General features: G+C 38.5%; 1 protein-coding gene and 1 pseudogene across 3 annotated transcripts; one reads left to right on the top strand and one right to left on the bottom strand.

Moving 5' to 3' along the window:
• The first annotated feature begins 41,372 nt into the window (after window positions 1-41,372).
• LOC113881801 lies at window positions 41,373-41,544 on the top strand (annotated as a pseudogene).
• Window positions 41,545-58,784: 17,240 nt separating this feature from the next.
• On the bottom strand, window positions 58,785-142,047 carry CYTIP (cytohesin 1 interacting protein). Of its 3 annotated transcripts, none has more exons than XM_027560270.1 (10): window positions 141,897-142,047; window positions 140,887-140,934; window positions 140,299-140,400; window positions 81,929-81,978; window positions 81,636-81,690; window positions 77,592-77,694; window positions 77,284-77,377; window positions 74,426-74,495; window positions 65,697-65,763; window positions 58,785-63,050 (listed from the first exon to the last, which is right to left on the bottom strand). In XM_027560270.1, exons 3-10 carry the CDS (start codon window positions 140,299-140,301, stop codon window positions 62,590-62,592), a joined length of 903 nt encoding a protein of 300 aa, XP_027416071.1. In that variant the 5' UTR covers window positions 140,302-140,400; window positions 140,887-140,934; window positions 141,897-142,047; the 3' UTR covers window positions 58,785-62,589. The 3 variants fall into 3 exon arrangements, with proteins under 3 accessions (XP_027416071.1, XP_027416078.1, XP_027416064.1); XM_027560277.1 differs by having other exon boundaries at window positions 140,887-140,929; window positions 141,897-142,008; XM_027560263.1 differs by lacking the exons at window positions 140,299-140,400; window positions 140,887-140,934; window positions 141,897-142,047 and adding an exon at window positions 89,612-89,870.
• Window positions 142,048-144,179: the final 2,132 nt, after the last annotated feature.

Below are 144,179 nucleotides of genomic sequence, written 5' to 3'. Positions count from 1 at the left end.
TTATATCCCAGGAAAGATACATATCTTTGCAGCCATAGAATCTGGGGCTGGTTTTCCCAGTGAGTCACTGTTTATCATTTTTTTTTAAGTACCGGAAGAAACAGGCTAGGAATTTGGTGAGGATTAGAGGAGTATATCCCTGAACAAAGAAGCCACAAAGTAAATCCCTGTGACCAAGGCAGGCAGGGTGGGGGTGAGGAGGGAGAGCCCAAACCAAGAATTATAAATAAGGAGGCTTCCTTGGTGGCTCAGATGGTAAAGAATCCACCTGCAACTCAGGATACCTGGGTTTAATCCCTGAGTTAGGAAGATTCCCTGGAGGAGGGCATGGCAACCCACTTCAATACTCTGGCCTGGAGAGTCCCCATGGACAGCAGAGCTTGGTGGGTTACAGTCCATGGGGTCACAAACAGTCAGACATGACTGAGTGACTATACACAGCACAGCACTCAAATAAAGGGCCAGTGAGCATTATCATCAGCGACCCCTGTAGTGATCAAGAAGATGGACTCTGGGCATCAAATGACCTGGAATGAAATCCTAGCTCTGCTGTTTTGTAATCCTGAGCAGGTGTACAAATCATGCATGTTCAGGTTGCGGATTTCAGAAATTCAATTCAAAGAATCTTCAACTTTGTGAATTTAGCAGACCATTTCATTAGAAAGTCCAGAATTGGCTTTGTACTGATACTTGTTTCAGTCTGAAGATTTAAACAATGTCACAGGTAACTTTTCTCTCTCCTTTCCAAGGAAGGGGTGACTATTAGGAGGTATTTAGGTGAAATTTTTTTTAGGTCCCATAAGATCTCCAGCCAAGTGCAATAGGATGGATGATGACCACCCCTCACTAGTGTCCAAGCCCTAATTCCCATACTCTGTGAATTGTTACCTTACAGGGTGAAAGGGACTTTGCAGAGGTGATTAAATTAAGGATCTTGAGGTAAGGAAATCATCCTGGATTATCAGATTGAATCCAATATAATAATCACAAGAGTCCTCCTAAAAGGGAGGCAATGTTGGATGACACAGGCTTAGGGGCTTCCCAGGTGGCACTGTTGGTAAAGAACCCACCTGCAAATGCAGGTGACATAAGAGATGTGGGTTCAATCCCTGGGTCAGGAAGATCTTCTGAAGGAGGGCCTGGCAACTCACTCCAGGATTCTGGCCTGGAAAATCCCATGGACAGAGGAGCCTGAAGAGCTATAGTCTATAGGGTTGCAAAGAGTCAGACACAACTGAAGCGACTTAGCACACAAACAGAAAAAGGTGACAGGAAAGCAAAAGGCTAGAGTTATAAAAGGAAGAGATCCTGAGCTAAGAAACATGGATAGTCTCTTAAGGCTGAAATGGGCAGGGAAATGGAATACAAAGCCTTGCAAGGAAAACAACCCTTGATTTAGACTTCCAACATCCAGAACCAAAAGAGAATAAATGTGTACTGTTTTTAGCTATTACATCTGTGATAATTTGTTACAGCAACAATAAGAAGCTAATACATGGAGCTTCTTCTTTCTCTGCCTTTATTTTCATTGACTGAAATGAAAAATTGAGCAGAAAATTCATCTTTTCCAACTATTCATGGGATATATATTTTTGAATCTCAATTACCTTGGATTACTTCATACTGGCTGAAAAAGACCTCTCATATTCTCATAATAAGATTGTGTTTTCTTCTCTCTCATCTGCCCATCAGTACAGATTTTGTTGTTGTTTTTTAAGAAGTTTTCTAAGAACTATCAGAAAATACAAACTCCCCAAGCATCCTGCTATTTTTCTATCAAGTCTCTTAAAATTCAATCTTTAGTAGGAAATAGTCTGAATCAAGATTCGAGGGGAACAATTTAAAGTGATGATGGTCAGTTGCCCAATCAGGACTGAGAGAATTCTCATTGCTTCTCATCACTGCTAGTGATCCAATCCCACATCTTAAGGTCTATAATCTGCCTTTCACTCTTTGTGTCCATTTCTTTGATATATAATGTTTCACTGGCAGAAAGTGAAAGAGATTCAGTTGAAGACAAATTCCACAGAAAGAATTATTCTAGCTTCTGGAAATATTCTCTCTCTCTGTTTTTTATTGTTCTGCTTTCCTCTTATTCCTCAGGTAAATACTCCCTCAGTTCAGTTCAGTCGCTCAGTCACGTCCGACTCTTTGCGACCCCGTGAATTGCAGCACGCCAGGCCTCCCTGTCCATCACCAACTCCTGGAGTTCACTCAGACTCATGTCCATCCAGTCAGTGATGCCATCCAGCCATCTCATCTTCTGTCATCCCCTTCTCTTCCTGTCCCCAATCCCTCCCATCATCAGGGTCTTTTTCGATGAGTTAACTCTTCGCATGAGGTGGCCAAAGTATTGGAGTTTCAGCTTTAGCATCAGTCCTTCCAATGAACACCTAGGACTGATCTCCTTTAGGATGGACTGGTTTGATCTCCTTGCTGTCCAAGGGACTCTCAAGAGTCTTCTCCAACACCACAGTTCAAAAACATCAATTCTTCGGCACTCAGCTTTCTTCACAGTCCAACACTCACATCCATACATGACCACTGGAAAGACCATAGCCTTGACTAGATGGACCTTTGTTGGCAAAGTAATGTCTCTTCTTTTTAATATGCTATATAGGTTGGTCATAATTTTCCTTCCAAGGAGTAAGCATCTTTTAATTTCATGGCTGCAATCACAATCTGTAGTGATTTTGGAGCCAAAAAAAATAAAGTCTGGCACTGTTTCCACTGTTTCCCCATCTATTTCCCATGAAGTGATGGGACCAGATGCCATGATCTTAGTTTTCTGAATGTTGAGCCTTCATAACAAATATTTCCCTGGCCACCATAAGCTTGCATTATCAAGATAAATATTCATGTAAAACAAGGGAGCACTTCTTTCCCATAATTCCAGCTCAAGTCCCTGGGATAGCCCTCACTGGGTTACTTTGGGATATAGGTTAATTCCTGAGCCAATTGTTGTAACTTGGGGATAGAATCCTCCAATGGGCCATGTCTGGGTCAGGGGTCCACTCTTGAGCAGAAAAATTGGTAAAAATGAGAAGGACTATAGAACAAACAAAAGCCAGACACTAGCAGATGCCTACCTTTTGAAGAGATTCCAATCTTTCATCAGTAGAAGATAGATTCTAATAAAATGTTCATCCTAGAATTATAAAAACTAAACAAGTTAATTCAGTGAAACTGTTTAGCACAGTGTGGCATAGTAGATATTCATTCATTTTTTTTTTTACTGTTTTACTGTTAGTTAATGTGCTATTATTATGACTGCTAACCTTGTAGCTTTGGAAAAGCCACTTAACATACCTGAGCCTATTCCCTCGTATTAATAGGACTGATGACACATTCCTTGTCAGATGGCAATAAAAAGCAAGTTAATGTGTACAAGGTGCCTAGCACAAGGCAGGCACATGAGAGAGAATCATGAAGAGGAGATGCTATTTTTATTGTTATCTGAGAAAGAAGGCCGATCTTACCTACACATGCACAGATTTTTTTACAAACCAAACTCTGAAATTTGACTTTGGAGATAGGTACCATTAGGTGATTGAAAGGCTCCTTTTCACTCAGGAAGCAATGCAGGGGCTGTTCCTGAGGCTGCCACACATACGTCCATTTAGATCTAATGTAGCTTCAGTCCTGTCCCTTCCTGTAGTCCCTGGGAAAGCTTCAGCCATCAACACCCTTTAAAATGACTTGTTGGGGGCCAGGGGGAGGGGTCATTTCAAACAGTAGTGGTTTCTGTTCCACATAATAATACACACCTGTATGAGTACCATGGCTTCATCCTTTCTGCCTTAAATTGGGGTTAGTGTGTGAGCCACTATGGCCAATACAAATACCCCAGCACACTGACTTGGTGAAAACTGGCCCTAAAGTGTATGAAATACTAGGTGACTATGAAAACCTTGATCCCGAGATCTCTCTCTCTCACACCTGTCCTTGCACTAGAAAATGAATTATGTTTGAGACTTGGAGAGCAATCACACAAGGTGATGAAGGGGAAGCCCCATGAAATGAAATCATTTCACTCTACTGGCCTGTTCTAAGAGTATTCTCTCCTAGATAATGAAGAAGTGTCCCCAGTGAGCTGGGCTCTTGAGAGCTTTTAGCCAGGCAATTATAATACTGTCTTACTTACAATGGGATTTTTTATGCACTTTAATGGAAAGAATGGTTTCTCTATTCAATTTCTCTATTTATATATACTCCATATATGTTAGAGGGATAGAAAAGTAATTTGTGCAGGTGTGTATAAAACCACAGAAAGAGAACTTTAACTGTAGAGGCACACACATTCTTTGGTAGTTGGAAATCATTTTATCATCCTCCTGGGGAAGCAAAGCTGTATGAAGCTCATATTACTGTCAGCAGCATCCCTCCTGAACTATTTTGAATGTCACTAGGACTTTAAGGCAGCATGTCGTTTTTTTTTTTGTTTTTTTGTTTTTTTGTTTTTCAGAGAAGAAAGGCAACAAAATAATTAAGCACATTTTTTCTTCAGGAAAAAGAAAAACAAGTCATCTCTGTTTTTTGTACCAAGGTGCTATGATGTGACCACGAAAAAATATAATTTCTCCTAAAATGCCACTGGTCATTTAGCTCAGAAGACTCTATCTCAGGGTAAGCAGGAAAAATTCACACACTCTCAATGAGTGAAATACGTCTGCAGAGAGATTAGAATTTCTTGTAAAGCCTTGTGCTGAATCCAGATGAGGATCATCAGACAGCTGTGAAGATTCTCCTGACCTTTAGGTGAGGAGAACAATAATTTGAAAGCTCTGTTTAGTGATTAGTACATTTACCCCTTAAAACTTGAAGTCAAAAGGGAAATGCACTTCAGGAACCATACATGGGAGAACAGACACTCACTCTACAGGATCTACACAACCAAGTGTTGTGGGCCATTGTAATTGTCTTCTAACTGGTCCCCAACTCCAGTTTTCAATCCTGTCTCCCACCTCCAAATGATAATACAGTAAATCCCAAGTACATTATCTGGTTCATAGTAGAGGTTCAATAAAAACATGATTTAAAGGATTTTCTCTTTTCCATAATCACGCACAGGGAAACTCAGCTTTTGCTCATTGTTGCAGTGCATGTCATATGCAGTACCGGTTCCTTGTAAAATAACACCACAACTTTTCGGATTAACCACCCCAGATTGTTGTTGTTTAGTTGCTAAGTCATGTCCAACTCTTGGAAAGTCCATAGACTCTACCTGCCAAGGTCTTCTGTCCATGGAATTTCCCAGACAAGAACACTGGAGTGGGTTGCCATTTCCTTCTCCAAGGGATCTTACCGACCCAGGGATCAAACCCGCATGCCCTGCATTGACTGGTGGATTCTTTACCACAGAGCCACCAGGGAAGTCCCACCCAGATTGTCCCTTTTTTTTTTCTACACTTGCGAAAGAAAAGTATTCCATGTTACCAAATGTGATTCCCATTTCCATTCTTAGCTTATTCTTTCCCCCATGCCTGGAACTTTTAGAACTTCAGAACATCTGCAGAATGCCTATCTCATGGAATTTTTGAGAAGATTAAATCATGTAACAAAATACATGTGGATCACCCAGTACAGTGCTTGACATACAGTGAGAGCTGAATAATAGCAACAATGCTACTTATTAATAATAAGTTGTCAGATCCTTGCGCACCACCTGGTTCGTGGTCTATGTTATATACACAAGATTTGAGTTGGCAATAGAAGTTTCTGGCATTAGAATGTCACAGTAAAAATTCATTTTAATATATCTCTGATCCCCTTTTTGTCTTTATTTTATAAATCTTTTTTTTTATCTATTTAAATTAGGTATTAGGGGTTCCCAGGTAGCTCAGTGGTAAAGAATCTGCCTACCAGTGCAGGAGACAAGAGTTTGATCCCTGAGTTGGGAAGATCTCCTGTAGGAGGAAATGGCAACCCACTCCAGTATTCTTGCTTGGGAAATCCCATGGACAGAGGAGTCTGGCGGGCTACAGTCCATAGGGTTGCAAAAGAGTTGACACGACTTAACGACTAAATAACAACAATTAGGGATGCAGGAGCTGGGTTTTCTGAGTCTGGTTTTCTAGTGTCAGATTGAAGTGTTGCTTTAGAAGATGCCACCTACTGGCAAACAGGCAGAGTTCAAGTGAAAATGAAAAGCTCAATGGTGCCACAAAAAACTGTTTCCTAAGCGTTCTGGTCTTCACGCTCCTGGCTGTTCACTGGACAGAACCTCTCAGTAAAATACACATTGGCTAATATAGTCTTCACATAGAGAGTTTTATAGGTCAGCTCTGACTAGTTTGTGGGTAAATGTTTTGGGTCAGATATCCCAGAGCAGAAAGCATCAACAAAGGAAGAGCATGTAATCAGACAGGATGTGACTGGTTTGAACTTTTTAGGAACCCTAGATTCTAGCCAAGTAGACAGACCCCCACCCCATCCCTCAGTGTGCCTCCTCACCAGCAGCTCTTGGGAAAATCATTTAACCCATGACAGTCACAATTCTGATCTGAAAAACAAAGATCGTGATAGAATGTGCTCTCAGAGGCCTCGTGCAAGGGTTTAATAAGATCCTATCCAGAGATCTCATTGACTAGTATCTAATACATGCTCTCAAAACAGACCTGTTGCTGTGATTAAGGGAGAAAAAAAAAAAAGGGTTTTACTTCTTTCACTTTACAATATCCCAATGTTGAATTCCCATTATTAACATTTTTCAGCCTGGCGTTCATGGGTAGACTTGCAACAATCTTTACACTTGTCTGCCTTTTTAATGAAAAAAAAAAATGAACTGTCTAATAAAACCAATACATCCTCACTAAAAGTCAAGGTTCAGAAAGACTAAAGGGGTGGAAAAGTTCTAGCAACCTCTATAGAAGGCTGGTTTTGAGGGAAAGAGCTAATGTAAACTTAAAAGCCTAAAGATTTTACTATCTACAGTAAGAGACATAATCTAATGGGGAATGTCTCCCAGGCTATGTTCTCAGGAGACTATGGCTGAGAATAAAATTCATGCCTGAGGCTGGCTTTTGCAACCAATTTTAAGAAGGAACTTACCACTTTTCCCATCCCAAATCCTGAGAGAGAAATAAAAATTGAGTAAGAAAATGACAGGACTCAGAACTCATAGTTATCCTTAAGGGGAAACTGGAAGACATTCAACAGTGATTTGTTTTCTTTCTGTCTAATCACTCAGTCTCTGCACACAGGCTTTTGGATCATAAAAGTATGTGTATAGATAGAGAGTTCCAGTGTTCACAGTCTTCTACAATCATTCATTTGATATGAATGAACCAAATCATTTCAGGCCAAGCCCAGTGAGGAGCTTTTTAAAGACAGTGTTGGCAGTCCAGGACCGTAGGTTTCTTGTCGCTGTCTTGAAGTGGGCTCCGAGCACCTGAGGGTGAGCCAGGATTGTCCCTTTGCATTACAAAAAAACTAGTGCAATGCCTGCCACCAAGGACCCACGTCATAAATGCTAGTAAAATGAAAAAACAGAGTATCTTACCCAACCCATTCCATTTATAGAGGAAAAGCTCAAACCTCCTAGAAGTGGACAGCTTCATGAAGCAGAAGTTAGGACATAAAGAGACGCAAAAGAGCCAGGCAAGTAGCCAAGCTTTAGACAAGCTTCTTAAAAATAAGCTGAACTCAGTTAGGTTTGAATTGCTGTGTATACCTTGATGATGGTACACCTCTGTTTTTATTTGTCTCTCTTTGGTTAGTAGCCTTCAGGAGTAAAGAAGTTTTCAACTTGTAGTCAAACTTAGCAGCAGCTTATCTCACTAGTTAAGCTATGCAGTTCTCTGCTCTCATTTTATTTGGGGGTTAAAGAGGGGAATAAACTTGACATAATGTATGTAAGTAATTCACAGAAATGGAAGAATTACCACTGACACTCCTGCCTCTTGGTCAGAGAATCAAAGTGACTCAGGGACGAAGGAATCCTTGAGTTGAACCTTTAACACTGACTGTCCAATAGTTGAATTTCCTTTTACAGCACCCACTCAAGTCACTTGACTATTCTATTTATGAATATCTTTAAATCATGGAGAATTCAGCACTTCATGAAGGCAGCCATGCTTAAACTGATCTGAGTTCTGAAAACATATCCCTGTGTGGAGATGAACTTTCATGCCCTAAAGCTTTCACACATCAATTGTGCTTGATTGAACTCTTTGGAGCCACCCAGAAAAGTCTAGTCTGTCTTCCACCTGACAACCTTTCAGATATTTGAAGACAGCTTTCATGCCCGCCCCCATCACCTAAGTCTTCCCTTTTCTGGAATAAACTTCTCTGGTTCCTTTGGCTGTTCATCATGTAACCTTGTACTGAGCAGCTTTACACGGTCAAACATTCTTCCCTGAACATACTGCTGTATGCTATGTACAGGGCTGACAAGGGTCAGATACAACTAGTATAGATACACTGTCAACTAAAATATTAAAATAGTTTCATTATAATCAATAAAAAGCCATTGTTCTAAATCTCTCCCTTAGTATTCACCACCGCACATCACCTGGCTCCCTCCTGATACTGGCATGACCAATATCCAAGGGCTGTTCCTAGAGCAATGTGTTGGTTAGTAAATGACTAAATCATATCAGTTGCTAGATGTTCTACATATGACCTATTTCTAAGTGTCTTTTTCAAGGTAATGGCCAAATTAAAAAAAAAAGTAACTTAAAGGAAACTTAAAGGACTTCACAGGTGTCTCAGTGGTAAAGAATCCACCTGCCAATGCAGGAGACTCAGGTTCAATCCCTGGGTCAGGAAGGTCTTCTAGAGGAGGAAATAGGAGCACACTCCAATATTCTTGCCTGGACAATCCCATGGACAGAGGAGTCTGGCAGGATATAGTCCATGGTGTTGCACAGAGTTGGACATGACTGAGCACACACAAAGAAACTTCCAATGTTTATTAAGAACTTCTTATGTGCTCAGCAATAATGGCAAGCATTTTCAAACATTCAGTCAGTTCAGTTCAGTTCAGTTGCTCAGTCGTGTCCGACTCTTTGCAACCCCATGAATCGCAGCACGCCAGGCCTCCCTGTCCATCACCAACTCCCAGAGTTCACTCAAACTCACGTCCATTGAGTCGGTGATGCCATCGAGCCATCTCATCTTCTGTTGTCCCCTTCTCCTCCTGCCTCAGTCCCTCCCAGCATCAGAGCCTTTTCCAATGAGTCAACTCTTCCCATGAGGTGGCCAAAGTACTGGAGTTTCAGCTTTAGCATCATTCCTTCCAAAGAACACCCAGGGGTGAGCTCCTTTAGAATGAACTGGTTGGATCTCCTTGCAGTCCAAGGGACTCTCAAGAGTCTTCTCCAACACCACAGTTCAAAAGCATCAACTCTTCGGTGCTCAGCTCTCTTCACAGTCCAACTCTCACATCCATACATGACCACTGGAAAAACCATAGCCTTGACTAGACGGACCTTTGTTGGCAAAGTAATGTCTCTGCTTTTCAAAATGCTATCTAGGTTGGTCATAACTTTTCTTCCAAGGAGTAAGCGTCTTTTAATTTCATGGCTGCAGTCACCACCTGCAGCAATTTTGGAGCCCAAGGAAATAAAGTCTGACACTGTTTCCACTGTTTCCCCATCTATTTCCCATGAAGTGATGGGACCGGATGCCATGATCTTCGTTTTCTGAATGTTGAGCTTTAAGCCAACTTTTTCACTCTCCTCTTTCACTTTCATCAAGAGGCTTTTTAGTTACTCTTCACTTTCTGCCATAAGGGTGGTATCATCTGCATATCTGAGGTTACTGATATTTCTCCCGGCAATCTTGATTCCAGCTTGTGTTTCTTTCAGCCCAGCGTTTCTCATAACGTACTGTGCACAGAAGTTAAATAAGCAGGGTGACAGTATACAGCCTTGACATACTCCTTTTCCTATTTGGAACCAGTCTGTTGTTCCATGTCCAGTTCTAACTGTTGCTTCCTGACTTGCGTATAGGTTTTTCAAGAGGCAGGTCAGGTGGTCTGGTATTCCCATCTCTTGAAGAATTTTCCAGAGTTTATTGTGATCCACACAGTCAAAGGCTTTGGCATAGTCAATAAAGCAGAAATAGATGTTTTTCTGGAACTCTCTTGCTTTTTCCGTGATCCAGTAGATGTTGGCAATTTGATCTCTGGTTCCTCTGCCTTTTCTAAAACCAGCTTGAACATCTGGAATTTCACGGTTCACATATTGCTGAAGCCTGGCTTGGAGAATTTTGAGCACTACTTTACTAGCGTGTGAGATTAGTTCAATTGTGTGGTAGTTTGAGCATTCTTTGGCCTTGCCTTTCTTTGGGATTATTATCATCTAAATTTCATAGCATCAACTGTGCAATAATCATCATTATTCTTATTCTAGAAGTAAAAATACTAAGATCCTTAGAGGTGAAGTGTCTTATTCAGCATTTTACAACTATTCAATGCCAGGGCCAGAATTCAAAAACAGATTAATGGTCAAATAAATTTGGCAAATGCTACACGTTCTTTATCCTCATGGAAAATCATGATGAACTTGAGTACATTAAAGATTCTAAAAAGTTTTTTAGTAATGAAAGCAGTTTTGGGCATTTCCCTGGTGGTTCAGCAGTAAAGAATCTACCTGCAAGACACCAGTTCGATCCCTGGTCCAGGAATATCCCACATGCCGCAGAGGAGCTAAGTCCCCTGCACCACAGCTACTGAGCCTGTTCTCTAGAGCTCGAGAACTGAAACTACTGAAGTCCATGAGCCCTAGAACCTGTCTTCCACAAGAAGAAAAGCCACCTCAATAAGAAGCCTTCACACCCCAAGTAGAGAGTAGCCCTCTCTTATCACAACTAGAGAAAGGCCCAGGCCCAGCAACAGACTCAGCATAACCCAAAATAAACAGATAGTAAAAATTATTTTTTAAAAAAGAAAGTAGTTTAACCCAATGTATTTGAAGTTTTATTCTTATGTAAACTTTTAATAAAGTTTTAAACCTTATTAAAGTTATATGAATCAGTGCTTTAATTACTTTGGAAGCTGATCCTCTCTGTTGATTCACAGTAATCTAAATGATGACTAAAGCTCCATGGATGGCATTGTTAAAGATCAGCTCTCTTTTCCTACCCTTGAAAAAAGTGTTTTGAACCCAAGGGCAGAAACTAAAGTTCACCTCTTTTATGTTACCTTTAGTTAAATTCATAACTTCTTCCAACTTGTCAATATCATGAATTGCCATCTTACGTAGTCACTATTCCTCTTGTTTAATTCATCCTTACACTGGCTGATCACATTCTCTACATTTAGACTCAGAACTATAAATGTTAAACATAGAAGAATTGAGGACTTTCAACTCTAACATTTAATGAGATCAGAAGTCATCACCTCCATCCTTGTGATTAAAAATCTTAGATAACCTAAAAAAACCCACTGACTTTTCTTAGACCTATCAAAGAACTGACAAAAACCTGACCCTCAAATCTGGAGAGAAAAGTTCATCCAGAGAGGCACAGTTGTTATCTGCTTAGAGCAGAAGGTACTGGAGCCATAAATTGTTAGGAACACTCACATGATAACTTTGACAAATTGCTAGAAGCTGAATGAAGATTAGTATGAGAGGAGAAATTTCTAGTGGGTACAGTCTCAGAGGTGCCCTTACACATTTATGGGCTTTACCTTCACAAATCCACCCAGATTCTCAGGGTAAAGCTCTGAGAAAGATCATCTACTGATTCTGGCAGAAAAAAAAAGGGAAGAAAAATAATAGTGAAATATGCCCCAGAGTCTTCTTCATAACGAAGGCCTACCTCCTGGGGAAAGACTTTCCCTGAGGTTTATTCTCACTGAGGAGGGTATTCCTGTCGCTCCAGTCCCCTCTAGCTGTCCTGTTTTACCTAGGGGAGAAATTATAAAGCTATGCTACTGCAGAAACACTTGTGAAGGTGACAGCCCAGAGACACTGCTCCCAAAAGGACTGAGATTTAATCATAAAATTATTGAATGTTTCTGCTCCCCTTATCTCCAGCACAGCAATGAAGCTCCAGTATAATAGTGCGTTGCCAATGAAGGATCTTCAAGACACAGATTCTTTCTGAGGAAAACTACACAAGGATGCCAAAAGGCAAGATGAGAGACAAAAGTAAGGAGGATTTGGACATCTCTGGCACTGTAATACTATAGTGAACACTAAACACAGACCAACTACTAGCCAGATGAATATAAATCCTTTTACTAAAAGCCTATTACCTATTTATATGACTAATTTTCAACCGAAATGTTACTAAGCATGCCAAAAGGAAAGCAAAAAACATACCCTGAAGAGAAAAATCAATCAGAACCAGACTCAGGTATGACAGGTCAAACTGGTATTTTACAAAATAACAACTATGATTAATGTATTAAGGGCTTTAATTTTAAAAAGTAGATAACATTCAAGATCAGATAAATGATGCAAGCAGAGATGAAAGTTTTTAAAAATAATTAAAAGAGAGATGAAAATCCTAAAAAATAATTACAAGAAAATGTTCCAAATAAAAAAAAACCACTCTAATTTATGGAGAACAGTACCTTAAAATTCTGAAAATAGAGCTGCCATTCAATTCCACTACTGAGCATATATCCAGAGAAAACGCTAATTTAAAAAGATATATTCTCCCGTGTTCACTGTAGCTCTATACATAAAAACCAAGACATGGAAGCAACCTAAGCAACAACAGATGAATGGATAAAGATGTGGCATATATATACACAATGGACTACAACTCAGCCATAAAATAGAAGGAAATAATGCCACTTGCAGCAACTTGGATGGACCTAGAGATTATCTTACTAAGTGAAATAAGCTAGGCAGAGAAAGACAAATATATGATATAGCATGAATGTGAAATCTAAAAAAAATACAAATGAATTTATAAACAAAACAGAAATAGATCCACAGACTTCAAAAACAAACATATGGCTACCAAAGGGGGGAGGGGGAGATAAATAAAGAGTTGAAATTAACATTTACACACTCAGTTCAGTTCAGTTCAGTCGCTCAGTCGTGTCCGACTCTTTGCAACCCCATGAATCACAGCACGCCAGGCCTCCCTGTCCATCACCAACTCCCGGAGTTCACTCAGACTCACGTCCATCGAGTCAGTGATGCCATCCAGCCATCTCACCCTCTGTCGTCCCCTTCTCCTCCTGCCCCCAATCCCTCCCAGCATCAGAGTCTTTTCCAATGAGTCAACTCTTCAAATGAGGTGGCCAAAGTACTGGAGTTTTACCCTTAGCATCATTCCTTCCAAAAAATCTCAGGGCTGATCTCCTTCAGGATGGACTGGTTGGATCTCCTTGTATAAAACAGATAACCGAAAAGGACCTACATCACCAACTTGATGAACATGAGTTTGCGCAAGCTCGGGGAGTTGGTGATGGACAGGGAAGCCTGGCGTGCTGCAGTCCATGGGGCCATAAAGAGTCGGACACGACTGAGTGACTGAACTTAACTGAACTGATAAGAGAAAAGTTATCTTTTTAGACTGAAAAAACATATTATGTATATATACACACACATATATATATATGCGTGTGCATGTGTTTTAGTCAGTTTTATCCAACTCTTTGTGACCCCATGGACTGTAGCCCACCAGGCTCCTCTGTCCATGGGATTCTCCAGGCAAGAATGTTGAAGTGGGTTGCCACGCCCTTCTCCAGAGGATCTTCCCAAACCATGTTGGGGATTGAACCCCCGTCTCTTACATCTTCTGCACTGGCAGGTGGGTTCTTTAACACTAGTGCCGTCTGGGAAGCCTATGTATCAGATCAGATCAGTCGCTCAGTCGTGTCCAACTCTTTGCGACCCCATGAATCACAGCACGCCAGGCCTCCCTGTCCATCACCAACTCCCGGAGTTCACTCAGACTCATGTCCATCGAGTCAGTGATGCCATCCAGCCATCTCATCCTCTGTCGTCCCCTTCCTCTCCTGCCCCCAATCCCTCCCAGCATCAGAGTCTTTTCCAATGAGTCAACTCTTCGAATGAGATGGCCAAAGTACTGGAGTTTCAGCTTCAGCATCATTCCTTCCAAAGAAATCCCAGGGCTGATCTCCTTCAGAATGGACTGATTGGATCTCCTTACAGTCCAAGGGACTCTCAAGAGTCTTCTCCAACACCACACTTCAAAAGCATCAATTCTTCGGCACTCAGCCTTCTTCACAGTCCAACTCTCACATCCATACATGACCACAGGAAAAACCATAGCCTTGACTAGACGAACCTTTGTTGGCAAAGTAATGTCTCTGCTTTGGAATATGCTGTCTAGGTCATAACTTTTCTTCCAAGGAGTAAGCGTCTTTTAATGTCATGGCTGAAGTCACCATCTGTAGCGATTTTGGAGCCCAGAAAAATAAAGTCTGACACTGTTTCCACTGTTTCCCCATCTATTTCCCATGAAGTGGTGGGACCAGATGCCATGATGTTCGTTTTCTGAATGTTGAGCTTTCAGCCAACTTTTCACTCTCCACTTTCACTTTCATCAAGAGGCTTTTGAGCTCCTCTTCACTTTCTGCCATAAGGGTGGTGTCATCTGCATATCTGAGGTTATTAATATTTCTCCCAGCAATCTTGATTCCAGCTTGTGTTTTTTCCAGTCCAGCGTTTCTCATGATGTACTCTGCATATAAGTTAAATAAACAGGGTGACAATATACAGCCTATGTATACATATGTATATATGTATATACATATATATATGAATCACTTTGCTGTACAATTGAAACTAATGCAACATTGTAAACCAACTATATTTCAATTAAAAAAAAAACTCAATAGCAACCTCCAAAAGTTCAAATGTAAGGAAAAAATAATAAGAAAAATTAACAGAACATTTAAGAAGCAAGGGACAGTTTCAAAAGGTATAGTATGTAATTGGCGTACTAGTACAAAAAAAAAAAAATAAGACAGAGAGAATGAAGAAGAAATATTTAGAGTATAATGACCAAAAACTTTGCAAAATTAATATCAGACGCCAAACCAAGAAGATCAGAGAATACCAAGCAGAATAAATAAGAAAAACAAAGCAAAAATTTAACCATATCTTATTCAAAGATATGCAGAAAATTGAACCCCCCCAAAAAAATCAAAGGATGATTTTTTTTACCAAATATGTAGAGGAGAAAGAATAAAAATAGCCGCAGACTTCTCATCAGAAACTGTGCAAGTAAGACAAGAGTGAAACACTTAAAGAGTATTTAAAGAAAAAAATCCACTCACCTAGAATTCTACATCCTGTGAAATCATCCTTTGAAAACAAACAACAAATACTTTTCTCAGACAAACAGAAACTGAGGGAATTCATCACCAGCAGACCTATCCTGCAAGAAATGTTAAGTGTGGAAGAGTCCTGGGAAGTAGCATTTAGAACTTCCTCTTTGGATGACATCATTCTGTTAAGCAGCCCTTCAGACACATTTTCCAACAGGATATTTATCATTGCATTAAATCTATTCTTTCTCATCCTTTCCCCAGAAACTTTATAAAGGAACTTCCAACATGCCTGTGGAAGATCAGATACACTCATACAACAAGCAATATTTCTTGCTAAAAGAGGAAATGATGTTATTCTGTCATGAACTGATCCCAGTGAACTTTTGATGGATCTTCTAGGTTTCTCTGAATCATCTCTTTAATAATTCATTCTGGAACCTTGCCCAACATTAATTTAAAGCTCCCTAATCCAGAATGGCAGAGCATGCTCTTTTTATCCCTCTTTTTAAAATTTGAATCTACATATGCATTTTCCTCTCTTCAACTTTTCCTTTATCCTTCAAATCCCTTCACAAAGCACTCTCCTCGTTTGCACCCTAGGAAATTGTACTTCTGATTGCCACAGCAGGAAACTTGAACTCATTTTTAGTAGCAGAATTATCTTAGATAGTTTTATCTCATTTTTATCTCCTATTCTGCCTTACCAGTGTTTATTTTGTACAGTTTAATATAAAAGTCAGTCTATCTCACAGAAAGGACAATTAGGAATTTAAAAGGTCTACCCTCCTATTTCAGCCAGCCACTTTATACCCTTATCACAAAAAACTCCCTGTTCCTGAGTCTGTTCTCTTGATGATCTTATTTAAAACTGATCTTCAGATCTTTGCTTCCCTCTTTGTTATTACCTTAAATTTTTTCAAAATCAGGAGCCCTTACTTTTACTGATCTAAATCTGAGGTCATTGAAGAGTGTGGTACATATTCTATGTGGCAAATCAGGCCAAATCTCTTCCTTCTCTGTACATCTATTACACTATATATAAATGCAGATGAATGAAATCCACTTACTAACCTATATTCCTCTTAAAATAAATCACAAGCACAGGCTGAATGCCAGTTAATAAAATGTGTACATCAGTGTATTGAAATTAAGAAAATCAGTTTCCTGTATCTTGATAATTTTTTTTGATAATTTCTACTTTTACTTATTTGAGATATTTAATTATAAAAGAGCTTAGTGAAATAAGTCAGACAGAGCAAACAAATACTGTATGATTTCACTTTTATGTAGAATTTTTAAAAACTGGACACAGAAACAGGGATTAGAAATGGTGGTTACCAGGGGCTAGAGTGTAAAATCGGAGAAGGCAATGGCACCCCACTCCAGTACTCTTGCCTGGAAAATCCCATGGATGGAGGAGCCTAGTGGGCTATAGTCCATGGCGTCGCTAAGAGTCGGACATGACTGAGCGACTTTACTTTCACTTTTCACTTTCATGCTTTGGAGAAGGAAATAGCAACCCACTCCAGTGTTCTTGCCTGGAGAATCCCAGGGACGGGGGAGCCTGGTGGGCTGCCATTTGTGGGGTTGCACAGAGTCAGACACGACTGAAGCAACTTAGCAGCAGCAGCAGCGGAGTGTAAAATAATGCGGGAGGTATTGATCAAAGAATACAAACTTCCAGCTGTAAGACAAGTAAATTCCGGGGATCTATTGACACAGCATGGCGATTATAATTAATGATACTATATTATATTCTTCAAAGTTGCTAAGAGACTAAATCCTAAATGCTTTCATTACTAAAAAGAAACAATGATTATGTAATGTGATATGATGCTGGTGTTAGCTAACCCTAGGGTGGTGATCATTTTATAACAATTAAGTGTATCAAATCAACAGATTGTAAACTTCAAACTTGTTGTCTACATATTTATATCTCATTAAGTTGGGAAGAAAAAAGGAACAAAATGTTTGAAATAGTTGTATAATGTATAACACAATAATAGTGTATAACATAATAATATAATACAATGACTGTATAGTTGGAAAACATTTTGCTTCTAAAAACTCTGGGGTCCTGTCTATATCTAACACTGACTAAACACAAGGACAGGGGTGGTCTTTTAACCTCTTTAATCTTTGTTTCCACATCTCTAGAGTTGGCCTAATAAATGAACACATTGCTAATTCCAACCTCATAAGGTTCTTGTAAGGGTAAATGAAATAAAGTATATGGTCTTAACCTTGAAAGCCTCCAGGCAGTGAATTCAAAGTATGGGACATAAAATATGATGTTTCATGGCTATTGGACATGTACTAAGTAACATTAAAGCACACAGTAAGAAAACAACTTTAATTTTTTTAAATTATGTAAAGAAAACTCTGGTACTAGTATCATTTCACACTTCACTAGAACTTCTCTTTTGTAAACAAAGGGGAAGTAGATCACAGTCCACCCTTCAGCAGACAATATTTATCTAGAATTTAATTATATTGTTTTGTTTTAATTATACTCATTTTTGTAGTCCAGTTTAGGTCAGTTGCTTAGTCATGTCTGACTCTTAGCGACCCCATGGACTGCAGCACACCAGGCCTCCCTGTCCATCACCAACTCCTGGAGCTTGCTCAAACTCATGTCCATCTAGTCAGTGATGCCATCCAACCATGTCATCCTCTGTCATCCCCTTCTCTTCCTGCCTTCAATCTTTCCCAGCATCAGGATCTTTTCCAATGAGTCAGCTCTTCACATCAGGTGGCCAAAGTATAGGAGCTTCAGCTTCAGCTTCAGTCCTTACAATGAATATTCAGGACTGATTTCCCTTAGGACTGACTGGTTTGATCTCCTTGCAGTCCAACGGACTCTCAAGAATCTTCTCCAACACCAAAATTGAAAAACATTAATTCTTCAGCACTCAGCTTTTTGTATGATCCAGCTCTCACATCCATACATGACTACTGGAAAAACCAAAGCTTTGACTAGACGGACCTTTGTCAGCAAAGTAATGTCTCTGCTTTTTAATATGCTGTCTAGGTTGGTCATTGCTTTTCTTCCAGGGAGCATCTTTTAATTTCAGGGCTGCAGTCACCGTCTACAGTGATTTTGGAGCCCAAGAAAATAAAGTCTCTCACTGTTTCCATTGTTTCTCCATCTATTTGCCATGAAGTGATGGGACTGGAGGCCATGATCTTAGTTTTTTTTTAATGTTGAGTTTTAAGCCAGGTTTTTCACTCTCCTCTTTCACATGCATCAAGAGGCTCTTCAGTTCCTCTTTGCTTTCTGCCATAAGCATGGTGTTATCTGCATATCTGAGGTTATTGATATTTCTCCTAGCAATCTTGATCCTGGCTTGTGCTTCATCTAGCCCAGCATTTCAAATGATGTCCTCTGCATATAAGTTAAATAAGCAGGGTGACAACATACAGCCTTGATGTACTCCTTTGCCAATTCAGAACCAGTCCGTTGTTCCTTGTCTGCTTCTGACTACTGCTTCTTGACCTGCATACAGATTTCTCAGGAGGCAGGTAAGGTGGTCTCGAGTTCCCATCTCTTTAAGAATTTTCCACATTTTGTTGTAATTGACCCAGTCAAAGGCTTTGGCATAGTCAATAAAGCAGAAGTAGATGTTTTTCTGGAACTCTCTTGCTTTTTCTATCATCCAATGGATGTTGGCAAACAGAGTTTGATGGCAAACTCTAGTTCCTCTGCCTTTTCTAAATCAAGCTTGGATATCTGGAAGTTCTCGGCTGCTGTACTGTTGCAGCCTGGCTTGGAGAATTTCAAGCATTACTTTGCTAGTGTGTAAGATGAGTGCATAGTTGTGAAAGTCACTCAGTCGTGTCCGACTCTGCAACCCCATGGACTGTAAAGTCCTTGGAATTCTCCAGCCCAGAATACTGGAGTGGGTAGCCTTTCCCTTCTCCAGGGGAAATTCCCAACCCAGGGATTGAACCCAGGTCTCATGCATTGTAGGCAGATTCTTTACCAGCTGAGAAGGCAATGGCGACCCACTCTAGTACTCTTGCCTGGAAAATCCCATGGACAGAGGAGCCTGGTAGGCTGCAGTCCATGGGGTCGCTGAGTCGGACACGACTGAACAACTTCACTTTCACTTTTCACTTTCATGCACTGGAGAAGGAAATGGCAACCCACTCCAGTGTTCTTGCCTGGAGAATCCTAGGGACGAGGGAGCCTGGTGGGCTGCCGTCTATGGGGTCACGAAGAGTCAGACAGGACTAAAGCGGCCCAGCTGCAAGATGAGTGCAATTGTGCGGTAGTTTGAGCATTCTTTGGCATTGCCTTTCTTTGGGATTGGAATGAAAACTGACCTTTTCCAGTCTTGTGGCCACTGCTGAGTTTTCCAAATTTGCTGGCATATTGAGTGCAGCACTTTCAAAGCATCATCTTTTAGGACTTGAAATAGTTCAGCTGGAATTCCATCACCTCCACTAGCTTTGCTCATAATGGTGTTTCCTAAGGCCCACTTGACTTCACATTCCAGGATGTCTGGCTCTAGGTGAGTGGCCACACCATCATGGTTATGTGGGTCATTAACATCTTTTTTTGTATAGTTCTTCTGTGTATTCTTGCCACCTTTTCTTAATATCTTCTGCTGTTAGGTCCATACTGTTTCTGTCCTTTATTGTGCCCATCTTCACATGAAATGTCCCCTTGGTATCTCTCATTTTCTTGAAGAGATCTCTAGTATTTCCCATCCTATTTTTTTCCTCTATTTCTTTGCATTGATCACTGAGGAAGGCTTTCTTATCTCTCCTTACTATTTTTTGAAACTCTGCATTCATTTTCTCCTTTGCCTTCTACTTCTCTTCTTTTCACAGCTATTTGTAAGGCCTCCGCAGACAACCATCTTGCCTTTTTGCATCTCTTTTCCATGGTCTTGATCCCTGTCTCCTGTACAATGTCACGAACCTCTGTCCATAGTTCATCAGGCACTCTGTCTATCAGATCTAGTCCCTTAAACCCATTTCTCACTTCCACTGTATAATCATAAGGGATTTGATTTAGGTCATATCTGAATGATCTAGTGGTTTTCCCTACTTTCTTCAATTTAAGTCTGAATTTTGCAATAAGTAGTTCATGATCTGAGCCACAGTCAGCTCCCGGTCTTGTTTTTGCTGACTGTATAGAGCTTCTCCATCTTCAGCTGAAAAGAATATAATCAATCTGATTTCAGCTATATTTGTTTCCAAACTCCATTTCTTTTTCAAATAAATGAATTGAAATAAAAAGAAAATTGACAGTACAGATGGTTTAAGGTTTGGAATAAATCATGAAGTTAGTATAAAAAGAATTAAGGAAATAGCCCATAATTCAGTGTATACATTTTCATGTATTATACTGGTATCATCAATGAAATTATACTCTTGTTATTTATTACTAAAAATGATTCTTTGAAAAATCGGCATTTGGTACCCATTCCTACACCAGATTCCCAATGCTTTTACACAGAATTTTAAAAGAATTCATCAATAAATAATAAAAATGCAAGTTGCATTTGACTTTTATCTCCTTTAAATTACGGATACCATCCTAACTCTTCTGTGTGTCCTACAATAACTGTCAGAGTACTGAGTGCACAAGTATTGCTAAGTAAATATTTCAATGTGTTAAACTGACATTTAGGGATATCAAGAAAGTTTCTGATTTAAGATATCAGTACCTCCCCAACTCTTCTCAAGGTGTCTCCTGATGTTAACTAGCAGGACAACCTCCACACCCAACTCCCACTCTCGACTTTGAGGTTAGAGCTCAGGTAAGGCAGAGATGAGGGAAACCAGTCTGACTCCCAGAACATTTCACTGTCTAGCATGATGTCTGTCCGTACCCTGTAAGCAGGCTGTGTGATGCCCAAGACTAGAGCAAGGAAGTGTGCTTTTCTGCAGGGTTTATATATACTACAATTACAGTTATATATCATTAAGTATAATTATAATGTCTTATCTAACCCCGTCCCAATTCAGTCCCTGTTCCCCATCACCATGACAACACATATCCTGCAAAGAGAGTCTTTATCAGCAGTCATAAGGTGAGACTTTTTGACTTTTCTCTTCAGGGATCTCATCCACATTCATATTCTATTCATGTGGGATCCTGACTTTCTAATGTCTGAAATATATAAATCCTTTATAACCAACAGGAAAAAGAAAATAATGTCTTTACATTCTAATCACAAAGAAGGTTGCTCAAAATCCTAAGCCAAAAAGGAATGAAAAATATTTCCAGGAACTTCATCTTGGAAGCTATTTCAATATTCATGAGAAGCATTATTGACCATTAAAATATCTGAAAAGGAAAACTAAAGCCTGCAGATGAAGGCCAGCTAAAGGCAGATTTAAAATTCTCTGCCCTTGAAGCTGTGTTAATAGAGCTCACACCACTTCCATTTGATTAGGTTCTTCTTTAAGCCTGTGTAATCCTCTCAACTAGTACAGTACTGTGCTTTCCCTTTATTTCTGACTCTTACTCTTAAGGCCCTTGACAATAACAACAACAACAACAAAAATGACACGGCTGACTGCCAAAATAACACAACTGACGAGAGTTCCAAACTCGGACATATGTCTTCTATGCTAGGCTGTTCAACAGTGCCTAGATTTCTGAACCTTCTGAATGTTGGGCAGCTTGGCTGCTGGCTGACAACAAACACTTTCCCAGTATTTCACCTGCCCTCAAGAAGGAATCTGTTGTGACTACTCGTGAAAGATCAAGTTACATTTTGCCCTTTTTCTGTGATTTCTCCCATCATGCTCCCAACTACTCAATGAGAAAGTTTTACTATTTGCATTATAGGGAGAAGGAAACCTGAGCTTTGAAAGCTAAGTAAGCTATTCAAGGTCATGGATCTTGTGAAAAAGCAGCAAGTTAAAACCCAGGTCTGTCCGACTACAGAAGTCCTTTTCTTTCTGTTACACTGCTGCTGCTGCTACTACTAAGTTGCTTCAGTCATGTCCGACTCTGTGCGACCCCATAGACGGCAGACCACCAGCCTCCTCTGTCCATGGGATTCTCCAGGCAAGAATAATGGAGTGGGTTGCCATTTCCTTCTCCAATGCATGCATGCATGCTAAGTCGCTTCAGTCGTGTCCGACTCTGTGTGACCCCATAGACGGGCAGCCCACCAGGCTCCCCCATCCCTGGGATTCTCCAGGCAAGAACACTGGAGTGGGTTGCCATTTCCTTCTCCAATGCCTGAAAGTGAAAGGTGAAAGTGAAGTCGCTCAGTCGTGTCCAACTCTTAGCGACCCCATGGACTGCAGCCTACCAGGCTTCTCTGTCCATGGGATTTTCCAGGCACTCGGTTCAGTTCAGTTCAGTCGCTCAGTTGTGTCTGACTCTTTGCGACTCCATGAATTGCAGCACGCCAGGCCTCCCTGTCCATCACCAACTCCCAGAGTTCACTCAAACTCACGTCCATCGAGTCGATGATGCCATCCAGCCATCTCATCCTCTGTCGTCCCCTTCTCCTCCTGCCCCCAATCCCTCCCAGCATCAGAGTCTTTTCCAATGAGTCAACTCTTCGCATGAGGTGGCCAAAGTACTGGAGTTTCAGCTTTAGCATCATTCCTTCCAATGAACTCCCAGGGCTGATCTCCTTTAGAATGGACTGGTTGGATCCCCTTGCAGTCCAAGGGACTCTCAAGAGTCTTCTCCAACACCACAGTTCAAAAGCATCAACTCTTCTGCGCTCAGCCTTCTTCACAGTCCAACTCTCACATCCGTACATGACCACTGGAAAACCTTAGCCTTGACTAGATGGACCTTTGTTGGCAAAATAATGTCTCTGCTTTTCAATATGCTATGGTCACTAGCCAGTTCCAAAACAGTGTTATTCATAATGTCAATCTTAAGAGTGTTTTACAATATTTAAAGAAGTATTTCAATTGACTTGCATCCAATATTAGCTTATCACTTCCCTTAAGAGACTTCCCTGGTGTCTCAGACGGTAAAGTGTCGGTCTACAATGCAGGAGACCTGGGTTCTGTCCCTGGGTTGGGAAGATCCCCTGGAGAAGGAAATGGCAATCCACTCCAGGACTATTGCCTGGAAAATCCCATGGACAGAGGAGCCTGGTAGGCTACAGCCCATGGGGTCGCAAAAAGTTGGACACAACTGAGCGACTTCACTTTCACTTTCCCTTAAGAAGCAACTACTTTTCTCCATCCGTTCAATAAGAAAATTCAGTCTCAACAGACATTTCATATTCCCTCTGTCAAACTTGTGATAGTAAAACAGCTCTTCTGTTCAATTGTTATTACAGTTATTTCATGTACATGTGATCATAGTCAAAGATGTCTGCTATGCTCTGTCCTTTCTGCAGGAAATACAGAAAATAAGTCAACTTTAACATCTTGCTAATGCTTATAATTTAGTCCATTGCTCACACTCCTAAGCTTCTGTTTAAATTCTGTTTTTCTATTTACATTATTGATTTTTTTCTTTACCACTAATAATTTTTGCTGTTGCTGTTTTATCATATTCAAGAAAATCTTCCTTCTGAACCTCTTTAACAGTATTTCCTACAGACCAACAGCACTTGGAAATGTAATAAGCTTGAGAAATCTGAAAATAATACTCCTCCCACTCTTAATTTTTTAATATTTTTTTCTTTCTTTCTTTAAAAAATTTTTTTTGGCCATACCTCGCGGCATGGTATATTCCCCAACCAGGAATTGAAACTGTTCCCCCTGCCGTGGAAGAGCAGAATTTTAAACACTGGACCATCAGGGGAGTCCCACTCCTCCCATGTATATATAACCAAGCCTTGGGGAAATATTCTATGACCCTTTCTACTTTCTCAAAAAAGACATGCTTTCATCTAGAGAAAAACAAAGCTTGGAACGGTTGGCTGCCTACTGAACACTTCCATATGGAAGTCTGTGATTCCCAAATTTTCTGACTAGTAATGCATGTTGGCATCTGCTTATTGCATCTGGAGGCTGCTGGTAGTATACAAATTATATATATATATATATATATATATATATATATATATATCTCTTCATTTTCCTAAATAGTGTTTCCTTCCTTCGCCATAACTTTAGGTCAAAACTCTTTCTGTTTATTATTTCCAAAATATGTCCTCCTTCTACAATTCTACCGCCCTTCCCTGAATTATTCTAATAAACCAATTGTTAAAAGAGACCCCAACAGGATTTCTACACCAAGAGTGTTTCTATGAAGTTTTAGAAGCCCTTGGACCAGAGTTTTCTGAAATACAAACAAAATCATAAGGGAAGCCCACTACTATCATTTAATGGAACTGCTCATCACCACCACTCTTTAGTTCCACAGAGATCAGATGCACGTGTCTCTTTGAAGAGTAAGCAGTGGGTTCTAGGTCATAGGCAGCCCATTATGTCCTCACAGTGGTTTCTATTTTCCCAGTTAAACTCTGATTGATATGACATAATTTAATAAAAAGTGAGATTAAGAACCTAGGCTATCTGACCATTAGCCCTGTGCTCTTTCTACAAATAAATAAATGGCACACTTATGACGGTAAGGAAATTTTCACCATCTTGGACATATATACACTACCCATGGCTAACTAAAATTTCACTTAGTACTAAGGGCAACTTAGATGTCATTCTAGTTCAGTGTCTCTTTTTACAGATGAGAAAACTGAGGTCCAGAATTATTGAGACTTTCCAGAATCACCCAGAGAGAATGTGCCATTGCCATAACACGGGTACAAATCTTCTGAGCTACATACAGAAATTATTTTACTTGATTAACACATTCACTTTCATATTTCTACAAAGGAAGAAAGAATCTGGGGACCGGATACAAGAGAGGAATAGGTTCGGGTCTTGCTAAGAAAGGGAGGACAAATCCTAAAGATGCTGCCCTTTTTGAAGGAAATTAAGAGTAAAAGGAGGTATTAAGATTAACGCTGTCCTTTGAAATTGTGCCAACATGATTCACACACACACACACACACACATCAGTTCTTTATCAAAGCCAAGTCTGTTTGTGGGAATAAAATTATGAGTCTAACATGGCTTCCTTCTTTAGGATTGAAGAAACAAGTCTGTTTTGAATAGTGAAGGAAACTGAGGTATAAAAAAGTGGGGATGCTGATTTCCCTTCTGTGCCTGAGTAGGACACTGATCATCTGCACCCACTGTCTGGCAGGTGAAGAGTGGTGGGTGACTTGCTCATGTAAATTCTCCAGAGCACTGCCATTCAGGGTGGGAACTACAGATTCCCAAAGGGGAAGAAAAGATAAACTCAGAGTAATTTCAATACACGTAAGTTCCTAACAGAGAATTTTCTGTGGACAAATTAATATTATCAGGAGAGACACTGAGGAAGTAAAATGGATTCTAAAATTCCCAAATAGAGTTATTTTTAAAAGCAAATGTGCTCGCTCTTTTCTTCACACTGGCTCCCTTCTCTTCACTACCTTGCCCCTTTCTGGGTCCTGCATATCACAGCTGAAAGAGGCATCTGGGGCCTTCTTTAGGGCAGCCCCAGACATCTGGGTAGGGAGACAGAGGAGTTGCTGCCATTTCTGCATGAAGAGAAGAGTCATCAAAACAGAGAAATTGCAAGTATGGTTCTAACCCCTGTCTTATTTTTGGGTGTTTCTTTAATTCTTCTTTCAATTTATTCCACAGAAAAAAGTTTAAAAGACAAAAAAACTTGAAAAAGTTTTGCAAATATCAGCCAAGAACACTTAAAGATTGCGCTTTCAAAATACCTTATTGTAAACAAACATTCGTCTCAGTAGGCAAGAGCTGAATGTCTGATTTAGAGGTTATCCTGAGACAGTCAAAAGAGTCGGAAAAACCTTAGATTCAATGTGATTGCACCCTAAGAAGTGGGAAAGGGCAATTTTTTTTGGCCACAACATTCAGCTTGCAAGATCTTAGTTTCCTGACTGAGGATTGAACCTTGGGCCCTTGGCCATGAAAGCAAGAAGTTCTAACCACTGGACTGCCAGGGTATTCCCAGGAGAGGGGAATGGAGAGGAGGAAAGAGGATTCATAATGCATGGCTAAGAAGGCTGAGGTCAACAAGCTTGGTGAGAAAGCTCAAGAAACAGCTTGAATTGAACTTAATCAAAACTAGCTAATAAAGTAGAATATCAATGTGATATTTGAATAGAAGGCTGAAATAATTCTAGAATAGGAGAATAGAGAAAGAATAATAGAAGAGTCTGATAATTTCATTGAAAAATTAAAGACAAACATAAACATTTTGCTGGACTTAGAAAACTAAATATAATCATATGTCAATAAAAGTCATAAACTGAACTAAAAATCTTAACAAAGGAGAATAAAAAAGAGAAAACATTGAACTCTTTCTTGAGGTCAAATATATCACTTCCTTTAATATGTGTGATAACTTTATATGACAAATATTATTATTTTTATTTTTTAAATTAGGAGGCCATGATTCTAGAAGATTCATAATGTGCTTGAGGTCACACAGATATTTTTGTTTCTGCAACTATTGGTAGGTATTTTACAAAAAAGGATTTCATGGTAAATAATTTTTGAAAAAAGCTTATCACATTTCTCTCTTCAGATTAAGCTCTGAGAGTTTGTGCAGAGATAAATCTTTTCAGCCTCCCTTAAACCCAAAATTTCTCAAACTTATAACATGATGGGAAATGTGTGTGTGTTTGTGTGTGTGTATGTTTGTGTGTTCTTGCTACCTTTGTGAGCACACGAATGTTCTATGGGAAGCATTTTGGAAAAGATATCAAAAGCTATAATGGAGCTAAGCCAATAAAATGGAATTTAATAGAGGGCAACTTAAATCTGGCATTGGATAGTCTCAGAATCTCCATAGCTCTGTTTAAAGAAGAAATTGGATGTTTTTAAAGTCTGATTATGCAGGAACAAAGTTCAGGGCAACAGTCATTTAAAATGCTCAGGAGCAGAGCTATCATGAGTCAAAAGATGATAACAAAGCTGAAAGTCAATGAAATCTCAGGCTATATTAATAAGAGTATAATGCCAATATCCAGTGAGGCATGTCTGACCCTGGATAAAACCTTGAAATAGAATGTTTACAAATTAAAGAAGAATCAGACATTGACAATGTTCAAAGTTCTGGGAACAATGTCACATGACATTACTGGGGAATCTGAGAATGTTTTAAATGATATTTGGTTAGAGGCTTGGGGCTGCTGAGGGGAGGTAGTTATCTTTCATAGTTAATAGATTGTCATAAGGATAATGGTGTAGACTTAATTGATGTTTTTCTAGAGTGATGAACAAGGACTAACAAACTATAGTGACAAGGGATTAAGTTTATTATTATACATGATAAAATGATTCACTAAGATATCTGAGAAAAAATATGGGTCGATGAATGATTAGACTTCTTATATAGTCTCTTGCTGCTGCTGCTGCTGCTGCTAAGTCGCTTCAGTCCTGTCTGACTCTGTGCAGCCCCATAGACGGCAGCCCACCAGGCTTCCCCGTCCCTGGAATTCTCCAGGCAAGAACACTGGAGTGGGTTGCCATTTCCTTCTCCAATGCATGAAAGTGAAAAGTGAAAGTGAAATCACTCAGTCGTGTCTGACTCTTAGCGACCCCATGGACTGCAGCCCACCAGGCTCCTCCATCCATGGGATTTTCCAGGCAAGAGTACTGGAGTGGGGGTTACCAAAGACTAGAGGCATTTTTCAGTTACTTCATTCAATAGAGGTTCACTCTGGAAATTCATTAGTGAAAAAGGAAGTCTCCAGTTATCAATGTATGTTCCCAGATAAGAATACTGGAATGGATTATCATTTCCTACTCCAGGGGATCTTCCTCACCTAGGAGTCAAACACACATCTCTTGCATTGGCAGGCAGATTCTTTACCACTGATCCACTAGCGAAATCCCAGAAATCCCATAGCTGTGTTTAAAGAATAAATAGATTATATACTGATGTCCAGAATTCAAACATCTTTAGCTATCAAAGAACTGCTTTGTTGACCCAACACAGCAACTCCAGTGATTGGCTTTGCTTTTGACTGGGCTTCTCCTCTTTGCTACTCCAGCAACTTTGATCTGCTCCACAATTAAATTCCTTCCAATTATCAAAGTACATTCTTTCAAGCAACTGTAGAGTGCTTGTTTGGTGCTCAGAAGAAAATTGGGCATTTGAATTTCAGGCACTTTTCTAGATTACGAAATCACCACTAGCCAATTGTTTAGCCTTGATTTTCCCCATTCCCTTCTCCATACTTTTCCCATTTGATTGCCCTTCACAACTCATATGTATACAACAACTAATTCTATATTTCTCATTAGTTTTTGCAAATCACATTGATTTGCCACTCAGATAATAAATCCTAGGGGAAATATCAAAGAGATTGAGCATCTACAATGTACCAGGTTCCCAAGGCTAAGGATACTGCAGTCAATAAGACAGATGAGTATCCTGTTCTCACAACTCTAATTTAGGAAGGCAGACACTGAACAATGAAGTAAATGAATAGATAATTCCAGAGATAAGTGTTATAAAGAAAAGAAGCTGAGTAACAGAATAAGGAAAAACAACAGAGATCGGGACACAGAAGAGCTTATTTCTACTCTCACAGCAGACTCTGAGAAGTGAAGAACTGAGTGATGAGAAGCCTCCCACTTGAACACTGGGAGGAAAAACGGTGAAAGTAGAGGGAACCACAATGGTAAGCATGACATGTTTAGGGAAGAGAGGCCACTATGGCAAAAGCACAAAAATTAGAATGTGGTTGAAGATGCGGTCAGTGTGATGAACAAGAGCCAGATTCTGCAAGGTTGTGGAAACCTTGAGAATGAGTTTGTGTTTAACCTAAGGGGCTTCCCTGGTACCTCAGATGGTAAAAGCGTCTGCCTACATTGCGGGAGACCTGGGTTCAATACCTGGGTCGGGAAGATCCCCTGGAGAAGGAAATGGCAACCCCTTCAGTACTCTTGCCCGGAAAATCACATGGACCGAGGAGCCTGGTAGGCTACAGTCCATGGGGTCGCAAAGAGTTGGACAGGACTGAGCGACTTCACTTCACTTCACTTCAGTGAACAAGCAACTGGAGAGTTTCTAGCAATGGACCAGGAGGATCTAATTTACATTGTTAAGAGCTTACTCTGGTTATTTAGCACATAGGAATGGAAATAGGGAAGTTATTTAGTCTTTTGAAACATTCAGTAATACAGACAAAAAATAGTTGATGGCTTGGACTATCATTGAAAGTGGGTCCAGAGAAGAAATGGTGACTGTAAGAGGTGGTCAGAGTCAGGATATATTTTGGAAGTAAAGTCAATGGATTTTTTGATTGATGTGATGTGTGAAATCAAAATGAGAAACTGAGGCAACAATTTTTGTACTTTATTCTTCAGCCTATTTTATACCAGTCTCTGCACTGCGTGGTAGGAGTTCAAAGTTGATAACAAAAATAAAGTATCTAAGTAAGAGAAGGTTTGAAAATGAGGAAGGGTCTACTTGATATTAGAGAATTATAGAAGAATGCATTGTGAGACCAGTATAGAAATAAAAGTAAGTAAAGGCTGTCTCTAATTCTGTGATCACGGTAAAAAGACCAGGGCTTCTGCATCTGTGGGATTTTCCATGTCTTTCCTCTATTTATTCTACCTCAGTTTCTATATTTTAAACAGGATAATACATTTTTTACAATGTTTCATTAAGTGCTACCACCTTATTATATAATTTTGATAAAATTTTGTCAGCATAGATATGGACAATGAAAAGCTAAAACAAAATGAAAGTGAAAAAATATGTAAAGGCAAAGGGGATGAAAGAAATAGAGGGGGAAAGCCTGAAACATGCCTGGAAATTACAAAGCAAATTCATTTCTAATCATCAGCTCTTGTGTACTTTTGAACCGAGGAAGTTTTGAGCTGAGTGAGCTAAAAAGGTGGCCAAGACTGATAACGTGTCTTTGTTAATAGAAAAATTTTAAATGAGTCTACTTGAGGGAGGCAAATTTAGAAGTCCTCTAATGAGCTTCTCAGCAAAAAAAAAAAAATATGAACCTAACATTTGGTTCATAAGTTAGTTTTCTTATTGAAAGAAGAGTCTAGTGAAACAAATTTTACAAAATACTGAAAGAAAACGTCTACAGAGAGTTGAGACTCCAAACCATTGCACTTCAGGCCTTTCTATTTTTTTTTTTTTTTTCATCCTCTTTGTTGGCTAATCTAGAAACTACGCATCAGACTTGTAGGCAATACAAAGGTCTGAATGATTTGTGATAGACATTTGAAAAAAATCACATTATGTCTATCAAATCTTGTATTTGTGGAGGTGAACAATAAAAACCAGGAGAACGAGTCTGCAATCTGTATTTGCTCTACAAGGATAATGCCCAGAACCCTTTGCGCTAGAGGAAGAATAGCGCAGGATCTCAGGCCATGTCCTTGAAGTATTAACACAAATATGATTGCACAAGACTTCCCATGGAAGATCTGCTTAGACCTTGGTATTTTGGTAAACCAAGTTTCGCAGCCTTACAAATGCTGCAGGGAAATTTTAGTAAGAATCTCATGAAAGTAGACGGATTGTAGGAAACATTACAAAGCTTTACTTCTTTAAGTCTCAAGGTAATTGTAAGCATCTGATTTTACCACCTCATTAATCTGGGAAACAGTCAGCTCCTTTTAACCATAGATAAAGAGTAAGAGAAATTTAAAGTTTCAAAGCTCTAAACTCTTCTAACCCAGTTTTTCAAACAGTTACAGAAAATATTTTGTCAACATAAGTAAATAAAATAAAGTGGTACTTGAGTTAAAATGGAATATTTATATAGAACTTTTCATAGTGAAATGGCCAAGGTAAGTGGGATAGTGGGGTCAGTTGGAGAGATACACATTAGTTTTATATAAAATATAAAAGTAGTGACATTAAAAGAGAGAACAAATTTTCCTTTTTATTGGTCATCAGCAAGTACCGGTGTGCCCCTCTGGAAAAAAATTTTTTCCATCAATGGGGGAAAAATAACTAGTATATCTGGATGGTTAAAGTAACCCTGGAGAAAAAATGTCAAAATCTAAAGGTTAATTCACATGTTTAAGCTACTTTAAACATCTGGGGGCTTCCCAGGTGACGCTAGTGGTAAATAACCTATCTACCAAGGCAGGAGATGTAAGAGATGTGGGTTCAATCCCTGGAAAGATCCCCTGGAGGAGGAAATGGCAACATACTCCAGTATTCTTGCCTGGAGAATCCTCAAGGACAGAGGAGCCTAGCACGCTATAGTCCATGGGGTTGCAAAGCGTCAGACACAACTGACGTGACTTAGCATGCAAGCACAAGCTACTTTATTGGGGGGCATGCCCTACTGCAAAAAGAGCACAGAATATATAGTAAGAAAGTCATGTTTGTCTCCATGCTCCATCACTAACCAGCCAGGTCATCTCAGGCCAGTTGCTTTACTTTTCTGAGCCCCAGTGTCCTTAACTGTAATTTTAAGACTCAGAAATTAACCTCATTGGAGTTGCTCAAAGATGTAAATGAAACATCACCTTGAAAGCATTTGACTCATGTTATGTAATGCTTCGGGGCTTCCCTGGTAGCTCAGGTGGTAAAGAACCTGCCTGCAATGCAGTAGACCTAGGTTCGATCCCTGGGTTGGGAAGATCTCCTGGAGAAGGGAATGGCTACTGGCTACTCCAGTATTCTTGCCTGGAGAATCCCTTGGACAGAGGAGCCTGGTGGGCTACTCTGTAGCCCACGGGGTCACAAAGAATCAGACACAACTGAGCAACTAACACACACACACATAATGCCTAGAATACCTTTACATCTAATTCACTGCATCATCACTATTATAGTTGGCAAGACTGTATCAATTTCTATGCACAGGAGAACAGCACCTATTTGAGAAATAAGAAAATTAAATGAGTCCCATAATTTTATTTTCCCTTAAAGTACTGAATGCTACTCTATAATTATACTGAGGCACTTTATTATTAGCAATGAGTTGTGTGTGCTCAGTCCTTAGCTATGAATTAACCATCTCTTTACACAAATACACATCTTTTTAGCTTAGAAGCTCAAGACAAAGGATAGTGAGAAACTTGCCTTTTTTAATAGACTTAGGGATAAATGGAATAAGTAAAAGTAAAAGGCCACAAGAATAGATGATTTCTTCTGTCTCAAAGGCATTTTAAAAGAGAGTATCTAGAGAAGAGCACGAAGTGTGGGCTTATTTAAGGTGAACATATTTGGAAAGTAATGGTCTAAGTTGTAAATACTCAAGTAAGGTTATTTATAAATAAAGAGAAATTCTAGGATCAATAAAGAATTTTCCAACTTTCACACTTTTAAAAGAGTTGGGGAGATAAAAGCCAAAGTGTGGCAGTTTTTAAACATAATTAATGTTTAGTGAATCTTCCTTATAGACCAGGCACTAAACTGAGAGCTTACATTAACAATCTCATTTCATCACCCAATAGCTTTGTGATCTGTGTAATAAATTTTGACCTTGATTTTAAGCATAAAGAATAGGCCGAGATCAAAAAATTATGAGACACAAACACTAGCATCTGATTCCAAAGTCCAAGCATTCAACCCTTTCACTATGCTCTTTAACAACACCAGTAGATCTCATGAGCTTCTGCTCAAACATTTCCACTTACCAATAAAAGCCTCCTGATGTTTAACCATAACTTACAGGATCAAAGTCTTCAAAATGAGCAGTATAATATTGGACACAGTCTGACAATTTGTGTTCATTTTCTTCAGAAGCTTGTGAAAGTCTCCAGATTGAGCTTATGTCTTTTCCCAAGTGAATTCATTTTTTAAAATTCCATTTTCCTTTCCTCTTGCAAGTATCAGTAGGTATGAATTTCAGGAAACTCTGATTTATTAGGTTGATTTGCAGGAATCCCCTCTTCTTATGTAATCTCTTGCTTTCAACGAAGATATAAATTATTTCTTTTTATAGGCAGCATTTATTGAGTCTAAGTATGTGTCAGGCACAGTGCTAAGCTCTATGCATAACTTACTCAATTTGATCCTCACAAACCTCTATAGATATATGTTGCTATTATCTCTGTGTTATGTCTAAAGAAACTGAGACTCAGAAAAGTTAAGTGTCTTGTCCAACATTATAAAGCTTGCAGAAAGAGATAGGGTGTGATTCCAGAGCTATGGGACTACAAGTTCAAAATTTTAGTCATTATAAAGTTGGGTTAATGTCACTTTTCATTAGCTGAGTGTACCTTGGATAAGACAGAAAAACTTAATGACCCACAATCTCCTCATATGAAAAATGGGAATGATGATATATTGGATTGGCCAAAAAGTTTGCTCAGGCTTTCTGTAATATCTTATGAAAAATCCAAATGAACTTTTTGGCCAACCTAATAACTAGCTCTTAGATTATGACCAGGAAATATGAGATAATGTATGTGTGGTAGCTTAAAGAGTACTAGAACATATGTAGTAAGTATTAAATAAACACAAACTAAAATTTTAATTCTACCCAGCAGTGTTTTTTAATAGAAATGATAAACACTATACAAATATGTTTGGGTGTATCTCAGAGTTTATGAACACCAAGTTTCAATAATGGCAGGACAGAGAAGCTTCCTGGAAAGACTTCTATCTAATTATGTACTGTTAAAATGCTACTGTTGGTGTTGGTTAATCTTGCTTGGACTTGTCTTTTGGCTCAAACCTCACTCTCCATATGAGCTACTGTCCAAGTCCTAAGGAGAGGTGAGGCTATAAGTAAGTATTTTTGTGACCCAAAATATCTGTAAGACCCTGATGGGAAAAAACAGAAATGCAAGGTGTCACTCTCTATGATCAAAGTAACATGGAGGAAAGACAGTCCCCTAAAACGTTTTTCTGGGAAGAAGTTCATAGTGTTTAAACCCTTCCTCTTGCTTTGTTGTTTGGGCTTGCCTCCTTTGATGGTATCGCGTATCAAACCACAGCAAAGGACCATCCTGTAGGCTTACATTGAAAAAGAAGCAGGCCTTGAATTTAACCCCATCTTTCTAAAATCATTTGGTTTGGCATTTCAGGAAAATATATCAAAGTTACATTTATTCTTTAGTTTTCCTTGAAGTCTACCAAAAGTGCCCAAAAAGTTTTAATGGGAGGGGAGAACATTACACTCACAAGTTCAGAAAACAGCTAGTAAACAAACACTTAAAAAAAATCAAGGGGAACAATCACACAAAAGCTACTGAGTTCGGTTCGGTAAAATGTAGCCAAAAATGAGGGAGGAAGATATAAACTTAAGCATCTTGAAGTAAGCCAAAGGATCACTCAAAGACTCTTCCAATGGCATTTTATATAACATAAGGAGGATTAAGGGCATGGCTTCTGAAGAAGACTCATGGTACAGTCCTAAGAAAGTCAAAGCCAACACCATGCAAATAGAACAGGAGAAACTGCCATGAAGGCTGGGATATCTGACCTCTAACTACCATCTGGAAGTAACATGAGGAGGAGGATAAAAGAGGAACAAAAACCAGATTTGCAGTTAAGGATGAATGCAACTGAGCAGAAATAAATCCAGAATGATCACTTTCAAGACCATGGTAAGCCAATACGCTCTACTGAAACCCAATATGGTCTCTGCCTAGTTCACCTGCTCGCATTGAAAGGAAACATGCTATCAAGTCAGAAAACTATGTTGAATTGATGAGGACTTGTGAGGCAACATTCCTGATCTGAAGCTGTCCATGACTCCAGTTCAGACCTGGGGTGCATGTTCCACACCACTCTTAATTAAGGCACAGTGAACATTAACTTCCTCATTCAGGAAGAGGAATAAGAAACTTAAAGATTCCAACGTGGGAACCTCAACCAAAAGCCACAATTTCTTTTTTAAAGAATAAAAAGATAAGAACAGCAAAAACAACTAAGAGTACCCTATGAAATGGAAAAAAATTAACCTCTACTACCCTACACTCTTATAAAATTAAAAGGATTATGAACTCTGAAAAGGGACTCAATGAAGAGCTACAGTGATCAAGAACACACCAAAGAAATAAATCACCCTGGTTAAGAGTAACCAGAAACAATAGATTGTATCATCAGTCTTCAGTTGAAACTATTAGGTACAGAATAAAAAATAGATATGTACTATATATTTTTATTTTATTTTATTTTATTTTTAAAATTTACATAATTGTATTAGTTTTGCCAAATATCAAAATGAATCCGCCACAGGTATACATGTGTTCCCCATCCTGAACCCTCCTCCCTCCTCCCTCCCCATACCATCTCTCTGGGTCATCCCAGTGCACTAGCCCCAAGCATCCAGTATCGTGCATCGAACCTGGACTGGCAACTCGTTTCTTACATGATATTTTACATGTTTCAATGTCATTCTCCCAAATCTTCCCATCCTCTCCCTCTCCCACAGAGTCCATAAGACTGTTCTATACATCAGTGTCTCTTTAAAAATAAAAATATTGCTTTTTTAAATGAGCAAGGGACAAAAGAGTACTAAGTAATGATGAAAATTTTTAAAAGAACCAAGTAGAACATTTAGAGAACATAACCACTGAAATTAAACATTCAGTGGATGGATTAAACAGGAATTTAGATCCAGATGAAAGAATAGTCTGAAGAAAAGATCCAGAATTAGTTAAATGTGAAGAAATCAAGATGGAAACATAATGAAACTAGGAGATGGAAAATGCAAAATAGAGGTAAAAACACAGAAGCTCAGAATGGCATTATCTAACACACATCTAATTAAATATGCAGAAGCAGAAAAATTAAATGGAGGCAAGGGGATATTCAAGAGATATAGCTGAAAAATTTCCAGAGCTGATAAAAAAAAAGAAGTCCTAGATATAGAAAGCAAAATATATACCAGTCAAGATAAACAAAAGAAATCAACACCTAGTCATATAGCAGTAAAAAGGGTAGATAAGAATAGACAAGAAGAAGATACCAAAATTATTCACTTAGGAAAAAAAACTAGAAAGGAAAATAAACTGATACAGATCTCTGAATGGCAAAAATTTAATAAAGCTGTAAAATAAACTCTTTAGTGTGTTGAGAGAATATGCTACATGCCTAAAATTATGAATCTATAAAAAATCTTTATTTTGAAAAATGTGAAATGAAGATTGCTTTTATATTAAAAAAAAAGAGGTTTCACCACTAGATTTTTACTAAAAGATCTTTTTCTAGATCAATATTTGGAAAAGAGAAAATGATCTCAGGCTGCCTGAGATTCAAGAAATAGTAAAAATTAATCAAGATAAGGGTAATAAAGATTATTTTTACAAATAATAGTTGTATTTAATTTGTATAATTAGACAGAATTGAAATACTGGAAAATAATAGAATGAAAGTCAAGAGGAGGATGATCAAAGTTAATGGATAATATTTTGTATAATATTCTTTCTTTCATCAAAAGAGGAGGTTAACTATTTTTATGAACTTCAGACTTTGCTACGTTATTAAGTGCACAAGGTACGAGTTTAAGGTTGCCTGTTAAAAGAGTTAAAATAGAAGTTAAAATAAGTTAAAATAGAAGTTAAAATAATTTTAAATTCAACCCAAAAAAGATGGAAACACAAAAAGAAAATCCATTCACATAAAAAGGAGCATTTTCAGAAGCATAGAAAAAACAAATCAATAGCTCCAGCACCATATAAAATACTAGGACAAAAAATTCACTTATCAAAATAAATAAAATGAAACTATATATTACAACAAAAAAAGTAGACTTTTTAAGGATAAGCTTCTTTTAAAATTGAGCTACATTCTGCTTATAAGAGACATCTAAAAGTTAAAGATCCAAAAACATTGAAAGCATGGAAAATGATACACCAGGCAAATAACAAAATAAAAAGCCTGAAGTGCCTATATTAATATCAGAAATATGGACTTTAATACAAAAATTACTCTGGGGACAAAGACATCTCTACAAAGTGATGAATGTTGCCAGTCATCAGAAAGATGTATTAATTCTACACTTTTATACATCTAATAAGATAACTTCAGAATACATAAAGCAAAGTGGAAGATTTTCAAATACACGTCTCATTGACCAAGCACAGAAAGGTGAATTATGTATAATTTTGTAGGCAGAAATTAGAGAATATATATCTGCTCCAGTACATGAGGAACAAGAAAATCTTGATCTGTAACAAGATAAAAAAATCTGTTAATATTAAACAAAACACATGATGCAAACTATTTTATTTGCAGTGTAGTTAATTAAGAAATGGGCTTCCCTTCTAGCTCAGCTGGTAAAGAATCTGCTTGCAATGCGGGAGATCTGGGTTTGATCCCTGGGTTGGGAAGATCCCCTGGAGAAGGGTAAGGCTACCTACTCCATTATTCTGGCCTGGAGAATTCCATGGCCTGTATAGTCCATGGGGTCACAAAGAGCTGGACACGACTGAGCGACTTTCACTTTAATTAAGAAATAAATAACAAAAAGTTAAATAAAGTATCCCATACATTTGGAGATATAAAACACAATTCTATAATTATAAAACAAGTAGTAATGCAAAGTTAAATATTTAGTACTAAACAATAAAAAATACAAAGATCAAATATGGGACAAAATATGGGATACATCCAAACTAATCATTAGAAAGAAATCTATGATCTTAAATTATTACTTTAGAAAATACAAATCCATAATAAGAAATTAGAAATATAACAGTAGGCTAAGTTTGAAGAAAGTAGTAGGAAGAAGAAAATTTTAGAAGAGCTAAAATTAATGTGCTGTATGCTCAGTCGTGTCCACCTCTTTGTGGCCCCAGTCTCCGTTGCCTATGGAATTTTCCAGGCAAGTATACTGGAGTGGGTTGCTATTTTCTACTCCAGGGAATCTTCCCAACCCAAGGATCAAACCTGAATCTTTTGCATTGGCAGATGGATTCTTTATCACTAGCATCACCTGGTAAGCCCCACAATCAAACAAAAATACAATAAATTCAACAAAGATAAAAGTTTATTCTTAAAGACTAATAAAATAGCCGAGCTTCTACCAAGATTAAAGGAGGAAAATGAAAAGAGACAAATAAACAATATTATGATTTTATTTTAAAGGTAATGTAACCAATAAAAAAGGTGAGCTTCCCAGGTGGTGCCAGTGGTAAAGAATCTGCCTGCCAATGCAGGAGAAATAAGAGATCTGGGTTCGATCTCTGGGCCAGGAAGATTCCCTGGAGAAGGGCATGGCAACCCACTCCAGTATTCTTGCCTGGAGAATCCCATCGACAGAAGATCTTGGCAGGCTACAGTCCATGGAGTCACAAAGAGTCAAATGACTGAAGTGACTTAGCACACACATATGCACAACCAAAAAGGTAGAAAGAAAATAAAATGATACTGTGAAAAATATTATGTTAAAGACTTTGAAAAGTGATACAAAATGAAGAGTTCTGGAAATAAATTATTAAAAAGTTCTCAAGAAGAAACAGTTCTTGAATAATCCTAAAAATAGTTGAGAAAAATAAAACCAAATTTTTAAAGATTTTCTTCACAGTAAATAGTAGACCTAGGTGATTTTAAAGTTGAGTTCTATCAATCCTTTGAGGACCAGACTATGCCAGCCTTTCAGAAACTCTCTGGGAGAACAGAAAAAGACAGACATTGCTCAGTTCTTGCTAACTCTAGAATTACCTTGAAAGTCCACAGGGCCACAATGAGGAAAATGATGCAGTAAGGAGTCAGTACTAGAAAGTTTTGTATAATCTTAAACCTCAAATATTCATTGGATCATAAACAAAGCATATCAACAGCCTCAGATATGCAGTTGACACCACTCTAAAGGCAGAAAGTGAGGAACTAAAGAGCTTCTTGATGAGATTGAAGAGGCAGAGTAAAAAAGCTGGCTTAAATTCAACATTCTCAAAACTAAAATCATGGCATCTAGTCCCATCATTTCATGGCAAATAAAAGGGGAAAAAGTGGAAGCAGTGACAGATTTTACTTTCTTGCTAACTCTAGAATTACCTTGATAGTCCACAGGGCCACAATGAGGAAAATGATGCAGTAAAGAGTCAGTACTAGAAAGTTTTGTATAATCTTAAACCTCAAATATTCATTGGATCATAAACAAAGCATATCAACAGCCTCAGATATGCAGATGACACCACTCTAAAGGCAAAAGGTGAAGAAGAACTTTCCAAAAATCAATGTGGAAGGTGACTACAGCCATGAAATTAAAAGATGTTTGCTCCTTGGAAGGAAAGCTATGACAAACCTAGACAGTGTATTAAAAAGCAGAGACATGACTTTGTCAACAAAGATCCCTATAGTCAAAGCTATGGCTTTTCCAGTAGTCATGTAGGGATGTGACAATGTGTGTGGGCATTCCCTCAGTCATGTCTAACTCTTTGAGGCCCCATGGACTCTAGCCCACCAGGCTCCTCTGTCCATAGAATTTTCCAGGTAAGAATACTGGAGTGGTTTGCCATTTCCTACTCCAAAGCATCTCCCCGACCCAAGAATTGAACCTGTATCTCTTTGCACTTCCTGCAATGGCAGGCAGTTTTGTTACCACTGTGCCACTTGGGAAGATGCTACTGATGTTGACAGTTGGACCATAAAGAGCACCATAGAACTGATGCTTTTGAACTATGGTGCTGGAGAAGACGCTTGAGAGTCCCTTAAAAAGGGAGGAAATCAAACCAGTCAATCCTCAAGGAAATCAATCCTGAATATTCATTGGAAGCACTTATGCTGAAGCTGAAGCTCCAGGACTTTGTCCACCTGATGCGAAGAGCCAGCTCATCGGAAAAGACCCTGATGCTGGGAAAGACTGAAGGCACAAGAAGGGGGCGGCAGAAGATGAAATGGTTAGATAGCATCACCAACTCAATGGACATGAATTTGAGCAAACTCTGGGAGATAGTGAAGGACAGGGAAGACTGGCGTGCTACATACTACATACAGTCCACGGGGTCACAAAGAGTCAGGACACCACTCAGGGACCGAACAATAACAGCAAACTTCAAATAGTATAAGGAGGATGGAGTGGGAGTGGGGTGATTGGACATCTGTAACCAACACACACATGAAAGAAGAAAATCAAGAAATCATTAACTTTAGAAAGGGATTCATTAAAATAGTTAAAATGCTAATGAGAAGGAAAAAAATTTTTAAACTTAATAAGAAATTTCAAGGTGAAATAAATTTTAAAAGGCTTAGATATTAAAAACTTGATTCTAAATTTTATAAAAATAAGTAGACTGATGAAATTTAAAACATCAATTTATTGAGCATTATATATGGTATAACACATTTATATAAATATATTAAATGCTTTTGGTTTGGGGGATATTAAAAACTACAATTATATATATATATATACACATACACACACACATATATATATACATATATTTTTTAAGCCACAATTTAATATATCAATGACCAGACAAAGGCCTGAGCCAAGAAATCTCACTAAAGTGTTGACAAAAACTCCTCTGAGCAAGTGAGTAGGAGTTAACTGTGAATATTTTTAATACGATTTAATAAAAACACAAAGATTTTTCTCACTGCCAGGCAAATATGCTCATGAACACTCTCATTTTGTTGCAGGAGGGGGGACCCCTTCCAGGGCCTGAAAGTGGGCTCTCGTCTAACACTCAGAAATGAATCACCTGTGGAGACACATGTGTTGACAAAGCAAGAGATTTTATTGGGAAGGGCTGCCTGGGCAGAGAGCAATAGAATAGGGTAAAGGAACCCAGGAGAACTGCTCGGCCACATGGCTTGCAGTCTCAGGTTTTATGGTGATGGGATTAGTTTCTAGGTTGCCTTCAGCCTGTCGTTCTAACTCAGAGTCCTTCCTGCTGGTGCACGCCTCGTTCAGCCAAGACGGATGCCATGAGAAGGATTCTGGGAGATGGTTGGACACGTGGTGTCATATTTTGACCTTTCCTGAACTCTCCCGGGTGGTGGTGGTTTAGTAGTTCCATGTTCCACCTTTTCAGTTGTTTTATCTCCTGTCGTAAAACAGCTCATGCAAATGGTTACTATGGTGCCTGGCCAGGGTGGGCGGTTTCAGTCAGTGTGCTTCCACTAACAATTTGAGGAATGTCAATAATCCATGCTTGATTCTTGTTAAGCATGTTCCATGTTCTGGCACCTTACAAAAGGATTCTGCTCTTGTAAACTTGACATTTTCAAATTCTTTTTTGTTTCCAAAATAAGCCCAGTGGGCACACATATTTCTATTGCCTTTCCAAAATGATTCTCATCACTTCTCGGCCTTTTGGCTAAGATAAAGTATAGTATCTGTTGTTATCAGTTTAAAATGACTGCCAAGTTTTTAATCTGTTCCATGGCTAGCGATACATACACAATATTTTTTTGTTGTTGTTGTTTGTTTTTAAGGCAAAAACATCAATAAATATCTTTTGGACCCCTTTGAATGTAAAATTCTTCCCCTTGAAATAGTGACAATCAAAAATCTCCAATTGCACAGAAATAAAGCATGTGGATTTACATACAATCTCAAATTATAAAATCAACATACATACTGCAAACATGAACATGCATTAAATCCAAAGATTTTGCTAAAAGCAGTGAATATCAACTCAGTATTGGCCTGGCAATATACCATTTCTAAGCTCAGTGTATCTTTTTCCCCAAGTTTGTCAACTCTGATGACAGAGAAAGGGAAGAAATTCATTATTACTGGCCTGCCAATTCTGTGACAGATTTTAGTCTCTTGGGTATTTAAATACAATCGTTCAACAGATTTGAGCACCCATTAGAGGTCCAGACGAAGCTGACAGCCAACATCCTTTGATCTTAAGTAAAAGGAGCGAGAGGAGTTTGGGGGTGTAAGAAACCAAACCGGTCTAGATACTTCCCATGTGTATATACAATGGTTGGTACAGTGGGAAACATAGGAATGAATACATAAATAAATCTGCCTTCAAATAATAAGGCATAAGATAAAAATAAAAGTCACTATTCAGTATAACAAAGAAGAGAATCAGTACTATTAATATCAGGAAAGAGAAGCAAAAAGACCAAAGATAGGTAAAGGATAGAGAGTTCATATCAAGAAGAAAATTCAAATGGAAAATTGTGGGTGTGGTATGAGTGTGCATGCATATGTATATTTGCACACATGTAGAGTGATGATCGGAGAAGGCAATGGCACCCCACTCCAGTACTCTTGCCTGGAGAATCCCATGGATGGAGGAGCCTGGTGGGCTATAGTCCATGGGGTCGATAGGAGTCGGACACGACTGAGCGACTTCCCTTTCATGTTTCATTTTCATGCATTGGAGAAGGAAATGGCAACCCACTCCAGTGTTCTTGCCTGGAGAATCCCAGGGACAGGGGAGCCTGGTGGGCTTCCATCTATGGGGTTGCACAGAGTCGGACAGGACTGAAGCAACTTAGCAGCAGCAGCAGCAGCAGCAGAGTGATGAGTGTGACATTTGAGCCAATTTATAAATAATGAATTTCGCCAATTTATAAATAATGAATTTCAGAAAATCAGACATGAAGAGGGGGACCTATAGCCTGAAGGAGCAGAGTAAATAAAACAATAATGTCAAGGAAATTTGGTTGAAGGGAAGTTCAATTCAGTTCAGTTCAGTCACTCGGTTGTGTCCGACTCTTTGGGACCACATAGACTGCAGCACGTCAGCCTTCCCTGTCCATCACCATCTCCTGGAGCTTGCTCAGACTCATGGCCATCGAGTCAGTGATGCCATTCAACCTTCTCATCCTCTGTCATCCCCTTCTCCTCCTGCCTTCAATCTTTCCCAGCATTCTGGTCTATTCCAATGAGTTAGTTCTTTGCATCAGGTTGCCAAAGTATTTGAGCTTCAGCTTCAGCATCAGTCCTCCTTTAGAATTGAATAGTTTGATCGCCTTGAAGTCCAAGGGACTCTCAAGAGTCTTCTCCAACACCACAGTTCAAAAGCATCAATTCTTTGGCACTCAGCTTTCTTTATGGTACAGCTCTCACATCCATACATGACTACTGGAAAAAAACATAGCTTAGACTAGATGGACCTTTGTCAGCAAAGTAATGTCTCTTCTTTTTAATATGCTGTGTAGCTTAGTCATAGCTTTTCTTCCCAGGAGCAAGTGTCTTTTAATTTCATAGCTACAGTCACAATCTGCAGTGATTTTGGAGCTCAAGAAAATAAATTCTGTCACTGTTTCCATTGTGTCCCTATCGGGACCAGATGCCACAATCTTTGTGTTTCGAATGTTGAGTTTTAAACCAGCTTTTTCACTCTCCTTTCAGAGGGAGGGAGGTTGCAGACTACCAAATACAATCTGAGGTACTTTTGACACATAGTTGGTCAATCTAAAAAGTCTATTAAAGCAGATAATCATGAAATGACATACATTTATTTTAACCTAAAGTATACATGTACAGGGGCTTCCCAGAATGCACTAGTGGTAAAGAACCCATCTGCCAATGCAGAAGAAATAAGATATCCAGTTTCAATCCCAAGGTCCAAAAGATGCCCTGGAGAAAGGAATGGCTACCCACTCTAGTATTCTTGCCTGGAGAATCCCATGGACAGAGGAACCTGGTGGGTTACAGTCCCTAGGGTTACAAAGAGTCAGACATGACTGAAGTGACTTTGCATGCATGCATACAGGTATAGAGTCACTCATCGCCATTTTGACCTAAGGCCATATACTCTTCTTTCAGTATAGATCCACTAACTGGCACTCCAACGTTATCCTTCTTGTAAAAGCATTATCCAGAATATTCAGTCTTAGCTTCTTTAAAATGAAAGGAAAATTAGAAGACCCTTGTGAAGAAATCTAATTGCAAAATTTTGGATTTTTGCTATTTTCTTCTAACGTTTTATATTGTCCAGCCAATTTTCAACAACAGTTTTAAAATTACAAGCCCAGCTGAGAATAAAAACAAAGAAACCTTGAATGGCATATCCCCACTAGCAGGAGCAGAGGTGCGTGAGCATACCAAAGGTGGATGAAGGCAGGAACAGAGAGCTTGAGTCACTCTGGTAGGGCAGTTAAGCAGATGTCTTTTGAGAAAGTCACTAAGGCAGAGACACAGGCAGAGAAGAAGGGAAAATAAGGCTGGACAGGAAAATTGTGACCATATTGAGAAGAACATTTAGAGTTCTGCTAAGATTTTATGATTGGTTTGACCAACAACAGAATGTTTTACTGGAAAATGACTTGCAGTTCACTTCAACCTTTGGAAGATAGATCTAGCAACTTTGTAAGGTGAGTGGAATAGGCAGAGACTTGAGTTAGAGCATGGATTGTGCAGGGAGTTTTGTCAATAATCTAGGTTGAGGCCAGAAGTTGCAAACTGCTTTTCATCAGACTACAAACAGCTGGCAAATATATTATGGTTGGTTTGCCATGTGTCTTTTAAAATTTAGTTTTGAACATTTAGAAACCAGGGGATCATGTAGAAAGAAAGAAAGAGAGGAAGGGAGGAAGGAAGGATAAAAAGAAAGAAAGAGGGAAGGAGGGAGGGAAGTCTGAAAAACAATTCAGCAGGGCTGAGCAGCAGCTGGCTTCCTGGCCATGACCTCCTGGGTCTCATCTACCTTTCCCTCTGTCCTGACACTGAGAGAGAGTGTCTCTTCAAAATCATTTGTGATCCAGCCCATATCACTCATTTATATATTCTCCCTAATCTCTGTAATCATAGAAAATCACTGTTCATTCAGTATAACTGAAATACAGGATATGTAGGATAAACAGGGAAAGATAGGGTCAGACAGTTAGATTAAAAGCAAGAAATTATGTGTGGGAAAACTGCTGAGGTACACATCAGTGGTATGTGAAATTATAACAGAAGATGAGAACCCCAAGAAAAGAATATAAAGAGTAGAGAACCTAAGGAATCTCTCACATAGGTGGCTGAAAGAGAAATCAGAAAAGGAATAATCAAGAAGGCAGCAGTGTTTCATAAAGGAAAGAGTCTGACTGCAGGTATCAAATGTTACAAAGTGGTTGAGGAAGATAAAGTTTAATTGAAAGAACCATAGCCTTGTTCTTTAGAAGGTTGTCAATGACACTTTTCCAAGATTAGCTGTTAACAGAAGGGAAAAGATACAGCAACAGATGCAAGAAGAAATCAGTCAAGAGAAGATGTATATATACAGATGTATACATATGTATGTATGTATATATACATATATACACACAGATATATACATGTATCTGTATATATACACATATATTTAAGGGAAATATGACAAATTTCTCTAAGTTTAGAAGTGGAGACAGCAAGTAATCTTGGAATATGATTTTGTTAATAAGGGAAGAATTACTAGCTTGGCTCTTTAATGAACTAGTTCTAACACAAGTCACAACCTACCCTGCTGCTTCTAAGTCACTTTAGTCATGTCTGACTCTGTGCGACCCCATAGACAGCAGCCCAGCAGGCTCCGCTGTCCCTGGGATTCTCCAGGCAAGAACACTGGAGTGGGTTGCCATTTCCTTCTCCAATGCATGAAAGTGAAAAGTGAAAGTGAAGTCGCTCAGTCGTGTCCGACTCTTAGCGACCCCCTGGACTGCAGCCCACCAGGCTCCTCCGTCCATGGGATTTTCCAGGCAAGAGTACTGGAGTGGGGTGCCAGTGCCTTGTCCTACCATGTGTGAAAAAACAGGACCTTTCATCAGCAAACAAGGAGCATCTTTGGTATGTGAAGTTGGATATCATTGGAGGAGAATCAATAAGTCAGAAAAGAAACACTGGTTCCCTCTCTCTAGACTCTAAAGTCAGCTCTTTAAGACCTTTCAGGAATTGAAATTGTCCTTAATGAAGTCCACTAACAGGAAAAGATCACAAAGAGATTTCACCACAGGGAAAGGAGCAGTCTCAGCTGGTGGGTTTTGCTTAATACCAGAACCTTGCTGGGTACGCAGACAGAGGTTGCTCCAGTGTGCAAAATTAGACCACAGCTCCTTCCAATTCAGCCATCCAATTAAGAAAGGTGTCTTGAAGACAAAAGATGAAAATTTTAAATTATTTAATTAATTTAAATTTTTAAATTATATTTTTAATTAAAAACATGTATATCTAGTTTAAAAACAGATACAACATATGAATGAAAATTAAGAGAACTGAAATCTTAGAAACTCACATTCTTTTGGCTGCATTAACTACCTAGATCGGCCTCTTTCCAAAAAACACCAAGATCCTGAAGTCTCAGGACAAGAGATGATGTCAGTCTTTTTTTTTTTTTAACTTTACAATATTGTATTGGTTTTGCCATATATCGAAATGAATCCGCCACAGGTATACATGTGCTCCCCATCCTGAACCCTCCTCCCTCCTCGCTCCCCTTACCTCGCTAAAGGGCAGGATTTCAGTAATGATGTTTTGTGACCGTAGCAAAGGCAAGTAACAGAACCTGGACCCACTAGTGGCATTTCAAATTCTCCACTTCTTTTTTCAGGAAATTTGGAAGCTCCATCAAGTAAGGAAGGTCCCATTATTCTCAGGGAATTTAGAAATGAAGGTGAAACAGGACCCATGAATCAAAGTCTGCTCCTTCAAAGCTGAGCAGACTGTGGATTCATAAAATTAAATATTGAAGAGATACGATTTTATTTAATTTCATGCTGGAAAAGCAGGTCTAACTGGTCAAAATCAGAATAAGAAAAAATTTAAAAATAAAAACAAAACATGTACAGGCCTGATGGAAGACATCAATGGTTAAGTTAAAAAGATATGGAAGATGGGAAAAACATGGTTTCACTTCTGTCAGTACCTTATCTCTGAACCAGGGGCAAAGGAAAAGAGAGACAGAAGTCATTGGAAGAAGGGAATTAAAGAAACTCCTTTCAGGTGACTTCCACTGCAGTGAATTAAGGGTTAGGGTTACACACGAAAAAAGAGGAGAAACAGAGGCTGGAAAGTGTAAAGATTTCACTCAGCCATGATGGGAAATCAAACAGGAAATTCATAGGAGAAATTCAGCTTTTTTCTAAAGACATTTTTAATAATCTTTGTATTTCTCATAATTTTTAATATACTTCTCTTCTTATAACTCAAAATCCAACCCTTTTACACATCCAGAGCTGGCAAACAAATAGTAAGTTTCTAGAACAGTGTTTCTTGACTATCTGTCTGAGAATCTCTTGGGGAGCTTGTTTAAAAGAAAGATTCCTGTACCCCGCCCAGACCTATCTGACAGATTATCTGGGATCTGGTGCCTGGGAATCTGCATCCTAACAAGTTTCTCAGGTGATTCTTGCGCAGCAAGCCAGCACTGGTCTGATGATACTGTTTCAGAACCACTATCTTAGCTCATGTCTAGTCCAGCAAGTCCTATGCATGACTATTCACCCACATCCTGTTTTTAATCGGTGGCTATGTCTACAGTTTTAAAACTGAAATAAAAGTGTCACACATTGTGGTGAGGAAATGGCAACTGTGCCTTCAAGTGCAGCTAGCTAGGATCAGACTCAAACCCAAGCTCATCTTCTATGATTTTGTTATATTTTAGTTTTAAAAAATAGTTTAAAATCCACTTATTTACAGATGGTCAAGAATGGTAGGATTACAATATTGAAGCATAGTTATAATAGTAACCTGTATTGTTTAGTCAATTAGATTTGAAGATGTATCAACTTAGTTACTTAATTCTGGGCATTTGGGGACAATTATAGACTTGTACTCTCCAAACAGTGCAAACACTATTCCTCTGCTCATTTCCTCTCTGGTTTAACTGGTTCATTGGTACTTAGAGATTCAAGTAGGAAACAAGTGTAGCAAAAATGGAAGACACTTTGTTTTGGCCATTGAGAAGAAAGGTGGGTACCATTCCACCTTCTCTTCTCTTCAGTCTGAGCACAGACACTTTCATCAGTAATGAATTTCTGATCTGGGCAGAATGTTCTCATGTCACCATTACCAAACTGACACTGTTGTGAAGGAAAGGAAAGCTCACTTCAAATTCAAGTGATTTGCTTACATGAAAAACTTCGTAGTTTGCTTTCTCGTATGTCTGACTTTCATGCATGCTAAATGGCTTCAGTTATGTCCAACTCTTTGCAACCCTATGGACTGTAGCCCTCCAGGGTCCTCTGTCCATGGGATTCTCCAGGCAAGGATAGTAGAGTAGGTTGCCATGCCCTCCTCCAGGGGAATCTTGCTGACACAGGGATGGAATCCACATCCCCCATATCTCCTGGGTGGGCAGGCGGGTTCTTTACCACTACTGCCGCCTGGGAAATCCATCTGACTTAACGTCATAACAAGTGAAATTCTTTGTTCTCCTCTTCTGAAGGATTTGTGAAAAACAATAATCATATTTCTAACTCCAGTCTGAGTTTAGTGGCCCTAGTATAAGTTCTTAAAATACATTACATATCTTTACCTTAGAATTTATCATGAGGAATTCCCTGGTAGTCCACTGGCTGGAACTCCACACTTTCACGGCTGGGGGCTCCACACTTCCCTGGTTGGAGAACAAAGATCCCACATGCCAAATGGTGTGGTAAAAAAAAAAAAAGTATCATTCTATGATATAAATATATGTCTTCTAACAGAACTCTACCCAAAGTCTTGTCTCTTTATTAAATATTTTCTTCGTCTAGTATCTGCAGAAATATAAGAAAAAAGGAAGTGTACATGCCATCCTTGTAAGTTAAGTTGTGCACCTAGGAAAGGCTAGTGGAAAATCTCACAAAAGATGTCATGAAGTGGCATTCTTTACCATCAGAATTTGTAGGTAGGTCTCCTCCCTGTTAGAGATGGAGAAATTTGATTGTGTCAGCATCAGTATTGTTTCTTGTGATTTGTCTTTTCTCTTTGGTTGCTTTTAAATTTTTTCTCATTGGCTTAAGTGTTCCATGATTCTACTCTAATGTGTGAGAGTGGGTTTATTTTTATTTACTCCCCTCGAGTTGTTCTTGGGTGTTTACCGATTCTGCTAAATTCTCAGTCAGATCTTCAAATATTGCCCTCCTCTCATTTTCTCTATTTCGTCTTTCCAAATATCCATTAGATGTATATTGGATATTATTTATTTATATCTTCCCAATTAATGTTGCTATTACTATTCCAAAATGATTTTTATTATTTTTATTCTCTTTAATCAATTTCAAAATCCTTATATTTAATAAACTTTATTTTTAGAACAATTTTATATCTACAGAAAAGTTGTGAAGATTGTACACAGAGTTCCTGTATACCTTGCACCCAGTCTCCCCTCTTACTGACATCATACATTAGTATGGTACATTTCTTATATTTAATAAGCCAATATTAATATATTATATTAACTACATAAATGGGATTTAGTGGACATTAACTAATGTCCATACTTTATTCAGAATTTCTTTTACCTAATGTCCTTTTCTGTTCCAGGATGCTATTTGGATATCACATTATATTTATTCATCATATCTACATAGGCTACTCTTGGCTATGACAGTTTCTCAGACTTTACTTGTTTTGATAACCTTAACAGTTTTGAGAAGTACCAGTTGGCATTTTATAGAATGTCTTTTAACTACGATTTTTTTTCCTATGTTTTTTTGTTGTTGTTAGACTCAGGGTAAAGATTTAGGGGAGGAAGAACACAGAGATAAAGTGCCATTTGCACTATGTCATATCAAATATACATATTATCAAAATGCCCTGTCATTACTGATGCTGATCTTGAGCATCTGACTGAAATAGTGTTTATCGAGTATCTCTACTGTAGAGTTACTTTTTATCCTCCCCTTTCTACATTCTACTCTTTGGAAGAAAGTCACCATGCTTAAGAAATAGGACTTCTGCTCCATTTCCTTGAAAGATCAGTTCAGTTCAGTTCAGTTCAGTTACTCAGTTGTGTCCGACTCTTTGCGACCCCATAAATCACAGCACGCCAGGCCTCCCTGTCCATCACCAATTCCTGGAGTTCACCCAGACTCACGTCCATCGAGTCAGTGATGCCATCCAGCCATCTCATCCTCTGTTGCCCCCTTCTCCTCCTGCCCCCAATCGCTCCCAGCATCAGAGTCTTTTCCAATGAGTCAACTCTTCGCATGAAGTGGCCAAACTACTGGAGTTTCAGCTTCAGCATCAGTCCTTCCAAAGAAATCCCAGGGCTGATCTCCTTTAGGAGAGACTTGTTGGACCTCCTTGCAGTCCAAGGGACTCTCAAGAGTCTTCTCCAACACCACAGTTCAAAAGCATCAATTCTTCGGTGCTCAGTCTTCTTCACAGTCCAACTCTCACATCCATACATGACCACTGGAAACCATAGCCTTGACTAGATGGACCTTTGTTGGCAAAGTAATGTCTCTGCTTTTGAATATGCTGTCTAGGTTGGTCATAGCTTTTCTTCCAAGGAGTAAGCATCTTTTAATTTCGTAGCTGCAGTCATAATCTGCAGTGATTTTTGAGCCCCCCAAAATAAAGTCTGTTACTGTTTCCACGGTTTCCCCATCTACTTGCCATGAAGTGATGGGACCAGATGCCATGATCTCAGTTTTCTGAATGTTGAGCTTTAAGCCAACTTTTTCACTCTCCTCTTTCACTTTCATCAAGAGGCTTTGAGTGCATTAATTACATGGGAATCCTTTCACACAGGAGGTTTGTCTCTTTTACCCCATTTATTATTTATTCAGTCATCTATTTATATCAGTATGGATGGACTCATGCAAGGATATTTATTTTGTATTTGGGGCTACAATCTACTATTCTTTTATTTTGTGGCTCAAAGTGTTCCATATTTGGCCACTGGAAGCTTATTCAATTGGTTTCTGTGTCTCCGATATATTTCCATCACTGTGAGGTTTTTTTCTTTTTCTTTAATACTTCCTTATTTTCTAGCACCATAAAACACTTGAGGATCTTTTTGTGCATTTCTTGTGCCAATCCTAGAATCACTTATTTTCCCAGGGAATGCTGTTTTCTTTTACTGGAGGATAGTATTAGAAACCAAGATCTTAGGTGTGCTCATTGCTACTAAGATATCTTTGTTTCTGGGCCCTCTCAGCTGACAGAGCAAATTACTATATGTGTGTATATTAACCCATGTATATAACATATATATAAGTATTTCTCTGTATAATCATCTTTATCTATATTGATATTATAGTAGGTAAATTCTGATGCCTCCAACTCTAGTTACCTTTTCCATATGAATCATTCTAGGCTCTTCTGTTGCTTATCTGTAAATTTTCACTCTAACAGTGAAAAGCCTGGTTCCCATAATCAGCCATTTATTTATTAATAGTTTAATTACAATATACATGTATACCAGTGTCAGAATGTTTAACTATCACTCCCATGGGAAACAAGTGTTTCAGTTAGAGTACATGTTTATGTGTCATTCTTTTTTTGCCTTTAATATTATAGACAAGTCATTTCCAAAGTTACTTAGGTCAGCTTCTTTTCCTTCCACTTTCTTAAGTTGTTTCATACATTATTAACACAGTTATATTGACTTGTCACATTCTGCAAATTCTGGGATCCCCCAACCTTCTAAGTGGGTTTTAATAATTTGCATACATTGAGTCATTCTTTGTGCTGAAAATCTATGTGTATTGACAAATGCATAGTGTCATATATTCATAATTATAATGTCATACAGAGTTGTTTGCTGTTCTTAGTCTGCTCAGCTCCCACAACAAAATTCCACAGACTAGGTAGCATATGCAACAGAAATTTTTCTCTTTGTTCTCAATGCTGGTTCCAGATCTAGCCCAAGATCAATTTGGGGAGGGTTCAGTTTTTGGTTAGAGCTCTTTTCTTGGCTTGCAAGTGATTTTGTCATCAGACAGCTTCCCTACCCCAAGGCTCTGCTAGGCAGTCAGCCTCCAGAACTATAAGAAAAAAATAGATATCTGGGAAATAATAGATAAAAAATAGATATCTGTTGTTTCTACCACCTAGTCTGTGGTATTTTATTTTGATAGCCCAGGTAGACTAAGAGAATGCTATAAAACTCACGAGTGCTCCATCTATTCAACCTTCTCCACATACCCAAAACACCCCACACCACCCCTCCAAACCCCTGCAAAGCACTGATCTTTTCACAATCACTACAGTATTGTCTCTTCCAGAATGTCATGTAAGTGGAACTATACTATGTAACCCTTTCAAACTAGCTTCTTTCACTAATCTACATGTGTTTAAGGTTCATCAAGACTTTTCTTGGCTTGATAGGTCATTTTTACAATAGTTGAATAATATTCTGTTTGTTTGTCCATTAACCTATTAAAGGGCATTTCAGATCATTCCACTTTTTTCTGTGATTGAGAATAAAACAGCCACAAATATTTGTTTTTGTTTTTGTTTTTTTGTGAGGACATGTTTTCAAGTCAATCAGGTAAATATAAGCATGAAAAAAGTGAAAGTGTTAGTCGCTCAGTCGTGTCCAACTGTTTACGACTTCATGGACTGTAGCCTGCCAGGCTCCTCTACCAGGCAAGAAAACAGGGGCAGGTTGCCTTCTCCAGGGGATCTTCCTGACCCAGGGATTGAACCTGGGTCTGCTGCTCTGCAGGCAGATTCTTACTGTCTGAGTACCATGCTGCTGCTGCTGCTGCTGCTAAGTCGCTTCAGTCGTGTCTGACTCTGTGCGACCCCATAGACGGTGGCCCACCAGGCTACCCCGTCCCTGGGAGTCTCCAGGCAAGAACACTGGAGTGGGTTGCCATTTCCTTCTCCAATGCATGAAAGTGAAAAGTGAAAGTGAAGTCGCTCAGTCGTGTCCAACTCTTATCGACCCCATGGTCTGCAGCCTACCAGGCTCCTCCATCCATGGGATTTTCCAGGCAAGAGTATTGGAGTGGGGTGCCATTGCCTTCTCTAGAAGCCCCAAATATAGGCATACTTAGGAGATACTGCAGGTTCAGTTCCAGACTCTGAAATAAAGTAAATGTGTGCATGCTAAGTCACTTCAGTTGTGTCTGACTCTTTGCAACCCTATGGACTGAAGCCTGGCAGGCTTCTCCATCCATGGGATTGTCTGGCAAGAATACTGGAGTGGGTAGCCATTTCCTTCTCCAGGGGATCTTCCCAACCCAGGGATTGAACCTGTGACTCTTAAGTCTCCAGCATTGATAGGCATGTTCTTTACCACTAGCACCATTTGGGAAGCCCTAATAAAGTAAACAGCGCAATAAATAGAGTTACATGAATTTTTGGTTTCCCAGTCCATATAAAAAGTTATATTTAAACTATATGCTGTCTATTAATTGTGCAATAACATTATTTAAAACAATGGCCAATGGGACTTCCCTGGTGGTACAGTGGAGAAGAATATGCCTGCCAATGCAGGGGACACAGGCTTGATTCCCTGGTCAGGGAAGATTTTACATGCAGCAGAACTGAGTCCACATGCTGTAATCCCTAAAGCCCACGCACTTAGAGCCCATGCTCTGCAATAAGAGAAGTCACCATAATGAGAAGCCCATGCACTGCAATGAAGGCTAGCCCCAGATCACCTCAACTAGAGAAAGCTGGCATGCAGCAACAAAGACCCAGTGCAATCAAAAATAAATAAATAAGCTAATTAGTTAAAAAAGAAAAAAAAAGAATAGTATTAAAAATACCCACCAATGTATATACCTTAATTTAAAAATACTTTATTGCTAAAAAATGCTAACCATCATCTGTACCTTCAGTGTATTGTAATGCTTCTGTAGATGGGGTGTCTTGCCTTGATGTTGATGGCTGCTGACTGATCACGGTGGTGACTGTCAAAAGTTAGGATAGCTGTGGAATTTTTAAAAATAAGACAAAAATAAAGTTTACCACATCGATTGGCTCTTCCTTTTTGGAGTGATTTCTCTATAACATGCAATGCTATCTGATAGCATTCTACCGATAGTAGAACTTCTCTCATAATTGGAGTCAGTCCTTTCAAACCCTACAGCTGCTTTATCAAATAAGTTTATGTAATAAATTCTTTGTGATCATTTCAACAATCTTCACAGCATCATGACCAGGAGTAGATTCCACCTCAATAAATCACTTTCTTTGCTCATCTCTAAGAAGTAACTCCTCGTCAATTAAAATTTTATCATGAGATTGCAGCATTACAGACACATCTTCAGGCTCCATTTCTACTTCAGATTTTCCTGCTATTTCCACCAAATCTGCAGCTATCTCCTCTACTGAAGTTTTGAGCCCCTCAAAATCACATACAGGGGGTGGAATTACCTTCTTCCAAACTCTTGCTAATGTTCATATTTTGGCCTCTTCCCATGTATCACAGTTGTTCTTAATGGCATTTAGAATGGCAAATGTTTTCCTCAAGTTTCTTTACCTAGGTGCATTAGAAGAATCACTATCGAGGGCAGCTACAACCTTACAAAATGTATTTCTTAAGTAATAAGACTTAGAATTCAAAATTATTCCTTGATCCATGAGCTGAACAATGAAGGTTGTGTTAGCAGGCATGAAAACAGCATGAATCTCATTGGATATCTCCAACAGAGCTCTTGGGTTATCACACACATTGTCAGTGAGCAGTAACGTTCTGAAAGAAATCTTTTTTTTATCTGAACGGTAGGTCTTAACAGTGAGTTTAAAATAGTTAGCAAACCATGTTGTAAGCAGATGTTCTGCCATGTAAGCTCTGTATTTTTCCATTAATAGAGCACAGGCAAAGTAGTTTAACATGAAGGGCTCTAGGATTTTCAGAATGGTTTCAACTTAAAGACAGTTGATACATGAGCCTCTAATAAGAGAGTCAGTCTGTCATTTGAAGCTTTGAATCCAGGCATTGACTTCTCCTCTCTAGCTATGAAAGTCCTAGATGGAATCTTCTTCCAATAAAGCTGATCATCTATATGGAAAATCTATTGGTTAGTGTAATCACCTTCATTAATGATCTTAGTTAGATCTTCTGAATAACTTGCTGCAGCTTCTGCATCGGCATTGCTTCTTCACCTTGCACTTTGATATTACAGAGATGCCTTCTTTCCTAAAATGTCAGAAACCAACTTCTACTACCTTCAAATGTTTCTTCTGTAGCTTCCTCACATCTCTTGGCCTTCACAGAATTAATGAATGCTCTGGATTATGCTTTGGCTTAATGAAATATTGTAGCTAGTTTGAACTTCTATCCAGACCACTCAAACTTTTCCCACATCATCAATAACACTGTTTCACTCTGTTATTCATGTGTCATTCTTGCTGAACCTTTAATTTTCTTCAGTATTTTTTTTCCTTTGCATTCACAACTTGGCTAACTATTCAGGAAAAGGTCCTAACTTTTGACCTATCTCAGCTTTCAGTATGGCTTCCTCACTAAGCTCTATCATTTCTAGCTTTTGATTTAAAGGAGAAGGTGTGTGACTCTTCCTTTCATTTGAACATTTAGAGGCCCATTGCGGAGTTATTCACTGGCCTAATTTCAATATTGTGTATCTCAGAGAATAGGGAGGCCTGAGGCAATGGGGAGAGACCGGGAACAGTTGGTTGGTGGAACAGTCAGAATACACATAACATTTATCAATTAAATTTGCCATCTTATATGAACACAGTTTGTGGCAACTCAAAACAACTACAGTAATAACATCAAAGATCACTGATCACAGATCCTCATAACAAATATAAAATACAATAGTAATGAAAAAAATAAATATTGCAAGAATTTGCAAAATGTGACACCGAGACATGAAGTGAGCAAATGCAGTTTGCTGATAGACTTGCTTAATGTAGGGTTGCCTTCAATTTTTTTTTAAACCTTCAATTTGTAAAAAACAAAAAAAAACAAAAAAAAACAATATCGGTGAAGTATAACAAAATATAGTGCAATTAAGCAAGGTATGTCTGTTCCTAAAAGTGCAAATGCTAGCTCATACGGTAAAATTATGTTTAGCTTTGTAAAAATACCGCCAAACTGTCTCCCAAAGCACTATACTAGTTTGCATTCCCATCAGCAACGAAGGAATATTCCTGTTAGTCCGCATCCTTGCCAGCAATTTGTATTGTCATTTATCTGGATTTTAGTCATCCTAACATCCATGGAGTAGTATCTTGTTACTACTTGGGATTTAATTTGTAAATTAAATTTAATTTATAAATCCCAAGTGACAAATGATATTGAGCTCTTTTAATGCACTTATTTGCCACCTACATACCATCTTTGGAGATGTGCTTGCTCACATCTTTGGAGCATGCTTTAATTGGGTTGTTTGCATTCTTATTTTTGAATTTTAAAAGTTCTTTTTATATTTTGGATGCAAGTTCTTTTTCAAATATGTGTTTTGCAAATATTTTCTCCCAGTGTAAGATTTTTCTTTTGATTCTTTTAACAGTATCTTTCCTAAAGGGGAAGTATTTAATTTTAATAAAATCCAATATATCTGTTTTTGCTTTTACAAATCACCTTTTTGGTGTATGTAAAAAGTTATCATCAAATCCAAGGTTACCTAGATGTTCTCCTATGTCATCATCCAGAAATGTTACACTTTTATGTTCTGCATCTAGGTCTATGATTCATTTAAGTTAATTTCATGAAATGTGTAAAGTCTTGCATATGGATGTCCAATTGTTCAAGAACCATTTTTGAAAATACTGTCCTTTCTCCATGAAACTACATTTACTTCTTTGTCAAAGATCAGTGACTATATTTGTGCAGGTCTATATCTGGGTACTTTAATCTGTTTCATTGATCTACAAGTCTATTCTTTTGCCAAAACCATGTTGTCTCAATCATTATAGATTTATAGGTCATCTAGAAATTGTGCATTATGATTCCTCTAATTTTTATCTTCTTCTCTTCCTCCTCCTCATTCTTATACTTCTTTGGTGTTACATTGGCTATTCTATCTTTTGCTTTTTCGTAGGAATTTTAGAATCTGTTTCTCAATGATTACAAAATAGCTTGCAGGAATGTTGATTGGGATGTCAGTGAATCTATAGATTAAGTTAGGAAGAACTAATACCAACACTATTGAGTCTTTCAACCCATGAACACAGAATATCTATTTAGATTTTCTTGGATTTATTTCATCAGCATTGAGATATAAATAGATCTGTATAGATCTGTACATATTTTGTCAAGTTTATACCTAAGTGTTTCATTTTTTTGGTACTATTGTGAACAGTATTGATGGTTGAGTTTAAAATCTTAGTTGTCCATTTCTTGTATACAGGAAACCAATTACCATATTTTTGTATAGTGATTTGTGTCCGATAACCGTGCTATACTCACTTACTAGTTTCAGAATGTTTGTTGTTGATCTGGGGGGATTTTTCACATTGACAATCATATTATCTGAAAACAAAGGAAATTTCATGTCTTCCTTCCCAATTTGTATCTTTTATTTCCTTTCCTTGTCTTAGTGAACTAACTAGGATTTTCAGTATAGTGGTAAATAGAAGTGGTGAGGGAATATCTTTTGTTTGTACCTCATCTTAGGGGGAAAGCATCCAGTTTCTCATGTCATAATATTAGCTAGCTGTAGGGTTTTTATAGATGTTCTTTATCAAGTTGTAGGGCTTATCCTCTACTCCTAAGATATACATGCTTTCTATTCTTCAAACTGTCTTATTTTCCCAAGTTCTAATAAATGTGCTATTTGCAAGATCACCTGACAATTTGCTCATAATTAATCATATCATTTTGTGTTTTATAGTTTTGATCATGAAAGTTTTATTTCTCTGTGGAATTCCTTTCATCTGCTCACTAAGATGTACCCACATAGACTTGATCAAGTCCAGTATATCAATCAGTGAATTCACTTAAATACATTCAGATTCCCTGAGCAGAATTTAGAAGTAACTGGTTCACTCTTTAACATTCTTTTAAAATCTTCTGTCATTTCATGCACCTGGGGGACAAAGCTGGAAGGTCTGTAACAGAGCTGGATATAGTTTCCTCCTCAGCTTTTTGGCTGGTTATACAATCTTGGCCAATTTCTTTAAATTAAAAAGTCGTTAATCTTAACATTGCTCTATGTAAAAATTAAAAACGGTGACATTCACACTTTTTTTTGCTCAAAGAAGTTTAGAGAAGACTTAGTATCTTAAATTATCAATTTGTGAACTCCTTGAATAGTGTTGTGAATAGCTTCTAAGGTAGCTCCCAGTCCCCTCCTCCTGTTCATGCCTTTGTGTAAGCCCAGCTCTGTGAGTGTGGGTGGGTCCTGTGACTTGTATCTAACAAATAGATGGCACAATTGATGGGATATCACTCTTGTGATTATGTTCTGTTCTATGGCAAAGGTACTGGGATGTCAGTCTGGTTACACTGCATTATTTAGGGCTCTGTCTCATTTCTCATTCTCATTTAGTGGCTCAGATGGTAAAGAATCTGCCTGCAATGTGGGAGACTCAGGTTCAATCCCTGAATTGGGGAAAATCTTCTGGAGAAGGAAATAGCTACCCCCTCCAGTATCTTGCCTGGAGAATTTGACAGACAGAAGAGCCTGGCAGGCTACAGTCCATGGGGTCACAAAGAGTTGGACATGATTGAGCAACTAATGGTTATAGTATCTCTTTCTCTCTATTGTTGGGTTTTGATAAGCAAGTTGCCATGAAACCTATGGCTGTAAGGAATGCTTCTGACAACAACCCTGAGGAATTGTGATAGGAAATCCTTCCCCAGTCAAGCCTGTAGATAAGAACTCAGTCCTGGGTGACATCATGATTGCTGCTCTGTGAAACTCTGAGGATGTTAAAAGATTGTGGGGTCTGGCTGCCCACAGTTCAAATGCCAATAAACAGGCCAGTTTGGTAGAAAGGAAAGCTTGCTTTATTTCAGATTTCAGCAACTAGGGGGGTGGTGGGCAGACATCTGTCCAAAGGCTGTACCCCCCGACAACTGGCAGATGCCCCCCCACACACACAACCAGAGGGGCAAGAGCTTTTAGAGACAGAAATGAGGTTATATACAGAAACAGCACAGTCATCTTTGACAGTCATCTTCAAATTGGTCATCAGTGGTCTAATCAATGTCAACTTGGTTGTTGACATTGATTGTTTTAGGTACAGTTGGTTGTTGTAGGTACAGTTAATTTTCAGTTCCAGGGTCTGTTTCCTCCCATTTTTTGAGGCCAATTCTTATAATTGTGGCAGCTTATGTCATGGGTATAGCCTGGTCATCATGTAGTTTATTTTTTTATAAGACAGCACCTGGGATATGGTTCAGAATATTATCTGTAGTCCTTGAGAAGGAAACAAAGGTCCTTAACTCTGTTTAATGACTACGTTATTATTATTTGATCTTCTTTGACTGTTTTCCTTTGTTTCTACATTTTCATTTCTCTGATTAAACTTATTCTTTGACTGAAGTTTTCCACAGACAAAAGCAGGCAGAGGATGTTGCAGGGTTTGGGGTCAAGGACCACAGGGTCCTGCTTCGTTTCAAGGAGACCCAGCTAAACATTACCCGTACTCCTGACCACAAACTTTTGAGATATTATGTTTTAAACCTCTATGTTTGCAGCAGTTTGTCAAACAACAACAGAAAGCTAATACAAGTGCAAAGCCTCAATTAAATAGGTAATATATTTTAAGAACCTCAAAGAGATAGGTGTTAATAGGTCACTCTAGATTTTTTAAATTCCATTTCATTTAAAGTAAGTAAAGACAGAGAGAGATAGCAGAAAGTTCTGTCATTGAAGAGTAGCATTCTTTATTTCAGAAAGGTGTCAAAATTTTATTGCCCATAGTTGTGTAAGGAATTGGATATAAAGCACCAATAATTTTGTGATCCAAAGTATAGTATAGTTGTTATGTGTTATATACTATGCTTAGACTGTATACATCCACCAATACTTATACTTTATGATTAGTATACACAAGCTGTTTCCAAGTTTGATCTTCAGTTCAGACTAGGATTTTTAGTATTGTTTGTATCATGCACTAAGATGGAAAAGCATTAAAAAGTAGAAATGGTAAATAAAAGTCATTTCAAAAAATATAGTTCCAACCTGTTTGACATGGTGGTGTTCCTATAGTCACATGACAAGAGTGACTCCTAATAGGTTTGATTCAAATTTGATTTATCAATCAAAGCCATATTAGAAAAATGCATTTTCATAACAAATTTTCAATTAGTAAATTCACCAATATTACATATTTGACAACTTTGGGGTTAAAAAAAAACTCTTCACTTTTCTTTTCCCAGTAAATTATATCAAAGTAAGTCACTGTGGTCATTGCACACCAGAAAATTAGAGAAATGACATCTTCTAAAGTCTCATTGAGGTCAGATTCAGGTTGAAAAACTATGCTATGAGAAATTTACCCACATTTCCACTCAACAACAGGTTTCTTACAACTTGTGAACACACAAAACATGCGATACCCTTCCTTCCTGTACTTTGGTTAAAAAATGCTTAACTTTTTTTCCAGAACATGTCTAACTCGGCTCTCATGCTTCTTATCGCAGGCGACAGTGCAGCATGCTGTGCTTCTTCCCTCTACCATTTTGGGTTTGATGTTTACTGTAAGATGGTATCATACTATATTTAACACTTAAAACCACAGAAAGGCAAATGACATGTTGTCTGCTTTTCCAGATGAACTGCGGTAGCTCTTAAAACATTGTTCACATAGAATACTTTAAAATCATCTTTCCTAAAATAAATATAGTATTTTTGCCCCTGGACTTGGTGAAAGAGGACAAACAGATAATGCTACACACATGTAAGCAGATCTTTAACATGACAATTCTAGTCTGTGGTGAGAAATAAGCAATATCTGTCAAATCACAATTGATTTGCAAGCCCCTGTTGAAAATAAATGTATTGCTAACCATGTAGTTATTATAAGTTATGTGCTTATATCTGAAAACTTGCTTGTAGACCTGAGAAGAGTCACCTTATATGTTTGCCTTTCTATTTACCAAATAGGGTCTTTTCTCCTATTTACAATATCCTTATTCATGCAATATCTACAATTGTACATTTTAAATATTGGGGTTGGGGCAAATGGTAGTCCTGTGGTGGTAACCACACAGAACCAGCAAAGAGGTGAACAACATCCAGAGAGACTAAGCAGGTAAGCTAGAGCTGGGAAAAACTGGCTTCCAATATTAGCCCTCCCAGTGACCATGGGGGCTTCTCTGAATACCTGCTTCCTTATCTATATGCCTAATGTCTCTCTACAGGTTTATTTCTGGGATCACATGGACAACATCTTTCACCTATTATGCATTCAGTAAATGACAGACAAGATTGCCGTTGTTCCTGTGAAAGCTCTACTCTTCACATGAATGATTCTTATGCAGAGCCCACTGGATACTCCTGAATTCAAAGAATTAATAGAAAGTATGTCCCATTAGAAATATTTTCCTATTTTATTTTATCACTTATTTCTTACCCTACAAGCTTCCTTGCCCTCATCTCTTTTTTCCTCAAAATGAGTCACTCTTTATTCAGTTTATTTAAGTGTATCAGTTACACTCAAAGTCATCTATCTCTCACACATACACACACACACATGCACATACAGCGTTCACAATCAGTAGGGACTGTATATTACATTGTCCAGATTATCTACCCTAGAATACAGGTAATGAGCAGCTGTATCGCCAGAACAGAGAAATCATGAACTTTAATTGGCATTGAATAAAAATGTGATTGAAAGATGAGGAGTAAAAGTGATACCAACATAACTAATAGACAAGAGAGTGCTGCAGCAATAACCACTAAGAATATATAATATAAAGTGAGGAGTAATGTGAAAAAATTCCACAGGAGGAAAATCTTTTTCCTAACTCTAATTTTTCAAACTTTAGATATTTGTTCAAAAAACATCACAAGGCTGTAGGATCTTGAGAGTTACAGACTTGTCATCAATGTTTAGGAAGAGCAAAAGTTGAATCAGGTAAGAAAGACATCCTCATCCATTTTGTTTAGGCCACCAGTAAATAAGACCTTATTATAGTCTTCTTTAGTACCCATCTTAGAAAACATCTTTCAATGGATTTTATAAAGCTTAAATCCTCTTATTAAATCTACTTCCTGCTTTATTATCACTGTGGATATTAAAAAAAGGGCTGATGATCATCTTCGCTTCTAATCTTTCATAAATTTGAACAGAAACATTCAAAACGCCTATTAATAAGCCTCCCCATAGTCTACTGAGCTCAAGCAAATATAAGTTTTGTAACCCACCAGTTAATCTACAGAAGGTATTCCAAATAATTACATTCTGTCACATTCTTATTTATACTTGATTCTAAAAAGTTCTCAACTTTTCACATGACTAATCTAGAAAATAAATATTACCCTTGCTTTCACAGGCAGCATTAAAATGAGCAGGCACTTGAGTTAATTTGTTATATTTTGTAATTTACTATTATTTAATTTTCCTACTGCCTGCTTAGAACTTGAACCGTTCTGGTTAAAAAAAGATTGCAAAAGAGACATAGTAGTACAAAAGTTTAAATAAAGTTCACTACAGCCATGAAATGAGATGTCAGTTTTGCAATCCATCTGCACTTTCCCACTAAACTGGGTGGAGCTGATCTAAAGGAATCTGAAGATATTTACAAAATAAGCTAATAGGAAAGGGCAGGGCAACCCATTAAAAGCGACTCTCTTCCTCTTCCACAGCGTGGTGAAGGCCTGGGATGAATTTCAAGAGCTGTTTCCGGACGCTTCCCCTTCTGCTTTTCCTGGGCAGGGTCCCATACATGCCTGAGAAGTTACCCTCACACAAGGGAGACATGGACCCACTGCTGGCAGAACTAATGCTCCGATTCCTCCTCGAAGAAGACCTCTTCAGAAAATCGTCTCCTTCCTTCAGGACAAAGCACTCGTCATCTGTGCTTGTCTGGCGGCTGAAGGCGTCCCGACCGGAGTCTTCAGACACACCGGTCTGGTACCCATCCTCACTGTCTATCGTCATGGAGCTCAGCCAGCTCTTACAGCTGCTGGCACTGGATAATCGATTCCGGTCCCGGAGGGCCGCGCCAGGCAGGGGTCCAAGCAGTGTGAATTCATCTATGTCCATATTTTCCAAGCTTGGGCAGTTAGTCGCATCACCTACAGTGCAGAAAAGAAAGCCTCCTGTGAAATAGATCTAAGCATCACTCCTTACAAGTAAATACATCAAAATTTCTCTTTGAAAGGCACAAGAAAGAGTAAGTGTAAATAGTTCTTTTCACCAAGCTTGCACAAATAAGTGACTGTCTATGAGATCATTTGATAAGCTTAAGAGTATGATTTTTCAAGCTATTTGTCCATAGACTGTGGGTGCTCAGTTACTTGGTTGTGTTTGACTCTTTGTGACCCTGTGACTCTAGGCTGCCAGGCTCTTCTGTCTATGGAGTTTTCCAGACAAGAATACTAGACTGGGTTGCCATTTCTACTCCAGGAATCTTCCTGACCCAGGGACCAAACCTCCATCTCTTGCATCTCCTGCACTGGTGAGCAGATTCTTTAGCACTCTGCCACCTGGGAAAACCTTGTTTATGGATTAGTTTCATGTAAAGGATTCCATGGTCACAAAAAATGGTCTAGATTAAATAAATTGAAACAAAACCTTCACATTAGAATAGTTCAACTCATCTAACAGTATTCCAGTGCAACTTTTGAATTTCCAAAAGAATCATTTCTCACATTAAAGTGGCCCTGCCACTTTTTATTAAAATCATCATAGAAATGGGTTCCAAAGAATATACTTGGAGAAATGCCCTCTTATGGATTTTCTCTATTTTAGTTCCTCCAGTTTTTAGTTACTGCATTTTTTAATAATTGTAAAATTATTATAACATCACTTGAAGTGTATGGAAATCACAGTTATAAAACCTGCACCTTACGGACTGATTATTAGAGAATTCAAAGATGCTTAGAACAGAAAGGATATCTTAGCGCCTCGATATTCCCAGTTTATTCTTAGAATACTTTAATACTTATATTCTTTGAAATGGTAGCGTACCAGAAAACATCCCTGTCCTAAAATAAATAATCATTTGAAAAAATTGAATGTTATCTGCTTAGCTGAATTTCTTCATCAACCTTTTATAACCTACATCTGGGCTCTCCAAACTCAAATTTTAATCTCACACCAACAGCCTGTTCATATCCCACTTGCTTCTGTACTATCTGAGTTGTTTGGTATGCTGCTAAAAGAAAGGAGATTATTTGTAATGCTAGCCAGAAAAAAAAATCATTTGAAGGTGACTTTGCTTCAGGAAAAGTAATAGGACATTACACACTCAGAAATGTGTTTTTTTAACCTCATGCTGATTGTCTCTACTGCTGCTCTCCTTTGCCCTTGGTTGACAATATTAAAAGAGACTGTTTGTTTATTTTTCCATTTGATCTGCAAGGTTGAGTAGGGTCAGCCCTATGGTGACCAGTTATAATGCGTTCTTTTTTGTTAACAAAACCTACTTTATTTCATTTGACAACAAGTTGATGAATGTCTTTTGATTGGAGAGCATTTGGCATGTAGAATCTCATGCCCTGGATATTTATTCCAGGTCTATAAAAAGTAAACTAAAGAACTCTTTTAATCTCTCAAAAAATATAGACAATGGCCTTATGAGGAGCCAATCTCCTTGATCCTGAACAAAGGACCTTGTCTATACAAGGCCATGCCCACAGAACCACAAAACTGCCTACACTTATCAGATCAAACCCCATCTCCCCTTTAGGATGCTCCTCTGCAAGTAGAGGCAAAGATATCCCAAACACCATGAAGTCTACAGAAATCCAGGAAGTAGCCATATATTTGTGCCTCTGACTTGTTAGCAAATTTTAGATCCCTCAAAAAAACCCTGTTATACATTTTTAAGAATATTACTTTGTAAACACAAATAGAGAAGTAACTCATATATGTTTCATTTTCTGAAAAGAAAGAACTTGAACACCAACTTCTGTCATAAATTAGTGCCGAACTAAGAATTAAATATATCTTTTTTCTATAAACAGATGATCACTAAAACAAACAGATAGTGTAAGGTTATAAATAGAGACTTTAGGTCAGACTTATCTAACAAAGATATAAGCTGTATTTCACACCCACATAGCTAGTAGTTTCAGTGCATTATTTGCACACGTAAGTTCATTCCTCAGGTTATACCAGTCACACAGCAAGTGCCAAGTCAACGAATTTTAAACTCAACCCTTCTTCTCAGAATGCATACAATGGCAAGAAGCATGCATTTACTGTTTTAAAGATCCTTCACATTTCCTGGGTTTGAGGGCCATGAAGGAGAATACCTCTGCATTATTCTAACTTACACAATTTGAGCAAATAATACAAGCTCCACCCAAGAAGCATGCTACCTTTCCAGTTACAAGAGTTTCTCAGAACTATGCAGCCCCTGAGCCAAAGGTATTCTCAGGAATTTAATTCATCTGCCAAAGTAATAAGAAAATGAGGCCACCATTCATATTGCTCTTCTAAAATCCCCAGGTGCTTCTTGCGAGTGTGTGCATGCATGTGTGTCCATGTTTTCGTGTGCATGTGTTATGTGTGTGGAAGAGGGGGCGTCATCTGACTTACCCCTCCTCCAAATACACTGGTCACTCCAAAAGCCAAGCCAAAGGAATACAGACTATTTTTGACCCATGCTAGACAATTTTTTCCTTGTAATGATGACAATCTTAAAACAATTTAGACACAGAAGTACTGAAAGAATGAAATGTAAGTGTGGTTTCTGAACCGGAAATCACATTTACCATGAAGCAGGCGCTGTTCCTGTAACTGCAGAGATCTGAACTCCACCCATTTCTTCTTTAAGGTTTGCTGAGAAAGAAGAAAAAAAGTGCTAATTATTAGGAAACCCCAGAGAAGACAGCAATGTACTTTCAGGGGCTCAGATTTGTCAATTCATTTTTTTTCATTTCTTTCTAGCACCAACAATCCCTCTCATTCATTTGAAAGATTTTTTTTTTCTGTATAATAGGGGAATATAGGGAACACCAATTTCTCAAGAAATAGTCTAGTAGCACCAACGAATTGAAACAATAACACTGTTTCAATAGAGATGACAGAAAATAGAAACAATGACATTTACGTTTTTTTATTTTAAATTATTGGAAAAGCAGATTGCTTGGGTTTGTGTCCATTTACTAGCTGATTCAGCAAGACTTTAAACTCTAGGCTTCTCTCATTTATAACATGAGGACAACAGAACCTAAACCCTTGGATTTTCATGAGGATTATAAGCATTAGTAGATGAAAATGGGTGGAATGGTGGATACAGCTTAGTAAATGTTCAAAAATGCCATGATCATTTTGAATGGACACAGATGTGGTACATATATACAATGAAATATTACTCAGCTATGAAAAAGAATGAAATAATGGCATTTGCAGCAACATGGATGGGCCTAGAGATTTTCACACTAAGCAAAAAGCAAGTCAGAAAGAGAAAGACAAATATTATATGATATCACTTATATGTGGAACCTAAAAAAAATGATACCAATAAGCTTATTTATAAAACAGAAACAGATTCACAGACAGAAAACAAACATGCTTATCAAAGGGGAAATGGGGCAGGGGAAGGATAAATTAGGAGTATAGGATTAAGACATACACACTATTATACATAAAATAGATGAACAACAAGAATTTATCGTACACCACAGAGAACTACATTCAGTAGCTTATAGTAACATGTAATAGAAAGAAATCTCAAAAATATATATATGTATAACTGGATCACTTTGCTGTACATCCAAAACTAACACAATATTTTAAATCAACTATATTTCGATTAAAAAAAAATACCACCATCATTCTATAAGCCTGGGTCACTAACACTATCTTTTCTGCTGGATATCTATTTCTTTTCTTTTTTTTTTTTAATTTAATTTAATTTTATTTTATTTTTTAACTTTACAATATTGTATTGGTTTTGCCATACATCAAAATGAATCCGCCACAGGTATACATGTGTTCCCCATCCTGAACCCTCCTCTGTCCTCCCTCCCTCGCCAAGGGAAGCTGACCAGCTCTAAAAGATATCCTTGGAGGGCTAAACTTAGAACATTTCTTAACAGTTCTTGACTTCTTAACTGCTTCCTTCCTTGGCTGCTCCGTGCATGAGAACAGTGGCCCAGGGAGGGATGAAGGGGCTGCTGTAATGGTCATGACTGCACATGAGGCCTGGCCTAGCCCGCAGCCAGGCTGCGGATGGGAGTCGAACGTCAACAAAGGAGAAGGCACCTGACGAGGCAAAAGCCTCCTTCTCCCTTCTCTCTGCTTTTCACTCCACCCCTTCTTTGCCACTTCAGGTCCACAGCAAGCCCCCAGATTTAGGTATCCCACCACTCAGATTTGCCTGTGGACATTTATCAGGAAGGAAAGGCAGCCTAAGAAGAAACAAGTGGTCCTTTGTACAGATCAGTCTGGAAGGGGTAGACGAAGGCTAAAATGGGAGAGTGGGGGAAAAGTACATTTGGAAGAGGAAGACTAAAGGAAAAGAAAATATTACAAGAATGCCATTAAATGTTTAAGGGGGACTCTGGCTGTTCAGGGAATGAACAATCACTGGGCAGGACTTTCTCAGCCTTGATAACAGTAACACATAGCAGCATTCCTTATGCCTGTCAGTATAATATGTAATCAATAAATCAAAGACATAAAATACCTCGCTCAGTTAATTCCTTGTCCTTTCTATACTATAACATAGTCTACCTGGCTCTAAGACTGCTGGGCTACATGAATTATAGCTCTTATAAACCTGAGGTCATGTGAAGGTCAGAGTCAGGAAACCAGGAAGTACAGAACCAGCAGGGATCTGGCATATAAGCCCTTTTTTCTTTCTTAAAGAGGTTTATCTCTTACAAGAGAATAGAGTCCAATTGGGGAGCATAAGGATAGACCAATACTCAAAACTAATTATAGGCAGAAGAGGAAGTTGTATTTCTGTACTTACTACCTATAAATACAAAGTCAGGACTTGCCAAATAGTTTCTGTGAAAATAAAGGTTTTTAAGTATCAAATCTGTTGATTTGTCCCAGTCATCTCAGTATGTCGTCACTTAAACCAAGAAAATACCAGTGTAAAGAGCAGCTGTGTCAAAGTGACTAAGAGCTTTTAGTCTGTACTGAAGCTTCCTTATTTTGCTCAAAGTCTGTTTCGGTCTATTATTAACATCACAGTGGTGTATTTGGACAAATCTAACCTCTCATTCAGAGAAGGCAATGGCACCCCACTCCAGTACTCTTGCCTGGAAAATCCCATGGATGGAGGAGCCTGGTAGGCTGCCATCCATGGGGTCGTGAAGAGTCGGACACGACTGCGCGACTTCACCTTCACTTTTCACTTTCATGCATTGGAGAAGGAAATGGCAAGCCACTCCTGTGTTCTTGCCTGGAGAATCCCAGGGACGGGGGAGCCTGGTGGGCTGCCATCTATGGGGTCACACAGAGTCGGACACGACTGAAGCGACTTAGCAGCAGCAGCAGCAACCTCTCATTATTAGAAGAAAATTGAAGCATAGGTGAGATCTAACCCTACTTGGCCACATCAGCTCAGCTCACTGTGCCTAGGTCAGTGCCTATCATACTGAAGCTGCTCCTTAAATGTTGAATAAATGAAAGGGTGTCTTCCTGAAGCAACACTCAGCTGTCACAGACTGGATATTTGGTTGAATATGTCTCCAATGTTTTCATTCTCCATGAGACTTTAGATAAACATTTCCATGGCACTTTACTACTTATATGCCACCTGGGCTTACCTAGTGGCTCAGACAGAAAACAGTCTGCCTGCAATGCAATGCAGGAGACCCTGGGTTTGAACCCTGGGTCAGGAAGATCCCCTGGAGAATGGAATGGCTACCCACTCCAGTATTTTTGCCTGGAGAATTCCATGGCCAGAGGAGCCTGATGGGCTATGGTCTGTGGGGTCACAAAGGGTAAGACATGACTGAGCAACTAACACTTACTACTTTTATCATGTTTTCATAAATAATGGTCCTAAAAGTTCCAGATTAAAAAATAAAGGTTCAGTGTAGCAAAATGGTTCCCAAGGACTACAAACTCAGTAAATATCAGATAATAGCTCCCTCAGTTAGCCCACTAGATGTGCTGTTTTCATGTCAAACATTTGAATCATAGGTCACAAGAAAGGGAATCCCTGAAAATTTAGCTCAAAAGGGACCATTGTTTCTGAAGAAGAGGTCGTGGCCACACAAGGAACCTTTGTGAGACACGATGCCACTGACGCAGCAGGATGCACAAACTAAATGTCACTGCGTGAAGGGGAAGCCAACCTGACTCTGGTTAATAGGTCAGATCCAGACATTTCTAGCCCAAGTGATGAGCTGGAAACCTCACAATTACAAGATTAGAAAGGCAACAGAAATGAAAGATGATGAACAGGAATGAACCCAAAGTTCTACTAGACCTGGAGAAAAAGAAAGAAGTCAGGAGAAAATTAGACCCTATGTGAGGCAGAGACAAAGACAGGTTTCCCGCTTGAGAGAAGAACCTTGGTTAAGCTCTACCACCATGAAAAAGAGGCTGAACAAAGCTGCTAAGGGTGACTATAGTTCATGGAAAGCATGTACCCACAGGGCCAGGAGCGCATGAACGCAGCCTCACGACCCAAGCTGCATGCTGGCCCCCAGGGAAGGCATCCAAGCTGCCAGACCTGGCTCTGTACTGGAAGTCTTGAGTTGCAGAGCAGAAGCCACTGCCCAACTCACACTGAGTGGCACAGAGAGGCCAAGGGAAGCAGGCAATCCACACTCTCCAGAACTCCACAGAAGTTTAATGATAAGAAAGACAACAAAACTGATAATCAGTGCATGAATTCTCTCCAAACAAAAAACAGAAAAGTGTTCAAAGACTTTAAAATAAAGAGTATTTGCAATCCTGAAAGAGAAATGTGATGTTCCTAAGAACAAGAAATTTTAAACAAAGGAAGAAAAGAAAAGATAGGCATGAAAAAGAATTATTTGAAAATAAAAAATTAATATTTAAAACTCAATAGAAAGAACACATTCTATACAGAACACAGACAACATTACTGAAGATATTACAAAGGAATTAAAAAATAACATAACAATGAAAAGAATTGAAAAAAGAATGCAGATATAGTAGATACATACACATATATATGTATCAGTGAATCACTTTGCTATATACCTGAAACTAACAAAATTGATTGCAAATCAATTATACTTCAGTTAAAAAATTAAACAAAAACATAATGTGATACAAAATCTGAAAGGGTGGTTAAGAAGCATGGAAGGTAAATCAAAAGATTCTGAAATGCGCCTAGCAGGAGTTTCAGAAGATTATCCAGGGAATGATGAGGAAGGTATATTCACAGAGGTCAAGCTGATAATTACCCCAAACGGAAGAAAGTCACAAAAACTGAGAACACTGCAAGTTCCCAGCAGGATAAATTTAGAAATGAATCCAAGCCTAATGAGACTGTGGTGAAGCTGTAGATCAGGAAAGACAAAAAACTCCTTAAAAGCAATCAGGAAAAAGATGGATAATTGACCAAAATTGAAATACTGGGTTTTGAAAAGATCCCCAAATGGGAAATCCTCTAGAGAGAATTACCAAGGGGGGGAAAAAAAAAAGACATAAAAAGTAGTACAAATGAAAATGGGGACATAAGCACAGCTTGTTAGAAAAGAAAAAGATGAAAATAGAATGTTTATTATCAACTTTGTGCAATAAATTTGAAAATTTCAAAACTTTACTAGCAAAAACATCATTCAATAAAGCCGGCTCAAGCAAACAAACAAACAAAAGCAGAAACCTCGAGCAGTCTTATAAAGAAACCAAAACCAAGTTTAGAAGTATTCATATCAAAAAGAACCCCAAGGCCAGGTGATTCAGATAGTGTTACAAGAATTCTACCAGAGGACAAAAAGGGGAAGAGATTCCTTAGCTCATGCTAAGAGCCTAGTAAATTCGATACCAAAACTAAAAAAGAAGATAAAAAAAAGATAGTCTGAGAGAAGAAAATTACAGGCCATTCTACCTGTAAAATGAAGTTACCCTCAACAATTCTAAAGAAAATGTCAGCAGGCCAAATCTACAAGTATATAAAAAATATAAATTATGACCATAATTTACATAATTATGTTATACTTATTATACTTATGTAAATTATGGATTTATTATAGAAATGCAAGGGTGTTTTTACATTAAAAAATCTTTAAATGTTATTCATCAAACTGACAGATTTTTAAAAATAAATAAGACCATCTCAACACTTACAGAAAAAAAATGTATCTGATACAAGATAATATGCAAGCACTTTTTTACACAAGTAAAAAAAACCAGCAAACTTGGTATAGAAGGGAGCCTTCTTAACATGAAAAATATATCCCTAGAAATAAGAAAGAGTCAAAAGAACTCCCTTTATGATCAAGAGCAAAGCAAAGATGCCTACTAGTTTAGTTTCTATTCATCATTGTATTATAGACCTTACCCAATATAGCAAAATAAGGGCTGAATATCATTCCTAATAGATAGTTACTATCTTCATGAGAAACTCAAAATAATCTATAGATAATTAGAAATTTTATAGTCTGGCAAAGTGTTTGAGTATAATAACAGCATAGAAAAATTTATTTCACACAGCTATGCATAAACCTCAAAACAATATTTTTAATAAAGTAACTATATGACAATAAAAATCATTTTACAAAGGAATAAATCTAATAAAAGATTCATAAGATCTATCTACATAAAAATATAGGACCTTATTGAAATACAAAAAACAATTTAAAATTATCTAGTGAGATAGTCTGTCAGTAAGAAAGCTCAATAGCATACAGATACCAGCTTTCCTCAAATTGATCTATATAAAAGGATGCTACCTATCGAAACTCCAAAATTAGTTATAGAATTTGACAATCTGATTCTAAAATGTGCACAGACAATTAAAGAGCCAAGAATAACCTAAAAATCTTGCCCAATCAGACATCAATATTTATTACAAAGGTAGAATAGCTGAGTCTAAGGGAAACAAGTTAATCAATGAATCAGAATTAGAAGCCTGTAAGACCCATTCATATATGGAGCTAGTGTCAAAACAGAAGTTTCATTTCAGATCCACTGGGGAAAAAGAAAGACTGTATAAAATAAATGGTACTGGGAGAACTGAGTTTCCAAAGAGAAAAAATAAAGTTGGAATCCTAACTTATACTACATAAAAAATTAATTCTAAGTGAATTAAAGACTTCAATATTAAAAAATAACACTTTAAACTTTTAGAAGAAAATATAGAAAATGCAAATTACCTACAAAAGATAAACAAGAGATCCCTCACAAACAAAATATCAAAGAACAATAGAATCAAAGTGCTAAGGAGACAAAACATCACCTTAGAATAATCCAATTACTTATAAAACTCTTTCAATAGCAGCAGTGAAATAAATATTTTTCAATAAAGACCCACCCACTCTCACTGAAAGAAACACTATGGCAAGAAGGAAAGTGAACCCAAAAGTAAAGAACAGAATATGAGAAACTGGGCAAGGCCATCACTTCACAGGCTGGTATGCTTGCTCATTACCAGCAGTTAGGAATAAAAACCTGTCTTTTTTATTTTGAAAATTGATAGAATTTTCTAAAGTAAGCAATAATAAGGAAGATGGAGTCTTAAATGGATGTTTAAAGATGTTAAGATTCGTGATATTCTGGGAGAGGATGGAGGTGTTGAAAATTTTCTAGGTTAGAAAAACAATAAAGTATGTATATTAAAACTTTAAGAGAAAATGTTCAAAGCACAGAAAATGCTTATAAACATGCAAATATGAGTTGTGCAAGAGAGTTCTTTATTCCATGAAATATAAACCTATTTTTCACTTATGTTTTAAATAACATTGCTAGCTTATATTCTACATTTCTTTCCTTTTTTTCTTACAAAAGGCTGAAACAGCCAGTTTTACTTTTTCAAAAAAGATTTTCACTCAGACTCTCTTCTGCAGAAACAAATTAGCTTTCGACAGTTTTAAAAAACCTAAAGATAATATGATGAGCTATTTACTCCTTACAAAACTTCAATGATAAAATGTTAGAGACTTTTTTTAACTTGAAAACTAACACTCACTATTTGCAATATCCTGAAGGTCCTAACCAATATTATAAGAGAAGAAAAAAATAAACTAGTTGAATAATTGGGAGTAAAGGGGCAAACTTTTATTATGTGCAGATAATATGTTTATATAAAAAATCCAAGGGAGTCTGCAAACATATAGCCAGAATAAAGGGAGTTCAGCAAGACTCTTGGATTTAAAACTTTATATAAATATCAATAGCAATAAGCAATTGAAAAATTAAAAGACCACATTAATTACAGCAAGAAAAATTTAGAAATAATTATATTTATTAATTAAAAATACAATTTAAATTTATTTATTATATAGGAATAAATCTATCAGTGCATATGTAATATACATTATATAATATATAATGTATAATCAGTGTAAATATAAAATGGATGAAGAAAATACAGAATGTTTTTGAAGTATATAAACGACTTGAATGGAAAGACACAGACCCTGTGTTTGAAGTAAGGAAAGCAAAAATCATAAAAATGTTCATTGATCTCATTTATTCTATAAAGACAATTCACTTCTTATCACAATCTAACAGAGGATATTTTTTTTAAGAATTTTCTAAATTGATTCAAAAGATCAGAGGAATAAGCAAAATGATAAGAATATAAAACTAATGTTGAGAAAGAAGAAAACAGGGCTTGTTGATAAATTAGATGTGGGAAAAGGGAGGAATACAAGATAATACAGAAATATGGTAACTCTACCCTCTTGGGCTCAATAATTAAGATGCACATAGTGAGGTCCTAGATTTCATGGCCTGCCAGAACTTCCTCACTCTAGGAAACAGATTTTTAAGACCCTCAAAGAGCCCAGAGAATATTCACTGAACATCCTGCATTGTGCAGTATCTCCTGAAAACTTCAATTTCTCCTCCAGAGTTGACAGTGTATTTGCCAGCAAAAGTAGATTCAAAGATATCCACAGGAGTAGAGGAACTTGATCTTTGTAGTAAGAAGGAGGCGAAATGGGAGAACAACAGAAAACGAAAATCCCAGGCCTTCCTACACACATATACTGCACTTGGGAAAATGACAGCTCCTCCATCTTTGCTTTTTCCCAAACAGAATGTAAATCAAAAGAGGTCACAGGTGCATTAATGAAAACTTCTTCAGGAGATGTGCTTTCCTGTTGCCTTTCTGAGCCCCATAGACACACAGAAGGAGGAAGGAAGGAAGTGATTTGCCCTGGTTTGTAAATTTAATATTCCTGCAAAGGTAATTGTATGGCTCTTGATAATTCAGCAGTTTAGACTCATCACGACATTTCATCTTCAAGGGCTATCTCAGTTCTTCAAATAGATCTTTATTCTTCCACTCACACATTCAAGGATGAAAAATTTGTCTCACTGTATTAAATTAAATTACCTTTAAAACTTGCAGCTTTGCCTCAAGCTCTGTTCTTTTGAGAATCATTGTTCCATTAAGAGTCTCTATCCTGTTTTAAGAAAAAAAAGGAGGGGGGTGGGAAATAGCATGAGTGATTCTCTCAAACAAGCACCATCCCTTACGAAGTACTACACTCTGAGCACAGACTGTCCTCAAAAAGCAACATAAATGTCACCATTCTCATGACACTTCAAGTATCTGGATGTAAGCCAAACCTTCTAACAACATTCAAAGAACGAATATGGCAAAAAAAAAAACACACCTTTTGAGAGGGTGACTAGAAGAAAAGGCCCTGGTTTATTTGTAAACTGTAGCTCATTTTATAGAAGCCACTCTAGGGCAATGATGGTTGTTCTCTACTAGAACATATTGTGTGGTCTGGCTGAACCACCTCTTTCATTTGGTGAGTATTCATTGGGCATCTACTATGAGCCAGACTCTAGACATCATGCTAAGCATGAGGAATACAGCAATTGAAAACCCGCACTAGGGCCTTTCAAAAATTGAAATCAAAAAACTACGTATTGAAATGGGAAAACCTGTTCTACCTTAAGAGTCTAGAAAATTTTACCTTTGTAAATTGCCCGAAATTTAGAACTAGAACAAATAGGATCAACACTACTGAGATATTAACTTTCAAATGACTCATCTCAAAACTTTTAAGTGTACAACTTTTAATCCTTGAATTATCAATTTAATGGTGTTCTTTTTCCCTGTACCAAATGCCTTTCTAAAAATAAAGAGACTTGTTCTATCCTGAGTGATTTATTTGTTTTGTGGGCTCAAGTTAGAAGACTTTATTTTGACTACTAAACCATCATTCTGAGTAAGATAAATATGATGTATGAGTTACAAAACTAAGCATCTTTTTAAGTATTGGTTCAAAGTCATTCTGATAAATAAGCTGTAACTCTATAAAGATGCAAGAAATTTGTCAAGGCCTGGTAAAATAATAATATTAAATGCAATCTATTGGGTATAATGCTGTTTCCAATAGCATTATACCCAAGACAATGAGATGATAGCAAGCCAACACATCAGCTTTCTCATTACGGGCTCTTGACTCTAGATGTTAGGGAGGATCCATGTGAATCTGTTTGGTACCTTCCTGTTGATCCGACCTACCCAAGCAACAGATATCTGTGGGCAGAACTGTAGGCATAGATTGGCTGCTGTCTTCAGTATTTGTACAAACTGTCTCTCATTTCCCTGACCTCTGGATTTCCACCTGCCTCCACCCACTACTCTAATTATACACCCGCGGTCTGCCCACTTAACCCACTTGGAATACAGGTTTCTGATTCTAACCACCAGCACGTTCCCTTGAACATGTTCCTACCTCATGGACTGAAATTTCTCTGGAGCTAGAGTGGTCCCCATCCTTTATCCTGAACTCATAGCAACCATAGAGTTGGACACGGGCCTCTTCCACCACCAGTCATCTTTCAAAATTACTCTCACACAACCTCCCCCACCCCGCAAAAAAAAAACATCCTTTGAAGTTTTAGACTAGAACCACAAAAGAGTGTCCAGGGAATTTTTTATTGGCAGCTTGCAAGGAACAGCTGTGGGATAGCTGGAGAAAGGATCCTGGCATCCAGAGCAGATGGTCAGATCCCAGCTCAGGCACTTACTAGGTGGTTGGTTTTAACTAAACCTCATTTCAGCCTGAGTCACTTCGTTTATAAATAGGAATAAAATCAACTTCACAAGATGACTGTAAAGAATAAATGAGATAATCAGAATAAATTATAAACTATTAAACCTAACTGGTGAGACCCTTGCTCTGCTTACTGGAGAATGCTCTGTCTTCATTTCTTACTCTACTCTTCTTAATTCACCAGCCACCAATTAATTATTCTGGCTATCTCTCTATCCCTTGAACATGCCAAGCCTACTTTGATAACTCAAACCTCTCTTTTACCTGAAATGTTCTCACCAGGAGTTCATCGAACCATCCCTTCTCATCATTTCACTCTCAGCTCAAAATTCACCTTCTCAGAAAGGACCACTTTTAACACTTAAGCTAAAAATGCAGCCCTCTCACTCAGTGTTTTATCCCATCCCTTTTTCTATTTTCTCCATAATAGTTATCATAATTTAAATATCAAAATATCTTATTTTTGCGGGCTTTTCTTACCTATCTCTTTCCATAATTAATAAAGCAATAGAAGTGTCTTTGTCTCCCCGAGCCTATCACAGAGCTGGAAATATAGTATTTGCTCAATAAATGTTATTTTAATGAATGGCTGAATTCCATCTTTGTCTTATTAGGTTCTAAGGGTGAAAACGTCAGTTGAATCTCTACTGGGGAAGCAAGCCTCCCATTAGTAAACTGGGAATAGCAGCAGGTGTCAGTGTGCATGTTGCAGGGCAGGAGGGCTGAGCAGACTGCTCTTTCAGACAGAACACTAGGAGGGAAAAACAACTGGCTGGTGGTCTAAGAAGAAAAAGCTCAGCCCTTCTGAACTTTCGTTTGCTCTAACCACAGGATTATGTCAGCCACGGAAACTGGATTCATTTCTCTCTGTCTAAAGAGAATGTGGGCCAGTTTAATTGACTGTGAATCAAAAATAAAATTTTTAAAATGCTATCCTTCCCACTCAGACATAGGGCTACTGATGCCTTCTGACTTCAGATGTTGACAACACGTTCAAGTTTGAGGAAACCTTGAGAAACAAAAGGAACTGATAGAAACGTCTGTAACCAATATCCCCAAGCTATGGTGCGCTGCCTCCCTTGTGATCCCAAACAAAAAACCTATTCATTCACTCAACAGGCATTATGAGAGACCGTAACAATTTTTTAAGCCCCATGGGAAGCAACCAGATAGTTACGTTAACAGGTTTCCTGAAGATCTGATCAGGTCAACAACTTGTTTGTGGGTAAAGCCTTCTGTGCTCACACCATTGATTTTTGCAAGGACATCACCTGGGAGATGCCAAGAAAAACGAGCGTTAAAATGGTTGGTTAAATAATCTTTCCTGACCCACATATTAAACAAAACACACAAGCCCCAAACCTTGGCAAAATAAAGGAGCTGAGGAAATTCAAAGCAACAATCACATCCTGACCTTCACCATCAAAAAAAAATTTTTTTCTTGCTATTTAAATAATTCCAAACATAAGCATAGTTCTGACTTACCAGCTTGCAGACCAGCGCAGTGTGCTGGGCTGTCCTCCTGGATTTTGCAGATCAGGGTGCACATATCTGCGGAGCAGGTATTCTGGTTTGGGAGCCTGTAAGTCTGTAAAATGAGAAAGATACATAATTACTATTAAAAAACTCAAAATCTATTTGTCAAAAAAAAATTAAGCATTATCAATTACCTTACATAACATGATGATACATAAGTACAAAGAACAATTCGGGAAGCTTTTCTGAGTATAAATTGAATATAAGGACCAATCTGACACTTCTCCCACACATTGTGTAGCTGACCCCATTCATAAAAAAACACCTCTGGGGCTTCCCTGGTGGCTCAGTGGTAAAGAACCTGCCTGCCAATGCAGGAGACACAAGTTGGATCCCTGGTCCGGTATTATCCCGCATGCCAGGGGGCAACTAAGCCCATGTGCCACAACTACTGAGCCTGTGCTCTAGGGCCTGCGAGTCGCAACTACCGAAGCCCACATGCTCTAGAGCCTGTGCTTTGCAAAAAGAGAAGCCACTGCAATGAGAAGCCCACTCACTGAGACTAGAGAGTAGTCCCCACTCTCTACAACCAGAGAAAAGCAACACAGCAACAAAGAACCAGCACAACCAAAAAGTAATGAATAAATGTTAAAAAAAAAACACATCTCTCTTAAGAAAGAAAGCAGTGTAAGACTGGTTTAAGATGTAAGACTTTCATGCCTAAGAGACTACCTACTGCTATTGTGTATTTAACAAGAAAAATTCAGTTTCTATTTCCCCAGTAGGATAAAACAGCAGTAGGCAAGAGCAGAGAGAAAAATCTCTATGTGGTTCTTCCAAGCTAAAGTACTTATTACAGGAGCGTAGGAAACATTACACATCCAGCAAGGGAGATATGCCAACATTAATTATTTTAAATCAGAGTTCTGCAAATAATGACAATCTGCCCTTCATTAATTCAAAAGTATTATAATTGACTCAATTATCTTCATTCCTGAACGCTCGTTGGTACACCTGCCCTGAATACTCACCACTTTATTAGCCACTCGACTAAAAGATAAAAAGTTATGCTTCGCCTCTTGCCTCAATTTGGCAAAAGCAACTTGGTTTTGTTTTTCCTTTCGATTTGTACCAAGAACACACCACCAGTGTTTGATGAATAGAGTGGCCCAGTGATCTATATTCTTCTTTTTCACATATTTAAGTTATGAGGTCTAGTTCCATTTAGAATCAAAATCAGCATTCTGAGTAAGTCTTCCTAATATCTGTTTCCTAAAATTAAACCACATCCCAGTACTGCTTCCTTGTGGAAAAACTAATGTCCAATGTCCATTCCTTTATATTTTAGACATACAGTTTCCAGAACCAGCAGAACCAGAAGTCAATCAATGCAAGAAACTTCTAGAAACTTGACTTTGTTAACCTTGAAGGGATTTCTATTCACTCTGAAAGGCATTTAGAGTCCCCCTATCTTAAAGGCAGATGAGACTTTTAGAGCTCATATAATCTACTTTCAAGACCCTGATGCTAGGAAAGATTGAAGGCAGGAGGAGAAGGAGATAACAGAGGATGAGATGGTTGGATGGTGTCACTGACTCGATGGACATGAGTTTGAGCAAGCTCCAGGAGTTGGTGATGGACAGGGAAGCCCGGCATGCTGCAGTCTATGGAGTCGCAAAGAGTCGTACATGACTGGCAAACTGAACTGAACTGAACTGAACTGAATTTACTTTCCATCAATATCACAGATTCCTTTAACAGATTTTTTTTTTTTTTTTTTTTGGCTAGGGAATCTTCTTGCCACTGCCCAGGCCCTTCCAGAAATGAAGCATGGTCTGGTTCACACAACACATGGACCAAAGCCATGAGAGACCTTCCTTTGGGAAACCACTGTTACAATGATTCTCATTAGCAGTGAGAATTTATGCTCCATGTCCAGGAAGCAAAGTAAGTACCGTGAAGGGGAAACGTTAATTGATGTAGCATGCACTTGCGTATATGTTTGCCACAGGTGTAAAATTTGTGGTTAGAGATAGGCAGAGGTCCCAAAGCTTTGGAAAGAACTAATCAGTTGGATATTTTTCTTTTGCTCAGTCATTTCCTAGAGACACAAAAGTGCACTACTTTCTCATGCCTTCATTCTAACACTTGTCATTTGCTTACCTTCTACTGAAATCAGGCACATTACTAAGTACTTCACATATGTTATCTCATTTAAAATGCCTAAGAACCTACTAAAGTAGCACTGAAAGAATACAAATTCAGTTGTAAATGAATCTAAGGTCTGTGTTCTGGTCTTGCTACATTACTCTCCATATCAGCAAAACACTAACATCCATGGAAACCAGAGGAGGTCGACTTGTTCTCTCCCAGCATGCCCTGTGCCCCACTGACCAAGACCCAAACACGTGTTAATGAATGGAGGCTCAATAAGGGTATATGAGTTTCTACTTGGCCTTTAAAATGTTCTCAGAGCATGCCCCCTATTTGACAATCGCTATAAACCTTGTGAGTACTAGGAAATAGGTAATGCATAGAGCTAGTAATGGAAAGCATACACCCATAGGGAATTTGCGGAGGAATGGACCCTTGCATCACTAAAATAATACGCTACAGTCCAGAGGTGAAGCCATCATTCACGTGAATCCACAAAGGTTCAGGCCGCTATAACCTGCTGTCTACTAATGAAAGTTTTGATTCTTGCTCCATGTAGTGTTTATGGTATGAAGGAGAAATGTGGGAGAAGCAGTGGTATGTCTATAGAAAGATGAGAAGAGATTCTCCTTGGTCACATTAAGTAAGGATAAATGAGTAGTCTCTGCTCCTGTTTTCAGTAGCAATCACTGCACATCCTTGGGCATAATTCTCATTTGAAAAGAAGTGGTCACAAAAAGCACAGTGTCTCTACAATACAGAATAGGGAGTGTTTCATGTGAATGAGTAATAAGAGAAAGTACTATGCTTCTAAAGCCCAATGAAAGAAAGAGATTTCACCAAATTCAAAAGTAGAATTCAGAAAGGAGAAGGTCTCTTCTTTTCTCTGAGAGCCTTCTCCCTGCTCATTGCAGCTAAAGTTCCATTTTGTTTATTCTTAAAATGCATCTTACAGAGCAGCCTCTTGTTCCTAATCTTAAAACACACTGAGTTTCCAATTGTTGTGCTGATAATTAGTCACCAAAGTTTTCTGAAGCCAGCACCAAAGTTAAGATATAAAAACTGATATTTTGTATGAGGATATGATTATGCAGACTGCTTCTAAAAGAAATGCAAAAGTATACTGGAAAAAGAAGACAGTAATACTTAAACTACTCTGTTGTGCTTAATTAGACAAGACTTTGTTTGACCTAATGCATCATATTTACAAATATAGCCGTGAAAAAGCAGACAGCAAATAAGAAATTAAATTCTTAGGCTTTTAAATAGAAATCCATAAAGACTTAAAATTTCCTACAGCATGAGGCAATACATGCATAGAGCCAAATATTAAGTATTTTCAAATAATAGTTATAAAATGTTATCACTAAGGAAAAGAGTACAAACTTCTCATAGAGTCCAATATGAAAACTTTAGTATTTTCAAATGTAATAGTAACTATAAATGAATACAGTCCATATACACAAATATATTTCCTTCAACTATCTCTGAATACTGAAGTGTAGGCAAAATCTGATGCACACTATAAGAAATTATTAGGCAAAACCCATCACTAATGCAAATATATAAGATTCACTTATAAAGAGTACGTCATTCTCTTATTTATGAGCTGACTGATAGCAAGAATTTCTGATCAGTCTCAGACCGACAAGAATAATAAAGCAAAGAGAAACAAGAAGTTGAGTAAATCTCAGGGTGATTATTTTATCTGCTTGAATGTTTTCTTTCCTTGATGGTACCCAACAAACCGAAAAACTACCAAAAACAGCCACACATAGAACACAAGTCACAGCCTCTATCAATCCCTAAGCTCGACTTCATTCTTTCTTTGTAAATATCATGACATTGCCGGTGCCACTTTTCTTAATTAAAAGTCTGGAAAATTTGAAAACTGCCCACCTGAATTTCAAATCCAAATGTTCCATTATCTTGTTTTTCCACAATAACAAGCTTTCTGTAAAAAAAAAAAAAAAAAGCTAGGAATGAAGATAAAGTGTCACATTTGGCACATATCTATCATTAAAAATAACTGTCAATAAAAAATAGCTGACGTTTGTATAAATTGTAGTATGTATGACTCTGTGTGTGTGTGTGTGTGTGTGTGTGTGTGTGTGTGTGTGATATCAACATCCTGGAAAGCTGTGTTCCTAAACATCTTGGTGAGACACCAAAAAATAAATGAAATTCTTTACCTTTGAGACCAGGAAAAGTCACCTACAGAACTTGACCTTGTCAGAGCAAGCTGAAAAATAAAAGTACACAGTTACTGAAAGATCCTTAAGACACAACTGTAAAATGTTCTAAATCACAAAGGACTCTTCTTTGGCCCCACTCCTGGGAAATTGTTACAGAAAGGCAGTAATTTCCATTCTCTAGTGATAGCAAAGGACAGCTGGGAAAGGAACCATTCAGGTATTCCATTTGAAAGATTAAAACAGGCTTCGATAATAACACCCTATGGCAAAAGAGTTAATGTAATGTTGCAAAATTCCAAAGCTTCCAAAAAGAACTTCATATCTAATCTGTATCTAAAATAGCCTCTGAAAGTTTAACCGCAGCAGTTTATAATCACACTGAAATCCAAAGGAAAAATAACACCCATAGAATGACATATAAAACCAAATAGTTGATAGTTTGGGGAGATGCTGATGAAATGACTGTTTATTGTAATAGTTCAATATGTTGCTGTTTTTAGAAGGATAAAATCATCTAATAACTAGAAGCATAATTTGGGTAAAATGAGGGACTCAAAATCTCAATTATTATGATTTATTTTTGCAATCATTTTAAAAGAGTACAGTAAGATTTCTATCCAAGAAAGGAAAGGAACTTCAGAATGGTATAAACATTGTAAATGGCATAAACTTTTGCTTCCCTGGTAGCTCAGACAGTAAAGAATCTGCCTGCAATGTGGGAGACCTGGGTTTGATCCCTGGGTCAGGAAGATCCCCTGGAGATGAGAATGGCTACCCACTCTGGTACTCTTGCCTGGAGAATCCCGTTGACAGATGAGCCTGGCAGGCTATAGTCCATGGGGTCGCAAAGAGTCAGACAGGACTGAGCAACTAACACTTTCACTTTACTCCTCTGCATGTTTTGGGAAGAGATCATTTAAAGATAAGCTTCCGGGATACAGTCTATCATTATAAATAAAGGAAAAGTTGCCGAAAGGTATCATCTTTTTTTTAAGGTAATTATAGTGAGTTTTGTGTGTTTTGTGTTGGTTCTTTGCTTAGGCATTAACAAATGTTAATCAGCTCTTTCTCAAGTGTTGGTCCAGGGTTCCAAAACAGAAGTTCGTGCTACTGGTTAGTCCAAGGTGTTTATTTAAGTGGCAACCTATTATGTTTCTTATATATCAGTGACTACAGAAAATATCAGGAGATAATGCAGGAGTCCAAACAAATAAAGGTAAAATAGAAGCTAACAGCCAAATTGAGAAAAGTGTGCAGAAGAAATTAATGCACAAATGAAATCTTCATTAAGGCATTTGTTAGAGAAGCTACATCACTGTAAGGAATTTGAATTACCAAGTATAAAATGCCAGCATTCTCACAAATTTTCTTGAATGGTTCAGTGTTCAGAATTTGGCCACTAGTCAGTATTGTTAACCCCGTGAAAAAACTGACATCTTCCTACAATAATAATAAATTTATTATACTTTCCTCTTTTATTAGTTCTGGACTGAAATCATTTATATCATCTTGAAGACTACAACAAGAGAAGGCTCAGAACCGGGGCGGGGGAAGGGGGGGAAACATTTCTCTATATTTGCTTAAAAAAAAAACCCTAGTGGTGAGAAAGATTGAAGGCAAAAGGAAAAGAGGGCAGCAGAGGATGATACGGTTATATAGCAACACTGATTCAATGGACATGAATCGGAGCAAACTCCAGGAGATAGTGAAGGACAGGAAGCCTGGCGTGCTGCATCCATGGGGTCACAAAGAATCAGACACGACAGCGAGTGAACAACAATCTATTTTTAATTTATAAGGACTAACTGTGGAAGGCCTATTATAGTTTGTATGGTTTGTTTCAGCCTGATTTTGTCCTGATAAGTACCATTAACAAGGGTGGGGACCATTCAGCTATGCAGTGGGCTGCCTTCTCGTGGAAGAGAACAATAAACTTGATATGCCCAAGCATTCTCAACCTCTCAACTATACTGTACTCATATTTTCTTAATTTATTTTCATTATCTCCATTTGCTTGGCTTTTATCCTTATTTCAGATGTAAAGTACTTAGGTAGGTCATATCATGCTATCTGTAAATCATAATGTGTTTATATTTAAAAACATTATTCTTGCTATCAATACTCATCAGATTATGTCTCATATTTATATATGTGGAAGCATATATGTATACTTATATGAAGGGCAGATGGGATTAAATACCTCACTTCTGTTCAGCATTACTTGTAGCCTTTGGGCCTTTTAGGGGATGTATTCATTTTATTTCTACCCCAACACCTAGCACAGGGTTTGGAATAGAATGCAACCATATAAACAGCTAAACAGAAAAACAGAAGTAAACCACTAGATAACAATACAATCAAGTAAGTGGTAGTGGGAGATGCAAAGTTTTATAAAAGAGTCTTCAACTCTGTCCATTAAATTAAATATTCATAGGAAAAGCTCAAGGGTAGACTTTTAAAAATATAAAATAAAATTTAAAATGGAAGAAAACAAACAAGGATTAAAAAAAAAAAAAAACCACCTTAATTCTAAAACAGCAAGAACCATAGCAAAAGAACTAATAGAAAACAAAGTCAGTCAAACTCTAGCTAATTGACCTGATTAACATGGAAATATCTGCCTAGAATAATATGATATGCAGAGCAGATACTCAGCTCTTGCGGACTGACTTGGGTCATCAGTGAAACAAAGAAAAAAGTCAGACTAAATCAAATTATGAATTAGTTCCCACTCTGGATCAGCAATGAGCCTGTCATAGGCACTTAACATTAAATACACAACTGCTAAATGAATGAATAGTTCATTTTCATTCATTTAGCAGGAATTAATGAATTCTTAAAGTTTTGAGACTTTTTCCTCACCAATTTTAAATACACCTTTGCTAAGCAAATAATCATAGCATTGATGAGAATCTCAAGATTTCATCTCATCCTCCATTAACCTGCCTTCTAAATCAAAAAAATCTTTCTAGATAGATTCAAATACAAAATTAAGTCCACAAGACAAATCCAAGACCTCTGTAGAAAAGGAAATTTCCCCACCTCTCTTGGGCTAACCTTTCTACTCTAGCTAATTAGATTAAAATGGAAATTTCTACCTAGCACAGCATGAGATGCAGAGCAGAAACTCAGTTCTTGTGGACTGACTTGGGTTCAGTGAGAAAAAGAAAAAACTCAAACTAAATCAAATTATAAATTAGTTTCCACTCTGGATCAGCAATGAGCCTGTCATAGGCACCTAACATTTAAATTAAAACCATCAAATTCTCTGACACATGCCACATCCAGACACAGTACCTACTTGTTTTTGATCTGAACTCTCAGACTCAGGCAATGTGGAATGTTCTTAGGGTTCAACCAAAAGAATGTTCTTAGGGTTCAACCAAACTATCTGTCTAAGTGAAAAGAAGTATGTCTGAAGTCTTATCAAAGATTTTACATTTTAGAACAAGTTTTGTCTGCAGCCCTCTCCCTGGAGTGAGCAGCCTTCTTTTAGAATCTGACCAGTGGAGTCTCTGCTCCCTAGACTGCCCTCCCAACCCGAGTCTTTTCTCGGGGCTGGAGGGATGACACCAAAACTCTTGAATGAGGAACTGGTATGCAACAAACAGCATATGCTGGCAACAGCTGTCTTTTATTACACATTATCTAATATGAGAAATCTAGGTTTAGCAATTTGGCAGGGCTGCAAACTACACATTCAATTATGTCTCCTGAGAAGACAAAGCTCCTTAACCCCTTGCTAACTTCTGATCCCTGGGGTGGGAAGATCCTCTGGAGAAGGGAATGGCTACCCACTCCAGTATTCTTGCCTGGAGAATTTCATGGACAGAGGAGCCTGGTGGGCTACAGTCCATGGGGTCACAAATAGTCGGACATGACTGAGCAACTAACGCTTTCACTTTTTTTCAGCTTCTAATATAAAGATGCCTGGGGTTTGGGCTGAGGATCCCACTCTTGGGTTTTTAGTCAGGTGATTTAAAAGCTTACCAAAAAATGTAACGTAGTTTTTGCTGCTATGAGATGATTCACAAGGTCCCTCTTTAGTGGGAAACAAATACCAAATATTTCAACAGTCAGTTTGCAAAAAATAGGAATACTCTGTAGCAGAGCCAGATATTCAGCCCTGTAGAGGAGCTTGTAGGTTCATACTGTAGATACTTCTGCTGCTAAGTAACAGCCTGCTACTTCCTCTCCCCACTGTGTACTCATTTCCTGAAAGTGTCATGAGTGGGGGAAGGGGCAGATACCTATTCACAGATGAGATATTTTTGTTGTTTGTTTCAAAAGTCCACAAATTATGTGTTCTGCTCCCTTTCCAGTACCCTACCTCATTCTCCCAATTCTTCCATGAATACAGGTTTTTCCCCTTTTCGAGTCAGGAAGCTTAGAATAACATGGCTCTGCAGAAATATTTTAAGACTAACAAAATAATGGAGCTGAACTCAATTTCTTAACTGTAAGTGCTCTTGCGGAATGTAAATACTGTACAACTTTGCAGCTTCTCAAGAAAATCTTATTGTGGGCTCATGAATCTCTTTCAAGAAAAATTTTTGGATATATTCTCTAAGCGCACTACAATATGGATTAGAGAATACTTATCAAATTCTTTTGTGATGAAGTTAACAGTTTTCTACTAAAAGTATTCATTAAATGATCAAAATATCTTGTTGTCATCAAGAACACTTAGGAATTTTGGTGACAGATGAGTGTGTGGCCAGAAATAAAATAAAAGCTCCTGAAGGGCAGAACCCATCTCAAAAATACATACAAAGTCAGCACAATATTCTATATCTGACTTATAACTGAAATCACCCTTCCAGAAGTTGTCCATTTAGTAATAATTTGATAACCAAAGAAAAGCAAACAAAGAGAAGCAGTTTGTGGTTCCACGAATGCAGATTCAGTCTTCCCCTCTGTTTGTCAGTTTTTCTCTATAGCATTCGGTGAAAACTGCTTTCCAAGGGTGACCTACTGCCCTTGAGGAAATGGGTGTAAGGCCTATGGCTACTCTCAGTATCACAACATTCATCAAGATAACCTTACTTCATACCATCTCCTTCCTACAGCATTTTCCATTGCAGGGATTTTTTTTCCCTAAAACTGTGTTCAAAAGTAGGAGACCGCACTGGGAGTATGTCACCTCCTACAAATACAGGTATTGAGATAATATAAACACAGAGAAATCTATTTTTAAATAATGTTGAGTGCAAACACCCCAATGATTCTGAAGATTAATCTGAAACTACGGGCTAACCAGATACAGCTTTGCAGAAACCAGAGCCAACGATAACAAGAAGTATCAATTGTTGACGTCAGCACTGAAAGGGTTGAAAATAACAGTGGGCAGAAAACACCTGCTGTGGGATTGCTTCACAGGGCTCTCGTTGCCTGCAATGCAGTCAGTGCCAAATGAAGAGTTATTCTCTAAAGACCAGTTAAAGGAAATGAACATCCATTTGGAAAATTCTAAACGGTTGGAATAAACTTGCATCAAGTCTCATTGATGATAATTGTACAGAATTAAATATATCATATACAAATGCTTTGTTTTGCTTTTTATTTTCCTTAAGTAAATTTCACAATGGTAACAAAAAGCCATCTAAATAGGAGGAGTCTCACCACAGGAAAGAATAAGAGGAAAGGGAGAAGAAAGGACCTACAAAAGATGTGAACATATAAATAAAATAATTGGTGAGGAAGTGTGTGTGTATGTGTACATAGATATTCAGATTACACACACACACACACCACATCTGTATCTCATATACCTAAATCATTCTCATCTTCTCCCATAACCTCCCTGATTGCTTCTTTGCAGTTCATGCTTTCTTTACTCAGACTTAAAACCAAATGTGGCTCCCTCTTCTTCACTGCTTTTCACAGCCAAGTCTTTGTGTCTCTTCTCCATTCCTTCAGTTCCTCTTTCTCCAACTACTGCAAAAATTGCTCCCGCACCACTAGTCTCTACCCACTTACCAACAAGCAAGTTTCCACAGTAAGGTTCTGGACTGAACCTTAGACTGAAAACCTTGTATTCAGTCATGCTCAGTTGGTTCCCTGTGTGCTGGTCAGATTACTACTTCCTCGGGGTAAGTGTCCAAGTCTTATGAAAAGCAGCCCAGCTCTGAAGTCTCCCCTCCTCTCCCACACAGACACTTATCGGGTCCACCTAACACAGTGATGTACTGTTACTTAAACTGCCCTAAGGGCCCCAAGATCTGTACCTCAGCATTTTAATTATTCCTTTGCTCTGGAATACCCATCAATATCCAGTATATCTATCCTTGAAGGTTGTATTCAGACATGTACTTGGGTTAGAGCATGTATGTTACTTTATATTGTATAACACCTACTTGTTCTGTCTACTCAATCGTAAACCCTATAAGGCCAGGAAATTTTCCATCTCATCTTTATACACCCAACACTGCTATACACCTGAAAAGTGAATAAAGGTTTTGGTACTTCCCACAGGGGCTTTATTTTCAGACAGTAACTCGATAGGAATGTTTTTTATTAAACTTAATGTCATAAAGGCACTTTGGAATTGAAAAAGATCAATCATCCAAACCAGAACAAATTATTCCCTTATCTCTTTTGAAACATACCAAAGAATCAGCTATGTGCATCCCTGAAAAAAGATCATGACTCTTCCACTATGCTATAACTCTGTAATCCTGAAATTAGAAGGCTTAAGAGGAACATACAATGTGCATGCAAGATTTAAGGGAAAACTTCATGCTTTAAAAAAATTCTAAATATTTTTGTATTCAGATGTGTACGTGGAGCATTATAGCAAGCTAACTAACCAAAATCTAAAGAGATTTTTTGGTTTAATTCTTTTTTACAAGTTGGAAATTGAAAAAAACTTGCAATAAATCCAGTTGGACATGGATTTTCCCAAATGAGTTTTCCTCTCTAGGGAAATACTTTGCAATCACAATTAAAATAATAACATAATTACTGAGTTATTTAGCACATACTACATATCAGTCATTCTATTAAACACTGTGCATTTCTTCACTTACACCACAGAAGAGCTCCACAGGATGGTTCTATTACTATCTTCATTTCAGAAAAAAAGCAAACTGAACCTTAGAGAAGAAAATGACTTACTCAAGGTTCCACAGCTACTAAGTGGCAGATCTTGCACTCATTTATCCAATAAAAGTCTTAATTCCCAATAGTGTGAGGTACATGCCAGTGCTCAGAACTAAAGATAATTTTGTCAACAAAACTTACACTAAAAAATAATGTATTCGCCTTGGATTATGAATTGACATGACTATTAGAGACTGGGAGAGAGTCTGGGAGGGAAGGACTCAATGGGAGACATACAAGAAAAAGGAACAATAATTCTCAAACTGGTTGTGCCTACAATACACACCATCTTCAAGTTGATATGCTTAATGATTTTTAATTCATCAGAATACCTCTTGTAGTGAGAAAATAATCTTCTTTCAGGTTTTGCTTAAAAATGTTTTCTTATGGTCTTAAATCTTAAGACTTAATGACTAGAGTGTGAGTTCTCTGGGCTCCTTGCCTCTCTCTTTACCCATACTCTGAGCCACTAATTTCAAAGGATCTGAAATAACATTTTTAACATGCAGTCAGACAAACATATCACTCTGCTCTCAAGAGAACAAGAACACTGTAAAAGGTAAAAAATAGCACTCATACCTGCTTTCTTCCCCGAGGCAAAGTAGCCACAGTATCTGCCAGCATTTGAAGCCTTCTATTATCATCATCCACGGTAAAACTGCCTGTGAGTGTGGAGTAAGAGCTATGCCCTGGACCAGCGCAGTACTCCATGAAATTGCCATTGCTGTTCTGTTTCCTGAGCTTTTGTAAAGACATTGTGAGTAAAGATAACTCCAGCTAGCACATGGTTGAGTGGCCTTGCAGGGTGGGGGAAGCTAAAAGTATAACCCTCTGACAAGTAATCAAAAGTAGCAAAGCAGAAAGAGCCCATGTGACTTCTGTGGTTTGAGGTTACTTGTTACACAAACACTATTTTGCAGTTCACTCCCATTTCTCAGTGTTTTTTTCTTTAGGCCCCTGAGAGAAGGCTAGTTTTTAGCATTAAAATAAATAGATTTATTTTTTTTTTCTCTCCAAACAGCCAGAACTCTTACGCTTTCACGTTCTATGGCAAGTTGTGTTCAAAACATCGTCTACCTTTTTTGTAAAAGAAAAAAAAAATTTCCCCCAATTCTGTTTGACATCCACTCTCCTACTTAACATGGTCCAGTGTAGTGTAAAGGTCAGGATGTGCGGATACTGATTCCTCATGGGTATAAGCAAGACCTACAGGGTCCAGTCACAATGTCCTCTCACGAAGTCCTTGTAATGTACTTTCGCCAAAGTACATCTTAGCTCATTAATGTTCATGAAAAAACATTATATCTGCCACTTGGGCTGTGACCATTCAGCATTCCTCTGGTTGTACTTCCACTAGTTCATCCTCACTAAAATTATCCATCATGTCTACAAAAAGCAATGGGAGGGGAAGCACATTTAGAGCACAAAGTTGGCCATGTCTTAAACTAGACTTAGTTACAACATCAGCAAGTGGTCCAAGGGAGGAATGGAGAGGGCATAAAAGTAACAGGCAAACCAAACACGCACAAGAACATTTCCATTTGGTCCCTGCCAATGCATATGCACCAAGGGCAACAACGTGAATTACTCTCTTTCACTGATGCTTTTATTGGTGGAAGTTGGAGAAATGCAGTTTTAAGGAAATTAGTTTCAGAGGAGGAGCAGGAGACATAAATAGAAGAAAGATTCAAAATAAAATCAAAATGAGAAGTTTTGTATAGTATAAAAAGTGAATTGTCATTTTCAAAATCATTGGGAAGTTCAATAGTAGAATATTAAAGAGTCAAAAGTCTTTAAAATGGAAGTCAAAGCAAATTCAGCTCAAGCAAAATCTGCCAAATGTAAATCATAAAATCTTCAGAGTTAATGGTGCTGAAGAGATGGAGTCACCTCGGAAATTTTTAAAACCCTATCACAGCATGACTCATTACGATTGGAACTAGATAATGACATGAACAAAATGATGTCTCCAAAGACCTGAATGAATGAAGGAAAGTCATTCAGTCATGTCTGACTCTTTGCTTCCCTATGGACTGTAGCCTGCCAGGCTCTTCTGTCCATGGGGATTTTCCAAGTCAGAATACTGGAGTGGGTAGCCATTCCTTTCTCCAGGGGATCTTCCTAATCCAGGAATCGAACCCAAGTCTCCCACATTGCAGGCGATTCTTTACGGTCTGAGCCACCAGGGAAGCCCTATAAAGATCTAAATCAGGGATGACAAACACATATGCCTTCAAGCTTCAGTTGGATAACATAATATAAATGTGTAATACAAAAGGGAGTGGTAGAGACTTTGGCAACTAATGAATATGGTCAGTTATAAAGACATTTATGGGGTGTGTGTGTGTGAGAGAGAGAGAGAGAGAAGAGAGAGAGATTGAGTTTTAAAGTATCTCCAGGTTACTATAAGGTACATGAAGTAAATTAACACTATTACTTGAGGACAGCAGTCCACCCGTCTTCTGGGAATTTTATAAAATTAGGTAAATATTTTAATATTTCAAGATACCAAATATAAATGACATGTTTGTCTGATATAAGGACACTAAGCCAACCAACAATCAGGTTTTACAGACAGATGTTAAAATTGAATCAAGTTGTGTGATACTAATCTTAAGCTAGTATAAATTATAGAAATCCATTGAAAGAATAGATTCTAGAGAAATATATTAAATTCAGAAATTGGAAAATAAAAATTTTACTAGATTTATGAAATGTGTTTAACTAGTAGAATATTTTAGATCATGAGATCCATGGCTGTAAAATCAGAGTCAAGGGCAAATTTGACATTCAGCCAGTACATACCAGTATGGTCACCCTTGTTAATTACATGTGAGAGGGTAACAGGCAGGAAGGCCAGGGGTCTCCAAATGGAGGAAATAAGACTGCAAGTGTCAGACATTTTTATCTCTCTTAAGCGGCAGGAGGAAACAAACTAGCAATATTTTTTTCCTTCTCTATACAAATTTAAAAGGAGGTTTCTCTTAAAATACTGTGTTGCCATAATGACACCTGGTTTCACCTGAAGTTAACCAATGCATTTCTCTTATGGAAATGTCTGTCTTAAGCTATGCTAATGTACTATGCATTTACCCCCAGACTCTGTCTTCAAGTCGGTTCTGCCTCTTGGCTCAGAACCTACTTGACAAACCAGTATGTTATACTCAGATATTGTTCCCCTAATCTATGTAAATGAAACTATTTGTATGGTGGTCTGCCCTTCTTCAAGATTCAAGTTAATCATTTTATGGCCCAGGATAAACCATTTGGTGCCAAGATTATCCCAAAATGCATCTTATGGGTGAGGGGCCTGGTGCCATTCTGAATTTTAAGACATTCCTTTCTTTCATTAACAGACTGCTAGTGACTATATAACATCCAGCTGAAGACTAGCAGAGGGGTACCTTCTGCCCTCTTCTGATGCCTATGTCAGAAGCTTTCTCTATCTCCTTTATACTTTAATAAAACTTTATTACACAAAAGCTCTGAGCGATCAAGCCTCGTCTCTGGCCCCAGATTGAATTCATCTCCTCCGGGAGCCAAGAATCCTGGTGTCTTTTCGTGATTCAGCAACAACCTTTCACATGTTTATGACTTTGTCTATTTTGATCAAAATAGATCAGTTCCCTGTTCTGATTATCAGGACATGTATCACACTAATTAGTAAATATTTTAATAACTTCATTTTTCAGTCTCTCAGTTGTGTCGAATTCTTTGTGACCCCATGGACTGCTGCATGTCAGGCTTCCCTGTCCTTCACAATCTCCCTGAGTTTGCTCAAACTCATGTCTACGGAGTCGATGATGCCATCCAACTATCTCATCTTCTGTTGCCCTCTTATCCTCCAGCCCTCAATCTTTCCCAGTATCAGGGTCTCTTCCAATGAGTAGGCTCTTCATATCAGATGGCCAAAGTATTGGAGTTTCAGCTTCAGCATCAATCCTTCCAGTAAATATTCAGGATTGATTTCCATTAAGATTGACTGGTTTGATCTCCTTGCTGTCCAAGGGACTCTCAAGAGTCTTCTCCAGCACCACAGTTAGAAATTTTTTATTTTAATAACTACCCTGATCAAAAGCATCCTTTGTGATAAATGTGGGCGGAAACTAATGTTTCCATACAAATGTGATTTCAACCTTCAAATCTTGATTTACAAAGATTTTCTACTATTTACTTCATTTTCTATAAAATTGCCACTAAGATAATTATAATACCCTGAAACCATCTTCCCCTTCATCATCCCCTTTATTTCAAAATAAAATGAAACCAGATCAAGTTATCTACCTACTCAGAAAAATTCAGGAGTACCTCATTGTCTATAAAACAAATAAAAGATTCCAAGTTCTTATCTAACTTCATCTCTGAAATGTCATATACTTTTTAAGATACATCAGTAGTTTATGGATGGCAGGTCTTACACCTCTGAAGCAAGGTCCTGGAGTGACACTGTGTGCTGCCGACAGAAGGCAAGACACGGTGACTGCCTTCATTCTCATATCACTTTTTCAGATCATTCTTTTAAGATTTAATATTTTACAGTTAGATTATAAAGCTAATTGTACACGAGTCTGTTTCTACACTAATTTCCTCTAACCACCTCATGTTCTATATCTAACATTCTCATATCACTTTTTTCAGATCATTCTTTTAAGACTTAACATTTTACAGTTAGATTATAAAGGTAATTTAACTTATATGCAGAGTACATCATGAGAAATGCTGGGCTGGAGGAAGCACAACCTGGAATCCAGATTGCTGGGAGAAATATCAATAACCTCAGATATGCAGATGACACCACCCTTATGGAAGAAAGTGAAGAAGAACTAAAGAGCTTCTTCATGAAAGTGAAAGAGGAGAGTAAAAAAGTTGGCTTAAAGCTCAACATTCAGAAAACTACGACCATGGCATCCGGTCCCATCCCTTCATGGCAAATCAATGGGGAAACAGTGGAAACAGTTTATAAAGTCAATGCTGACTTTATTTTTCTGGGCTCCAAAATCACTGCAGATGGTGATTGCAGCCATGAAATTAAAAGATGCGTACTTCTGGAAAGGAAAGTAATGAGCAACCTAGATAGCATATTCAAAAGCAGAGACATTACTTTGTCAACAAAGGTCCATCTAGTCAAGGCTATGGTTTTTCCAGTGGTCATGTATGGATGTAAGAGTTGGACTATAAAGAAAGCTGAGCACAGAAGAACTGATGCTTTTGAACTGTGGTGTTGGAGAAGACTCTTGAGAGTCCCTTGGACTGCAAGGAGATCCAACCAGTCCATTCTAAAGGAGGTCAGTCCTGGGTGTTCATTGGAAGAGTTGATGCTGAAGCTGAAACTCCAATACTTTGGTCACCTCATGCGAAGAGCTGACTCATTGGAAAAGACCCTGATGCTGGGAAAGATTGAGGGCAGGAGGAGAAGGGGATGACAGAGGATGAGATGGCTGGATGGCATCACCGACTCAAAGGACATGGGTTTGAGTGAACTCCGGGTGTTGGTGATGGACAGGGAGGCCTGGTGTGCTGCAGTTCATGGGGTCACAGAGTCAGACACAACTGAACGACTGAACTGAACTGAACTGATAAAGCTAATTGTACACAAGTCTGTTTCTACACTGTCTAATTTCCTCTAACCTCATGTTCTATATGAACACCTATATCCAGGTGTTCAGTAAATGTTTGTTAATAGAAATAAAAGGGTAGAGGAGAAGATATTTAACAAAATTAATTCAACAACATTGTTCTAAAGCATCAAAGATGAAAAACTAAACTGGCAGAAAATTTTGTGCTATTAACCCATATTCCAAAGTTCTATAATTTTCTATAAACAGTGATCTGAAAGATGTGGACAGAATTTTTTACAGTATTCAAACTAGTCAAAAGTCTTAAGATGAGATCCAGTTTATTTTACCAGTGCTATACTAAATTTTCAAGATAAATACAAATCTTATATTAATTGTCCAAGAGCATAAAACAAGATGCATTCTCTAAAGCTAATTCATCTGATCCTGCCTGAGAATCCCATGGACAGAGGAGACTGGCCAGCTATAGTTCATAGGATCACAGAGTCAGACACGACTGAAGAGACTTAGCATGCGTACACAAACTATACATAGAAGGCATAAATGAAGGAAGGAGGAAAAGAGAGAGAAAATTAAGCTAATCTCACTTATTAATTCTGATACAAATGTCCTAATAAAAATATCAAGTTGAGCCAAATACTGTATTAAAAATAATACTTCTCAACACAGTAGGATGTATCCCAGGAATATAAAGATACTTCAACATTAGGATACAAAATATTAACATAAATCACTAAATCTCCGGATGAAAGAAAAAATTCAGCGCAATAGACACCAAGACTGGTATGATTTCTTTGCTTTGAAACATCCTAAGTAAGTTAGGAATAGAAGGAAAACTTTCTTAACATAATGAAAAGTATCTGTCAGGAACACCCACCAAAGTGTTGAAATTATTTCTAATACAGTGAGAAGAAAAGAAGAGATGACAGTAACCCTCACCAATGATCACTGCTGTACTTCATATCACAAATAGGAGGTATAGAATTTGTAAAGAAAGAAACTAAACCATAAGATTTGCTTGTGACATGGCTGCATAACTAGAATATCCAAGACAATCCACTGAAGAACAGACTTAGTAAGATAATTTTCCTAAATGTAAGATTCAAAGGGTATATAAAGAGAAATAAATTTCTCATATAGCAGCAGGGGATGATATGAACTTGTAATAACAGAGGAAAGGAACACTAACAAAATAGCCAAAATTTCATAAAACAGGAATGAACTTAGCAAGCATTTTTAATATTTTATGAAAAACATTATCAAGTCCAGAGCAAGGGAAAAAAATACCATGTTCCCGTATGAGAAAGTCCTTCTTGTAAAGATGTCTATTATCTTCAAATTTTCTAAAATATTCAATATACTGAATTCAAAATCTACATAGGTTTTGTTAGGTTGCTAGTTTATAAAATTTGACACATATTCTTACACCCATCTGAAAGAGAAAGTGCACAAGACTAAGAAGAATTTGAAAATAATGATAGGGGATAGAGGTAAGGTGAACATTGAGAAAAGTACCCTACTCGGGTATCAGTTCAGTTCAGTTCAGTCGCACGGTTGCGTCCGACTCTGCGACCCCATGAATCGCAGCATGCCAGGCTTCCCTGTCCATCACCAACTCCCAGAGTTCCCTCAAACTCATGTCCATCGAGTCGGTGATGCCATACAACCATCTCATCCTCTGTCGCCCCCTTCTCCTCCTGCCCCCAATTCCTCCCAGCATCAGAGTCTTTTCCAATGAGTCAACTCTTCGCATGAGGTGGCCAGAGTATTGGAGTTTCAGCTTCACCATCAACCCTTCCAATGAACACCCAAGACTGACCTCCTTTAGAATGGACTGGTTGGATCTTCTTGCAGTCCAAGGGACTCTCAAGAGTCTTCTCCAGCACCACAGTTCAAAAGCATCAATTCTTCTGTGCTCAGCTTTCTTCACAGTCCAACTCTCACATCCATACATGACCACTGGAAAAACCATAGCCTTGACTAGACAGAACTTTGTTGACAAAGTAATGTCTCTGCTTTTTAATATGCTGTCTAGGTTGGTCATAACTTTCCTTCCAAGGAGTAAGCGTCTTTTAATGTCATGGCTGCAGTCACCATCTGCAGTGATTTTGGAGCCCAGAAAAATAAAGTCAGCCACTGTTTCCCCATCGATTTGCCATGAAGTGATGGGACCAGATGCCATGATCTTAGTTTTCTGAATGTTGGGCTTTAAGCTAACTTTTTTTTACTCTCCTCTTTCACTTTCATCAAGAGGCTTTTTAGTGCCTCTTCACTTTCTCCCATAAGGGTGGTGTCATCTGCATATCTGAGGTTATTGATATTTTGGGTATAGAAAACGTTAAAAGAGGATTGTATGGTCAGATAGGATAGGTAAATGAAAAGAATACTGAAAAATCAAATATTGTCAATAAATAGAAAATCCCAAAACATATCCATGCATATTCATAGATGTATTATATCATTAACCTACTTGAATTCGTTAGGAAAAGAATAGCCCTTCCAATAAATGGGATTGGTACCTGTATGGAAACAATTAAGTTATAGTCTTTTATTAAGTTATAAAAATAATTTCAGATGACTTAAGGAGCTAAATGTAAAAATAATTTTTTGATGTAGATATTTTTTAAAGTCTTTACTGAATTTGTTACAATATTGCTTCTGCTTTATGTTTTTGGCCATAAGGCATGTGGGATCTTAGCTCCCCAATCAGGGATCGACTCCCTCTGCATTGGAAGGCTAACTCTTAACCACTGGACACCCAAGAAAGTCCCTAAAAATAACTTAAAATATTCAAAGTAATAACAGAAAAATATAGAGTATTTCAGTAAGAGTAGATTAGAAAGTTCAGAGAGCATTAGTAACATAAATGTTAAAAACTTCTATTCAGTGGAAGCTATAATATACCTAGGCTAATGCTAAATGACAACAAGAAATTATTTGTTATACATAATTGGTTAAAGGCCATAATACATAAGGAATATTTAAATTATTCTTTGAAGAAAAGTATTTATAAATGAGTAAAGACTCTGAAGAGATAACTTACAAAGAAAGCTCAAATCAATAATATACTTATTAAAGGATGTTCAAACATACAAGTAATCAGGAAAGTAAAACTTGAAAAAACAGTTAGAGACTAACTGTTGCCCACCAAAAACTGAACAAAAAGTTAAAACTGGTGGTATCCAGTACTGGTGAAGTTACAATCAAATGGGCTCTTAGAACTTTGTAGGAATATAAATCAATAAAATTTTATTAGTGGAGCAATTTGACAGTGGGTTTCCCAAACGACACTAGTGTCAAAGAACCCGCCTGCCAAGGCAGGAGACCAGGTTCAATCCCTGGGTTGGTAAGATCCCATGGAGGAGGGCATGGCAACCTTCTCTAGTAATCTTGCCTGGATAATCCCACGGACAGAGGAGCCTGGAGGCCTTCGGTCCACAGGGTCTCAAAGAGTCAAATACTACTGAAGCACGCCCGCACACAATTCAACAGCATTGTGTTGACTTAGCAGGCAGGCACACAATTCAACTGCAGGCACGCAATTAAACAGTGTCAAAATTTTTAAATGCGTTCCAACAATTCTACTTTTAAGAATTTATTCTACAAAAGTACTCTTACGTGTGCAGAAAACAAGTATGTTTCTTGTGACGTTGTTTGTAATTGTGAAAAATTGATGTTTTAATGAATATCAATTGAGAAATAGCTAATAACTTATGATAATTTAATTCAGTGGAATACTAGGCACTCATTGAAAAGTATAGACAATTATGTGTAAAAACATTTTTAAGACAAATAAAGTAGGGGGAAAGGAGAACCATGGGCACAATATGATCCCATTTATTCTTTTTTCTTAAAGAAAGATCATGTATCTATATGTACTCAGTCACTCAGTCATGTCCAACTCTTTGCTACCCCATGGACTGTAGCCTGTCAGGCTCCTCTGTCCATGGGATCCTCCTTGCAAGAATACTGAAGTAGGTTGCCATTTCCTCCTCCAGGGGATCTTTCCAACCCAGGGATCTCACCCTCTTCTCCTGTGTCTCCTGCATTGCAGGCAGATTCTTTTAACACTGAGCCACATACAGTGACATGTATAAACATAAAAAAGATTACACAATCTGGATTGTCCACCACTTAAAATGGTCTGACTTAGAATTTTTCAACTTTACATTGATGTGAAAGTGGCATTCAAAAGAAACCAAGACTCTTGAGAGCCCTTTGGACCACAAGGAGATCCAATCAGTCAATCCTAAAGGAAATCAGTCATGAATATTCTTTGGAAGGACTGATACTGAAGCTGAAACCCCAATACTTTGGTCATCTGATTTTGTGAAGAATGTGAAGAACTGACTCATTTGAAAAGACCCTGATGCTGGGGAAGATTGAAGGTGGGCAGAGAAGTGGATGACAGAGGATGAGATGGTTGGATGGCATCACTGACTCAATGGACATGAGTTTGAGTAATCTCTGGGAGTTGGTGATGGACGGGGAGGCCTTACGTACTGCATTCCATGGGGTCACAAATAGTCCGACATGACTGAGCAACTGAACTGACTGATACTTTGAATTATGAAATTTGATTTTCAGGCTAGTGACATAGGAAATAATACTTGTGATGCTGGGCAAGGCAACACCCCACGGCTCCCAGTCAGCCATGTCATCATGAGGATAAACAATCAATACATCTACAACCATTCTATTTCTCACTTTCAGTATAGTACTCAACAAATTACATGAAATATTCAACATAACATAGACTTTATGTTAAATGATTTTGCCCAACTATAGGTAAATAAATTTTTCTGAGAACATTTAAATTCAGCTGGGCTCAGCTATGCTGTTCGGTAGATTAGATGTATCAAATGTATCAACTAACAATATTTTCAGTTTACAGTAGGTCTATTAGGACATAACCTCATTGCATGGAGAGGAAGATCTGCATATACTAATCTGTTAACAGTGGTTACCTCTGGAGGAGTTGAGGGAAGAGTTAACGTGAAAGTGTTAGCCACTCAGTCATACCTAACTCTTGGCAACCCCCTGCACTGTAAGACTCCTCTCTCCATGGAGTCCTCCAGGCAAGAATACTGGAGTGGGTTGCTATTCCCTTCTCCAGGGGATCTTCCTGACCCAGAGATCAAACCCAGGTCTCCCGCATTTCAGGCAGATTCTTTAACATATGAATCACCAGGGAAGAATATGGAAGGTTATGAAGGAAGACTTTCAATTTTTATTCTATATATGGTTTGCACCTTTTTTAAAAAACAAGTATGCATTCTTATTTTAGTTGGTCAACTTTTAAAATATTAATAACTCACAGAGAATTTTTTAAAAACCAATCACATATTGATGATAGTGATATCTTATGATTTTCTAGGTCCTCATATTGTTTATGCTAGTGATGAGAATTACTGTTTTATTAACTGAAGGTTTGGTATTTGTTTATAGGCTAAGGTTTTATTTTGCTTAATGGGATTTTTAGGTAATTCTTTCATATTTCTTAATCATTTTCTTCCAACCAAGTAAAATTCCTCCTCAAAAAGGACTGATAAAATTTTCATAAACTAGAATCATAAAGGAAAGTAATGCAATCATGGGCCTCTACATTTTATGCGAGCAAAGAGCATTGGTGGGTCCTATCACAAGCCACCGTTCTCAAGTTGACAGTTACCAATTGCCTAATTCAGTTCTCATTAGTCATTTAGTATCTCCACCTCCCCCACTAATGCACACAGTTCCATTTCAAAATCCAAATCTTTTATCAAAATTCAAGGTAAACAAGTGGCGATGTTGCTTCCTCTTCCCTTAACTAACACCATGTGTCACCCTTCGGGTTCAAGTTTTACTTCACTTGCTCAATAGGTGTGGACAGAGTCACCTCATAGAACCAGGAAGGACTTCAGGGCTTTAGAAAGTAACTTCTTAGAAACAATAAACCTGTCTGAGACTGGAATTTTGTGTAATACTTGAAACAATAAAATACTTACTTGACATGCAGATAATTTCCCCCTGGCTTTTTTTTTTTTTCCTCTTAATTTTATTTTATTTAACTTTACAATATTGTATTGGTTTTTCCATATATCAAAATGAATCTTCCCCCTGGCTTTTGAGTAAAATCCAAAAGTTTTAGCCCGTAGTTTGAGGTTGTATATGCTCCAGCAGATCCTATGACGTCATATCAAACCATATTCTGGTCACACTGGCCTTCCTTCTAACCCTCTGAGAGATGCAGCTTCTCTTCAGGACTTTCGCACTCACACTTCCTTCTGCCCGAATCACTGTTCCCCCACCAGCCTTCGTTTGTCTTGTTTCCTCTCTCTCTCTCCATATATATATGCATGTATACACACCTTCAAATCTCAGCTCAAATACTATCTACAGAGAAGGCAATGGCAACGCACTCCAGTACTCTTGCCTGGAAGATCTCATGGATGGAGGAGCCTGGTAGGCTGCAGTCCATGGGGTCGCTAAGAGTTGGGCACGACTAAGCGACTTTACTTTCACTTTTCACTTTCATGCATTGGAGAGGGAAATGGCAACCCACTCCAGTATTCTTGCCTGGAGAATCCCAGGGACAGAGGAGCCTAGTGGGCTGCCGTCTATGGGGTCACACAGAGTTGGACACGACTGAAGTGACTTAGCAGCAGCAGCAGAGAAGCCCTAAATATTCCCAACTGAGTGGAGAAAGGTGTTAAACAGGCCACGTCCAAATGGAATGGCTCCAAGAAGATCTATCACTTTGGAGTCTCTAAGCAGACACTCCTACAATCCCCTCACTACCCAGAGCTGCCTGGATTGGCCCTGCTACCTGTAGGAGACTTGCCTTTGACAATAGTAAGAATCAGCAGAGAAGGGCCAGCAGGAGGCAACTTAAGGAAGTGCTCCACACCTTCTCAGTTTTTGTTTTGAGTCTAGAAAGGTGGGTTGGGGGAGGGATGTGTGTGCACCAGAAGAAAGTACAAAAGAGAAATAAGGTGGCTTTAGAACACCAGAATCCTTTATTTTCTATCACTGTCTAATTACAATTTCAAAAAAAGATAGGAAATCTCAATTTCTTTGAGATTCAAATATAGTACAAGGAAGAACAGTATAGTAATCATCTGTATGTGTCCATAACCTAGCACAGAACCTGATTAACAATGGACATCAGTAAATATTTCTTAACTTTATTTAGTTAAAATAATAAAACCAAACAAATGCAGCACAAAATAGTAAGTATGGAAGATAAACCAATAATAATACATCCTTCTTTGGTAAATCCATGTTTGTTAGAAGAGAACAGAATCAACTATACGTAGAACTACGAGTCATCAGAAGATATCAGCTTAATTTACAGAATACTAGACTGGAAGGAAACTTAGAGCCATCTCATCTAACTCCCTTAATTTTCAGATTAAAAAAAATAAGGCCTAGAAAATTTAGGTTTTGCCAGTGTCAGAGTAATTTAATGGCAGAACAATTACTGGATCACTCGATCTCCTTCAACTCAATTCTACAAATATTTACTGAGAATATAGTCATAGTAACAGCTAGGCAATGGGCTAAAGAGTTTAATCTCATAAAACAATGAGAATAGTAATATAGTTCTCATTCTTTTCCAGGTGAAGATTCTGAGGCTAACACACTGCCTAATATTACACAGCTAATACCTAGCACAGCCAGGATTAGAATTCACAGCATCCATTTCCAATGACAGGGTTACCGCTGTGCAATACTGCCTTCCCAAATTATGCTAGCATTGTCTGGATATAAAGATGAACGAGGTATGACCCTTACCCTCATGGAGTTCATATCTGGTAGAAAAGACAGAGAAAAAATAATGTCTCATTGTGAAGCAATTAAAATAGTGGTTCTAACAACCACTATGAATTTACCATAGAAGGACAAAATAGTATTTCCTCTACTATAGTTCAACTCATAGCTTTGAGAAGTTTACAATCCATGTCTGTATATCATTAACCATAATGAAAGGAAAAGTACCAATTACTGGTTACTACATTATGGGTTAAACTATATCTCTCCAAAAGATATGTTGAAATCCTCTAACTCTCGGTATCTGTATGATTCATTTTAGAAATAGGGTCTTTACAGTTAAAATGAGGTCTTAGGGTATCCCCAATCAAACATGGTGCTTCCCAAGTGGCTCAATGGTAAAGAATCCCCCTATCAAAAAGCAGGAAACAAAGCGTCGATCTCTGGGTCAGGAAGATCTCCTGGAGTAGGAAATGGCAACCCACTCTAGTATTCTTGCCTGGGAAATCCCATGGACAGAGGAGCCTGGTGGGCTACAGTCCATGGGGTCGCAAAAGAGTCAGACAGGACTTAGGGACTAAACAACAATTCAATATGACCGGCATAAGTCCTTGTAAGAGGAGGAAAATGCCATGTTCCAAACAGACACTCAGGAAGAACACAGCGTGATGACAAAGGCAGAGTTTGGATCGTCAGCTTTGCGGTTGTAAAGCAAGCAGCAGCTGTACCAACGGCCTGCACCAGGAGCTGTGAAGAGGCGAGGAAGGACTCTACCCAGTGTCCTAGAGGGCGCCTGGCCCTATGACAGCTTTTGCAGCCTCTGCAACTGTGAGCGAAAAATTCTGTTGTTTGAAGGCACTAAAATTTGTGATAATTTGTCATGGCAACTAGGAAACTCATACATTCTTCTCCCTTACATTTAGAGATATTATGACACTATTAAAAGCACAATGTGCTGTCAATCTCAAGAACAGGTGATTGTTCAGCACCTCATTGGCCAGGATATTAACTCAAAACACAGGGGACGGTCTTTGAAATAACGAGTGTTGAAATTTAATATTCAAATATATGACAAAGAATTGTGCTGAATTTGGAAATAGGGACACTTCAGCCAAGCACTGTGAGCATTCTATTTCACTAATAAGCTGCAGGTGGGGAGGAGGAAATTAGAAAGGTTGTGAGATGAATGATTTAATGTAAGATGGTTGGACAGCTGACCCAGTTCCCAAAAGAGAAGTCTGGGGAAATTGCCATGAAGTCCGGACACCGTTTCAAGAGGGAGCAGTAAGGACGGCTCTCTCCTCACCATGGAAAAGTACAGAAGCTACTGCCTCTTGAACAAGCCCCTGACCAGTCTGGCCTGCTGCTGTTAACCAGAAACTAGTCTGTTCTGTCTTGTTGGGCACAGATACTATTTTCTCCTTAGGAGAACTGATTTCTGGTGTTGAGAAAACCCATCAGTTACTGTATGTAGACCCATTTACACCTTTGAATGTAATGAGGGCATTGTTGATGTAAAACCAGTGAAAGGAAAAAAAGGCTTGAGAAAAAGGCAGTAGCAATGATTTAAGCTCCAGAAGATCTTGTTTCCTTCTCTAGCTCTACCATCTGTCAGCCCTGGGGCTTGTTTAGGCGAAGTTAGTGCCAGTGAGGGGTACATTTCCCCATATACTCAATGCAGGGAGACATGCCACATTGATCTAAGAATTCAAATAAATGACATAGGAAAAGGAAAAGGTTTTTTGATAATGTAAAGTCCTATAAAAATGTAAGGGTTTTAAAAGTTCCCTAGAGGCTGCTAGAATTTGGCACACAGCCTATACTCCTCTGATGCCATATTCCTAAAAATTATTAATAGGGCCTCCCTGGTGTTCCAATGGTTAAGAATCTGCCCTGCAATGCAAATTGCAAGGGAACACTGGTTCAATCCCTGGTCCAAGAAGAGCCCACATGATAAGGGACAACTAAGCTGTGTACCACAACTACTGAGCCTGCACTCTAATGCCTTGAGCCAAAACTCAGCCTTTGTGTCACAACTACTGAAGGCCAGGTGCCCTGGAGCCCATGCTGTGCCACAGGAGAAGCCACACAATGAGAAGCCGGCACACCATAACTAGAGGAGCACCTGCTCGCCGCAGCTAGAGAAAGCCTCCTCACAGCAACAAAGACCCAGCACAGCCAAATGAATAAATAAATAAAATGAAGACCACTGCACACATGGATTCTATTACACACACACCAAAAGGCAGGTGGCCAAGTGTTTCTAATGCAGAGACTGCCTTCACATCAGCTACAGGGTCAACGTCAGACTCCATCACATAATTTGTAGAACCTTCCCTAACCTGAGTCCCGCATTCTTTCACTACTGAATATTTTTTTGTGTGCACTTATGTGCATACGACTTCTGAAAGGAATACTGCCAACTGGTTCAGCTTGAGCTCTTAGGCCCCCGGGTAAATTAACTGACCTGGGCTCACTGTCCTCAGCTTTAAAATGGGATCAATCATTCTACGTATTACCCAGTAAAATATAGTAGGACCCAGTACATAGTGTTTGCTCAATAAATGTTTCTTGTTATTATTATTATGATTTGTAGTTTGCCCTGCAACTATCTGGGGCTGTTGTGTTCCCTGAATATGCATGGTTTTTCAAACTTCATCTTGTCCACAACACATAGTTCACTTGGATTTACTTGTGATTGTATGGTGGTGGTTTAGTTGCTGAGTCATGTCTGACTCTCTTGCAGCCCCATGGACTATTTCTGCCAGGTTCCTCTGTCCATGGGATTTCCCAGGCAAGAATACTGGAGTGGGTCGCCAGTTTCTTATCCAGGGATCTTTCTGATCCAGGGATTGAACCCATATCTCCTGCATCACAGGCAGCTTCTTTACTACTGAGCCACCAGGGAAGCCCACATTTACCTTCTTCACCTCTATCTGTGGAAATCCTACCCATTCTCCCTGGCCCAACTTAAATGCTACCTCCTTCATGAAACCTTGCCTGGTATCCCCAAGCAGATATGAGCATCCCCTCCCCAGAGCACTTGAAACATGTCTGAAGGATCTCTCTATGATAAATCATACTTTGTTCCATTAAAATTCTGTGCACCTGCCTTTCTTTTGTAATAACTTGTAAGCTCACCTCCCCCAGTCCTACCCCAAGGGAGTTTCTTTCTCGTTCATCTTTGTATCCCTCCAGCCCTTAAAAGAGTGACTTTCTTATAAGAGCTGTGTGGTACACATTTGATGGATACATCCATAATCTCCTCAAAGCTCTGGCAGTTGATTTATTCTCCCAGTGATTCTTTCCTTTGGGCAATGTAGGAGTTTGATGAATAATATTTACTGTGTGCTTAATACTTAAATGTAATTTATGTTTACTGGGTGTTTGGCTTAATAACAATGAGCGTGAAATAATTTGATAGTTTGAAAGGAAAATCTAATACAGTAATAATATATATTTTATACTTTATTTCTATGATGATAAAGTGCCATCAATTGCAATATTCACCATCGATTTACCAACTTCTTTTCAAGGAAAACTTCCACATTTAATGTACCCAGAGATGGTAAGAAGCATCCTAATTTCAGAAATGTAAAATGTGAAGAAGTTGTGCATCAGAAATGAAGAAGTACAGTCGGGGCTCTTTTCTCCCAACATAGACCCCTCTTGCGGCCTCCACCGGACCCCAGGATGCATACCTGTTAAACTAGATTCACCCAGCCAGTCCTGCAGGGCAGAACGCAGCCTCACTTCTCGTTTGTCTCAGGTTTCTTTACTTCTATTTGCTTGGACCTCACATTTTGTGACTTCTGCCTCTAAAATGTCTAACATCTGTCTCCCCACCTCCATGGCCATGTGCTTCTTCCAAGCTCGGGTCTTGGATTCAGTCCTTAACACAATAGAGCAGGCAAAGAGTCTCCCAGTATAGACTCTCCCAAACCTGTCTAATCATGTCCTACCCTATGCCTACTGAATTAGGTTTAGATTTCTTAGCCTTTTATTAAGTTACCCACAATCTAACACTTAGCTAATTTTCCAGTATTAATTTTTAATCTAAATAATTTGGTTTAGAGACTTCCCTGGTGGGCCAGTAGTTAAAACTCTGCACTTCCACTGAAAGGGGCATGGTCTTGATCTTTGGTTGAGTAACTAAAATCCCCCATGACATGTGGTGCAGCCATAAATAAAGAAATTATTTTAGAGGCTCCAAGATATAATAGCCTTCCTCCTGAGTACAGGCCTATCATTGTTATACCTCTGCATCTTTTTAAAAATATTCCCTCTTCCTAAAATTCCCTTCCACTCATTTGAAATTCCCTCTACTATTAAGAGCTGAGCTTAAAAGCCACCTACCCTGTGGAGCATACCCTGATGACAGCAGCCAGAATGTTTCAATACCAGTACTGAACTTCTATAAAATTTACTATCTGCCCCATTCATATAGCCCTTGGCACATCATCATATAATATAGCTATTTATTTACATAGCTATTCTCATACTAGCGTAGGAACCCCAATTTATATTAATATTTATTTGCAACCCTCATAGGCTTCAGCATCTTGGTTTAGTAAAAGTTGGATGAACATATATTAAATAAATAAGTTTTTGGAACAGATAATTTAGGTGATTGGATGTCACAAGGAGGTGTCTGAGGTGCCATGGAGAGAGTCAGACCAAATAAAAATTACTGAAATTAAGAATTTTATTTCAAGCTATATCAGACATTCATTCAGTGCAACATTCAGAAGCATGGCAGAGGAACACTGGGGAAGTTAAGAATGTACTAGAAGGTGAAATAGCCATTGTCCCTAACCGATTTGTTTTTCTTAGACCAAACAGAATATGTGCAAAGTATAAATTATAAAGTGATACATATTCTCAGAGTCAAGGAGGGGGAAAACCAGGGTATAGGTAATCTACAAAATACCAGTGTTTTGCATTAGTAGTGTCAATAAAAATGTATCATCACCATTTTACAGGCAAGAGAGAAGCAAGGAAAAATAATGCCATTTTACAAGAAGAGAAAAGGAAGCACTTTATGTCTTTCTTGCTAGTGGTACAACTTCAGCAGATCAGCTCTGAAACACAGAGAATTTCAGCAACACCCTTCTTCTTAAGACTGGTGAAGAATAAAAATGAAGTCTGTGTAAGAGATTCATCTGGAGAGAGACAGTCATTACCGGCCAGGACTGATTAAAATTCTCACTAGGGCCTCAAAGAAGCACACTGAACATGGCTGAGTAACGGAAGGAAAGCATAACAACCGCTTCTCAGAGCACGTGTGGAGGGAGGAACAAAGACAGGAAAATATAACCCTGGATTCCAGCCACGAGCTAAAAATCTGAATGAAGGAAAAGCCAGATTGTATCGATCTGTCACTCCTATCCGTGATATGATATTCAGCTCTACCATTGGTAAGGAGATTATTAATAGTCCAGATCTTTTACACACTGCTGCATTTCCTCTTCCCAAATAATAGCTATCAGCAAGGCCAAGTGTGTTTGTGTCACATATTTTGTCTCACTCACTCATCTGCAAAAATTCTGTATGTATTACACACCAATACAGAATCAAATAGGGAATGTTTCTTTCCCTCTTGATTCCAGAAAACAGACCCAAGATTTCACTCCCAGAACCAAGGGTTGCAAGGTGTGTTTTTTGCCAGGCTTCTGACTCCCCTCTTTCCCTGGCTTTGAGAGTCAGTTTACTAACTGGCTTTTTACGTAGGTTTTTCAAAATAGATGTTTTTGAAACATTCTTTCTAAAATGCAAGGATAGGAACTTCCCTGGAAGTCCAGTGGTTAAGATGCAGGGAGCACTGATTCAGTCCTTGGTCAGGGAATTAAGATCCCACATGCCACACGGGCATGTCCAAAATAAGTAAAATAAAGAGATTCAAAATAAAGAATAACTAAAACGCAGGGATAACATGAGCAATGGTGTTCACTACACTTCACTGACTTGTTTTCCAACTACTGCTAACTGATGACTTTATTTTTTCAAAGGGTAATAATACCCCTAAATAGTAAAGAGCTCGTAAGAGCATCCATTGCCAATTAGTCCCTCTTCATGGGATCCCTTGTTTGCTGTTTGCTATCCTTTTCTTAATGGTTTGACTTTTGAAACACGGCTCTCTTTTAAGCAACTGGAAAACTAAAACCCCCTAAACTGGTGAACTCTCCAGGAAAAACAGTATGGGGGACGGGGTAGGGGGCAGAAGGGACACCCTAGGAAGTAAAATAGCCTTCATCATTTTCAAGGGCACCACCTTCCTTAGGGTAACTTCCCCTTTCCTTCACTTTTGGAATTCGATTTCCTCAGAGGCAGGAATCATGTCAGGGAAACTTTGGACTGCATGGGACTTTAAAAATTGGCTAGTCCTTGCTCAATAAAACTTGAAGCCCTTTTGCCATTCTCCTAGGGAATAGTAGTTCATTATTTTCTCAGTTCCTTGGGCTTGTGAAAGTTTTAGGTACAGAGAAAAATGCAATTCTGTTATCTTGCTTTTAAGTACTGAAAGTTTGTTAGTTTTATAATATTTAGTTTTGTGGTTGTCTTTCTTTTTATTTCCTTTTTTTAACCTTTTTTTTTTTTTGTAACATGGTTTGCAAAGAGACACACAAAATTGGCATGCAAACCAGGTTTGAAAAAAAGTAGGGCAGGCTGGGTAAAACCAGTGGACTTCACAGAAGAAATTGTACTTGGCATTAATTTTATTTATATTCTTTTTTTTCCATTATTTATTTTTTTTAATTTATTTTATTTTATTTTTTAACTTTACAATATTGTATTGGTTTTGCCATATATTAACATGAATCCGCCACAGGTATTTTTACAGCTGGTATTTGAACACTGCTAAGAATTAGCAGGACAATGGGCTTTGTAGAGGGAAGGAAGGAAGATAAGCATTGAACCCAAATTTCCACATCATAGATTAAATAAAATTTCTCCTAATTTTATGAATGTTTCATCATTAGCTTTAAGAATGCTGTATTTTTTTTTTTTCTTCCATGGTTAACTCCATACACTGCACGTTTCTTCTCATTCCATATTGCAGGTAGATGAGAAGCCATTATAAATTCTGAGCTGTGGAGACCTTAAAAATCAACCAATGTCCTCAGTATCCAATGCAGACAATTTGATACAAAGAGGTAAAGCAACTTGTCTGGAGAGATTGGGTCATTGGGAGTAGCTATAGAAAAAGGCAAAGGACTTCTAGTTCCCAGAGCCATGCTCTTCCTGCCAAAGTGAAAGTCGCTCAGTTGTGTCTGACTCTTTGCGACCATACAGTCCATGGAATTCTCCAGGCCAGAATACTAGAGTGGGTAGCCTTTCCCTTCTCCAGGGGATCTTCCCAACCCAGGGATCGAACCTATGTCTCCTGCATTGAGGGCAGATTCTTTATCAGCTGAGCTACAGAGGGAAGCCCAAGAATACTGGAGTGAGTAGTCTATCCCTTTTCCAGCAGATCTTCCCGACCCAGGAATTGAATCAGGGTCTCCTGCATTGCAGGTTGGTTCTTTACCAACTGAATTACCAAGGAAGCCCAAATCGCCCTACCTTTTACTGGAGGATCATCATTAGAACCCACTTTGCTGTTTTCTCACCTTCATAAATCTAACCTTTTAAATGTTCAATCATTTTTACAACCTTTCAACTAATCTGTAAAATTTCAACATGCAGTTAGGTAACAATAAACTTTCAATAAAATGTAAAATAATCAGGTCCTTTTTTCATATTGGTATCAAACATTCCAGCTCTCTAACCTTACTATCATTCTCTTCCTCCTAGTAAAAATAATTCTTTGCTTCTATTTTCTGACTTTAGACCAAATTCTCATACATATTTTTGGTTTTGCTTTTTGTTCTACTCCTTTTCATGTGCTACAGATCAGATTGCTAAGATTTCTGAAGCCTGACACAAGAATCGTTTAGTACTCAATCCTGCTGCCTACTGCCTGTCATCCGTCCATCAATTCAAAAATGAATATGTAGGAATGCATTTCACAGTCTTGGCAGGACAAATTTTTTAAAGACTCTGACTGATTTACAACATTATACCAAATTGCTAGAAATATACTTTGACAAAAAAAAAAACCCTCAATACTAAAACATAATTATAAGACAGCAAAAACAAAAAAACACCTGGAAAAAGTCCGAGATAAATCAACTCTAAATGAAACTGCTTTTCTTTTTACTTGTTATTTTAAATTAAGTAAATCTAAGATATTTTTGCCCTTGATCATTTGAGGTATAAAGGAAAAGAAATCAAATATAGATACAATCAGAATAACTGGAATTTCATTAGAAAATAAAACTAATATATTAAAGCAAAAAAAATCCATTTTACCAAAATATGCACATTGAATTAGTATGACCTTTTTATATAGAAAGGAAAAATATCATGGAGTACGGAATCTCACACTCTAATAAATATTCTCTCCACTGAGCCTTTGCCATTTCACGTGGAAAGCTAGGGAAATGAAAAAGTTAATTTAAGATGTATACCTGTGGCGGATTCATTTTGATATTTGGCAAAACTAATACAATTTTGTAAAGTTAAAAAAAAAAAAACACACATAATAAAGTTTGTAAAAACACACATGGATATTGACACTTTTTGTTTAATATCAGTCTATATAAAAATAAGAATTTGGAGTAATCATTGTAAAATATCCTAAGTGTGCCACCTAAAAAAAGTGTGTGTTTTCCTCTAGAAGAATAAAACAGAAAGAAAGAAGTAGAAAGAAGGGCATGGGAGAAAGAGGAGGAAAATAAGGGGATAAAAGGAGAAGAAGAAGGAAAATCAGCAGCGGGAGGAGAAAGTTGTGGAGTTTTCCTGAGTTATGGTGAAGACTCAGCAGGAGAAAGATGGTCCTATTTAACTCCTAAGTTTTCTCCTCTTTAACTTCATAATTCATGTCTTTCTGTCCAACTCTCCCTTCACATTACCTTTCTATCCACACTGAACTTCATCTAGAATCTCAAAATCAAATAGTATGATTGGAATATAAAACATCCTTGAGATAATCCCTCTCCTGTGCTTCATTTACAGACAAAGAAACTTAGAAACACGGCCTTTAGTTTGCCCAAGAACACATAGAAAATTGTTTTAAATAAGTTAGAAGACACTGATATATTTTAAATGGATGACCAACAAGGACCTACTGTATAGTACAGGGAACTCTACTCAGTGTTACGTGGCTGCCTGAGTGGGAAGGGAATTCAGGAGAGAATGGATATGTGTATATGTATAGCCGAGTCCCCTTACTGTCCACCTGAAACCATCACAACATTATAAATTGGCTATACTCCAATACAAAATATAAAGTTTCAAGAAAAAAATTTAGAAAATGATTCCAAACAAAATTACTCTGGGCAGGAGGTGGTCGGATGGCCCTTTAGATCAGCTTATCAAAAACCTATAACTGGATATTTAGGAAACATACATTGTTTGTCCTCAAGTGTTCAATCCCATGCATATGAAGACACTTAAGTTGGAGGACTAAGAATAACTTTTTCTTAAAAGTTTTCACAGTAGTATATCTTCTTGGTTTTTGAGGCTTTTAACTAGAAGAGTTGGAGTTGAACTAGTTGGTAAAAAGTAGACTTCCTTCACTGAATTTATTTCACATAGAAGAAACTTAAATATGGAAAATATTAATAACTTCAGAGGAAAGAAAGCCCCAATTTTAGCATTTCATAGGTTGTGGATATATGGGAGATGATTCAGAGAAGTAAACAGGAAGAAACTAAAACTCTAATGATAGGGTTTGGATAAAGCATAAATGACTTGATATCAATCTTTTGATTATCTACCAGAGGACATGACTGACATCCTCAGATGTCCAAATAAGAACAATCTGGTTATTCCTCTTCAGATGATTACTTGACGTGGTACTTTCCAGAAAGGAAGACCTTCAACATTAGCATGTACTGTCAAGGGGATTTGTGAAGTGTCTTTTCTGAAGTTCTGCAAAGGCAAGACATCTGGGGAAGAGGGTTGGATGAAACCCAGTGACTGCATATAAGAACTGAGTATGTGGGATTTCCCTGGTTAGTATTCGGTGCTTTCACTGCCATGGTCCAGGTTCAGTCACTGGTTGGGGAACTAAGATCCTGCATGTCATGGGGCATGATCAAAATAAATAAATGAATAAAACTGGGCACGTAAGAATTGAGTGTTATCAAGTACTTATCTAGCCCTAACAAGTCAAGCAGAAGACCAATAATGTGTGGAAAAGAAAATATATCCTATCCTCAAAAGCAAAAAAAAAGGAGGTAAAAAGGAAATTGCCTTAGTCCGTCTCCTAGCATTTACACAACAGAACACCACGGTGTTTGCATTGACAAAGACTGAAAGATACTATCAAAAATTATCAGTTTGTGGGGTCACAGTTCCTACCAGAGTAACCTAATTGTCTTTGACTCACTTTTAATCTGAGTGGATGTGGTGAGAATGGCTGATGTGCTTAACAGCATTTAGTGTTGGTGTTAAATATAGAAAATTCACAAAAGATTCTTATCTACAGAGGAATGGAAAACATTGTTACATATGATGAAAGAGTCAGAGAGAAAGAAAGGTGGGAAACATCCCCCTTCCTGCTGCGCAGTTCAGCTATCAACAAAGCTCTGACTGGCCTCAAAGGAAGCTCTGTGCCCAAAAGAAATAGGTGAATGTGTGGTGGGGGCTGAAAATCAGATACATTATGAATAAAATTACCAAAATATACATATATGTATTACCTAAAGGTATGATGGAAAAATGACACACTTCAAAATTGAAAACAGGATAGCTAAATATTCTTAAGAGGTACAAAGAGAACCAATTCTGAACACTGTAACATTTAATATAAGAGAAAAAAGATTTGAAACAACAAATCACAAGAAAGAGTTTTCTTTAAAAATAGCAGTTTTCAAACCTTAATTGCAATTTTATGTGACCCTAAAGCTCATCCTGGCCTATGCATCAGTTAGCTCATGTTAGTATAGTTGAAGATAGAAAGACACATTGGAGGTTCTCTCTTTTCATAAACCTATCACACAAAAGAGCTCACCTCTAAAAGGAAATCAAGAAAATAAAAGCATAAGGCATATATATCAAAATACTTAAAGACATCCCATATCAGCATATTGCGTAAACAACCATTGGCAATATGTGGACTTAGTGTCTACAAGAGTTATCAGAGTTGATAAGGTTTAACACATAAGAATAATCGCCGTACACCAATTTTTTAGGAAAGAGTCCTTGGGCAATTATATCTCTTTGATATCCTTTAATAAATCACATGAAAAACTTTTGGTTTTCAAAATATCATCATAGTAATTAGACACCAAAACCAATCATACATTGTCACCACTTGCTTCACACTCTTAACATACAGAAAAACTGGAGTTAATGGTCTGAATTAGATGAAACTTTACCCAGAGAGAATCAGTGAAAATTCAATTAGCAACAACTTTTAGCAAAGGTCTAAAACAATGTTGAAGTTATTAAAACCTCATCTCTGTCCTGCATGAGCCTACAGTCTGGTAAAAATCAACTTACCCATTTCCATAGCATACAAAACAGAAAATGGTAAAAGTCACTTCAAGAAGACTGAACAGAGAGATTAATTTTTCTTGAGATGGGTACGAGTTGCCTTTGAAGGAGGAAGAGAAATTTAGAGAATCGGTATAATTCTGATAGTTAGAAGTGGTGGCCAGGGAAGAACTAACATTTCCCATGTGAATGAGCTATTCCATGTGAAGGAGAATCATTAAGGAAAACACAGAGAGATAACTGATCAGAGACTGGTGAGGAGACTGGTGTTCCAGAATAGTAAAAAGGGAATATAAAAAAATGCTTAGCAAAGGGTAATTACCATGCATCTTATTAGGGCTGGATGTCTACTATGCCAAATAATTTGAACTTCATTCAACAATCAAAGGGGAATGACTCTTTTTCTTTTTTGGCTGTGCCACATGGCTTACAGGACCTTCGTTCCCCAACCAGGGACTGAATCCGGGGCCACAACAAAAAGTACTGAGTCCTAACCACTGGACCTCCAGAGAAATCCCCAGGGAATCATCCCTTTTTTGAGGAGAGGTATAAGTTAACTAACTAGGAATTTTAGGAAAATGACTTGGAATTAGATTAGGAACTGAAGGGAAAAAGCTTAAGACCAGTTCAGTTAATGTCATAATCTTATAAACAGGCGACAAAGGTTTGAACTAGATGAGTATCAGTGGAGGAAAAGAAGGAAAAAATAGAAGCCAGAAGCACTGGAAAGAAATAAGTAATGGGACTTTGTGCCTCCTCCATATAAGAAGAATGGATGAGGGAGATAACTCAACTATCCTGAGGAATAGGAAGGATGATGGGCAGTGATAGCAAGGATACTGCTCCACTGTTTGACCCTAATTTCATTGCCACCACTCCAGTCAAGATCCAACAGTTCAGTTCAGTCGCTCAGTTGTGTCCAACTCTTTACAATCCCATGAGCTGCAGCACGCCAGGCTTCCCTGTCCATCACCAACGCCCAGACCTTGCTGAAACATGTTCATCCAGTCGGTAATGCCATTCAGCCATCTCATCCTCTGTCATCCCCTTTTCCTCCTGCCTTCAATCTTTCGCAGCATCAGGGTCTTTTCCAGTCAGTCAGTTCTTCGCATCAGGTAGCCAAAGTATTGGAGTTTCAGCTTCAGCATCAGTGCTTCCAGTGAATATTCAGGACTGATTTCCTTCAGGAATGACTGGTTTGATCTCCTTGCAGACCAAGGGACTCTCAAGAGTCTTCTCCAACACCACAGTTCAAATACATTAATTTTTTGGAGTGCCAAAGATCCAACAAACAAGGCTCAAACTCTGAGTTCCATAAATTAAAATCACATTGAGAAATCTAAATCATCGCTACAAACAAAGCGAGTGGAGGTGATGGAACTCCAGTCGAGTCATTTCAAATCCTAAAAGATGATGCTGTGAAAGTGCTGCACTCAATAGGCCAGAAAATTTGGAAAAGTCAGCAGTGGCCACAAGATTGGAAAACGTCAGTTTTCATTCCCAAAGAAAGGCAATGCCAAAGAATGCTCAAACTACTGCACAATTGCACTCATCTCACACGCTACCAAAGTAATGCTCAAAATTCTCCAAGCCAGGCTTCAACGGTACATGAACTGTGAAATTCCAGATGGTCAAGCTGGATCAAGAGAGGCAGAGGAACCAGAGATCAAATTGCCAACATCCATTGGATCATCAAAAAAGCAAGAGAGTTTCAGAAAAATATCTACTTCTGCTTTATTGACTATGCCAAAGCCTTTGTGTGGATCACAATAAACTGTGGAAAATTCTGAAAGAGATGGGAATACCAGACCACCTGACTTGCCTCTTGAGAAACCTATGTGCAGGTCAGGAAGCAACAGTTAGAACTGGACATGGAACAGACTGGCTCAAAATAGGGAAAGGAGTACGTCAAGGCTGTATATTGTCACCCTGCTTATTTAACTTTTATGCAGAGTACATCATGAGAAACGCTGGGCTGGATGGAGCACAAGCTGGAATCAAGATTGCCAGGAGAAATATCAATAACCTCAGGTATGCAGATGACACCACTCTTAAGGCAGAAAGTGAAGAAGAACTAAAGAGCCTCTTGATGAAAGTGAAAGAGGAGAGTAAAAATATTGGCTTAAAACTCAACATTCAGAAAACTAAGATCATGGCATCTGGTGCCATCACTTCATGGCAAATAGATGGGGAAACAGTGGAAACAGTGACAGACTTTATTTTGGGGGACTCCAAAATCACTGCAGATGGTAACTGCAGCCATGAAATTAAAAGACACTAGCTCCTTGGAAGAAAATTTATGACGAACCTGGACAGTGTATTAAAAAGCAGACATTACTTTGCCAACAAAGGTCTGTCTAGTCAAGGCCATGGTTTTTCCAGTAGTCATGTATGGATATGAGAGTTGGACTATAAAGAAAGTGAAGTCGCTCAGTCGTGTCCAACTCTTTGCAACCCTGTGGACTGTAGCCTACCACGTTCCTATGTCCATGGGATTTTGCAGGCAAGAGTACTGGAGTGGGGTGCCATTTCCTTCTCCAAAGAGAAGAAAGCGGAGTGCCAAAGAATTGATCCTTTTGAACTGTGGTGTTGGAGAAGACTCTTGAGAGTCCCTTGGACTGCAAGGAGATCCAACCAATCCATCCTAAAGGAAATCTGTCCTGAGTGTTCATTGGAAGGACTGATGTTGAAGCTGAAACTCCAATACTTTGGCCACCTGATGCGAAGAACTGACTGATTAGAAAAGACCCTGATGCTGGGAAAGATTGAAGACAGGAGAAGAAGGGGATGATAGAGAATGAGATGGTTGGTTGGCATCACCAACTCAATGGACATGAGTTTGAGTAAACTCCAGGAGCTGGTGATGGACAGGGAGGCCTGGTGTGCTGCAGCCCATGGGGTCACAAAGAGCCAGACATGAGTGAGCAACTGAACTGAACTGGGAAATCTAATTCTCTCTTTATCTGACTCTACAGAAATCATTTTCATTGGCAGGTTAAAAAGTATAAAGATGCTGTCACTTTCCAAAAACAATAATTCTGACAGTCATACTAAATGTGCACCTTGAATTGGGCTAGATAATTGAATGTCTGACCATTCCTTTAGACCAGTGTCCAATGACTTGAGTATCAAAAGGCTGTCATGAGATTCACATTTTAGTTGCTTTTTCTTCCTATATCAAGCACCCCCAAATGGTTACCCTGAAGTTATACTCTACTAGTGAATTTCATCAATAGGGGAAGAATGTGGACAGTGACATTTAGAGGTTGGCCTTCAATGATCTACTAAAAAGTAATGGTTTCCAAGTAGCTTGAATATTAAAAATAATAATAAAGCATAAGCCACTACCTCATGTTCCTTGTTAGCACTAAATAAAAGGGAGGATGGAGTCAAACAATACTAAGGATATCCACTTGGGTGGAGAATTCAGTAGGCAACATAACAGAAAGCTTCTACATGTAGCCAGACATATTTAGCCAAAGACACTGACTCTGACAGAAGTTTTCCAAATACACTTATGAGTACAACAAGCTCTTTTCACATTGTGTCTCTGGTTCTAAGCCCATTCATCATCACTGAATCTTAATGATTGTTTGCTATAACTCTATCAAAGTCAAAATGGGAAGAAGAACAGAGCCCTTGAAGCTTGACTGCCCCACTTAAGACCCCTCTGAGGGAAGACCACGATTATGTGCATTGAAGTTGGACCTGTTCTTGTGGTGGAGGGCCAAAGATTATTCCTAGTAGCCAGATTGGTCTGATTCAGGGTTATCAGTTCAACTGACATCAAGAGAGAACAAATATGTCAATTTCCTGTGAGCAGAGGAGTTGAGAGCGGACTGAGGAAACCAAGTGTGAGACAGCAGTACAGAGAAGAAGACAGAAAAACAAAAAAGACAAAATAAGACATATCAGAAATGGGTTCCGAAACAAATTCTGTGAAAAAGACCTTCCATCCTGTTCATGTTTCTGTTTTGCACAGCTTACTTTGCTTGGCTTGGCCAAGAGATATGTTCTTCAAAAACCAGGCCTCAGCTGGAGTTACAGACTAGTCTCAACACCAGAAGGCCAACATGCTTTCTGTCAGTGCTCTGATCGGCACCTATAATATTCATCCCCCCAAATGTAAGAGCAAAGAAGACATATTTGGCCTTCATCTTTCCTGATCAGAGTTTCACCTTCATACTAATTTGCTGCTGCTGCTGCTGCTGCTAAGTCACTTCAGTCATGTCCGACTCTGTGCGACCCCATAGACGGCAGCCCACCAGGCTCCCCCGTCCCTGGGATTCTCCAGGCAAGAACACTGGAGTGGGTTGCCATTTCCTTCTCCAATGCATGAAAGCGAAAAGTGAAAGTGAAGTTGCTCAGTTGTGTTCGACTCTTTGCGACCCCAAGGACTGCAGCCTACCAGGCTCCTCCGCCCATGGGATTTTCCAGGCAAGAGTACTGGAGTGGGGTGCCATTGCCTTCTCCGTCATACTAATTTAACCACTACCAAATATGCAAAATTTTTGAGCAATTCAGGTGAGCAGGGCTTTACATGCTGACTATGGTTCCTAGAGGATGCAAGGTTTCAGTGCACCTGCTTACAAGAAACTCAGCCTCACACTGGCTCTGTTTCCCCTTCACAGTCACAACGGCACTTCTCAGAAGCCTCCTGGACAAAGAAGATAGCTCAAAGGCATCTGCTAGTTACCCCCAAGGGAATCATTTCATAAACACCTTTTCTAGGAACCCCTAGCAATTGTGCCTGGTGTAAAATCATTTGAGATAACATTTGTCGTTTGTCGTTTGAGATAACGACAGCATCTTCACAAGCATGAACCACTACCTCCCCTCCCTTGTTGGCCCAGAGCAGTGTAAAGAGCTGCCTCCTCCCAACCTGGGTTCACAATTCAATTTCCTGGAGTGTAACTGAGCACCTACTGTATACAAGTATAGAAAATAAAGGTCTGGACAATAGAGGGATATGTCTACAATAAAAAGATACTTGCAACAGTTGAATTTTCCAAAGGTGGCCTCAACCATATAGCCTATCCCATGCAATCTACTTGCAATGTGATTATTGAGAGGGAAGATTTGCATTCTGTTTTTTAATTGAGGGATCTTAACTGAGCATGCACACGCACACACAAAAACAGTTGCTTTCAAAGTTGTGTTAGTTTTTGCTGTACAACAAAGTGAATTAAATATATATTTACACATATCCCATCCTTCTTGGTGCTCCCTCCCCCATCCCACTAATCTAGGTCACCACAAAGCAATGAACTGAGCTCCCTGAGCTATACAGCAGGTTCCCATCAGCTATCTGTTTTACACTCAGCAGTGCACAAACGTTAGTCCCAGTCTCCCAACTCATCGCACCCCTTCCCCCAGGTCCTGGATTCACATGTCCATTCTCTCCATCTGCATCTGTATTCCTGCCCTGAAAATAGATGCATCTGCACCATTTTTCTAGATTCCACATGTATGCGTTAATATACAATATATGTTTTTCTCTTTCTGACTTCACTCTGTATGACAGACTTAAGTCCATCCACATCTCTATGAAGGAACCAATATCATTCCATTTTATGGCTGAGTAATAAATGCCCAAAGACATATGAATGGATAAAGAAGACATGGTACATATATACAATGGAATACTACTCAAGATATACATTCTTTCCCCTTGAGTCTGGGTAAGTCTATTGCTCCTGCAGAACTGATGTTATGTGACCCAAGAGTAAGTTATAAAAGAAGATACAGCTTCTGCATGGTCCTCTCAGTAGGCTTAAAATCCAGCCACCACAATCTGAGGAAGCCAAGTGGCTACATGGAAAAGTATGTACAAGAGACCCAGCCACCATCTCATCCAAAGTCCCATAGAGAGCCAGCGCCAAACACGGCACATGTGAACAACGGGAACTCCGGGTAATTCTAGTCCCCGGGCTCTGAGACACCCCAGCTGATCTTACAGCAAAGATGAGCTCTTCCCCTGAGCTCTGCCTAAATGGAAGATCTATGAGCAAAATAAATGTTGTCCTATTTAAAGCCACTAAATCTTGGGATTATTTGTTACTTAACAATAGATAACCAGGACAGCGCATACAGCATAATCTCAGAGACCTCATAGTCAATTCAGGGAAATAAACGTGTCCACTAGGTAGTGGCCACCCTCCCGCCTGAGCCTCTGTTCAACCTCACAACAGGTGGTGTGCTCAGTCTCTCAGGCATATCTGACTCTTTGCAACCCCATGGACTGTAGCCCGCCAGGCTCCTCTGTCCGTGGGATTTTCCAGGCAAGAATACTGGTGCAGGTTGCCATATCCTCCTACAGGGGATCTTCTTGACCCAGGGATTGAACCTCCATCACCTGTGTCTCCTGCATTGCAGGTGGATTCTTTACCTGCTGAGCCAGTGGGGAAGCATGTTCACAAATACCTATAATACATCAATTTATGACACAAGTATCTTAAGAGATCCATAAACTAAAATGAATATTTATACATGTGTGTATATCCTGATTTATGCATAGACAATTCTGAAATACATTAAAAAAATTAATATGTTACCATTGTAAAGTACTGCTTAGGGGTAAGGAGTGGAAGTCTTTGTGTTTGCCCATCTCTTTGTATGTTTTAGTCCTTATGTTATACATGCACTTACTTCTGTAGCTTCAAAAATAGTTTAATTCCTAAAATAAAAACAAAATAAAGTGGGAAAGGGCTAAACAAGTGATGCTGAGTACCCCATGAGGACTGTACTACAGACCCCATGAGGACAGGATGCAACCAAGCAGCTGGGAATCACTGAATTTTCTCTCTGTGTGTGCCTCAGTTTTGACATCTATACAAAAGAGTAGCAACCTCATACAGTATTTGTGAGAATTGAAGTGCTGTAGAAGTTCCTGACACAATACCAAGCACTCAATAAACATAATAAAAATATCTATACAGAAGCTCTACACAATCAGCAAAAACAAGACCAGGAGCTGACTGTGGCTCAGATCATAAACTCCTTATTGCCAAATTCAGACTTAAATGAAGAAAGTAGGGAAAACCACTAGACCATTCAGGTATGACCTAAAACAAATCCCTTACGATTATACAGTGAAAGTGACAAATAGATTCAAGGGACTAGATCTGATAGACAGAATGCCTAAAGAACTATGGAGAGAGGTTTGTAACATTGTATAGGAGGTGGTGATCAAAATCACCCCCAAGAAGAAAAAATGCAAAAAGAGGCAAAATGGTTGTATGAGGAGACCTTACAAATAGCTGAGAAAATAAGAGAAGCTAAAAGCAAAGCAGAAAAGGAAAGATATACCCATTTGAACACAGAGTTTCAAACAATAGGAAGAAGAGGTAAGTAAGCCTTCCTAAGTGATCAATACAAAGAAATAGAAGAAAACAAAAGAATGGGAAAGACTAGAGATCTCTTCAAGAAAATTAGAGATACCAAGGGAACATTTCATGCAAAGATGGGTACAATAAGGACAGAAATGGTATGGACCTAACGGAAGATATTAAAAAGAGCTGGCAAGAATACACAGAACTATCCAAAAAATCTTAATGACCCAGATAACCACGATGATGTGATCATTCACCTAGAGCCAGACATCCTGGACTACAAAGTCAAGTGGGCATTAGGAAGTACGTCTATAAACAAAGCTAGTGGAGGTGATGGAATTCCTGTTGAGTCATTTCAAATCCTAAAAGATGATGCTGTGAAAGTGCTGCACTCAATATGACAGAAAATTTGGAAATCTCACCAGTGACCACAGGACTGGAAAAGGTCAGTTTTCATTCCAATCACAAAGAAAGGCAATGCCAAATGATGTTCAAACTACTGCACAATTACATTCATCTCACACACTATTAAAGTAATGCTCAAAATTCTCCAAGCCAGGCTTCAACAATACATGAACCAAGAACTTCCAGGTATTCAAGCTGGATTTAGCAAAGGCAGAGGAACCAGAGATCAAATTGCCAACATCTGTTGGATCATTGAAAATCAAGAGTTCCAGAAAAACATCTACTTCTGCTTCACTGACTACACTAAAGCCTTTGACTGTGTGGATCACAACAAAAAGTGGAAAATTCTTCAAAAAATGGGAATACCAGACCACCTGACCTGCCTCTTGAGAAATCTGTATGCAGGTCAGGAAGCAACAGTTAGAACCAGACATGGAACAATGGAATGGTTCCAAGGTGAGAAAGGAGTACGTCAAGGCTGTATATTGTCACCCTGCTTAATTAATTTAAATGCAGAGTACATCATGTGAAATGCCAGGCTGGGTGAAGCACAAGCAGGAATCAAGATTACCAGGAGAAACATCAATAACCTCAGATACACAGATGACACCACCCTTATGGCAGAAAGCAAAGAGGAACTAAAGAGTCTCTTGGTGAAAGTGAAAGAGGAGAGTAAAAAAGCTGGCTTAAAACCCAATATTCAAAAAACGAAGATCATGGCATCTGGTCCCATCATTTCATGGCAAAAAAATGGGGAAACAATGGAAACAGTGAGAGACTTTATTTTCTTGGGCTCCAAAATCACTGCAGAAGGTGACTGCAGCCTGAAACTAAAAGACACTTTCTCCTTGGAAGAAAAGCTATGACAAACCTAGAAAGTGTATTAAAAGTGTACTTTGCTGACAAAGGTCCATACAGTCAAAGCTATGGTTTTTCCAGTAGTCAAGTATGGATGTGAGAGTTGGACTATAAAGAAAGCTGAGCCCCAAAGAACTGATGTTTTTGAACTATGGTATTGGAAAAGACTCTTGAGAGTTCCTTGGACTGCAAGGAGTTCAAACCTGTTAGTCCTAAAGGAAATCAGTCCTGAATATTCACTGGAAGGACTGATGCAGAAGCTGAAACTCCAATACTTTGGCCACCTGGTGTGAAGAACTGACTCATTAGAAAAGACCCTGGGAAAGATCAAAGGCTGGAGGAGAAGGGGACGATAGAGGATGAGGCGGTTGTATGGCATCACCGACTTGATGGCCATGAGTCTGAGAAAGCTCTGGGGGTTAGTGAAGGACAGGTAAGCCTGAAGTGCTGCAGTCCATGGGGTCTCAAAGAGTCGAACATGACTGAGCAATTGAACTGAACTAAAGATATTCTCAAATATTAACACATATATGGAATCTAGAAAAATAGTACTGATGAACCTATTTGCAGGGAAGGAATGGAGACACAGACATAAAGAATGGACTTATGAATACAGCAGGGAAGGAGATGGTAGAATGAATTGAGAAAGTAGCATTGACATATATACACTATGCATGTTTAAAATAGATAGTTAGTGGGAAGCTTCTATAAACCTAGGGCCTTTTGTGATGACCTGGAGTAGTGAAATGGGAGGAGGAAGGGAGGCTCAAGAAGGAGAGGATATATATATAGTTATGACTGATTCACATTGCTGTACAGCAAAAACCAACACAACATTGTAAAGCAATTATCTTCCAATTAAAAAACAAAACAAATATCTAAGCTATCCTGAGTGGCTGAGAACTGGCACAGCATGTAGACACAGAATCAGACAGTTGCTTTAGGAGGAAAGACAATCTCTTTCCTCCTTAAAGGATATAAAGGAACCAGCATTTTTAGGTGTAATTACAAGATAGAATATATGATGGCTTCGATAACAATTTGAGAACTTCTGCAAACGCCACATTGACTTACATTTTCCAGAATGTTAAAAGACCACTAAATTAAAATTTTTCCACCCACTTCCCCATTCTGCTTCCCCTTCAGAGTTTTCACTGGGGATGATGAGCTGTCTGCATGTTACAGATGACTGCCAGCCATAGGAGATCAAGGAGATTAGGTGGTTTACGATAATTTTGCATCTAACATTTAGCTTCAACTTGTATTTAGAGAAGTCTAGTATTATCTCAGCTATGTCAAAGCAATACCAATCCTTCCACTTGTTCTCATGTATAATTTTCCCATTCAAATTATATAGGATGGAGTAGGTCACCCAAAAGATGGAGTGTTGTAAGTTTTCTTCTTCCCCAATATATACCATGTTCTAAAAAGTTTATGAAAATATAACCTAGCTCTGAAGGGCTGGAGTTATCTAAAGGAAATGGAGAAGATGAAGTTGTTCATGAGATTACATGGTGTGAGAGCACAACCATAGTATTTCATAATTGACAATGAGTTGTCTAAAGTTTTGTAGATTTCAGGGTAATGGCATCATCACCCTGCTTGCTAAGTCAAATGAGTAATGAGCAGTTCCTCTCTGACTCAAGAACCTCTATTTCTTCCTGTTTGGTTTAACTTACCCAAGTACCTTAGAAACAGATAAAATATTATTTCAGCTCCTTAAAGATGGCTGGACTTAATTTTTTTTTTATTATGAACTAGGTGTTTTACCTCTTGCAAATTTCTGGCATCTCAGGAAAATTTTTTATCTCCATTTTTGTTTCTTTAACTTAGAGATGATTCCAACTTCTGAACTGTGAGAAAACTCTCTATACTCACAATGAATTAAACCAAAAAAAGAAGAGTAAAAACTCTCCAAAGAAAAGAGAAATGATGCTAAAGGTTGTCAAGAGCCAACTGATTGCATTTTAATAAAATTTAGCCACTTTAAATCCCTTTTAGTATTAACAGGGATGAGATCAAACAAGCCAAGAGATTGACTAACACAATTTGGCTGATTCCACCACTGTGCAGTGAATAAGGACAAATGTATGTATGTGAATTGTAATGAACATGGAGAATAGACCAGACAAACTGCATATTCCAAACTTGTTGATACATCAGGTGGAATGGAATATAGGTACAAAGTATCCCTGATTAGCTCTGTGTGAAGTTTTTTTAAAGGGAAAAATTTACCTACAAAGATTGTGACAACATTTAGCTGGGACTTCTGAAAGTTGGTCCTAGCAACCATCAAAAAAAAGTTTTAAAGGATTTATGTGATACAACAGTCAGCCCTTTTCCAGGCCATTTTCCCCTCCATTTCATGTCTCTGCCTATGGCAATATTCTGAAAAAGTGTAAAGTCATGTTAAAATAACAATGGGCATTGATTTCCTTTTAAGTACTCTTCTATCGCAAGCCTTTAGCATTCATGTTGCTTCAATAGGAAGGCTACTCATTATAAGACAAATAAGGTTTGAGAGTCTAATGTATAACATGATATGATAGTTGGTAACACTGTATTGTATAATTGAAATTTGTACAAATATAGAATTTAAATGTTCTCACTAAAAAAAAAAAAAAGGTAAACTTGTGATATGATGGATAGGTTAACTAACTCAGTCTGGGTGATCCTTTCATATGTATACATACATTAGATCATCATGCCATACACATTAAATATCTTACAGTTTTGTCCATTATATCTCAGTAAAAGCTGGAGGTAAAAAAAAAAAAAAAAAAAAGAAGTCTATTGAGGTAGACAGTACTTCTAAATAAGAAATAGAGCCCCACTAACCCATGACCTACAGCTAAATACACCTTCTATTCTTAGCCTTCCAGGTCATACCTCTTACTCCATCACTAGAAGTGCCTCTTCAATGATCTGATTAAGATCAATTTGACACCTGCTCTAACTTCATCCCTTCAAAATAAGGTATTTCTATACTTTTTAAAAATACATCTAAATTTAAAGGACATACATGCTCATAAGCCCCTTACCTAGAACAGAGAGTAAAAATTTAAATTTGTTTTTGCATTCTCCCTTATTTTATGTATTCTTACAATAAGTAAAAAATATTCTTATAATGTTTTTTACTGAAAAAGTTTTTATAGCATGCCAAAGCATCAATATATTTTCACATTACATAACAATTGCTGATATAAATAGTTTTAATCTGATAATCCAAGCACCTGGTGTCTTCCTGTCCCCGCGTGGAGTGGTTTCAACTAAAATACTTCAGATCATTTTTTATGAACAAGAATTAACAAGGCCAAGCCCATAACAACCAACACTAAGCAGATAGTATGAACAAAAACAAAAAACAAAACAGAACGTTAGTGCCGAATAAAACCTCTGCCCCAGGATGGAGTGTTCAGGCCTCCCCACTGAGTGCTGACTCAGTCTGACAGTGTTTCTCCATCACTGGGGCCCACCTGCCCTCGAGAAGACCCTTTGTCTGTCTTGTGTTTTGCACTGCATGTTTATGTTCACCACCACCCCTCCCCCACCAAATTCATGGGCTTCCCAGGTGGTGGTAGCGATAAAGAACTCACCTGCCAACGCAGGTTCGATTGCTGGGTCAGGAAGATCTCCTGAAGGAGGGCATGGCAACCAACTCCAGTATTCTTTCCTGGAGAATCTCATGGACAGAGGAGCCTGGTGGGCCACAGTCCAGGGTCGCAAAAAGTCAGACACAACTGAAGCAACTTAGCATGCACATGCATGCCCCAAATTCATATATTGAAACCCTAATGCCCAATGTGATGGTATTTGGAGATGAGGCCTTCAGAAGGTAATTAGGTCTTAGGAGTGGAGCTCTAATGACACGATTAGTGCCCTTATCAGAAAAAGACAAGAAAGTTTGCCTCTGTCTATGCTCTCTCTACCACATGAGGACACAGCAAAAAGGAAGTTGACTCTTGGCAGAATCTGACCATTCTAGCCCTGTGATCTTAGACTTCCCAAACTCCAGAAGTGTGAGAAATAAAGATTTGTTGTTTAAACCATCCAGTCAATGGTGTTTTTATAGCAGCCTGAGATTAACTCACATTGAAACCTGTGATAAATGTACAGTCCACAAAGTCTACCTGGCTATTTGGTCGTGTTGTTGCCAGAGTGTCCCCTAGCAGGAAGCACTGCTGGGATGCACAGGCTTTGGGGATCAAGTAAATTGTGAATGGAGCTCAAGCACCATTTACTGTTAAATATCGTATATTATTTGAATCTATTCCATAAACTGAGGATAATATTCAGTAAACCAAAGCTTCTCAAATTCTCTGAACCTCAGTAACCTCACCTGCAAAATGAAGATAATATATTTGTTTTTGCAGGGTTGTACTGAGAGATGAAAAAATGCCTAGGGCAGGGCTTGAAATATAGTAACTCAAAATTTAAAATGGCTTAATACTATGGAGAACAGTATTGAGATTTTTAAAAAACCCAAAAACAGAGCTACCATTTGATCCAGCAATCTACCTACTGGGCATAGTCGGGAGAAGATAGTAATTCAAGAAGATATATACATGTCAATGCTCATTGCAGCACTATTTATGACAGCTAAGACATGGAAGCAACATAAATGTCCATCAACAGAGAAATGGATAAAGAGGATGTGGTATATACAACACAGTGGAATATTACTCACCCATAAAAAAGAACGAAATAATGCCATTTGCAGCAACATAAACCTAGAGATTATCATACTAAATGAAGTTAGTCACACAGAGAAAGACAAATGTCATATAATACCACTCATAAGTGGAATCTAAAACAATGAAACAGGTTTTTTGTTTACAAAACAGAAGCAGACTCACAGACAGAGGACACAGGCTTGTGGTTGCCAAAGGGGAAAGGTGAGGAAAGGGATGAATTGGGAGGTTGGGATTGGCATATGCACGCTACTATATGTAAACAGATGATCAACAAAGACCTATTGGATAGCACAGGGAACTCTACTCAATACTCCGTAATAACCTATAACGGGAAAAGAATCTGAAGATTAGATATATGAGTATGTATAACTAAATCACGGTACAGCTAAAACTAACAGAACATTGTGAATCAATTATACTCCAGTATAAAACGAAAATCTCAAAGTCTTAGTAGTAGTGGTAAGAGGAGAAGGAAAAGTGGTAATAGTAGAAATAGTCATAGTGGTTGTTGCAATAGTCGTAAGGTAGTAGTAGTCGTAAGGTAGTAGTAGTCGTAAAGTAGTAGTAGTCATAAGGTAGTAGCAGTCGTAAAGTAGTAGTAGTCGTAAGGTAGTAGTAATAACATTAGTAAAGACACTGGAATACTACTGAAAGAATGATAAGGAGAAATAACGACCCATGACATTGTAGGCTAAGCATGTTCAAGAGCCATCATGCCAGGCATAAGAAATTTGAGTCAGTGAAGTCTGCTTCTAAGCAGAACAAGGAAGAATCTACAGAAAACATCCTGGGAAAATGACCGCATCACTTCAGCTTTGGCTACATAGATCTTCTCTAATGAGGCTATTCACAAGAAGGGTCCATTCTAGGAGGTCACTTGATGAGATTTGAACAAACCTCCAGGCAAGTTGGATCTGCAGTAGGACACCAGAAGAACCCTTCAATCCAGAAAGGCACATTCAGGATTTCTGTTCACAATATCACTGCTTATGTAATTTCTTTGTGACGTGAATTAAGTAATACTGAGAAAACACCCCAAAGTTTTAACAAACCATAGCACCACGAAAAACAATGATTTCCACTTCCCTATCTCTTGTCAGAGTCTGGCCAAGCTTGGTTTGGATGATTTACTACTCTGTCATTCTGGTGCTTCTGGAGCCCCAGGGTAAGTTTGTGTCACATGCTTCACCCATGTGTCTCCCATGAGGAGGGACTTGGAAGCATCAGACCCACACAGCCTCGCTCCTTCAGGTTTTAGCTTCCTTCTCCAGGACAGTTTCCATGATTAGCCTCTCCAAGGACCCATGTGAGTGTCTGTCTTATGCACCGTGTTCTGCCGCAGTACGTGGGATCTTTCTTAACACAACATCCTGTAACCAGCTCTCTGTTTTCTAGAATTTCTGAAGGATTTAAGCTCTCTCGAGGCAAGGTCACTTTCCTTTTCTTCACTTGTATCTCTGTCACACAGCTAAGTGCCTGGCAATTGTTGGTGCTCTCTCTGTATTTGCTAAAAGAATGACTGACTGTGAAGCAACAGTGGAGAAGGGTTCACATCAGAGGTTAAGAGCAACGAGGATTCCAAGAAGGAACACAGGGACTTACGTGACATGGAGTAGAACTGCAGGCTGATACACCTGCACACTTCTAAAGAAACTTGGTGACCGCAGATGCATTTGAGCCTACCTATAGACGTTCCAACTTAAAATTTACAATTCTGGTTGTGACTTTTACATTTACAAAGGAGCAGCCAAAATCAATAAGTGTCCTACCAGTAGGTGCGTACCCACTGAAAGGTGAACTGGCTCAAGTGAAGAAATGTTCCTGTAAATAGGCACAACACCACTTGCATTTAAAAAAGTGGCATTTGGGGTACAGTATTTGGTGACAGGCAAAACTGCCTTCAGAGAGAAAGAGGAGATGGGAAATGAAAGAAAGTGAGCGCTGAGGAGTATGAATTCACAGGCATCGCCTTGGCTCAGCAGAGCAAAGCATCAAAACAACGCATATGTACGATGACTAATGCCATGGGACTCAGTGACATCACTCTTCGGAGATTCAGCAACCAGAAAGTCACATCCTGGGCTGATGGAGAACCCTGTGGAATCTTACTGAGTCTGAGGATAAGGAAAATGCTCCTCTCTACATAATAGAGTTCAGCGATGACTCAATGGAAAAATACAGCTTTAAGTACACTTTATTCAAGATCTTCAGACATGAATAATTATGTTCATAGTTTAACTAAAAACCACTGATATCTTCTGAAAAGGAATTTAAAAAATAGCATTATTTTATGTCATGCCCACCTAAGTGGTCACTCACCATTGGAATATGGTGGACAGGCTAGTGCAAGGGAAGATGGGATGAGACCCCCAGAGTAATCTGAGACAGAAGCTGAACCTATAGACTTGAGTGTGTGGATCAGGGATCCAGTATGCTGAGAGCAAGCACATAAGGGCCTATCTCTGGAAGGGTTTGATTATAGCTAAGAGGTCCAGTTGAGAACTGAAAATTCAGGGAAATAAATTCTATTGGCTATGGAACCAAGCCTACAGCCAGGAGATTAGCACATCCAACTTCAGGGGAGAAAAGCGTTTGAAGAAAATAGGCCTTCATATACCTCCAAGACAGATGAGGCCAACTGAAGTAAAGATAGGAAAAACTGAAAACTTCTGTATTTTTAAACTATAGAGAAGTTAAAGCAATAGTTAATAGACAAATTATGTCTATATTTGCTGCTGCTTCCTAAACTCTCAAAATTTATAATATAGCAATGAATTGGAAAGCATATTCATGGACTTAAATAAAATATAGAGAAAATGCTAGAGACTGAATTCCAACATTCATTTCTTTGAAAACACCTTAACTAGACATTTTAAAGGTAACTGAAAATCTATGTGGCATCTGTAAAAACATGAGTTTGGGCAGCAAACTGGTTTGTTTTAGGAAAACACTTTCATCAACATATCCCAAGGGATAGGTTGGCTTCCCAATGGCTGAGTGAGAAGCCCAGGTCAGTCCTTGCAGTTGCTCTATCGATTCCAATGCTCTGAAGGTGTTAGCCAAAAGCATTCATTGTTCCAGTATCTTTATTTGCTCTACACTCCATTCCAGCTCTGCCACAGTCTCAGATTTGAGATCATATTTATGTGCCTTTCACCATTTTCAAAGAACTACCTTTTTTTCTTTGTCTCTGTATTGCACCCTGTATTTCTTTCTTTTTTCTTATTTAAAATAATTTTCCCCATTATTATGTCTGTTTTAGGCAGTTTGTAAAATATAAAAATCCATTCCACCACCAATTATCACTGTGAACATTTGTCATGACTTTTCTAGTCCTTTTTATTGGTATTAATTTAACTAGATTAAACAGTTATATATAAATAATTATATATATATATATATATATATCTGCTTTTATTACACTTAGAGCACTATCTAATAACTGTTTTCTTTCCTCACTAAGAATTACTCACAAAATGATCTTAATTTGGTGTGATGGTCCATCCTATAGCTAGAGCACTGCTGCTGCTGCTGCTGCTAAGTGGTTTCAGTCGTGTCTGACTCTGTGCAACCCCTCAGATGGCAGCCCACCAGGCTCCTCCGTCCCTGGGATTTTCCAGGCAAGAATACTGGAGTGGGTTGCCATTTCCTTCTCCAGCTATACCACAGTTTCCACTTATTACTAATTAATTCAATTTTATTAAACGTTATTTCTAATAATTCACTATTAGGAATAATGATCGCTATAAAAATGTGAACATAAATCTTTGTCCACACAGTCATTTTTGTAGAACAAAATCCTTATATGAGAAAATATCGGTTTGAAAAATATAGCTGGTTTTAAGGCCCTTGATGGTGGTGGTTTAGTTGCTAAGTCGTGTCTGACTCTTGCAACCCATGGACTTTAGCCCGGCAGGCTCCTCTGTCCATGGGATTCACCAGGCAAGAATACTGGAGTGGATTGCCATTTCCTTCTCCAGGGGATCTTCCCGACCCAGGAATCGAACCCAGGTCTCCAGCATTGCAGGAAGACTCTTTACCAACTGAGCTATGAGGGAAGCCCAGGCTCATGATGGATATTGCTAAATTAATGGCAGAAAACTTGCACATTAAATCGTTCATCCCTCCTGCAGAATTCCTGACAAACTTGATTATTATCAGTTAAAAATCTTTGCTAAAATGAAAACTGCTACCAAAAATCTTTGCTAAAAGGTGCTCTGTGAAAACTGCTACCAAATTTTTGTTTTAATTTGAATTTTTGAAAATGTGCCCTTCTTTTAATACAAGAGAAGGTTAGGATTTTTCATATTTTATTAATCATTCTGTTTCCTCCTTTATGATTTGCTTATAGATATGTATGAAAAATCACAATTTCCTTAATGTGTTAATAGCTGTTTATCTTTTCATTTGGCTTATAACATACAGAAAATTCTTTTAATTTTTTGTTCATCAATCGTTTCCTCTGTCATTTCCTTAATTGCTTTTAAGTTTAGAAAATATTTTTCCATCTAAAGATCAGATAAATATTCAAATATATTTCTTCCAAATTATTTTGGTTTAAGTATTTACACTTAGCTTTTTAATCTATTTGGAATAAAATGGGTATTTTTATGGGGATTCACTAAACTGAATTTTTTTAATCTAAATACTCTATTTCCCCAAAATAGCATTTTAAATTACCCATCCCCTGTCTCACTGATTTATGGTACTTAATTTATCCTATTAAGCTTTTCTGTTATTCTATCCTATTTATTTTCATTAAATTAATAGCTGTGATCTTTAGCTAGTACTGGTTCTTGTTCTCAGATTTCAACTCTACCCCTTACTAGTTATCTAGCAGTAGACTAATTATGGCCTCTGTGACTCAGTTTCCTTACCTGTAAAATAGGCATATCAGTATTATTCCCATCATGACACTGTCATGAAGAGAACATTGATTAATAAAATAAAGAACTTAGAACAATGTTTGGCACATAGAAAGCACCACAGAGTGTTGGCTATTACTGTTGCCATTCTGTGTTAGCAAGGCAAATCTTTTTTGCAACCCTGATCTTTCAAATTTTTCATACCTCCTTTATCTGTTTTTTTTTAAATAACCTTTATTTTCAAATGAAAATAGATTTCTTTTAATTTTCTGATAATAAAAAATATATGTCCACTATAAGAACATTTTTCAGAAAATGCATAAATATAACTTTAAATCACTTAACACCCACCACCCAAAATACATGTTCTTAATACTTAGCTAGGAAATTTTCAAATATTGACTCTTTATTCATTGGGTACAACCTCTTATTCTGATAGAAGGTTGAGAGTCCAAGGCACACAAAGAATGGGCATCTACAGCTAAATGTGAAAGAGTAACATAATAAGCAAATGCAAGCTTTGCCCAAGGGGCTACATTTCTCAGAACCATCCTACATTGAATTTACCAGCTTCAATTTTGTCTTTCTCTGCTTCTTTTAACCTGGTTTAAAGACCAACAAAAATTGTGAACACAAAAGAATGTTCTAGGAAAACAGATCCCAGCTTTTGGGGAGTGCTTGGTTTTTTCAGGTAATAATGAGTCACAGTAGACTTACATCATTCAGAACAGTAACTGTGGTGCAGAGTTTTCTGTGGCCTTGAGCTGACTGTACTATCAAAGAGAAGGCTTCCAGGAAGAGGTGTCTCTACTTACACACCTGTGCTGCTGCCTAGTCATCTCAGGATCAGTATCAGTGATTATAAAATACAGAGGAGGCAGAAGACAGTGCAACTATCATTTGGTAGACATTCACTGTCAAAGGGGAGTCATAAAACATCATTCAGTCCCATACAAAAGTGGAAAATCTATTATCTATTTAGAAAGCAGATTTCTCTATTTTGACTGTTTATAATAATATAATAATATTTCAATATAAATTAACTTTAAGTAGACTATCTTTTAGAGTAGTTTTAGGATCACAGCAAAATGGAATAGAAAGTACAGAGTTCTCATATGCCCCTTGTCCTCATACACACACAGCCACACCCACCATCAACATTCCACTCCAGGGGATTTGTTACCACTAATGAACCTACACTAATGTATTATTATCACGCATAGTCCAGAGTTCATATTAGGGTTCACTTCGTGTGTTGTACATTCTGTGGGTTTGGGTAAGTATCTAAGGACATGTATCCACCATTGTGGGATCATACAGACAAATCTCACTGCTCTAAAATCCTTTGTTCTCCACTGGCTCATCTCTCTGTACCCCCACTCCCTAGCAATCAGTGATCTTTTCACTGTCTGCAAGTTTTGCCTTTTCCTGGATATCACATAGCTGAAATTTGGAATCAAACATTTTGTAGCCTTTTCAGGTAGTCTTCTTTCACTTAGTACTATGTATTTAAGATTCTTCCATGTTCTTTCATGGCTTGATAGCTAGCTCATTTTTTAGTACTGAATAATATTCCATGGTCTGGGCATACACAGTTTATTTACCTACTAAAGAACATTTTGGTTGCTTTCTAGTTTGGGCATTCAGGTGCAGGCAATAATGTAGATGTAATTTTTCAGCTCATTTGGGTAAATAACTAAGGATTGCAGTTGCTAGATTCTGTGGTAAGTACATGCTCAGTTTTATAAGAAACTATCAAACTGTCTTCCAGAGTGACTGTATCATTTCTAATTCCCACTAGCAATTAATAAGCGTTTCTGTTGCTCCCCATCTTGACTAGCATTTAGTGTTGTCCGTGTTCTATATTTTCACCATTCAAATAGGTGTGTACTGGTATCTTACTGTCATTTCAGTTTGCAATTCTGTAATGAGATGATGCTGGGCATCTTTATAAATGTTTATCTGCTATTTGTATATCTTCTTTGAAGAAGTGTCCATTTTGGATCTTTTGTACATTTATTAATCAGCTTGGTTTTTTATCATTGAGTTTCAAGTTTCTTTGTATATTTTGGATAGCTGTCTTTTATCAGGTATGTCTTTTATAAGTATCTTCTCCCAGTATGTCTGGCCATTTCATTTTCTTGACAGTATCTTTCACAGGTAAGTTATATAACTTATATCAATTAATTTTTGCCCCCCAAGGGTGCACAGTGTAACAGGCTATGGAGGGCAAGTTTTCCTTCTATCTCAGATGTGACCTGCAGAGCCTCAGTAGTGAGATAAAGAAGATGGATAACTAGCGACTAAAGCCACCATCTCCTTCAAGGCTCACTAAAGTGAAAGTGAAAGTCGCTTAGTCATGCCCAACTCTTTCTGACCCCATGGACTATACAGTCCAAGGAATTCTCCAGGTTGGAATACTGGAGTGGGTAGCCATTCCCTTCTCCAGGGGATCTTCCCAACCCAGGGATCGAACCCAGGTCCCCCGCATCGCAGGGGGATTCTTTACCAGCTGAGCCACCAGGGAAGCCCAAGAATACTGGAGTGGGTAGCCTATCCCTTCTCCAACGGATCCTCCCATCCCAGGAATCAAACTGGTGTCTCCTGCACTAAGGCACAGGTGAAAAACTCTGTTGCTCTCCACTGTCATTCATACTGTGCCCTCTCCTTCCCCGGTTGAGTCTAAAAGGAAAACTGAAATGGAAAAGAGAAGCAGAAAATCGTCAAAGCTGTGAGGCAGCCTTAGTAAGGGTGGGAAGGGAGTGATGTTTGAAGTTCTTCATCTACACCTCTCACCACTGAACAAGTGTAGCAGCTGCCAAGAGAGCCATTCTTAAAACCAGAGAGCAGTGCCTACAGTAAGGGAATGCTGCCATTTCATGTTTAGCTTTGACATCTGTATAGGTGGTGGCCTTGCTAATCCACCCACCCCACCCCCCACCCTGTACCTGTTTGAACAGAAGGAAAAATTGAGATGTAGAGAAGAGAGAAGGCACAATCCTGGAGCATGTGTCCATGTGCCAAGTGAACTCAGGGGAAATAGCCAGGTTTGTGCTCTCTTACCACGTTCCATGCATGAGGGCTGGCTGCTGAAGGAGCAGACCTCAGCAGCAGGAGGCTGAGTGGCTTGCAGGCCTTCCTGTGGCAGGGTTTCCTATATCACTGACTGTCCACTGAAAACCCTCCTATGGATGCCTACCATCCAGAGAGCTGGCCAGTGCACATTAAGCAGAAAAAGAGCCAAAAACTTACACAGAAGAACTACAGGTACACTATTAAATGTGAAAGACTTGTCCTCTTTTCTTCTCCTTCCTCCCTGCCCCAAATATCATGAAACTGTAGTAGCCTAGAAATGTGAGAGGGTATGGTATCTCAGAGATATAACACAGCTGTGTCCTTCTGATCTCTAAACCTTACTTCTGTCCTGTGATATTGGAGGGCACCATTTTCAATTGGGTGAGATTGAGTTTTTACAGCACAGAATTGGTTTTGTTTTTGTTTTACAGAAAAAGAAAACTGACCAAGCCATCATTGTATCTGCTCAAAGAAAAGGGAGATTTGACAAAGCTTCAGTAATTAGAGAAGAAAAAAATTGTTACTTTCACGCATATGCCCTAGGCCAGTTCAGACTTCTCAGTAAACTCATTACTCAAAGTAAAAAAAATAATATAATATTACCATTAAGAATAGAAGTGCTCCATTAAAATGATCATAAGTGGAAAATGAACGAAAAGGTCACTAATATACTTTGCATTATATTTATGAATAAAAATTAGGAAACAAAGAGAAACAATACAGGATTATTATGAATGCAGTTGTACAGCAGATGTAAGGTATATTAGAGTAGAAGGGCTTCCCAGGTGGTGCTAGTGGTAAAGAACCTGCCTGCCAATGCAGAAGATTTAAGAGATTCAGGTTCGATCCCTAGGTTGGGAAGATCCCCTGGAGAAAGGCAAAGCAATCCACTCCAGTATTCTTGCCTGGAGAATCCCATGGACAGAGGAGCCTGGTGGGCTACAGTCCCTGAGATTGCAAAAGAGTCGGACATGGCTGAAGGGACTTGGCATAATGACCCAAAAGGAGTAGAAACATGGGTTTTGGAATTAGGAAGACCTAGGTTCAAATCCTGACTGTGCTGTTTGCTGTCTCTGTGACCTCTCATAATCCTCCTGGAAAATGGTCACAAGGTTAACCTCGTTAACCTTAACAAGGTTAGTATAAGGATGAAAGACGAAATGTGATGATTGGAGTGGGTAGCCTTTCCCTTCTCCAGGGGATCTTCCTAACCCAAGGATGAAGTCCAGGTCTCTCACATTGCAGGTGGATTCTTTACCAGCTAAGCCACAAGGGAAGCCCATAATACCTGTCAGCTGATAGGTATTCAAAAAAATAATGGCTTCTGTTATCACTGTTTGCTTCACTATTTATCATTACTGTCAATTTCACAGTTGTTTATCCAGAGAACTAACAGCACTGGTTAAAAACATATTTAAGTTGAAATTTGAATTTGTGTGGGGAAAACACTAAAAATTTCATGCTGCTGCTGCTGATGCCAAGTCGCTTCAGTCGTGTCTGACTCTGTGCGACCCCATAGACAGTAGCCCACCAGGCTCCTCTGTCCCTGGGATTCTCCAGGCAAGAATACTGGAGTCGGTTGCCATTTCCTTCTCCAATGCATGCATGCATGCTAAGTCGCTGCAGTCGTGTCCGACTCTGCGCAACCCTATGGACAGCAGCCCACCAGGCTGCTCCGTCCACAGGATTCATTAGGCAAGAACATTGGAGTGGGTTGCCAAAAAATTTCATAGTTCAGGGTAAACAAAATTCCTGAAAATAGCTCTCATCTGGTGACAACTTAGGTACTATAGTTAGGGACTACTTTCCAGATGAGAGAAATATAAAATGAAATGTTTAAAGTGTTGGGATTTGGCCCACCATCTACGCCTTACCACCATGTATCAGGCCTAGAAGGACATTTAGAGAGGAGAAAGTGAAAGTGAAGTCGCTCAGTCGTGTCCAACTCTTTGCGACCCCATGGACTGTAGCCTACCAGGCTCCTCAGTCCATGGAATTTTCGAGGCAAGAGTAGTGAGTGCGTTGCCATTTCTCTCTCCAGGGGATCTTCCCAACCCAGGGATCAAACCCGGGTCTCCCACATTACAGGCAGATGCTTCACTGAGCCACCAGGGAAGTTTAGAGAGGAGAGTAAGGCCCAAAGAAGCTAAATTACTTGCCTGCAGATACTTTGAGCCTACCTAACCCTTGGACTCCAGTACTCTTGCCTGGAAAATCCCATGGATGGAGGAGCCTGTTAGGCTGCAGTCCATAGGGTCACGACGAGTCGGACATGACTGAGCGACTTCACTTTCACTTTTCACTTTCATGCATTGGAGAAGGAAATGGCAACCCACTCCGGTGCTCTTGCCTGGAGAATCCCAGGGATGGCGGAGCCTCCTGGGCCGCCGTCTATGGGGTCGCACAAAGTCGGACACAACTGAAGCGACTTAGCAGCAGCAGCAACAACCCTTGGACTGCAAGGACATCCAACCAGTCCATTCTAAAGGAGATCGGTCCTGGGTGTTCACTGGAAGGACTGATGTGGAAGCTGAAACTCCAATACTTTGGCCACCTCATGTGAAGAGTTGACTCATTGGAAAAGACTCTGATGCTGGGAGGGATTGGGGGCAGGAGGAAAAGGGGACGACAGAGGATGAAATGGCTGGATGGCATCACCAACTCAATGGACGTGAGTCTGAGTGAACTCCAGGAGTTGGTGATGGACAGGGAGGCCTGATGTGCTGGGATTCATGGGGTGGCAAAGAGTCAGACACAACTGAGCGACTGAACTGAACTGAACTAAACCCTTTCCTGTTCATATCCCTCATCTATTAACTTGTTGGCTGGTTCAGCCATAGCTTACATTCAAGTGCTGATAAATGTCATCTTTGTCTTTTAAGAAAGGCACCAAACTGGGACTTCCCTGGTGGTCCAGTGGCTGAGACTCCATGCTCCTAATTCAGGGGGCCCGGGTTCGATCCCTGGTCAGGGAACTGGATCCCACATACTGCAACTAAGAGTTCTCATGCTGCAACTAAGACCTGGTGTAGCCAAAGAAATAAGTTTGTTTGTTTTTGTTTTTTTTTTAAAGGCACCTAACTAGGGAATCAGTCCCATTTCCTCTTCTCATCATCTTGGGAGAGAAACTGGCAGCAGCCATCCGAAAGCCAGCCAGCCAGTTCAGTACAACCTGACATCACACTGAATTACCAGAAAATGATTTCATTTAATGACAGTCTATTTGATTTGTGGGTCCTGTTTCCTTCCTCCCTTTGACTGTTTCTCTCTTCATTCATTATTCCTTTGATGTAGGGTGGGTGGCAGAGATGAACAAATCACTGAATTTGATGCATTTCACTTTGTTCCATTTTAGACGTTCTTATAATGGTTTTCCCAAGGAAAATCCATTCAAGTATTGATTTAAATACTATTTGGGGATCAATTATAATTCCAATTAACTGTGCCATCTGTGTTGTTCATTACTATTCTCCGGAAACATTCACGATGGTGAGAAACTGTGTCTCCCAAGCTCGTGTTTATTCATCTTCTGGTCTAGGATCTATCTTCAGACGCTGCACCTGGACCCTCAGGATCCAGGAGCTAGCCTCCTGGTTGATCCTGCTTTGTATCTGCTGCAGACTATCTTCCTGGCTTCAGAGGAATTATCATTGACATTTCTTTCTCTCCCCACCACAAGAGTAAATGTTTACTAATTACTTTATTATATGCCAGTCACTCTGCTAGGTGATTTGTATTGTTTCTTTAAATCCATGAGGTAGACAACAAGGTTCTCCTCTTTCAAAAAAGAATATGAATTTCAGAAAGAAAAGCACTTTCCGAAAAAGCCACAAGGGTATTTGAACCCAGGTCTGGGTGCCACAGGCACTGCTTCTTCATCTGGGCTGCTCAGTCCCTCTCAGCACCAGGTGGCTGGTGGCTTCTGAACTAACAGTCCTCTGATGAGATCAACAAGCTAGAGAAACTCTATACATTCTTTCTCAAGAGTAATGTCCTCCCACACCTACCTCTTTTACAAAGTAAAGACTCCCAGGGATACATATTCCCAACCCCAACTGCTGACTTCCTGAATCAGAATCACTAGAAGTAACAACAATCTCCAGAAGTTCCAGAACTAGTCCTAGAACATTTTTCCATCCTAAAAGTTTGAGATCCACTGCTCTGTCTTTTCTCTTTGACACCAAAACTGTCCTTTAATAAAGTTTTCTTGGAGACAATGTCCTGACCTCTGGTGGTTGAACCAAAAGTGTGACCGCCTTGATGAGCATTTGAGGGAACACTGTAATCTGCTCACAGCTCACCTCTGGCTGCAACTTTTTGAGTAAGTTCCAGCTGCCTCTGCCTGAGCTCTGATTACCTTATTCAGGCTGGTCTCACAGAAAGTACATAAAGCACCTAGTTTAGTGATCTTTTTTCATAGCAGCTACAAAAAGAAATATCTTTTTTGATCAGTAAGTTTTTTTGATTGTCTATTCTTTGCAGATTGTACAGAGCTAAGAACACAGTCCCTGTCCTCAGAAAGGCTAATGTGGATATAGATAAGAAAATAATAAGTCTTCTCTACCTTTTTTCTTACACACACACACAGACACGGTAAATTTCCATTAGCTGCCTTATCCTGTCTTCGTCATTAGCATATCATATTTGAACTCCAGTGCTCAGTCCATTTAAATTTGGCTTCTCACCAATTTCCTCTTTCCTTTTCTCTTAACAAGAACCTTCAACTTTCTAAATCAGCCTATTTTATTGGTATTTTTCCTTTCTTGCAGTAACATCATACTCTTATTTTTACTGGACCTTTATAACTGTTGCCCAAAATTGTCTGGATGTCACAAATTCAACATTTGCCTGAAAGAAGACATCCCTGTGATCAAATCTACTGACCATATGCTATCAGAGAAAGTAGAAGAGACATAGTAGCAAGCATATCAACCAAAGAGAGACCCAGTGAACAAGTAGAAGCTGAAAATATTTAGGAACTAAACCAGAAAGAACCAAGCAGCTCATTAAACACTTTGAATAAAGAATTCTCAACAATAATTCTGTCCATATTTTATTTATCTTATTATAAAACACTTCATTAGAATTTGTTCATTTCCTCCCCTCCCCCACATCAAAGACAAGAACATAATGAGAATCAAGCACAGATTTCAAAGTCGAACTTACCATAGAAGTTTAGCTGGTAAACCTCAGCCAGAGATCCCTCCTGGTTGCCACACCAGAGCTGTAAGGTATAATCTGGTCTGCTCTAAATGAATTTACAGCCCCCTGCAATGCAACAAGACACTGACATTCCGAAAAGGAAATTCAATCTCACCCTAATTCGTGCTGCCCTTCTCCTTCTTCCTGAAGGGGGTTCCCATATATTTATTTCAGGACATGGGAAAACTGTTTAGTATCAAGTACCTCACAAAAATAAACAACAAAAATTCAGTAATGCCTACTGATCCTTGAGCCCTGTACAAATGGAAAATCAAGGCTCTTCATTCTATACTGAATTAAGTGGAGAAAAAAACCATTTCTTATCAGAAGTCACTCCTATCTAAATGTTTCACATGTGGATTTTATGGGGACACTTAAGTTTTCAGAGTTTCAAATGCTACTTACTATAAACTAACCCCAAATTTTATTCCCCTTGCTTTTGTTTTCAGATTAATGTGTTCAGTTTAATTGGAAGGCCCTTCCATAATTTGTTCTAAACAAAATTTAAGACCTTTGGTTTACTTCATGCTGTTCAACTAAAGTCAGACTTACCTGAGTTTTCCCTTTAAAGCAAAGCAGACACCATTCATGTGGTCTGTCCTTTCAACAGAAAACCATGTTAGTTTTTTATCCACATAATATTCATTTCCAGTCCCTAGAAACAATTTCTAGAGAGAGCAAATTTGCCACACATACAGCAAGTAGCATATAAATATGCATCATGAAAAATTTTCCACACACAGAGAAAACATCATGATTTGGTTTGGAAAACAAGTCATTTTAAAAGTTGTGGAAAATAGGATCTGTTCCTGTCTTTAAGGCAAGATCTGCCGCTGACAGTCATTTTAGTTATTCTGTGCCTGTAACCAGCTTTCCCTGAATTACCTTGAGATAATCATGGTGTGTGATCAATTGCAAGCTCATATATTGTAACCTCAAAAAGAAAAAAAAATTCTTTTTCTTGAATTTGTTCATAAAGGACAGCTATTCTTAATAGAAAACAGTTTTGTTTCCCAAATCACATTTGAACTGTTTAATTATTGACTTTCTAAATATCAAGACAATGTTTATAGCAATAAACACCTTGGAAAACATTGCAGCCTATGATTATCTATTGTGAGATAGAATCTCTCTTTTTCATCATCAAATATAAAAAAAAAAAACTTATAGGGAAAGTAATCATAAAAGTTGAAGTTTCTACCCATGTAAAAGAAACACATCTTCTCTTATTGAGTTCCTTCTTATAAAACTATAGTATTTTCTACCAGTTACTATCAAGGTTTTGTATTGTGTGTCTAAAATCATACACACTTTAGAAACCAGCTGCTTCGGCGTGTGCTCCCAATTGCCTCTACGACACCCTCTATCTCCCTTCAGGATCTAAATCAATGTATCCTCACAGATCAACCTGCCTGTCCCAATAGTTTCTTCCATGGCTGACGAAGAATCTGCACCCTTCTATACACCAGTTGCTCTAAGTGTTATTAGGATCAACCCAAATTCCATTTTACCAGAGTCTCTTGCGAAGTCTTAAATCTTTCTGGCATGTGCTCTGCCCCTACCTGTGCTGCAGGGCTGGAGGTGGCAGGGAAAAGGCAGCGAGAGCAGTGTGGCTGCCTTCTGGGAGATCCTGGCCCGGCACAGAGCCGGGGAAGGCAAAGCCGGAGGAAGGAGAGGAGGAGGAATTCGTGTGCCACTGCAAATGTGAAAGGGTGCCAAAAAAAACACCATTCTTTTTCCCAAGAAGTTCAAAGAGCTTTGCAAACATTAACTCAGGAGCCCAAGTAGTCATGCAGAAATTATTAACCTATTATGCCCTTAAAGTAACCACCGCAAGCAAAGTCATGAGCAAAGGGAGTCTATTCGTTGTTTCACTAGACCTCAGGTATTTATTGAGTACCTACTACGTGTGAGGCCCTGAAGGTACAGAAACAAGCAAGACGGCCAAGATCTGTGCTCCTCCAGGCTCTAATGCTAGTCCCCAGCCTTTGTTTGCCCAGTCAGGGTACAAAGCACCTGGCTACACTCTTATTACACTTATTTACACTTTATTTTTGCCCAAATTGTTTAATGGGATGTGCTCCATCCTTCAGAATGCCTATAATGTGCTAAGTGCTGAGGAAACACAGAAAAGAAAGATTACCTGTAAATCTCATTACGATGATCAGAGTTGGGGAGTATCAGTTCAAAGTGCTTTATTTTAAGAAGCCATAAGCAAAGCTTTATTGTGAGTAGTCCTGTCTCTTGCAATGTTTATGGAATTACTATAGGCAGACAAAAAGAGTTAAGATCAGTAATATTATTCCAAGCAGTTTATATTAGTAATTTGACTTTAAAAAAATGATTAATCAGCCAAGCAAGCATATTTGGTAAAGTGGAGAGGTTTTATCCATGAGTCTTTTTCTGACCTCTTTTTTGTTTTATGTGACAAAACAGCAGGTCAGATATAGAAAGTGACTTATACCATTTCTAAGTATTTCTTCTTAGCAGACTAGATATTTTAAGTTATATGGTTATCTATGACTAACTGGACCGAAGAGGCTGTTTTTTAAAAATGTGTGACTTTCTGATGAATCAAAAGGGATTTAAGCTGTTGTGTTTTTAAAATGCAAGATAACAATTCTAGTCTGTTCTGGAAGTCTCTAACCCAGTTTGGATGGAACTTAGAGACCACTGCAGTCCTTATTCAGCAACTTACACATATGTTGAAAGTCAGAGGGAATTATAATACCACTTAAAACTCAACTTCCCTCCCCCATAAACATTTCTCTGACTAAACGGAATACAACAGAGGATGGACTTCCCTGGTGGTTCAGTAGCTAAGACTCTACACTGCCAGTGCAGGGGGCCCAGGTTCAATCTCTGGTTGGGGAACAAGATCCCACATGCCACAACCAAGAGTTTACTTGCTGCGACTGAGTCCACAAGCCACAACTAACACCCAGCACAGCCAAACAGATACATAAATATTTTAAAAAAGAATGTAACAGAGAAATAATATTGATCTGTTACCAAGTGTATTATTTAATACACATACCCCATGAAATTCAAACTCCTTATCTTATTAACTAAATAGCCTCTACACTGGGCCCCAAACTACTAGTCCAGCCTCAGGCTCATCTCCCTATTATTCTCACTGCAGCATAGACATTCATAATTTTCACTATATCATACTTACCTGGAGCACGGCCTTGAAGACTGCTCTCCACTCCCTCCAATACATGTGTAATGAACTCTGCCCACCTGGAAAATTGTTCATTTTTTAAGATCGGATACTTCTAGTTACTTCTTCCCCAATTTTCACACCATTAGCTTGTTACGTATCTATTTATATAAGTATGTAGTTAAGCTTGCAAACTTCCTATAGAGAGAGATTCCTTTGTATGTTCAATAACTAGTACTACAACTTTGTAGAAGCTGAATTTCCTACAAAACATCAATATAACACTTCCTGAAGCTGGCAAGGTGACGAATTAAACATGGGTTTACTCTGCAGGTAAAAGCACAATGGGATGTCTAAAAACCCTTTATTATGCAGAGCTGCTAATAAAGAGAATAATATAAGTTAAATAAATTATTATGTTAAAAATATACTATTTTTGTTAAAAACCTACTACAATAATATCAACATCATTGCCATTCAGCTTTTTACCCTTTAAATGAGCCAAGACCATATTCTATTCCTATTATAATAATTACACTGAAGAGAAAATGGTATGCTTACGGAATTGCTACAGAGGACGAGAAAGCTAACCACTGAAGCAGTGACAATACTAGCTGAAGCTATTTATTTCCGGTTTCAAATGAAACTGGAGAAAAGAAGCGAGGGATAGGAAGGGCCCAGA

Source organism: Bos indicus x Bos taurus, chromosome 2, assembly GCF_003369695.1.
Source record: "Bos indicus x Bos taurus breed Angus x Brahman F1 hybrid chromosome 2, Bos_hybrid_MaternalHap_v2.0, whole genome shotgun sequence".
Lineage (NCBI taxonomy): Eukaryota > Metazoa > Chordata > Mammalia > Artiodactyla > Bovidae > Bos > Bos indicus x Bos taurus.
Note: the sequence above shows the minus strand (reverse complement) of the source record. Positions and strands in the feature narration are given on the sequence as shown.

What these genes read in the sequence shown, in the direction of transcription:
- CYTIP (XM_027560263.1), bottom strand. Translation starts at nt 89,788, where the DNA reads ATGTCTTTACAAAAGCTCAGGAAACAGAACAGCAATGGCAATTTCATG. An exon ending in CATTTGGATTTGAAATTCAG is followed by an intron (nt 77,695 to 81,635) that starts GTGGGCAGTTTT and finishes CTCATTTTACAG; the next exon opens with ACTTACAGGCTCCCAAACCA. An exon ending in GGAACAGCGCCTGCTTCATG is followed by an intron (nt 63,051 to 65,696) that starts GTAAATGTGATT and finishes TCTGCACTGTAG; the next exon opens with GTGATGCGACTAACTGCCCA.